Raw genomic sequence first — 144,179 nt, 5'->3', positions numbered from 1 at the left:
AGAGATTTTGTTTATGGCCAGTTTTGGGGCCAGTTTATGGCCAGATTTGGGGGCCTGTCCCCAGCAATTCATTCATAAGATAGACGAAGGAAAAAGACCACTCCAGGTTGAGGGATTATCATGAACAAAGGCCTACTCTTTAAATGCTGATGTTTTAGACTACAGAGAGTCCATTTTCCACCATCTTTTACTTCTCACTTTATGGGCTGTCTGTGAACAATCTCATCCACTGTGGAGGCTGTAAACACTGGTATAGATATATTACTTTCAAGCCTATATATTTTTTGTGACCCTCCTACATCAGCAGAACTGTATTCTTTTTTCATTTTTTAATTTTTCTTTTTTTAATCCCCCAGAGCATCCCTGCAAAATGAACTGTGTTCTTAACAACCCACTTCTCAGGTGTGTTGGCTCATTTCTGTAATCCCAGCTCTTCAGGATACTGAAGAGGGAGAATCACTTGAGGCCAGAAGTTTGAGACCAGCCTGGGCAACACAGTGAGACCCCATCTGTGCAAAGAAAACCCCCAAGAATTAGCCAGGCATGATGCTGTGTGCCTGTAATCCCAGCTACTTGGTGGGCTGAGACAGGAGTATCACTTAAGCCCCCAAATTTGAGGCTGCTGTGAGCTATGATCGAGCCACTGCACTCCTGCCTGGGTGACAGAATGAGACCCTTTCTGTAAAAAAACAAACAAATAAACAAAAAACCCCAACTGGATGGCTCCACTTGGATATTCAACAAGCACTTCAAATGAAACATGATTTGTTCCTTCCAGCCATGTTTTCCTCCTATACTTACTTAAGTTAACCTGATTTCAGAATTTTCTTAGATTTCTAACTGTTCCTCAACATTTAAAATTCATTGATAAAATCAACAGGAATCTAGAATCACTAGATTTTCTTTCTTAAATATCTCTTGATTTTTGTCTTTTCTTCTTGTCCTCACTGCCGTGCCTTATTCAGGCTTTTATTATTTCTCACCTGGAATATTGATTTCTAATGATACTGAAGCAACGTAGCATAGAGACAGTGAAGTGGAAAGAGCATAAACTTTGGAGTTGAACAAAACTTTAGAATGTCATTTCCAACTTTTAAGAACTAACTAAATTTTGGGGAGTTACTTATTTGACTCATGGATTTTCCTTCTGTAAAATGGAAAATCATAATATCTACATTTCAAGGTTATTATAAAGATTTAGTATGATAATGGGCATAAAGTACCCAACACCATGCCTTGTATACTGTAAGTGTTCAATAAATGGCAAGTGCCTTTTCTTTTAAGTTGGGACTTTTTTCAGTCACCGAATGAAAGAGATGCAGTTCAAATGAGCTTGAACAAAAGGAGGATAATATTGACACATGTAATTGAGAATTTCAGGACACTTTCAATCCAGGGCTGAAGCAATGTCAATAGAATTCTGCCTCTTTTCTTCCTTTCACCTCGATTTTTCTCATGTGTTGGCTTCAATGTAATGGCAAGATGGCTGCTGGAAACTTAGTCTACATTCTTGGAGAATGCTGTCTGAAAGGATTCAGGTATTAAACCTTAGAAGGGACACAGATTGGTCCTGCTTGAGTTATGTGCTTACCCATGAACTAGTCACTGTGTCCCAGAAAATACAGCACAACATTGGCCCTGCCTTGTGGTTATGTGGGACGCTGTGACAAAGCAGAGGAGAAGTTCTTCCCAGGAAATTAACACTTTCAGACAAAAAACAAACAAAACAAAACAAATCCATGCCTGACATACCTTTCCTACTCAACTCCTGACCTTGAGCATTTCTGTCCAGTATATACTCCACAATATAATCAGAGTTACCTTTATAAAATAGAAAGTATATTATGTGACTCTCAAAACCTTAAAAACCTATACATTGCTCAGAGAACACGTGGCCAGTTTCTTTATAGAGCTCAAATATGCACATCTATCTGACCCCAACCAACCCTCCATCCTTTCCTGCTGTGTTTAACCAATACCACCCATTCCTTTAATACACACTTTTTCCCTCTTCTTGTTTACTCAGACCCTCGTCCCTGCTTAGAGTGGCCTTTTTCTCCATGTCAGCTTAACAGTGGCCAGTCTGTCTTCTAGGCTGCAATGGAATTCATTCTTTTTGTTTATCCAGAACCCCTCTTCTGTTAAGAACCTGTTTTATTCTCACTGCAAAAATGTGTTTTTGGAAGACTTGTCATCACAGCAGCGACTCAATTCTGGTGACATAACCCACACCAGGCAAGTCATCAGTTTTGCAGCCACAATGATTGGTCCAAGGATAAGTAAGTAACCAAATGTGCCAAGTGGAGTCCTTCCTAGATTGAAGTTAGGCGAGAGTTACTCTTTCCTTCTGAGTCATTAATTTGGAATTACGTTAGCCCAAAGCTGCCAGCAAACATGTTCTGCCAGCAAACACAAGGAGAAAGCTCACATGCAGTAGGAGAAAATGAGGCCAACATGCTTCATGACTAAGGAGAATCAGAGAGATAGGCTAAGGAGTCAAAGAGACTAAGAGAGTCTGGGTGTTTCAGGCCATGCTCCAACAGTGCCAACCCTTAATCTCTGTTTTGTTTTTTCTCTTTAACTACTTTGAATTGAGCCTCTGTCACTTGAAAGAAATTGTCTTCCAGGTCCTGCTTAAATATTTCTTTCACTAGGATGCCTTTCTGGACTGTGTCTTTATAGACCTCTTTTATTATACTGATTACTGTCTGCTTTTTAGAAGGTATACATAAGTATTTAATCATTCTACTAGGTTCATTCATTCAGTAATGCTGGCCAAATGTTACTGTATTTCCAACTGTGCTAGGCTGAAAGCTTGACTCCTACCCTACTTAGCATAAAGCCTGGTAAAGAGTTGAGTTTTGAAAAATATTTATTGAATTGAATTGTGAAAGTCATTGAAAGACCTTTGTGTTTTCACATTGTGCCCAATGACATATATTTCTCTCTCCATTCTAAACTCTGCACTGATAACAGAATCACAGATGATTAAAATATTTCACTGAAAATGTAAATTTTGCAAAAAACTACGTGAATTGGAGAACATGAGCTACATTCAAAGCGGAAAAAGGTTAGGTTTTTGAATAATAAACTCAAGCCATTTCTGTGTCTTACCTCTAAATAGCAGGTACAAATTGGTTTATTTGCATTTTCTTGGTTAATTACACATTTTGGAATGATCTTTCCATGTGGAAGTCATTGATAACAGGATCTAATTCCAGAGACCAAACTGCCATTAGTTTCATTGAATTGAAGCATTTTCAGAGGTTGGAGTCAAAGCCTGGGAATTAGAAATCATGGGTCTTAATTACATCTTGGTCACAGATTGGTTGTTTTCTTGGAAGCACACAATCTCAAAAAATTCAAGTGCCTGTAAAATGAAGATGAGAATCTGTGCTTCCTTCAACTTCAGACCTTTATAGAGTTGAATAAAATATTACCTATAAACACCTTTGAAATCCTAGGATGGTATGCATTAATTACTTTCCTGAGCCTTTAAATCCAGGGGCTATTTCAGTATTTTGAACCAATAAGTAAATTGGACTGTGCTCTTATAGACCTTTTTTTATTATGCTGATTGCTCTCTGCTCTGATTAAGATCTCTTGATACAGTGATACACAATCCAGTTGTTTGCAAAGAAGTCAAAGGAATAGGGAAGAGAAGGAAGCTGACCTGAATTGGGTACCTATGTTACACTGGTTGGGTGTTGGGCTAGGCTCTTTACCTACCTTTAATCCTTAGCAAATTTTTATGAGATAGAGATAACATTTTACCCATAATGAAACTAAACCTTAGCTACCTCAAGTAATTTTCTTTAGGATCATGCCAGGAATAACTGGATGATGGTCTGTGTGCTGGTCTTTTGTAGAATTAATTATTATGTAAAAAGGGCTATGCTTTTGGTTCTGGCAGACTCAGCTGTTTACTTACAACGTTTAATAAAAACTAGGCACCCATTATGGGTGTCTTATCGAAAGCAGTGCTATATATTTTATTGTTAATTATTGCCAACTATAAAAGGAATTTTAGGCTTTAAGGGTGTTTTTGCTTTATCAGAGTGGCTCATAAACTTAGAAAGTTAGCCCTTGAGTTTGTCTTTAGTTGGGACTAGGAATTCTATGGGCAGTCATTCTCAAGCTACAGATTTGGCATCATATTCACTTCGGAATCTTGTTGTAAAACCCAACCCTGAATCCATTTCATGTAGACTCTGAAGTGTGTGTGTGTGTGTGTGTGTGTGTGTGTGTGTGTTTACAATCTCCTCTCTCAGATAGGAAATTATGACCCAAAATGATATATTTCTCTGGGAAAAGACTAAAGCCAGTTCTGTGGAGGCAGATAAGTGTAGGAAACCCAAGTTCTCTTTAATGTAACCTGGTTCCCTAAACTCACTTTACAGTGGCAGATGTTTCTAAGTCAGCTTCAGAATTGACCTGTGATTCATAAAACCCATTTGGCAGAGTCATCACCTGGACCCAACATGTCCTCATTTCTCATTCTGGAGCAAGTCAGAGCCAAAATAGTTAACAGAGGTGAAGAGGCAGGACTCTGGGTGAATATGTGAAGCAGCTAAAGTGAGAATCCTCCGGCAACAAGCCAAAAACTTTACCACGAAGGAGGCTGCACCCCATTCAACCAGCAGATAAGACAGGATAATACCTTCATGTTTCACTTGGCCAGTTCATAATGTACCACTCGAAAGGGAGCAAGTCTGTCAAGCTTGTGACTGCGTTATCTGGTTTCCTTCACACTGCTCCTGCCATGCCTCTATTGTGTGGGAAGTGCATTACTTGTTGGAGCAGTGAGGCTCAACCAACGTGGAGAGCAGGCCTGGGAGGATTATGGTGAAGGGCAGTGAGGCTCAGCTAATGTGGAGCATGGGGAGAGGTAGAGAGATGTCTGACAACACAAGCCCTGCTTTGCCTCACACAACCAGACCCAGTTGAAAAGCCGGTTCAGATTTTGGTGGACAACTCTATTGGCAAAAGACAGCTAGAGTTTTTCCAAAGCTGTTTGTTTTGAGCTCAGAGGAAACAGTGTTAGGAGGTGAATACCACCCTCTTAATTTCATTTATTGAAAAATAAGGTGTGTGTGTGTGCATTCATCATTCCTTGTGTTGGCATATAAACATGGAAGTCTTTTTTGGAAATAGCCATAGAGTGCTATGGGATAAAGGTATTTCATTGATATTCTTCTTGCACATAAGACACATAATTTAACCTGATAATCCTTTCCCATGGAAACTGGCAGTCATCAAACAATATAGCATTAGTTTCTGATGATAATTAGGGTGTGTGAGGGTCCACATCTTGATTTAAGAGTTTATCTACATGTAAAAGCAAATAGTCTATAACATAGTTAAAACAATCAGTATATATTGACTGTGAATTTGAAATAGTTTCATAAAAATCATTATTTTTTTAATTGAAATAGATATGCTAAACACATTGATCATGAAAACCGGCCTTAGAAAACCACAGGGATCATTTAAAACATGCAGTTTAACAAATTTAAATAGATCCACTCATAGATGATACCCTGCTTTTCCTCATCTCTCTGCCAAAGAAAAATTTAAATTCGGTTGAGAATTCCACATAAAAAGTGCATAGTAGCTTTTACTAGAGAATCTCACATGCATAATTTTTTTAAGAGGCAAGTTCTCTCTCTGGAGTGCAATGGCACAATCATATTTCACTGTGGCCTCAGACTCTTGGACTCAAGGGATCCTCCCACCTCAGCCTCCCAAGAAGCTGGAACTACAGTTGTGTGCCACTATGACAAGCTCAATTTCTTATTTTTATTTATTTATTTATTTTTGTAGAGACAGGGTCTAGCCATGTTGCTCAGGCTGGTCTTGAACTCCTGGCCTCAAACTATCCTCCCACCTCGGCCTCCCAAAGTGCTGAGATTACAGATGTGAGCTACTATGCTTCACATGCACTTTTAAAAATGAGCATTGAACAATAACAAAGGCTATTAATAAAAATAGCTACCATCTACTGAGAAACTACTATGTGCCCTACGTAGTAGTGTTTTACATATGTTATTTCAGTTAATTATCTCAAAACCCCTATATACTGATGAGGAAAATAAAGTCTATAGACTTCAAGGTCATATGGCTAAACTAAGTGGTGGATTTAGGAATGGAACCAAAGAGAACTGATGCCTGGAACTTGGCACTTAACCATTACTTGATCTTAAAGTCACTAACACTGTCAACAGAATGCAGAGATGTAGCAAAAGGAGTTAAATGGCTTGTCATATTGATAGATCTGGGGCAAGAGTTTCCAAATTCTCATTAGGAGTTACTCAGATCACATAAAATCGGCATTAAAACAAGCCAGGTAATCCTTGTTTGCCAGCATGATATCAACAAAGGATTGACCAGGGAGATTAGATTTCCAGTTAAAGTTAAAGCATGGCTGTTCCTATAAATATACAATGTAAGCACCACCCCACTGTCTAAAAGACCCCAGACATACTCCATTACAACCTCCTTAGATTACTTTTAAATTAAGATTTGCTATTTAGAAATATACTTTCATTATTTGAAAAAAGAAAAAATATATATTCAATAAAAAAACCACCTATCACCTCATCGCCCAAAGACTACTGTTTACTTTTTGTTGTTCTTCTAGTTTGTTTGTATATTCTTCTAGTTTATTTCTGTGCCTATATATGCCTACTTTTAAAATAAAAACTAGATATCCCATAATATTCATTTACTGTCTTTTGTTATCAATATATCATATGCGTGATGTTATTAATATAGTTCTTGCTTCCTCTACAACAAAGTGTTTATCTGTTACAGAGTGCCGTATGAATTTACAACCATTTCTTTCCACTTTTTTATTATAGGAACAGAGCTATAATGATATGTCTTGTGTATATACATAATTATTTCTCAAGACTTGATTTCTAAAATTAAAACTACTGGATAGTGCAGTGATTAAGGACACTTAGATTCTGTAGCTACAACTCAGCTTCACACCTTAAGAACTGTGAGATTTTGGGAAAATCACTTAGCTTCTAATTGCCTCAGTTTGGTTTTCTACAAAATGAAGATATTAGTACCTACCTCATTGTGTGGTCATTATTTTGTTTTTTAATATATGAAAAACACTTAGAGCAGTGACTGGCACACTGCAAATACAACATAGATATTTGTAAAATAAAAAAAGTACTGGAGCAAAGGATATGCATCTTTTAAAAGACTTTGATAGCATATTACCAAATTACCTTCCAGAAAGATTCTACCAATCTTTATTCCTTACAGCAGCATGTAAGTGGAGTACTCATTTTTCTGCCCCCATGGAATAGTGGTTAAGAGTATAAGAGATCAGATCACCTTATCTCAAAGTCTGGCTCAACCACCCAGTATCTGTGTTATCTTGGGAAAGCTACTTGACCATGCTAAGCTTCAGTTTTCTTTTTTTGTAAAATGGTGATGACAATAAATATCTACCTCATAGAATTATTGTGAAGCCAAAATGAGACAATATAAAGTGCTTTAAAAAGTGTGTAGTGTAGGCCAGGCTAGGTGGCTCATGCCTGTAATCCCAGCACTTTGGAGGCCAAGGCAGGTGGATCACCTGAGGTCAAGAGTTCGAGGCCAGCCTGGCCAACATGGCGAAACCCTGTCTCTACTAAAAGTACAAAAATTAGCCAGGTGTGGTGGTGGGCGCCTGTAATTCCAGCTACTTGGGAGGCTGAGGCAGGAGAATCTCTTGAACCTGGGGGATGGAGGTTGCAGTGAGCAGAGATTATACCACTGCACTCCAGCCTGGGCAAAAGAGCGAAACTCCGTCTAAAACAAAACAAAACAAAACAAAACAAAACTGCCTAGTATTAAGAGATCAATACATGCTGATAGTCTATGTTTTTAAAAATGCCTAGTATAGACTAAGGGATCAATAAATGCTGTTAGTCTATGTTTGCTGTCTCTTCATTTCAAAGATGAGGAAAATTAGGACCAGAAAATATGGCATCTATGGCTGAAGCACTAAGGTAATAGGCCAAAATGACGCAAGAAATCAAGTGAGAAAAAAGAAATATTTAGTTCTGGATGATAAATATTTTCTGCTTGGCTGGCCAATATGGATATCTTTTAAAAAATGTCAGTATGCCTTCCTGTGCCTAGTGCTCAGCATATATTAATCAGAGACATGTACAGGGGAACTGAAAGGATGGTTACTAAACTTGTCACTGTGAGTTCAGAAAGGAGTGAATTTCATCTTGAAAGAAAGAATCAAGAAAATATGATTTTACAAGGAAAAAGAATAGTCTATGTATCAGAGTCCTTTGAATAAAATCAGTTTTCCAAGTACCAGATGTGGAATGAGTGATTGTGCTCAAACCAGTCAGCAAAAGTTGTATTAGCCATACTGTGCAAAACAACAACTAAAACCATCTGACAATAAACATAATTCCACAGATTAAAAAATTTACCAATGATACTTGAGTAGACAGACTGAAACTAGATGGTGTTCTGTTCTTTTTGGGTGCCACTGGCCCACTTTCTATGAAAGTTAAGAGGCAGGACTGGATTCCCTAATTAGAGATGGTCTTGCAGAGTATAAGACTCATCAGAGGAGACCTACAATACCAATGGTTTGAAAGATAAAGAATCTAGCATTGTTCACTTTGAGGAGTTTAAGACAGATAATTTTGTTATTTTTCTCAAGTTTGGCCAAGATTCTTAGAAAGGAAAGTGTACAATGGTTTATTTCTACTGAGAATGGAACTGTAGGAAGCAAATTTCAAGCTGCAGCATGAAAGATTTAAGTAAGAATGATTGAAAAAATTTTATTTGCAATATGCCCTGAAAAACACTGCAAATGATTAACAAGGAAAGCTATGCAAGATATTCAGAAGCATATAAAATAGGACTGTTTTTGTGTTGGTTTCACATTATTTTTGTGGGTCTTAACTAAAGGCAAGAGAATAGGCTAGGTAGATGCCCAAGGTTCCTTTCTATGATTTGACGATAAAAAAACTTGATCCTATAAAGATTGCTCTGGTTTCTTTTCTATTGCAGCTACCCAAGGAATAGCTGTTGCCTTGACAACAAGAGACATTCTTAGGTTCCTCATATGCTAATAGGAAAATGGCCAATTTTCTTGTTCATGAAAGAAAACTGTTGGTTAATGTGTGCATCTCTCTCTCTTTCTCTTTCTTTCTCTTCCTCTTTCTCTGTCTCTCCCCTACCATTACTAGCTACCCTTCAATAAACCTTAGTGACAGGCAGGGTTAAAAGAAAATAAGAAAGGTTAGAATAGTTTGTATCTTCAGAAATCCTCATTGAAACTTAAGACACTCACTCATAAAGGAGTTTGGAGTAAGATAATGATATGGGAATAATAAGAAATTGGCATTGAGTGTGGCGAGAAGAAAAAAATTTGATAGCATGAAATTCTCAGCTTATGGTAGTACATGGGCAGACACACTGACCAGATTCCAGGATGAAGGAGTCAATGTAACTTCACAGATGTGTCAACATGGGATGGCATTTGTAAGACAGTTTTTCAAATAACTGCTTCCAACTGTCTAGGTACACGAATACAGGCAGTTCATCCGCCTTTGAATATACTGACTAGATTGTACTCAGATTGAGCTTTACATAGAATTTATGTGAATAAAACCACAGAATATAGCAGAAGAACAGCAATTACTTCCACATACAATTCACTAAAGTAACAAGCAACAATTAATTCCCCCAGGGCAAGAGCCATGGACTAATCCCTGCTTTCTCCTTTGCTACCTGAAACGTAGCCAAATGCGAGCTAAGAAACAGATTGACAGCTGATAAAAAGTGCTTTGAGTAAACTTACCCATATATTATGTGCAGAGCTATAGCTCATAGAATAAAAGCAAGCCACCTCTCTGCAGTGTCTCTTAAATTAAAGCCTTAGCTATAAGAAAGCCAAGTGTCTTAGCCCAGTGGAGGGGTGCTTTTTCCGTATAGCAGCATGGAAGTTCAAGCTGAAGCCTCATACCAGCCTTGTTTTTGTGCTGTGCTCACATGGATGGTGTGTACAGTATCATGACAGACACACATTTCCTTGTATCTTTACCCCGCATTTTTCTATACAGTGGTTACATGGTGGGTATGTTTTTTGTTTGTTGTTTTCACTACTCCTTGTTACTCCAAGGATCTTTTTTTGGCATATCATTGTTGTTAGAAAGTATTTTTCTTTTAATTATAAAAGTAGTTCATGCTTATTGTAAAGAACATGAAAAAAGTTCAAGAAAGAGCGAGGAAGGAAATGAAAGATAGTGTAATTTTGAAGAGCAACACTGAAAGCAAAGAAAGCCATTGCCAATATTTCTTTTACTAACAGCTAGTGCAGCATAAGACACGGGGCATAGAATTCCTGCCCCTTTTTTCTTTATTTTCTGTGCTGAGGCCTGGTCTTCCCGTGGACCCCAGATAATTAGCTGATGTTTACAAACATACAGGTACTCGTAGGTGTTAATATATACTCTGATGCCTTAAAGAGTGTGGTTGTTAGGAACGTTGGAGAATATATACGCATTTGAAAAGTTAGACAAAAACATATTTACACTTTATAAGGTGATCTTAAAGAGGTTTTGAAAACTTTGCTACTTGTGGCACAATATTGCTGGCAGATTTGGGGGTTAGTTTTTTCACCCCAAATCCCCTGGTCCCTGATAGTTCTCACACAATGAGAAGAGCATCCTCTTGGTTGGCCCCCCTTTAAAATAGTCACAAAGTCTTACTTTCTGCCTCTTTTCTCTTCCCCTATTTCATATTCTCCTTTCCTCTCATCTTTCCCATTTAAAATTATTCAATTTATGCTTATTGTCTACAAGAAAATATTTTTGCGATCTGGTGTCTTTCAACTTTTCCTGCCTTATGTCATGTCATTCTCCTAGGCAAATGTTACTCCACAAAAGTCACCCTATGACCAGCAGTGTTAAACTACTTGTATTTCTCCACTAATTACAAGTAGTTCCTTGTACTCCCCCAGCCAAACTCAGGAGTTTCTACATTATTGTCTTTTTATTGTTATTCCCACCACGTGGAATGCACTTTCACCCAACTTTTTATGGGAACCTTTGTATCCCTATCTTAAAAGCTTCAGGTAAGAGGCTTTTCTTCCTGGATGGCTCCTCTGCCCCTGCTGTCCTCCCACCTGGAGACATAGAAATGCTTGCCTTGATGAGTCCTGACAGCCTTGCCATACTGTGTGCACTTTGTCTGCTCTTGTTAATTTAACAAAAGTTCTGGAAGGCAACATTCGAGTCTTCTTTGTTCACAGATACATGTCCCCATCACTCTGCTGAGAGCACGTCACATATTAGGTGCTCAATGACTGTTAATACAATGAACGCATGAATGTCTACCGTGTACCTAGTGCTAGGGAGCCAGTGCTAAATAACGTGGATGTTCTCTGACTTATGTTGCTTTTAGAGTAATAGAAGACCAGGAGAAATAAAAAGTATAACAAACTCAAGGAGGCAGGACTGTGCCATGATAGCAAAAATATGGTGTTGGGGGGCACATATAGGTTAGAGATGGTTGGCATTAGCTGGGCAAATGTGAGAAGAGTACCCAGGCAGAGGGAACAGATGTGTGAAAGGCTGAAGTGAGAGAGAAAAAAAAATTGTTTTTGAGGAAAAAAAAAAACAATTTAGTCGGGCTAGAAATTGTAGTGTTAAGGTGAAGGTGAGTGAAAGGTAAGGCTGGGGAAGAAGGAGGGGCCAGTTCAGGAAGGCCTTATATGCCATGTTAGAGGGTGTCATGGAGAGCTATGGAGGAGTTTTCATGGGGAAGGGGTGATGTACTCAGAGTTGAGGTTTGGAAAAATCACTTCGGCAGAGGTATGGAGATGATCTTAGAGAAATCAATTATGGAGGTTGGGAGTCCAGATAGGAGGCAGCTTCTGTGGTCAGTTCTCCACTTGATGGTAAACTCAAGGAAAGGATAATCATTTTTTTCAGTATTGTAACTTAAGAGCTTAAGTCCTGTCTGAATGAATGCAATGTTTCTTTTATAAATGAAGAACTTTACTTATGACAATTATCATATCTCAAAAAAGTAAGAATTTAAAAGCTACTTCCCTTAGGAAGTGCTATCCCTTTACGGCTCATCTAGTCATTGGGTCAATGTTACCACCTCTAGTTAGGCTAGTTATACAAAGGAGGTGTTAGCAGCACCCTACTCTGACCTCACCTACCAAGAGATATTTAAGTTGATTTATATTATCCACCTTGCCTATATTATAATTGATCATTTTAATTATATATATTTTTGGTCTTTTTCATTAAGTTGTCATTCTCTCGATAAAGATCATGTGCTTTTCTATTTTGTGTAACGTACCTGGGAGTAACCGATTCTATCCTGTTTCCTTGAGTTTGTTCAAAGATAGGTAAAAGAGTTAATGGCGATATGAATGAAGAAAAGCATAAACGATAAGTCATCTGAAAGTTTACTTCTGATTTTCCTATATTTGTATTAGAATTTAACCCTTAAAGGGGTATAGTTCATCAACTAAAGCCATTTTATTAAGCCTTGTGTCAGCAGATTATGAATACTTGTATTATCTATAGCACTGATTAGTGACCATAGCTCTCATCATCACTAAATGATAATCATTACTAAATCAAACTCAAAAGAGGCAAAAAATGGATAACTTCTGATTCAGATTATATGTCAAGTTTAGCTGTGTTTAGAGTAAATAAGAAACATAAATTAATTGTAGGTTGCAGGGTGATATGGATTATTTGTGCTGACACTTAAATATCATCCCTGCTTTTCTAAAGCTTTCTGTTTTTTATGATCCATAAAGAAACATTAATTTATGTGACTAGATTAATCGCTGATTCAACAAAAACTTCATGTTTATAAATTTTTATATATCTAAGTTTATAACTTGAGTAACAAGCTGATTTATCAATTACGACCCTGAATTTAAACTTTTATTGTTAATTATTATCATTATTATGATTGCTTTAAAACAATAGCAACTAGCAGTGTTTAGAAGAATAAGAGGGACTATGATTTTGCATCTAGATGTTTTTCATGGATTGACAGAGAGTTCTGTGTGGGGTCAAAGATTTGTCATTTTAAAGTAAAAACGAACTGAGGGGAAAAATGTTAATAAATTGTTAGGTTGGTATCTGGTCCAAAATTATTTCTAGGGGGTTTTCTTCTTAAATACATCTTTAAAGCTGCACCCAAAGATTTGGCTCAGATGTCAGGAATAATGATCTTCATTATAATAGTAGACCTTGATGAGAATTCTGGCTCAAAAGAAAAAAGAAAAAAAGAAAGAAAGGAAAAAAAAGAGAGAGAGAAAAAAAGGCACTGTGGTACTTTACATATACAGACATGTAGCACCATCTACTGGATCAGAGTAAATGAATAAAATCAGTAAAGTGTGTTTTTTTCACTAGTAAAAGTGTGGACCTCTGAATATCAAAGCTTCCTAAAGTATTGGTTTAGCGATTTCCTTTGATTTTTAGGACTATTTTACTTATATGTGAGAATACTTTGATATAAAGAGTCTTCTTTTCTTCTTTGTCTTGGGTTGTAGGAAATAGTCACAGAAAATTGTTAGCTTTTGTTTCAAGTCACTCATCTACAGAAATTAATTATACACACACACATATGCACACACACCCCTGTATCCATTATTATATTATGGTACCCATTATTATTATATGTTAGTTATATAATAATATACATACATATCCTTAAAAATATTAAGTAAATTACATAATTTTTTTTACAAGGCAGTGGTTATCATGGGCAAAAACAAATTGTGAATGTGTATTTCCCAGAAAAGGATATTGAAAATCTGTAATTAGAGAGGTCTTTACTGTACCTCTGCATTAGAAAATTTTTTTTAATGTAGTTATGTCTCTCTGTTATTAGGAGAAATAAATCCATAAGAATGATCCATTCATTAATTCATTAATTCAGTGAGTATTAATCAAGAGATTACTATGTGCCAGGAACAATGATGAAAACACTGAAAAAAGTAACAATGATTTCAGAAATATTGCATAATATTTGGCTGTGAGGTTAATGTCCCTTTATAAAGACTTACATCCATCTCCTTAATTAACAGTGCTCAACAGAACAGCCAACAATCTGATACAGCCTTGTGAATTGTACACATTTAAAAATTTTTATACATATTGATCAAGATAGTCATCACTAAAAAAGCATTTTGTGTAGATAAGGAAATTATGAAATAGGACAATTACAGAACCCCTCTGACATTTTCCTTATGTGACTTATTTCATTATCCAAGTCATTATCTATTTCATTATGTGTTGTGATAAAATGCATTTCCTCAGGAGGTAGTGAGTACCTAATCAGTGGAAGTGTAAAAGCACTGCATGTTGCTGATGTACATTTTGTAGTCAGGGCAATCTTGGAGGTTTCTTCTAATTCTGGGGTTATAGAAATGCTCTGAATCTGGTCATGTGCAAGTATATTAAGAATTAATTACATAAAATAAGATCTGAACAAACAGACATTTACATATTTCTGGGTAGGAAGACAATATGATAAAAATTTCAGTTCTTAAATTATTCTGTATATTCAAGAAAATTTCAGTGAAAATGCCTAGGGCTGTTTAAAAAAAACTTGACAACTCAATTCCAAAGTTCATTTGGAGGTGAAAGTGTGTGATACTAGACAGAATAGTTGTGATGGTGGTGGTAGTATGTTTTGCGCTACCATACTAAAAAGCTATGCTACTCAAAACAGTGTGGCACTTTTGTAAAGATAAATAAATCAATGAAACACCAGACATCCAGAAGTATATCTTTCCATGTGTGAGAATTTAATATAAAAAAGATGCTTTCAAATCAAAAGCATATCTTTCCATGTGTGAGAATTTAATATAAAAAGATGCATTTCAAATCAAAGGAGAGAGATAAACTATTTAATGAATGGTCTATGGCTATTTGTTTTGAAAAAAGAGTTATGAATCTGCTTCCTCTCACACACAAACATACATTTCATTTGCATTACAAATTTTGCTGTAGAATATGTAATTATATAAGTATGAGAAGAAATTATTGGAGACTTTTAAAATAATCTGGGAAAGGCGTTCCTCAGTGTAGCACAAAACATAAAAATCACCAAAGAAATGACTGACAGATATAACCACATACAAATCTAAAACTCTTGTCATTCTCTTGTCATATCTATTCTTTCTATGGATTTTTATTGAGCACTATTATGTTCCAGGCATTACTCTAGATTCTGAATATAGGGTGAACAAAATGCATATGCTTCTTGCCACTAAGCTTAAGCAAAATTTTTTTAAAAATGCATATGGTTCCTGTTGTCATGCATCTTGTAGTCTAGGTGAAAAGATGGAAAATAAGCAAATAGAAACATAATTACTAATTGTGGTAAGTTGTTTGAAGGTAGTTACTAAATGTGAAAAGGTTGCCATGAGAGAAAATAACTAGGAAAAACTATATTGAATTAAATGGGCAGGGAAGCGTCTCTAAATTTATATATAAACTGAAGACTATGGGGCCCTGGAGAATAATAAGGAACTAGCCACTAGGGAAGGAAAATGTTCTGGGAAGAGAGACTAGCATATCTGAAGACACTCCTTTTTTTTTGTTTGTTTGTTTTGAGACAGGGTCTCACTCTGTCACCCAGGCTGGAGTGCAGTGGTGTGATCTCGGCTCACTGCAACCTCTGCCAACCGGGCTCAAGCAATCCTCCCACTTCAGCCTCCCGAGTAGCTGGAACTACAGGCTCACGCCACCACACCTGGCTAATTGTTTCATTTTTAGTAGAGACAGGGTTTTGCCATGTTGCCCAGGGTGGTCTTGAACTTCTGGCTTCAAGTGATCTGCCCACCCCGGCCTTCCAAAGTGTTGGGATTACAGGCATGAATCACCATGCCCGGTCAGTTTTTTGGGGCTCTGGAGAAACAATTTTGGAAAGTCAGTGTGGCTGAAACGTAGTTAGTGGAGGAAAAGTTGGCAAGAGATGGGATGAGAAAAATAGGCAGAGGTCAGATCACATAGGACTTTGTAGACCAGTTAAGGAGTTTGGATTTAATTCTAACTAAACTAGGAGTCCATTGAAGAGTTTTAGCCTGGGAAAAATTTGATTTAACAAAAGAAACCCTTAAAATGGCACAATTACTTTGGAAAAAGGTCTGGTGTGTTTTTATAAAACTAATCATGCATCTATCTTTTTAGAACAATTTTATTTGAGAAACAGCATCCTGGTATGTTGCCCAGCTGGTCTCGAACTCCTGAGCTGAAGCAATCCTCCTGCATCAGCCTCCTGAGTAGCTAGGATTATAGGTGTGTGCCACCATGCTGGCCAAACACCTATTTTATGGTCAGCAATTGCACTTCTTGGAATTTATTCAAGAGAAATAAAAACATATGTCCATGAAAACACTTCTACTAGAAGTACAGGTTAATAATTCTGAAAGAACTTTAAATGTATACTGGGGCTGAAAAAAATAAGTCAATGAATAATGGATGGTAGGAGCAAGATTTCTCATGACCAGCAGGGAAGTTATAAATAGGTAAAAAGGGAAGGCTAGTACAAGCTTTATGGTACTGGGTAAGAGCCAGAGATAGCAATATGTGCTAGTGTTTAGCTTATGCATACAGAAGCAAAAACAATGATAGATATGTATGAATTCATGGGTTAATAATGTACATAAGTATATTATTTATCTCTGACTCTGAGAAGACCTGAAAGCAATGACACCACCACAAAAACAAACATACCCAGACCCCAGATCTTGGTTTCTAAACACCATTCTCCCATAAAAGGAACCAGGGCTCCTTGGAGCAATGGCTGATTCTCAAGCTGGGTTAGGAAAAATACAAGATGAACCTGAAAAGTCATGCGGTACCAGAAAGTAAGGAGGTGCTCAAAAACAAACCAAGTGAGACAAAAACAAAAGGATGAAGGCATGTCAAAGACACACAGGGGCCAATGGCCAAGGCTGGAACAAATTAAGCCACAAAATGAATAACATTGTTTGGATTATAACCCCAAATATAAAATATACATTTGTCCATAGTGACATAAAAAGATTGAGCAAATAAAGAAGAAATAGTGTTATTTACGAAAAATTTTAAATAATGTATGTAGATATTATTATTTTAGGCGATAGAGCTTAGTCTCCCTCCTTTGAGACCAGGCTGAACTTAGTGAATTGCTTCCAAAGAATTGAGTATGGATGGGAAAAAATAATAACTTTACAGTGAAGAAACCTGGCAAACATTACCTTAACAGAATGACTGAAGGTAAAATCACAAGCGATGTCATGGAGACATAATATACCTCCAATATTATGTGATGAGAAGGACACTTCACCTCTGTGGTTTTCTTTGCAAAAACCCCTAACTCCAGCCTAAGCATGTGACAACCATCAGACAAAATCAAACTGAGGGATATTTTACACAATATTAGACAAGTCAGTGCTCCTGAATACTGTCAAGGTTATGAAAAACAAGAAAAAAATTTAGAACTTATCACAGACACAAGGGAGACTAATGAGATATAACAATAAAACGCAATGTGATATGCTGGATTGGATTCTGCAACAGAAAATGAACATTAATGGAAGAACTAGAAAGTCTGGGTTGGGCGCGGTGGCTCATGCCTGTAATCCCAGTACTTTGGGAGGCTGAGGCGGGCAGATCACGAGGTCAGGAGTTCGAGACCAGCCTGACCAACATGGTGAAACCCCATCTCTACTAAAAATACAAAAATTAGCCAGGTGTGGTGGCGGGCGCCTGTAATCCCAGCTACTCTGGAAGCTGAGGCAGGAGAATCGCTTGAACCTGGGAGGCGGAGGTTGCAGTGAGCCGAGATCGTGCCATTTCACTCCAGCCTAGGCGACAGAGTGAGACTCCATCTAAAACAAAACAAAACAAAAAAATCGAGTGTAGTGTATAGTAATGTAGCACGGTTGGCTTCTTTATTTTGACGAATGTACCATGACAATGTGAAATAATAACATTGGGGAAACTAAAACTTGATGAGGGGTATCTGGAAACTCTCTTTACTATCTTTGTAAATTTTATGTAAATCCAAAACTATTCTAAAATAAAAAGTGTGTTAAAAAGACTGGTACAAGGATGTTTATAATAGCTTTATTCATAATTATCCAAACCTGGAAACAACACAGCAATAAAAAGAAACAAACTATTGCTATGTACCACAATTATGGATAAATATCAAAAACATTATGCAGAGTGAAAAAAAGCATGTTATTTCAAAAAGTACAAACTGTCCTTGTATGAATCTGGGTCCAGTGAGGAGAAAGAAACTACATAGTAACTTAATAGAGAAAGTTTAATATAAAAATTGTTCATTATAACAGAGGATGAGTCACAATGGTTGACTGTTAAGACGTAAAGAACTCTAAGGAATATAAAAATAGCAGCTATAAGGAGCAGCCAGTATCCCTAAAGCTGAAATACAGTACCCAAGGAAGAGACTCCTCCACCCCCACCGCATGGTTCAGTGAATGGCAGAGTTGCTTTGGTGCAGTGGAACTGGCTGAAAATCTATTCTTTATGATGCCAGGGAAATCTATTAATTGGGAGATGTCTCACCACAGGCACTCTGCTACAGAACTGCCCAAGTGAAGAGTTCAGAGTGGAGTGGGGTGCTAAGGAAAGCTTCTGGATGCTGCTGCCTGCTGCGCACTGCAGGAGCTGGGAACTGGAGAAGTCACAAGCACTGCAGGAGCCTAATGCTGGAGAAAATGCCTGTGATGCAGGGGCTGGACGCTGGAGAAGCTGTGTGCAACACAGGAGCCAGGGGCTGGAGAAGCTGTGTGTACTACAGGAGCCTGCCAGGTGAGCTCATGGAAACCAGAAAGAAAAACAAAACAAAGCAAAAAAAACAAAACTAAACAAAAAAAACAACTATTTTCTTTCTGCAATGTCTCTCCTATGCCCTCTGTTGATAAAGCCTAATTTTATGCCAACAGCCAAAACAGAACTCTTTAAAGAGCCCATACTGTTTTAACAGAACAGGCAAAATGGGTGAATTTGGAGCTGAGAGGCAATAAATTATTAACTGGTACAATATGGTACCTTTCTGTTTATTTGGCATTTTAAAAGAAAGAAAACTTACAATAGAAAAAAAAAAAACCTGGAAAAATAGTTGTCTCTGGGGATTTGGGGAGGTGAGAGGAGGGACTGACTGGAAAGAGGCATGAGGGAATGTTTTGTGGTAGTGGTAATATTCTGTATCTTGAGAGTAGTTTAGGTTAACCAAGTCATGCACTTGTCAAAATGCAAGATTTGTGTATTTCTTTGTATGTAAATTTCACTGTAGAGGAAAAATGTAAACAAAAGCAAACATATGCATGGTAAAGTATTTAAGAAGGAAGTGTATTGAATCTTAGAATTTATTTTGAAATACATGAAGAAATAATATGGATTGATGGATTAATAGAGAGATAAACATATGATAACACAAGAACAGGCAAATATTAATGGCAGGATCTAGGTACCAACTAGATCTAGAGGACTAAAATTATTTCAGCCTTTTTTATGTTGGAAACATTTTGGAATTTGATGTCAGAAAGAAAAGATTGCCTTAATTGCTGAGGGGAGGATGGATTTTTAGGAGAACAAGAGCAGAGGTGGGCAGATTGATGGGGAGACAATTTTGGTAACGTAGTGACAGGCGAGGAAAGCCTAAATTAGAGTAGTGGCAGTGGAGATGGAGAGCAGTAGGATCAGTACAGCTTTGGGGGCTGAAGGTGAGATGTAATAGTGATGTATTGAAGATGGAAGGTGAGGAAAAGGAAGGAATCAGTAATCACAGTCAGGATTTGATTTTATACAGATCAGTAGATGGTGGTGTGTTGGCTGTGTAGAAAAGACAGAGAAACAGCTTTGAAATATGTGCAGCTGAAGTCAAGAATTCTATCTTAGACCTGTGAATCGGGTTTAAGATATCGATGAGACATCTTGACAGAATTGTCTAGTAAGCAGCTGGATGTATGTTTGGAGAACAGAAGAGAGATCTGGGCTAGAGAAATGTTAAGAATAAAATTAAGAAAATATCAGTTGTTTTGGACTGAGTTGGGCCCCTCCTCTGCCCAAATTCATATGTTGAAGCCACTCCCAATTTGACTGTATTTGGAAACAGGGTCTTTACCGAGGGAACTAAGGTTAAACGAAGTCACAAGTGCGGAACCCTAATCCAACAGGACTGGTGGTATCCTTATAAGAAGAGAAAGAGACACCAGCAATCCATGTGCACAGAGAAAAGACCATGCGAAGACACGGTGAGAAGGCAGCCATCTTGCAAGCCAAGGAGGGAGGCCTCACCAGAAACCATCCCTTGCTCTTGAATTGCTAGCCCCCAGAACTGTGAGAAAATAAATTTCTGTTAAGCCACCGAGTGTATGATATTGTGTTATGGCAGTCCGAGCAAACTAATACACCTACCGTGGCATTTAAAGACATGAAAATGGATATCATCACCTAGGAAGCAATTGTAAGAAGAGAAGAGTAGAGGGATCAGCTTTGGGTCTTGAGGAATACCATTGTTGAGTGGCCAAACGGGCCAAGATAAAGCAGCAAAGGAGATTAATAAAGTTAATGGGAAACTGACAGGAAAGAAAAAGTCATAAAAGCCAAGAGAGGAAAATGTTTTAACAGGGAAGAAACAGGTGAGTTTAATGCTGCTGCTAGATTGGGTAAGTTGATGATGAAAGAGTCCGCTGAGTAGGAAGCATGCTGATGGCAACAAGGGTAGTTTTTGAGGTGTGTATGGCAAAATACACTAAAAACAAAGTTAAACAGAAAGCCTCCAAAAACAGACTGGGAGAAAAATATTTACACACACATACACACACACACACACACACACACAGAGAGAGAGAGAGAGAGAGAATACTATCCATAATACAAAAAGCACTGTTATAATTCAATAAGATCACTGAGTAAGGAAAAACTGGGCAAAGAATACGATAAAGAAATTCTTAGCAGAAATGTGATGCTCAGTCTCACTTATTAGGGAAATGTCCATTAACTATGAGATACTGTATTTTGTTCTCTATATTGTAAAATATTTAATATTTCATAATATCCAGGTATGCAAAGATACTCTCATATTTTTGGAGAATATGTAAAGCCTTTTTGAAGAATAATTTAGTGTTACCTATCAAAATAAAATTGCTTATATTTGTTTTCCATTAATTTTACTTCTAAGAATTTTTCCTGCAGAGACATTTACGTAGGTATGCAAGATTATATCTTATTTCATCAAATCTAACTTCACTGATTAAAAGATGCGTCTCAGAGATATAAAAATGTGAAAATAAGTATAACCAGAATTGATGAAATGCAGTATTATCAAGATGTGCATTGCAGCATTGTTTAAAAAGTCATAATTGATAATACTGAATTTTAAGCTTCTATAAAAAGACTAAGGTAGATCTAAATGTACTGACATGGAAACATGGCCATTATTGTTAAGTGAAAAGAAGGGATTTGCAGAAGAATGTTTACTATATGATTATATTTATGTAGGACAAAATTGACATATGTAAATATTTATAGCTTCATTTAAAAATGCTGGTTAGGTAAACACTAAACAGTGGTACTCTCTTACAAGTAGGATTGGCATGGAGGTGAAATACATCTTTTTCTTTTACTTCATGCATAGAAGTATTTCTTCTACATTATTTTTGCAGAACAAATAAACTTTATGTTTTAGCCTGCGCAACTTGATTTGGTGAATTTAAGGGAATAAGATAGTAAAAGGGTAACATCTTCTTTAGCATGTTGGAATTAAATTGAGCATTTCAACAACAAAGCTTATAAAACTATGGGTTTTGTTTCCAAAGCTAGATCTGGATGAATGCAAATAGAGTTATGGTCTAGAACTTGTAGAATTTGAGTGAGAACTAGGTGATATGAGATGCTGTGATGGGATACCATTTTAAGGCAGAATTGTAGAATTTGGAGAAAGCATGGGCATTTCATCTAGAAGTAAATATCATATAATTGTTATCCTCAAATTCAGGAAAAGGAATCTTTGAGAAATGAGACATGGGACTCTCAGAGCTTCAGATGCTAGACTTCTTAAGCCCATGTGGTATAAAGGCGCGGAACTTACCTATGTAACTTTCTGTAGGACATATTCCTAGAAGTAAAATTAATGGAAAGATGAAAAAGACTCCACAGTCATGCATTTGGCAGCTACAGCTGATACTGAGAGGGGTGCTTCAACTCATTGGCACAGGTCGAGGCAGCTCAGTATTCATATTAAAAAATGGGATGGTAAATTAGGTAATTTTAAGATACATGGGTGATAATAATACCAATTATTTTATTTTTATTTTTTGCTGTATTAAAATGTAATTAAATGTGACTGGTTTCCTTAGCTCTTGTGAAGGTATTTTCATAGGTGAATAGTTGTTCAAATTGATGTTTCTGTGAGGGCTGATTGCTGGAAGTCTTGTTCTGCCATTTTCCTCCCCACCTTTGATCTAACACCAATAATTTTAGAAAGCAGCATTGCCACAACATATCCCAAGTATAAATAACTATGTACCATCTTAACATAAGCAGAATACTAACATTTTCATTAGTTGGAATGACTAAACTATTATAAAATAAGTAATGATCGTTTATAAAGGATTAAATGTCATTATATCTAAAATTCCACTATTACATACAGGTCAAATTTCTTCTACAAGTTGAGCCTTTCTCCCAGCCTTTAATCGTTGTAGAAAGGGGGAATAAAATGCTTTGCTAATTCCAGTCTTTAAAGGCACTAAGTCTACAAGATTAAGCTTATTTGGAAAACAATGTAGGCACAAAGAGACAAAGCTCCTACAGGAGGATTTCAGAACTATAGTAACAAACAAATCGACTGTAAAAAGACATTTTTAGGACAGTCGAAATATGAATCTGAAATGGTTATTAGATGATATTGAAGAATCGTTGATTTTTATAGGTGTGATAATGATATTGTGCTTATGTTAGATAACATTAACCACTCTTCTACCAATACATGCTCAAGTATTTAGGGATGTAATGTCATGATGTCTATGATTATCTTCTACTTGAGCAAAAGATACAAATGATGCTAATATGGCAAAATATGAATGCTAAATCAAGGTGATGCGTATATAGCAGTTATTTATACTCTGCTTTCTATTCCCATATACATTTAAAATACTTATAATAAAAGTTTAACAATGTCTAGGTAAAATAAAATTCGAAAGAGCAAAAAAAGGTTACAGATGATTATTGGATACGTAAAATTAATTCATGCACAACATCCCTTCTTTAATCACTTTGCCTCAAGGAGCCTCGGTTTAACTTACCGAGAAAATGAAAGAATTAGATTAGTTGATTGTTTTGTCCTTTCCCGTTCTGAGATACTATACAAGAGAGACTATAACTCAAATGCCTCCCCGTGCCAAGCAGGTAATTCAAATTAGTGAATTGGTTAAGTGCTTTGTTGGTCTAAAGGAGGCGCCTCTCCAGCGGAACATTGCCTTCTGATAATGGGGATTGTGTTGCCTACCCTTTTTCAAGCGGAGGAAATACAGACGTTTATGCGAAATTCCACACTTTAAATGTTAGCAAACGAAATGCAAAGAAAAATGCAAGTATGGGAGTGGTGCCAGAGGGGCCACCACACCGCGCCACAAGTGTGCGGCTTCCGCGCGGTCCGCGTTTGTGATCGACTGGGACATCCGCGACGGGGCGGGTGAGTGCGGTGAGGAAGGCTGGCCGACTGAAACAGGCGACGATCAGAACATCCCAGTCATGCCAGAGAGAGAGTTCTGTTTCCAAACACCAGTTCACCTCGGTCTACTTTCACCTACCGTAGTAGCTGAAATCTACACAACACAGCAAAAACACCTTGAAAAGAAACGTAGTTTATTATCTCCCGTCGTCCCCCATGCAATCGGAGGATGGTGCGGTTTACTTGCAGCCAACTGCCCCGTGGTCCTCCAGCCAGCTCCGGGGGGCCACAGGTTTCACACGCTCCGGGAGCGATCCGAGAGCCGCCTTTTCGTGGAAAGTTACGCTGCGCCTGGCAACCCCCGGGAACCTCGGGAGGGGCAAGTTGCTGCTGATCCCTCAGCGCTCAAGGTAAAAAAAGATCCTTCGGCCTGCAGGCAGGGAGTTCTCAACCGGAAGTTTCGCCTTCGGGCTGGAGCGTTTCCTGTTTGGTAACTAAGGACGCGGGATGGTTGCTAGGGCTCCCGCGGCAATTGCCGCGGCGCTGTGCAGGTGCCTGGGCTTGACGCGAGTGCTGCTCACCCGCTGTACAAGAAAGCGGATCTTTGCTCTGTATCTTCTTTATCCGTTTGCAGTCATGAGTAGCGAATTCCTGGCCGAGCTGCACTGGGAAGATGGGTTCGCCATCCCGGTGGCGAACGGGGAGAACAAGATACTGGAAGATCAGGTGAGATCAATTGAAGCAGGCGGGAGGAAGCAGAGAGAGCCTGTTGAGGGCGTTTTCTGGTTGGCAGTACTACCCCAGCCCTTTTATTTCTCTCCTTTCCTAATCCTGTGCTTCTTCTAACACTCCCCTCCCCCGCACCGTCGCCCTCCTTCGTTACCCTCTCTGCCTATTTCAGTAATTGTTAAGCATTTAAAAATGCTATTAAAACCATAATTGACATTTAGGGTTATAAAGCTCGAATTATTACTCCCTTCCTCATGCCTACTCCTCTTATGTATTTCATTCCTCCTGGCATGAGAGGAAAAGCTGGTTCCGGCGCCCGCTTTTTTCTTGCTCAAAAATTAAAGAGCTACTTGGAAAAGAACTTCTACGGTTTGCATAGCAACGGTTATTTGCGCACGTTTATAAATTAAACTCCAGAAGGTTCATATTTCTTTGTGAGTTTTTGTCTATAATGTTTAAAGCTGAAAGTGACTTGAGATGTTTTCAAGACGAACAGCCCAGTAAGAATGAAATGTGCAGTTTACAGTTTTTCAAAGAGAAGATTGAGTTGTCACAGACTGACATAAGAAATTTTACGTTGTAAGGACGAACTTATACTAACTACAGTTCATAGCAGTTGTTAAAAAAAAAAAAAAAAATTGCAGGCCAGGCGCAGTGGCTCACGCCTGTAATCCCAGCACTTTGGGAGGCTGAGGCGGAGGATCCCTAAAAGCCAGGAGTAAACCAACTTGAACAACAAAGCAAGACCCCCCACAAACCCCTCACCCCGCGTCTCTACGAAAAAATAAAAATAAAAAAATAAAAAATTGTAACCGGGTCAGCAAATTTTGAAAAACTTTGGTGGTGATATGCTGTGTAGAAGAAGGTCCCAGAATAACAGATGATGCTTACACAACTTTATAAAACGGAACAGAAAGTTTTCTCAGCTCTAAAAAAGGAAAATGAAAATCCGGTGACTCTACCTTTTGAAAACAATGGAAATGCTTTTTAACACGTTCTGACCTATTTACTCATGTGTAATTTAGAAGACTGCAATTTTTCCCCAAAGGAGGGCAATATTAGGAAATATAAGGGATCTAGCACTGAGTACCAAGGAATTAATAATAAGTATCCAGCCCTGGGTTCAGATCCTACTTACCAACCCTAATCCTGCTTCTTTTTCTGTAAAGTGGAGATGGAGATAAACAAACGAATTACTTCGCGGGCTCTAGGGACATAACATGGGTTAAAGTTCCATCCAAATTTTAGGTTTTAGTATTATTGCCGTAATGTGTGTCGCACAGGATTTTTATGTACGTATTACCTATATTAGCTATTTTTAAAAATTACAGAGCCATATAAAGAAGAAAATGAGGACCACAATTGCATTACATAAATGAACTCTGACATTTAAAAAGCAACTCCTGTAAATTTAAGACATTCAAACAGAATAGAAGGGTATGAGATAAAAACATAAGGTATTCCCTCCCCAAAGTGTCCACTGTACTGTAGAAATGACTGCCATGGCATTAAACACACATTTCAGACATCTTGGTATACAGATATACAGAAAGAAGAGAAAAATGAGTATTATAATGGAATTATATATATGTTGTTTTTAACACAAAATATTAATTTTAGTATTTGAGAGAAGAAAAAGCAGTTGTTGATTTTCAGGTAAATATTACTTGATCACAAGAGGTGCTGATTGCTAAAAAATTCCTCCAAGTTAAGAAAAAATTAAATGGTTAATGTTTTTAAGAACTCTATATTTCAAATATAGATTACTGAATGTCTCTGATTTTAAAGAATAAGTTAGCATTTTCCCACCTCCTCTTCCCCTATTAAAAATAATGGTCTTATGATTTTTAATATTATCAAGTTTTATTTGCATTTGATTCAATGCCCTTAATTTATCACAAGTGTTTAGTGTTAGTTTTATACTTGATTTGCTTTAATGGTCCTTACTGCAGTCACTTTTATTCAGTTTATCTTTCTTGAACTTTTCATTTTGATTTGTCTTTTGGCTGGCTGGATTTTATCCTCAAATGATTGTTGCAAGAAGGGCCCATAGTACTGTGATTTTATATATATATATATATTTTTTATTACACTTTAAGTTTTAGGGTACATGTGCACAACGTGTAGGTTTGTTACATATGTGTACATGTGCCATGTTGGTGTGCTGCACCCATTAACTCGTCATTTACATTAGGTATATCTCCTAATGCTATCCCTCCCCGCTCCCCATACCCCACAACAGGCCCCGGTGTGGGATGTTCCCCTTCCTGTGTCCAAGTGTTCTCATTGTTCAATTCCCACCTATGAGTGAGAACATGCGGTGTTTGGTTTTGGTTTTTGCCCTTGCAATAGTTTGCTGAGAATGATGGTTTCCAGCTCCATCCATGTCCCTACAAAGGACATGAACTCATCATTTTTTATGGCTGCATAGTATTCCATGGTGTATATGTGCCACATTTTCTTAATCCAGTCTATCATTGTTGGACATTTGGGTTGGTTCCAAGTCTTTGCTATTGTGAATAGTGCCGCAATAAACATACGTGTGCATGTGTCTTTATAGCAGCATGATTTATATTCCTTTGGGTATATACCCAGTAATGGGATGGCTGGGTCAAATGGTATTTCTAGTTCTAGATCCTTGAGAAATTGCCACACTGTCTTTCACAATGGTTGAACTAGTTTACAGTCCCACCAACAGTGTAAAAGTGTTCCTATTTCTCCACATCCTCTCCAGCACCTGTTGTTTCCTGACTTTTTAATGATCGCCATTCTAACTGGTGTGAGACGATATCTCATTGTGGTTTTGATTTGCATTTCTCTGACGGCCAGTGATGATGAGCATTTTTTCATGTGTCTGTTGGCTACATAAATGTCTTCTTTTGAGAAGTGTCTGTTCATATCCTTTGCCCACTTTTTGATGGGGTTGTTTGTTTTTTTCTTGTAAATTTGTTTGAGTTCTTTGTAGATTCTGGATATTAGCCCTTTGTCAGATGAGTAGCTTGCAAAAATTTTCTCCGATTCTGTAGGTTGCCTGTTCACTCTGATGGTAGTTTCTTTTGCTGTGCAGAAGCTCTTTAGTTTAATTAGATCCCATTTGTCAATTTTGTCTTTTGTTGCCATTGCTTTTGGTGTTTTAGACATGAAGTCCTTGCCCATGCCTATGTCCTGAATGGTAATGCCTAGGTTTTCTTCTAGGGTTCTTATGGTTTTAGGTCTAACATTTAAGTCTTTAATCCATCTTGAATTAATTTTTGTATAAGGTGTAAGGAAGGGATCCAGTTTCAGCTTTCTACATATGGCTAGCCAGTTTTCCCAGCACCATTTATTAAATAGGGAATCCTTTCCCCATTTCTTGTTTTTGTCAGGTTTGTCAAAGATCAGATAGTTGTAGATGTGTGGTATTATTTCTGAGGGCTCCGTTCTGTTCCATTGATCTATATCTCTGTTTTGGTACCAGTACCATGCTGTTTTGGTTACTGTAGCCTTGTAGTGTAGTTTGAAGTCAGGTAGCGTGATGTCTCCAGCTTTGTTCTTTTGGCTTCAACGAGAACAAAGACACAACATACCAGAATCTCTGGGACACATTTAAAGCAGTGTGTAGAGGGAAATTTATAGCACTAAATGCCCACAAGAGAAAGCAGGAAAGATCTAAAATTGACACCCTAACATCACAATTAAAAGAACTAGAGAAGCAAGAGCAAACACATTCAAAAGCTAGCAGAAGGTGAGAAATAATTAAGATCAGAGCAGAACTGAAGGAGATAGAGACACACAAAATCCTTCAAAAAATCAATGAATCCAGGAGCTGGTGTTTTGAAAGGCTCAACAAAATTGATAGACTGCTAGCAAGACTAATAAAGAAGAAAAGAGAGAAGAATCAAATAGATGCAATAAAAAATGATAAAGGGGATATCACCACCGATCCCACAGAAATACAAACTACCATCAGAAAATACCATAAACACCTCTGCGCAAATAAACTGGAAAATCTAGAAGAAATGGATAAATCCCTGGACACATACACCCTCCCAAGACTAAACCAGGAAGAAGTTGGATCTCTTAATAGACCAATAACAGGATCTGAAATTGAGGCAATAATTAATAGCTTACTAACCAAAAAAATCCAGGACGAGATGGATTCAAAGCCGAATTCTACCAGAGGTACAAGGAGGAGCTGGTACCATTCCTTCTGAAACTATTCCAATCAATAGAAAAAGAGAGAATCCTCCCTAACTCATTTTATGAGGCCAGCATCATCCTGATACCAAAGCCTGGCAGAGATAAACAAAAAAAGAGAATTTTTAGACCAATATCCCTGATGAACATCGATGTAAAAATCCTCAATAAAATACTGGCAAACCGAATCCAGCAGCACATCAAAAAGCTTATCCACGATAATCAAGTGGGTTTCATTCCTGGGATGCAAGGCTTGTTCAACATATGCAAATCAATAAACGTAATCCAGCATATAAACAGAACCAAAGACAAAAACCACATGATGATCTCAATAGATGCAGAAAAGGCCTTCGACAAAATTCAACAGCCCTTCATGCTAAAAATTCTCAATAAATTAGGTATTGATGGGACGTATCTCAAAATAAAAAGAGCTATTTATGACAAACCCACAGCCAATATCATACTGAATGGGCAAAAACTGGAAGCATTCCCTTTGAAAACTGGCACAAGACAGGGATGCCCTCTGTCACCACTCCTATTCAACATAGTGTTGGAAGTTCTGGCCAGGGCAATCAGGCAGGAGAAAGAAATAAAGGGTATTCAATTAGGAAAAGAGGAAGTCAAATGACATGTTTGCAGATGACATGATTGTATATCTAGAAAACCCCATCGTCTCAGCCCAAAATCTCCTTAAGCTGATAAGCAACTTCAGCAAAGTCTCAGGATACAAAATCAATGTGCAAAAATCACAGGCATTCTTATACACCAAAAACAGACAAACAAAGAGCCAAATCGTGAGTGAACTCCCATTCACAATTTCTTCAAAGAGAATAAAATACCTAGGAATCCAACTTACAAGGGATGTGAAGGGCCTCTTCAAGGAGAACTACAAACCACTGCTCAACAAAATGAAAGAGGACACAAACAAATGGAAGAACATTCCATGCTCATGGATAGGAAGAATCAATATTGTGAAAATGGCCATACTGCCCAAGGTAATTTAGAGATTCAATGCCATCCCCATCAAGCTACCAATGACTTTCTTCACAGAATTGGAAAAATCTACTTTAAAGTTCATATGGAACCAAAAAGAGCCTGCATTGCCAAGTACTGTCATTTTAATTTCTTGCATCCTAGATTGCCAGTCTACTTCCTTGCATTGCCTGCTTTAAGTTTATACATCTTAAAGTATCAGATCTTCAAGGTACTCTTCTATTCCTTCTGCCCCTACTTCCCACCCACTTCCTTCTGGAGTACTGTATTTTCCAATATGTACAGATTTCCCCACAGGCCTGTTTTACAACTGTTACCTTGGAAATTTTCTTTATTCCTCTGCTGAGTTGAGGCTGTATTTCCTAGATCACATACCTTCGTTTTTCTTGTGTAGGCATACCTTCAAGATATTGTGAGTTCAGTTCCAGACCACTGCAACAAAGTGAATGTTGCAATAAAGCAAGTCACACAGTGCATGTAAAAGTTATGTTTACTTTTACTTCAGTCTATTAGGTGTTCAATAAAAAATTAAAAACGTGTGCATACCTTAATTAAAAATACTTTATTGTTAAAAAAATACAGGTGTCTGAGTCTTCAGTGAGTTGTAACCATTTTTCTGGTGGAGAGTCTTGTTTTGATGTTGATGTTTGCTGACTGATCAAGGTGGTGGTTGAAGGTTCAAGTGGCTGTGCCAATTTTTTAAAATAAGAGAACAATGAACTTTGCCGCATCAACGGATTCTTCCTTTCATGAAAGATTTTTCTGTAGCATGCAATAATGTTTGATAACATTGTATGCACAGTAGAACTTTCAAAGGTGGAGTCAATTCTCCAATACACTGCTGCTGCTTTATCAAATAAGCTTATGTAATATTCTAAATCCCTTGTAATTTCAGCAATGTTCACAGCATCTTCACTAGGAGTAGATTCTATCTCAAGGAACCACTTTCTTTGCTCATCCGTAAGAAACAACTCCTTATCTGTTCAAGTTTGTAAATAAGATTGCAGCAATTCAGTCACATCTTCAGGCTCCCCTTTTGATTCTAGTTCTCTAGCTATTTCTACCTTATCTGCAGTTACTTCCTCCATTGAAGTCTTGAACCTCTCAGAGTCCTCCATGAGGGCTGGAATATTCTTCTTCTAAACTCCTATTAATACTGATATTTTGGTCTTCTCTTATGAATCATGAGTGCTCTTAATGGCATCTAGAATGATAAATCCTTTCCAGAAGGTTTTCAATTTACCTTGCTCAGATCCATCATAGGAATCACTATTTACGGCAGATATAGCCTAACAAAATGTATTTCTGAAGTAAGTCTTGAAAGTCAAAATTTCTTCTTGATCCATGGGCTGCAGAATGGATGTTGTGTTAACAGGCATGAAAACATTAATCTCTTTGTACGTCTCCATCATAGCTCTTGGGTGACCGGGTGCATTGTCAATTAGCATTAATTTTTTGTTTGTTCGAGATGGAGCCTTACTCTGTCATCATCCAGGATGAGGTGCAGTGGTGTGATCTCGGCTCACTGCAACCTCTACCTCCTGGGTTGAAGCGATTCTCCTTCCTCAGCCTTCTGAGTAGCTGGAATTACAGGCATGCGCCACCATGACTGGTTAATTTTTGTATTTTTAGTAGAGATGGAGTTTCACCATGTTGGCCAGGCTGCTCTTGAACTCCTGACCTCAAGTGATCCGCCTGCCTTGGCCTCCCAAAGTGCTGGGATTACAGGTGTGAGCCACCACACCTGGCCAATGAGCAGTAATATTTTGAGAGGAATTCCTTTTTTTCTGAGCAGCTGGAATCAAGAGTGGGCTTAAAATGTTCAGTAAACCATGTTGTAAACAGACATGTCATCCAGGCTTTTTTGTTCTGTTTATAGAGCACTTGCAGAGTAGATTTAGCATAATTCTGAAGGGCCCAGGATTTTCAGAATAGTAAATGAGTGTTGGCTTCAACTTAAAGTCACTGGCTGCATTAGTCCCTAATAGTCAACCTGTCCTTTGAAGCTATGAACCCAGGCATTGACTTCTCCTATTGAGCTATAAAAGTCATAGATGGCATCTTCTTTTAATATATGGCTGTTTCATCTATGTTGAAAATCTGTTGTTTCGTGTAGCCACCTTTATCAATGATCTTACTTAGATCTTCTAGATAACTTGCTGCAGCCTCTACATCAGAACTTGCTATCTCACTTTGTACTTGTGTGTTGTGGAGATGGTTTCTTTCCTTAAACATCATGAACCCAGCTCTGCTAGTTTTAAACTTTTCTTCTGCAGCTTCCTCACCCTTCTCAGCCTTCATAGAATTGAAGAAAGTTAAGGGCCTTGCTCTGGATTAGGCTTTGGTTTACAGGAATGGTGGTGAATGCCTGTAATCCCAGCTACTCAGGAGGCTGAGGAAGGACAATCGCTTGAACCCGGGAGATGGAGGTTGCAGTGAGCCAAGATCACACCACTGCACCTGTAAGCTGATTGTGGCTGATTTAATCTTCTATCTGGACCACTAAATCTTTTGATGCAGGGAAGGCGAACTCCAGAATTGGGGCTTAGCCCTGGAGGGTTCTTGGCTCCACACAGGAAGGAATTCAAGGGTGAGCCAGTGGTGTTAGACAGCAACTTTTATTGAAGTGGCAGTATGCAGCAGCAGAGGTACTGCTCCTTGTGGAGCAGGGATACTTGAAAACAGGTGCCCAGAGTAGCAGCTCAGAGGCAGTTCTGCAGTCATATTTATATCCACTTTTAATTATACATATACTTAGGGTCAGATTATGCAGCAATTTCTAAAACAAGGGTAGTAACTTCCAGGTCATTGGGTTGTTGCTATGGAAAGGAGTGATAACTTTTTTTTTTTTTTTTTTGACACAGAGTCTTGCTCTGTCACCCAGGCTGGAGTGTAGTGACACCATCTTGGCTCACTGCAACCTCCGCCTCCCAGGCTCAAGCATTCTTGTGCCTCAGCCCTGCAAGTAGCTGGGATTACAGGTGCATGCCACCACACCTAGCTAGTTTTTGTATTTTTAGTAGACATAGGGTTTTGCCATGCGGGACAGGCTGGTCTTGAACTCCTGGCCTCAAGTGATCCGCCAGCCTTGGCCTCCCAATGTGTTGGGATTACAGGTGTGAGCCACCGTGTCCAGCCCAAAGGGGTGATCACTTCTGGGTGTTGCCATGGCAATGGTAAACTGACATGGGACGCTGGCAAGCATGTCTTATGGAAAGCTGCTTCCCCTTCATCCTTGCTTTAGCTAGTTCTCAATTTGGTCTGGTGTCGAAGCCCTGCCTTTGAGTCTAGACCCACCTCATATCTCACTTTCTCCATATCAGCGATAAGGCTATTTTGCTTTCTTATCATTTGTATGTTCAAGGGAGTAGCACTTTTGATTTATTTAAAGAAATTAAATAAGGAGAAAAAAGTAAAGAAAGCAAAAAAAAAAAAAAAAAGAGAAAAAGAGGCACTGTGGTACTTTACATATACAGACATGAAGCACCATCTATGGAATCAGAGTAAATGAATAAAATCAGCAAAGTGTGTTTTTTCCACTAGTAAAAGTGTGGACCTCTGAATATCAAAGCTTCTTAAAGTATTGGTTTAACCAACTCTTTTGATTTTTAGGACCATTTTACTTATAGGTGAGAATACTTTGATATAAAGACCTTTCTTTTCTTCTTTGCCTTGGGTTCTAGGAAAGAGTCATAGAAAATTGTCAGCTTTTGTTTAATGTCACTCATCTTCAGGAATTAATTAGACACACACACACACCCCTTCCATACACACCACTGTACCCAACTTAATTACATGATAATACTTGTACACATCCTTAAAAATATTAAGTACATTACATAATTTTTTTACAAGGCAGTGGTTGTCATGGGCAAAAACAAATTGTGAATGTGTATTTCCCAGAAAAGGATATTGAAAATCTGTAATTAGAGAGGTCTTTACTGTCCCTCTGCATTAGAACATGTTTTTAATGTAGTTATATCCCCCTGTTATGAGAAGAAATAAATCCATAAGAATGATCCATTCATTAATTCAGTGAATATTAATCAAGAGATTACTCTGTGCTGGGAACAATGATGAAAACACTGAAAAAAAGTAACAGTGATTTCAGAAATATTGCATAATATTTGGCTATGAAGTCAGTGCCCCTTTATAAAGACTTTACATCCATCTCTTTCATTAACAGTGCTCAACAGAGCAGTCAACAATCTGATTCAGCCTTGTGATGTGTACATGTTTAAAAATTTTTATAGATACTGGTCAAGATAATCATCACTAAAAAAGCATTTTGTGTAGATAAGGAAATTGTGAAACAGGACAATTACAGAACCCCTCTGACATTTTCCCTATGAGACTTATTTCATTATCCAAGTCATTATCTATTTCATTATCTATTGTGGTAAAATGTATTTCCTCAGGAGGTAGTGGAAGTGTAAAAGCACTACGTGTTGCTGATGTACATTTTGTAGTCGGGGCAATCTTGGAGGTTTCTTCTAATTCTGGGGTTATAGAAATGCTCTGAATCTGGTCATGTGCAACTATATTAAGAATTAATTACATAAAAGAAGATCTGAACAAACAGAGACATTTACATATTTCTGGGTAGGAAGACAATATGATAAAAGTTTCAGTTCTTAAATTATTCTGTATATTCAATAAAATTTCAATGAAAATGCCTAGGGCCCTTTTTAAAAAAAACTTGACAAGTCAATTCCAAAGTTCATTTGGAAGTGAAAGTGTTTGATACTAGACAAAATAGTTGTGATGGTGGTGATAGTGTGTTTTGCCCTACCATATTAAAAAGCTATGCTACTCAAAACAGTGTGGCACTTTTGCAAAGATAAATAAATCAATGAAACACCAGACATCCAGAAGCATATCTTTGCATGTATGAGAATTTAATGTAAAAAAGATGCATTTCCAACCAAAGGAGAGGGATATACTATTTAATAAATGGTCTATTGCTATTTTGTTTTGAAAAAAGAGTTATGAATCTGCTTCCTCTAACACATGAAGATACATTTCATGTGTGTTACAAATTTTGCTGTAGAGTATGTATAAAAGTACTATGTGAATTTATTGGAGACGTTTAAAATAATCTTCTGAGAAAGGCCCTCCTCAGTGTAGCACAAAACATAAAAATCACCAAAGAAAAGACTGACAGATATAACTCCATACAAATCTAAAACTCTTGTAATTCCTATATCTGTTCTCTCTGTGGATTTTTACTGAGTGCTATTATGTTCTAGGCATTACTCTAGATTCTGAATGTAGGGTGAACAAAATGCATATGCTTCTTGCCATTAAGCTTAAGCAAAAAATTTTTAAGAATGCATATGGTTCCTGTTGCCATTCATCTTATAATCTAGTGTCAAAGATAGAAAATAAATAAACAAGCAAATAGAAACATAGTTACTAATTGTGGTAAGTTGTTTGAAGGTAATTACTAAATGTGAAAAGGTTGCCATGAGAGAAAATAACTGGGAAAAACTGTATTGAATTAAATGGGCAGGGACAGCCTCTCTAATTTTATATACAAACTGAAGAATATGAGGCCCTGAATAATAATATCCAACTAGCCATTAGGGAAGGAAAATGTTCTAGGAAGAGAGACCAGCATATCTGAAGACCCCAAGTCTGGAAGACTCCTTGGTTTCTTCATTTGTTTTGTTTTTTTGAGACAGGGTCTCATTTTGTTGTGCAGGCTAGAGTGCAGTGGCATGATCTCAGCTCACTGCAACCTCTGCCTCCCAGGCTCAAGTGATCCCCTTACTTTAGCTTCCTAAGTAGCTGGGACTACCATTGTGTGCCACCATGCCTGGCTAATTTTTTTTATTTTTAGTAGAGATGGGTTTTGCCATGTTGGCAAGACTGGTCTTGAACTCCCGGTCTCAAGTGATCCGTCTTCCTTGGCCTCCCAACATGTTGGGATTACAGGCGTGAGCCATTGTGCCCGGTTCAAAGGGGTAATAACCTCTGGGTGTTGCCATGGCAAAGGTGAACTGACATGGCACACTGGTGAGCATGTCTTATAGAAACCTGCCTCTGCCCGAACCTGTTTTATCTAGTCCTCAATTTGGTCTGGTGTCTGAGTCCTGCTTCTGGAGTCTAGACCCACCTCCTATCTCACTTTCTCCATATCAGCAATAAGGCTATTTTGCTTTCTTATCATTTGTGTGTTCAAGGGAGTAGCGCTTTTAATTTCCTTCGAGAACATTTCCTTTGTATTCACAACTTGGTTAATTGTTTGGTGCAAGAGGCTGAGTTTTTGGCCTATGTCAACTTTGGGCCTTCATCATTTCTAGCTTTTGATTTTTATACATAGAGGCCATTGTAAGGTTATGAATTGGCATAATTTCAATATTGTGTTTCAAGGAATAGAGAGGCCCCAAAAGAGGGAGAGAGATGAGGGAGCCCTGGTCAGTGGTGCAGTCAGAACACATACAACATTTTTTGATCAAGTTCATTGTCTTATAGAGGCACGGTTTGTGGCACCCCAAAACAATTACAATAGTAACATCGACGATCACTGATCACTGATAACTGTAACAGATATAATAATAATGAAAAAAATTTAAATATTGCAAGAAGTACCAGAATGTGACATAGAGACACAAAATAAGCACATGCTATTGGAAAAATGATGCTAATAGACTTGCTAGACACAGGGTTGCCACAAACCTTCACTTTGTTAAAAATCTGCTATTGGAGAAGTACAATAAAGTAAAGTGCAATAAAATGAAGTATGTCTGTATTATTCCCTTATTTTGATAGAATGGTTTCTTGTATCTCCATAAGAAGACTGTTTGAGATGTAAACACTCTGAATCTTTGAATCTCTAAAAATATCTTTATTTACACTCACATTTGATGGTAGTTTGGCTGGGTAGAAGACTTTAAGTTGAAAATAATTTTACTTCAGAATTTGGAATGTATCAATTATCTTCCAGCTGTGTTTCAGTTAGTAATCTGATATTAGTCTGATTTCTGTTTCTTTGTAGTTTACCTTTTTAAAAAAAATACTCTGAAAGTATTTAGGGTTTTATCTTTCCATTGCATGTTTTATTTGGGCAACTATATTGATGAACTATATTTTCAAGTTCTTTGTTGCTTTTTTGTAGCACCATGGTCTTGTTTTAGGGGTAAAATATCTTCTCCAATCTGATTGTGTGTGTGTGTGTGTGTGTGTGTATGTGTAATGTGTATGTGTTTAGTTCTTGTCTTTTTTGTCCTGAATTATCTGTTTCTTCTGGGATCTTGTTTGCTTATTTTGGCATCCTGCACATGATGTAAGTTTTCAATAAATATCTGGTGATTGTTACATGTCCCTTTATATTTAAGAAAGAAGCTATAAAATGTTGTTTGGAAACTCTTTGGGGAAGGGCTTTTCAACTTGTGGAGAGTTAATTATGCTTTCATTTAAAAGTCAGAAGTTTGCTCTGGGGACATTATGCAATTATAAATGGCATAATTGATGAAACAAATAAAAGTCATAAAGCTGTATGCACAAAACACAACAGCTACTTACATAAAAGCAAGACCTATTATAAATGCAAGTAGACTTTGACAAAAGTACAGTTACAGTGAGCTCTTTCATTAATGAGCACCTCAGAATTAGACAACTCTACTAGACAAAAATAAGGATATAAGGGATATAAAACAATAAAAATAAAAACATAGAGACACCTAGCTCTTGAATAGAGAATATGCACCCTAAAACATACCCATAAAACATTTGCAAGAGTGGATCATGTACTATACCAAAACAAAATCTTAATGCATTAAAAGTCAATGATGAAACTTGCAAGCATTATGCTAAGTGAATAACCCAAAAACAAAAGGCCAAATATTGCATGACTGCATTTATATGAGGTACCTAGAGTAGTCGCATTCACAGAGATGGAAAGTGGAATGGTGGTTGTCAGGGGCTGAGAGGAGCGGGGAATGGGGAGTCAGTGTTTATCTTATAGAGGTTCAGGGAAGATGAAAAAGTTCTGTAGATGGATTGGTGGTAATGGTTGTATAACAGTGTGAATGTACTTAATGCTACTGAACTGTACACATAGCAATGGTTAAAATGGTAAATTTTATGTTGTATATTTTGCCAAAATTAAAACATTATAATCCCTAAAATGCTATACAAACAAACATTTTGTAGGTCACATTATTTGATAATAAGCCAATAGAATTTGTAATAGATTATTTTAAAATTATTTTTTAAAATTATTTATTAAATAATTAAAAATGATCCTCCATATTAAATACTTAGGCAGGTTTCTGAGAAATATTCTTGGGTGGCCCTTATATGAAAAATAAATTGAAAAGGAAAAATCACCTTTTAGAAAACATAAAAAGAGACTGCTTCATGCCCAGATCCATGGGAAACAGCAAAAATTTTATTTAAAGAAAACATATAGCCTTAAATGCCTTTTTAATTCAATCATTAAGACAAAAAGTAAAGAAATAACTCATTTTAATAACTTTTTAAAAAAAGAACAGGAAACGAGAGGGAATTAAAAGTTTAATGACACAAAACGCAAAAAAATGTATTTAATATTAGTATAGGACATACAAATGAGTAAATTAGTATTTTTTTCTTAAATCGAAATTCTAATATTTCCTTTCACACTTCAGTGGATTGTGTTGTGTACCCTCAGGAGATATCCCTGACTTTGGGGACTGTAGCTCCAGACCTCAAGAAAGCATATCTTTATTTTGTTGCCCTTATATGCTGCTTTGAGGGATAGTATATTCTAATAATCCTGAGAATCTGTCTTATAATTTCCCAAGGATTTATTCTGTTTAACATTTACACAGTTTTGTTTCCAGTCAGAGTTATAATTCAAAGGTAAACAAATACATTAAGAAACCATTTCTAGGTACATAAAAGTCAGTTCTGTTCTCTTAAACTTAGCCCAGTTCAATGGGGTTTGATAAGGAGTTCTTGGAGAAGAAATCATGCTTGATGCCTAGTGACTATTCAAATTTATGGTTCCTGCATTGTTTTTGTTACATCTTGTTAGTATGCTCTTGTTCGCTTAAGATATCCTGTGGTTTAGGCCGGGCGTGGTGGCTCATATCTGTAATCCTATCACATTGGGAGGCTGAGGCGGGCAGATCACCTAAGATCAGAAGTCGAGACCAGCCTGGCCAACATGGTGAAACCCCTTCTCTACTAAAAATACCAAAAAAAAAAAAAAAAGAAAATTAGCCAGGTGTAGTGGTGGGCACCTGTAATCCCAGCTACTCAGGAGGCTGAGACAGCAGAATCTGGTTGAACCCGGGAGGCAGAGGTTGCAGTGAGCTGAGATCACGCCACTGCACTCCAGCCTGGGTGACAAGAGCAAGACTCCATCTCAAAAAAAAAAAAAAAAAGATATCTTGTGGTTTAATAATGGAATAGAATCTCATTTTTGCCCTATAAAAATATAGTATTGCTGTATGAAAAATGCATTTTTGAGTAGATCTGCTACTGCTGCAAATCTAAGAGAGATTTCTATTCCGTGTAATATGGTGCTAATTTTCCCACAGTAATCTCCAAATCACAACACTATTTTATAATATTTAAAGAATTAGTAGATTTTAGAAGTTCATGTGGACATTTAAAGAAACAAAATGCTATGTTTTTAATGTTTTTGTCTTCCCAAAATTCATATGGTGGTCTCAATCCTCAATGTGATGGTATTTTGCGGTGAAGCCTTTGAGAAGTAAACAGTTCATAGAGGTAGAGCCCTCATGAATGGTGTTGGTGCCCTTTTAAGAAAAGACAAGAGAGAGATGATCTCTTTCTCTGTCATGTGAAGATACAGCAAGAAGGCATCTGTTGCAAATCAGAAAGGGGGCCGTCACCAGGAACCACATTAGTTGGCACCTTAATCTTGGACTTCCTAGCCTTCAGAACTGTGAGGAATTTCTCATGAATCAAATTAAATTTTGTTTAAGCTACCTGGTCTATGATATTTTTGTTATAGCAATCCAAATTGACTAAGACAAAGTAAATGAAAATTTAATTTTCTTCAATTTTAGGTCCTTCATATGGTAAAACTTAACAGGACTTTGGTTAATCATAGTATTTATTATTTACAGTTGTCAAAGCTGAAGGATGAAAGAGCAAGCTTGCAAGATGAGTTACGTGAGTATGAAGAGCGAATTAATTCTATGACTTCTCACTTCAAAAATGTTAAGCAAGAGCTCTCAATTACACAGGTACAGTAACTGAAATTTATGTTGATTATATCGTGTAGTCATGGAACATCTCATAGTGTATTTACATCTGTGATTTTTACAGCTATAATAGGAAACCTTAGCATAATTAAACTATTGTGAACATAACCTTGAACATGAAAGTAGATAGAAAAAGGCTTAGAGGAACTAACTACTGGTCCAATTTTTTTTTGAGATGAAGTCTCGCTCTGTTTCCTAGGCTGGAGTACAGTGGCGTGATCTCAGCTCACTGCAACCTCTGCCTCCTGGGTTCAAAAGATTCTCATGCCTCAGCCTCCCGAGTAGCTGGGATTATAGGCACCCACCATGCCAAGCTAATTTTTGTATTTTTGGTAGAGATGGGATTTCACCATGTTGGTCAGGCTGGTCTCGAACTCCTGACCTCAGGTGATCCTCCCACCTCAGCCTCCCAAAGTGCTGCGACTGCTCCAATTTTAAACAAAAAATTAATCCATATGAAAGGAGAAATCATTATTCAAACAATCTGTATTAGACAGCAGGTTATTTGAGAAACGTACAATGATGGTGGTGAGAAATGATGGCTATAAGCAGAAACAGAGCTAATATAATACATAATAAAATTTCTGTCTCCTTTTTAATTTTTCAGCACAACTCACCGGGGCCATTTTGAGTGGAGGCCAGTAGTCTACACATATGGCATCTTAGCATTGTTCAAGAATTGAAATTCATAATAATAATCCTGAGATTAAAAAGTTAAATTATACTTAAGAGACTTTCAGATAACCGGGGAAGACATTAGGCATCTTAGAAATGTTAACATAAATATAATAAAAATTAAAACTTGTGGTGATTAAGTAAGCTTCATAATCTGTTCAGGTATAGAAACTCACTCCCTAATGATGCCCAGCAAACCAGGCAGCTCAGCAAACAGCATTGGAGAGTTTTCTAACTTCTATCTCAAACTAGTTTTTTTTAAAGTGCATCTACTGTCTGAGAAATAGTATGCAGTTTCAAAAAAATGAACAGTGCCATATTTTAAAAAGCTATTTATAATCAATATAGATAAGTAAGTATTTCATGGCTTACAAGTCTTATTAGAAAGTTACAAATTTAATAAACTTAAACTCAGAATTCTTGAATCTCAATATGATTGAGTAATTGATAAACTATTTGGAACAACACTTTTCCTTAAGTTATTAAACTACTGAGCTGGGGATTTGAGAGGCAGAGACTGTAGTTGTATCTTATTATCATCAAACCTCAAATGAATAGAGTAATAGAGACAAAAGAATAATAAACCTCCAACAATGGTAGCTTTAGTACTGTAAAATTAATACTAAGTGATAACCTTGAAGCACTGTAAAATTAGTTAACACATACTCTTTTATTACATAAAACTGAACATAAAGGTGTGATTATATGCTAATATATTCTAGAGAATATTTACAACCATTGGTGTTTAATTTTTTAAAAATAATGTCTATTAATTAGAATATGTGATCAATTCATATAAAACATGTAATTTCTCAACTGTTTTTTAATGGATATTTCTTATTTGTAGATAATAAGTTTAAGTCTAACTAAAACTTTGGTTTTCTTTAGTTTTCCTAGATCAGCGTAGTATCTGAAAACTATTGACAGTATTTTCTCCTAGCACAGTTCATTGACTTTCTTACAACTAGTGAGCAACACCAACTATATTGTAATCACAGTCTAATGTAATTTTAGAGTAGTGGAATTAGTGGTACTTAATGTAAGCAATTTATGGGAACTTTGTTTTAATCTAATGGATTATTATAAATATTTTTATTCAAAATTTCTAAAATTTTAAAAGCCTTTTTATCTTGTGTGTTATTCTGTAGTCTCTTTGCAAAGCAAGGGAGCGTGAGACTGAAAGTGAAGAACATTTTAAGGCCATTGCTCAAAGAGAATTGGGACGAGTGAAAGATGAAATTCAACGGCTGGAAAATGAGATGGCTTCAATACTGGAAAAGAAAAGTGATAAAGAAGTATATGTTGAAATATTACTTAAAATTCTGTGCTACTGCTCATTCTTCCGTCACCAAATGAGCATTGACTTTTTTTTTTTCTTGTATGGGAAAGGCATACATTAGTTTCCTAGTGTTTACTTACGCATTTTTTGGACAGTGAAAGGCGCATGGAGCTGTGATTTGAATGAAACAATAATAGAATAGTACATTTTCCCATTATTCATTCACCAGCTACTTACTGAGACTTACTATATGCAAAGTACCATGCTTGCTGCCTGTTATAAAATACCAGGCATGGTTTATATGTAAGTGTTAGATTTTTAACAGCCACATTTTAAAAAATCACTTTTAGTTTTGAATTTCATTTAAAATGTTGACCTTTCATATTGATTTATTAGTTTTGTGACTCTAACATTAAACTACTTTAACCTATTTCTGTCTTTTCTTTAGTTTATAGTTACTTGATTTGGGAGCTCTTTCTAAATTCTGATTCTTCTCTTTACATATGTATATACATATGGAACTATGCTTACATATTTTATAATGTAATCTTTGTATATAATTACATACTTATTAATTTGTATTTGTTTATATGGTTGTCTCTTTTTTTATGAATCTAGATTTATTAAGTGACTAAATGTACATAAATGTTTTTTTATCTCTTTTACTATATTTACTTCAATTAGAAATGTTTCCAAAATTTCTCTATAAGAGACTTCTTAGGGGCAAACAATATGGTTGGAAATGGGGCTGGAGGATACTTGTCTTGGATTTGAGTTAGCATACCAAACATATTATTTTAACTATGATTGCATATATATTTGTGGTGGCTTTGGTGGAATGATTAATGCAGTTGCTGTGAGGGAGCTACCTTAAAGCCTAAAGCCTTTTAAAGCAAGCTTTGGCTCAACTACTGTTCTTGACTTTGTATAGTCATCTCTCCTCTATTTTACAATGAAAGAATTAAGATACAAGCTATATAATTATAGTTTATATAATTAAAATATGGCATATTATAAACATCTGGAAGGCAGGGACAGGATTTCTTCATTTTTAATTTTGCTCCATAGTATATAAAGGTATGTTTTATTTTAGTCTGTATAGTAAGTAATGTTTTGTAATCTCCCCTTTTCTCTCTCTCTTTGGAAATTAGAATGGCATATTTAAAGCCACTCAAAAACTGGATGGTTTGAAATGTCAAATGAACTGGGACCAGCAAGCATTGGAGGCCTGGTTAGAAGAATCAGCTCATAAAGATAGTGATGCTCTCACTCTTCAGAAGTATGCACAACAAGATGATAATAAAATTAGGGTGAGAAATTACAAATTGTAACTGTTAGGTTTTCTCTAAATCTGTAGTGTGTCAACCTATTTACCTAAAGTTATACTTACGATTTTTAAGGCAGCAATTCTTAAACTTCTGAGTCAGAGGCTTCTTGGAGAAGCTAATAAAGCGAAATGTCTTCTCTGTAGAAAAAATGACTATATTCAAATACCCATAAAATATTGCTGACTGTTTCATAGATTCTCTGATTCCCTTTGATTATTTGAGGATCCATGGACCGCAGGTTAAGAATATCCTGATTTATAAGGATGCTCAAAAGCATTTCAGAAGAGAAAGTTTTCCACTAGAACTATTTTAATATATTTTAGCTATTTTGCCTAAAATGTAGTTTGAATATTACATGTAGTTTTTGCTGATTTGAGACTGTAGTGCTATTGATTATGTTATAAAAATCACTTAAAATCTACTTATATCTGGTGATACTAATAAAGCTAGTATTATAAAACATGCTATTTTCTGGTAGATTTAATACCAATGCATTATTTTAAAACTTTCAAATAGCAAATTACAACTTAATCTTTTTTCTAATTTACTTTAAAAATATTAAAAGTCATTTTAGAAACAATTGAGTTTTTATGCAGCTATATGCAAACACATTAGATTAGCTTTTTGGGGTTAAAAGATAAGAAAGATATTTATTATTTCACAGTTGTTTTAGATATAAAATAAATGTATATGTATAGTGTAATACTATTTAATGTTAGATACACTAATAACATTTAAATTAATAGAATGAGAATTATAAGTATCTGTATATAATTACATCATAGGCACTGACTCTGCAATTAGAAAGACTAACTCTGGAATGTAATCAGAAAAGAAAGATACTTGACAACGAACTTACAGAGACTATAAGCGCACAGGTTAGTTTAAGGAAGATTTTTATTTCTTAATTTTCAAGGTGATGTTTGCAAAACCACTTAAATTCACAGAAATGTTCTTTGCTCTCTGTTTGACAGTTAGAATTGGATAAAGCAGCACAAGATTTTCGTAAGATTCATAATGAAAGACAAGAACTCATTAAACAGTGGGAGAACACAATAGAACAGATGCAGAAGAGGGATGGAGACATAGATAACTGTGCTTTGGTAAAGTAGTTGTTTGGTCCTTGTAATGTTCAACTGTATTTGTCTCTTTTGTATTTAACTCATTATTCCAAATGTAAATCACATTGTTATTTGAAAGTCACTTTTGTAGCAATATTCAGTAGTTTTGGTAAATATTTTTGAAAGCTGACTCTATATCCATTTGGAAATGTGATGAAGATTATTTGAGTGTAGTATTATAACTCCAGACACTGGATCCTGTCATCTCAGAATTACGGAACAAGAGAGAGTCAGTAGATACTGTTCTTGCAATAAAACCAATGCCCTGACTTACACATGGCTGTCCAAGGTCCCTTGGATTTAATGTGTATGCTATTTGGCAATAAGTTACAGTAGGGAAATGAACCTCCATGAATAGCCAAGGGACAAGGAGTCAGAAAAGAAACCTAGACTGCAGTAAAGTTTCACTTTTGAAGCTGAGACACCAATAATGACATAGAGGCTTGGAAGCGGGGAATACTGCACTGATAACACAGACCAAGTGTTATCTCTTGTTATTTTCAGTGGTAATTTAGGAGAATGTTTTTGGAAAATCATTAGGGAATGAAATAATGGGGAATAAAAGTGGGAAGATTTGAGAAAGAGAAGGAATTCGGAGTCAGGTGAGAAGATGGGTTAAATTCTATCTACTCTATGGAAAGGCATTTGGCAAGCAGCTCAGGCTACTGGGAGTTTAAGTTCTGGTATCTGGGTGTGGTTTACTTTTGGTTGTTATATTTTCAATTTCTGTAAGTAACCAACATTTTATCAACAAAACTGGTTATACCTCCCTAGGAGGGACAAAGGAGAACCAATCTTAACTATGAGGTTCTCTTAATTCTTTTTTTTTTTTTTTTTTTTTGAGACGGAGTCTTGTTCTGTCACCAAGGCTGGAGTGCAGTGACCTGATCTCTACTCACTGCAAGCTCCACCTCCCGGGTTCACGCCATTCTCCTGCCTCAGCCTCCTGAGTAGCTGGGACTACAGGTGCCTGCCACCATGCCTGGCTAATTTTTTTGGATTTTTAGTAGAGACGGGGTTTCACCGTGTGTTAGCCAGGATGGTCTCGATCTCCTGACCTCGTGATCCACCTGCCTCAGCCTCCCAAAGTGCTGGGATTACAGACATGAGCCACCGCACCTGGCTGAGGTTCTCTTAATTCTTTTTTTTTTTTTTAAGGAGGTTCTCTTAATTAATGCTGATACTACCTATTTTTTTTTTGAAACTGAGTTTCACTCTTGTCGCCCAGGCTGGAGTGCAATGCCGTGATCTCAGCTCACTGCAATCTCTGCCTCCCAGATTCAAGCAATTCTCCTGCCTCATCCAAGTAGCTGGGATTACGGGCTCCCACCACCACGCCCAGCTAATATTTGTATTTTTTTTTAGTAGAGACAGGGTTTCATCATGTTGGCCAGGCTGGTCTCGAACTCCTGACCGCAGGCAATCCACCCGCCTCCCAAAGTGCTGGGATTACAGGCGTGAGCCACCACACCTGGCCTGCTATTAATATTTCTTAACTTCTCATTGCTTTCAAACATTAAGCTGTCGACTTACAAGGAAGAAGCTGAAGCAAAATTAATGGAAGCAGAGTTTCTTTTGGCCAAGCTTGAGGATTGATTCCTGGGAACCTGGGAGTATAGATTCAAGTTGCCCTAAATATACACTCCAATTAGCAGCAGTTACAAGTTGATTTTTAAAGGGGGAAAAAAAGAGGGAGTTCCTGAGTTGTTTATCAAGAATTTACATTGAAATAACATCAGCTATTGATTGGCTATACATTGTTAAGCTGCAGGGTGTGGGTTATAGTATCTGCTGAGGCATTATTAGGTTAATTTATAGCTGCTTGTGGCAATAGCAAGCTGTATCAAGACATGAGTACACAGCTCATAAAAGGGGTGCAGTGGGATGTTATTTCTGTCTGATTTTAATGCCTTTCTGGGCTTGATAATGTAAAATTCTCAGATAAAAATTCTTTTCTCAAGTCATGACTGCTTCCTCTCTGTAAGTCATGTGCGAGATCCAAGATTACGTATCCACAATCAGTTTTCTCATACAACCCCATGGCTAAAGTAACTCGGTCAGCTGATTTGGCAGAATACACAACTAATAGCTCCCTGGTCACATTCACAGTGGTTCCTTACTTACATGTTGACATCTCCTGATTGTGCTGTCAGAGACTAAGGAGGGTGCTAAGAGGTGGTTCTGTTAGGCAGCAGGATGCTTCTAAGTGTTTGATAACTGCTCTCTGAGAATAAAACAAAACAGAACACATTTTTTAAAAACCCCTGATATATAGGATTTCTGATTTCTATGGTTTTATTATTTTCATACTGTTACCAGAAAGGGGTCCTGATCCAGACCCTGAAAGAGTGTTCGTGGATCTCATGCAAGAAAGAATTTGAGGTAAATCCACAGAGTAAAAGTGAAAGCAGCTTCATTAAGAAAGCAAAGGAATAAAGGAATGGCTATTCCATAGGCAAAGCAGCCCTGAGGGCTGGTGGTTGCCCATTTTTATGGTTATTTCTTGATTATATGCTAAACAAGGGATAGATTATTCATGCCTCCCCCTTTTCGACCATATAGGGTAACTCCCTGACATTGCTAGGGCATTTGAAAACTGCCGTGGTGCTGGTGGGAGTGTCTTTTAGCAGACTAATGCATCATAATTAGCATATAATAAGCAGTGAAAATGACCAGAGGTCACTCTCTTTTCCATCTTGGTCGGGGGGTTGGGGGGCAGGTGGTTTAGCTGGTTTCTTTACTGCAAGTTCTTTTTTTAATCAGCAAGTTCTTTATGATATCTTGAGCCAACCTCCTATCTCATCCTGTGACTTAGATTGCCTGTCTGGGAATGGAATGCAGCCCTGTAGGTCGCAGCCTTATTTTACGTTACTCCTCTTCAAGATGGAGTTGCTCTGGTTCAAACACCTCCGATGGTTAGCATATTTGAGGGTGGCATATTTTATCTCCTAACTGATATTTTACTCTTTTGTTCCTCTTCTTGCAAAACAGTTCATTCCTGCCTTCTCGGCGTTTTCTTGTCAGGGGTCTGGTCATAAAATCCTGAAATTGTATTCTTAAAAGAAACAATGTGTAGAAGTGGAAAAATATTTTTCTACCATGCTTTTATTACAGTGTAGAAGTTTTAAAATATTACTTAGTATTACCTATATGAAAACTTTATGATGAATAGCACTATTAAGTATGATGTTGAAGTAGAATTAAAGCATCTGATTAAGTGGTAGAAAAAATCATAAGGCAAGAAACTCTGGATTCATATTCTGAAATATTTAAACTTAGGAAGTTTTGACGTGTCTTTTGAGTGAATGAACACAGTAAATATTTAGAACAACTTAAAAATTGGATTAAACAACATGAAAATTAAACAACTTTAAAATTTCCTTTTTAAAATATGTTATATCTCAGACGTGTAGCCATTTAATATGCTAATATGTATACATGCAGCATTTCTAAAACCTATTGATTTCAGAACACATACCTCCTTCCCCAGTCTCCTGTGATTAGTTGTTTGGAAGGACCTCATTTTGGAATACATGCAAGTAATACATATTAGGGTAATTTTTTTTCTAATTCATCCAACTTATTGCCATCAGCATCGCTTGTAAAAACAACATCTAATCTTTTTATTTCCCAGCTTTGAAATCTTTTTGTTTTACATTGCTTAAAAGTTGATCTTTAACATGACATTTGAATTTTTTCACAATTTGGCCCTAAACCCTACCTTTCCAGCTTTATCCCTTTCATCTGGACCCCAACCCTTCTTAATATATTCCTTTTGCACTCCTGCCTTCCCACCCTACACTTTAACTACATTAGAGTATTTATGCAACCCCATTCATGTTTGTAAGCCTGACTCAAATGATGCCTCTTGGGCACGTCTTTTTTCTTCTTCTACTTCTTTTTCTTTTTTTTTTCTTCCTTATCCTGGAAAGCCAGGAAAGTATAATGTCAATTAATGACTCCTCTTGGAAAGAATTCATCATCTCTTTGTTCCCATCGTACTTTGTCCACATTTCAGTTACAGTGTTTTGTGTATTCTATTTATTATTGTCCCTATGACCAGTGAAAGGCCTGAGTGAAGACATTCCTATTGAAACCAATAACTAAAATGCTATTTTCAAAACATGAAAAAAAAACCGGTCTGTAAAATATTTGGAAAACTTCATTGAAACCCTGCTTTCCATGTGAAAAATATTCAACACTGTTACATTTGTAGGTTTTACCTTTCATATATAAAAGCATAACCGTTTTTCTCATCTCTTTAGCAAAATTCCAGATATATGAAAGAAACAGAGGCATTTAACAATATGAATTTATAGACATTAATATGTAACATACTAATATTTTGCTTTTATTAATATAAAAGTATTTAAAAATGTCTTCTAAGAAGTTTTGGTAAAATAAGTACTAAATGTAACAATAGAAAAATAGAAACTAAATTCCTTTTAGTTTTGTCAGTTTAAACATATATTTAAGTAAACATATTTGTTTTAATCCTAGGAATTAGCAAGGATAAAGCAGGAAACAAGAGAAAAAGAAAATTTGGTTAAAGAAAAGATCAAGTTTTTGGAAAGTGAGATTGGGAATAACACAGAATATGAGAAAAGAATTTCTGTGGCTGATCGTCAACTTTTAAAATGTAGAACGGCATATCAGGACCATGAAACTAGTAGAATTCAGCTGAAGGGTGAGGTATGTCAACTAAAAAAGACTGGCTTGTATGTTCATGACAAATCACTATAAAATATAAAATAAGCATAAAGCTTTTCCTGTGATGGAGAAACTGCTTCTAGTTTTTTTTTTTTCTTCTTTCTTTCTTCCTTTTTTTTTTAATGTCGCTTTGTTTGTGGAACTTTTGGGATACTCTGATTAAACCCCTGATTAAGCACCACGGGGTGCCATTCACATCACAGGTAAATGGTTTGCAAATATTTTCTTCCATTCTGTAGGTTACCTTTTCATTTTCTTGGTGGTTCCTTCACCTTAAAGAAACTTTTTAGTTTGATGTAGTCCTGCTTGTTTATTTTTGCTTTTGTTGCCTGTAATTTTGGTGTCAAATTCAAAAAATCATTACAGATACCAATGTCAAGGAGCTTTTCTCCTATGTTTTCTTTGAGAAGTTTTACAGTGTCAGGTCTTATATTTAAGTCTTTAATTCATTTTGAATTAATTTTTGTATATGGTACCAGAGAAAAGCCCAATTTCTTTCTCTTTTTCTTTTTTTTTTTTTGCATGTGGCTATCCAGTTTTCTTAACATCATCGATTGAAGAGACTTTCCTTTCCCCATTGTGTATTCTTGACACCTTAACTGAAAATTAGTTGATCGTATATGCATGGGTTTATTTCTGGGTTCTCTATTCTGTTCCATTTTTCTGTGTGTCTGGTTTTTTTTTTTTGGCCAGTACAGTCAGACTTCCTTGTCCATGGATTCTGCATGTGTAGATTCAACCAACAATTGATAAAAAATATTCAGAAAAGAAACCCAATAAAAATAATATAACAATAAAAAAGGATACAAATTTTAAAAATATGAAAATTATTTACATAGCATTTACATTGTATTAGGTGTTAAAAATAATCAAGAGATTATTTAAAGTATACAGGAGGCTGTACATAGGTTATATGCAAATACATGTCATTTTATATAAGGGACCTACACATCTGTAGATTTTGCTATCTGTGAGGGATCCTGGAACCAATCCCCTGTGGATGCCAACGGATGACTGCACCATTTTGTTTTGATTAGTTTAGCTTTGTAATACAATTTTAAATAAAAAAGTATGTTGCCTCCAGCTTTGTTCTTTCTGCTTAAGATTACTTGAGCTATTTGGGATCTTTTATAGTTCCATATGAATTTTAAAATTGTTTTTCTGTTTCGGTGAAGAATGACATTGGAATTTTGATATTGTATTGAATCTGTCAACCTAAATAACAGACAGAGGCCCTCTAAAAATATTGAGCTTAATTAGGAATGAGCAGGGAATTTGAAAATCCAGTATATACAGGCTATGACAGATTATAGGCATGTCTAGGGAGATAAAGGAAGGCAAAAGTATTTAAAGGTAAAATGAGTAATTTTACCTAAGTTGTTTTAAAATAATAATCCTTGGCTATAGGAATCAATTAGGGTAGTGTCAGTCCAAGGTTGATCAGTCAGTTGCTGGGCAGATATCTTTGTAGAAGGGTTTTGTGCAAGGTTGCAGTGGTCTTTATGCAAGGCTGTGGTTCTGGCAGAGTCTCTTGTGATAGTTCTTGTTATTGGGCAAATATGTATGAGAACTCTCTCGTCATGGCCTTCCCCAGCTCAATTTTGTCAGGGTTTGACACAAGTGACTCCATTTTGATTTTGACAGCTTTCACAAATCTGTAGATTGCTTTGAATAGTATGACCATTTTAACAGTATTAATTCTTCCGATCCATGAACACAGGATATCTTTATGTCCTCTACAATTTCTTTCATCAATGTTTTGTAGATTTAGTGTACAGATCTTTTTCTTCCTTGGTTAAATTTATTCCTAAGTATTTTATTCTTTTTGATGCCATTGTAAATGGGATTGTTTTCTTGATTTCTTTTTTGGATTGCTTGTTGTAAGTGTAGAGAATGTAACTGGTTTTGTATATTGATATTGTATCCAGAAACCTTACTGAATTTGTCTGTTCTGAGAGTATTTGGTGGAGAGTTTAGGGTTTTTGCAAAGATCCTTAATAAAAAAGAAAATTCGTATCTTAGATTTTCTGTTTTAATAATTTTGATTAATAGTAAAATGTAGTTTACTATTGATTAACAGTAAAATGTAGTTATTAGGAGTCTGATGTATTAGAATCTTTTGAGATTTTTCAAATCCAATTAAACTTATGATTCTTATGAGCACATATATATTAGCTTATCTTGACTCTGGGGATGTGCTCTTTCTGAGGAGGTCTAGTGATATTAGACATTTCTGTATTTACTTTCAACACATATGTGTTCTCTATAATTTGCTAGGATTATACAACAAAGCCAATTAAAATTTGATATCAGATCAATATGGAAATCTGTTTATATATTAAATATAAAAAAATGGCTACTATTTTTGTGGGTGTGATGTAGGTTAGAACTTAAAGTGAGCAGAATAAAACTCAGAAATGAAATAAGTTATAAGATACAGAGTAAATATATAATTTCTGTCTGTTAACTAATAAATAGCTGGATTCTTTAAAAGCCACTGTGAATAGAACTTCCAGTGATTTAGAAGCTCTGAGGAAAAATATTTCCAAGATAAAGAAGGACATGCATGAAGAAACAGCAAGGTAAGAAAAAAACTATTTAAATATGTTTATGATTATTTTTTACTATATCTAGAAAATTATTAAATACTTAAGACTATTTGTTGTTTAAATAACTGCAAGATTTTAGCTACTACTTTTTTTTTTTTTTTTTTTTTTTTTTTTTGAGACAGAGTCTTGCTTTGTTGCCCAGGCTGGAGTGCAGTGGCGCGATCTCAGCTCACTGCAAGCTCTGCCTCCTGGGTTCACACCATTTTCCTGCCTCAGTCTCCTGAGTAGCTGGGAATACAGGTGCCTGCCAGCAGGCCCAGCTAATTTTTTGTATTTTTAGTAGAGACGGGGTTTCACCATGTTAGCCAGGATGGTCTCCATCTCCTGACCTTGTGATCTGCCCACCTTGGCCTCCCAAAGTGCTGGGATTACAGGCGTGAGCAACCGCGCCTGGCCAGCTACTACATTATTAAACTTAAAAAAATTTTACTCATATTTTCATCACAAAGACTCAGAAGCCATATTTTTATGGTCTATTAAATATGTAGTGGTAATAAAAAGGTTTACAGCAAAAAACCCCTTCAAGTTATACAAATAAATATTAGGATAAACTATTATTTGTTTGTATGAAATGCTTTTTAGGCACGTTTTCTATCTTTTGTGATAAACCCTCTTCAGGTTACAAAAAACTAAAAATCATAATGAGATAATACAAACAAAATTAAAGGAGATAACAGAGAAAACCATGTCTGTAGAAGAGAAAGCTACTAATTTGGAAGATATGGTAAAGGAGGAGGAAAAAGATGTGAAGGTAAAGTTTAGTTTTAATTTTTCTTTAAATCACAGAAAATTTAGCAACAGTGAATTAATTAGACTCAGGATCAGAGGACGAGGAGGTCTTGTAAGAAGCTCTGCTTTTTGGTATGATCACATTTATAATCTGGTTTTGGACCTCTTCTCATGCATTGCTTCTGAAGTTATTCTCAGTCTCCTCTCTTTTTTTTTTTTTTTTTTTTTTTTGCCATGCAGTCTGGCTCTTGTTGCCCAGGCTAAAGTGCAATGGCGAGATCTTGGCTCACTGCAACCTCCGCCTCCCAAGTTCAAGTGATTCTCCTGCCTCAGCCTCCCGAGTAGTTGGGATTACAGGTGCCTGCAACCACGCCTGGCTAATTTTTGTATTTTTAGTAGAGATGGGGTTTCACCATGTTGGCCAGGCTGGTCTCGATCTGCTTGCCTCAGCCTCCCAAAGTGTTGGGATTACAGGCGTGAGCCACTGCAGCGGCCAGCCTCCTCTCTTTTTAAGTTACTAATTTTGATGTCTTTGTATTTATTTTTTATTTTATTTTATTATTTTTTTTGAGACTGAGTCTCGCTCTATCCCCCAGGCTGGAGTGCAGTGACATGATCTCAGCTCACTACAACCTCCGCCTCACAGGTTCAAGCGATTCTCCTGCCTCAGCCTTCTGAGTAGCTGGGATTACAGGCACGTGCCACCACACCTGGCTAATTTTTGTATTTTTAGTAGAGATGGGGTTTCACCATGTTGGCCAGGCTGGCCTCAAACTCCCGACCTCAAGTGATCTACCCTCCTCCGCCTCCCAAAGTGGGGATTACAGGTGTGAGCCACCATGCCTGGCTTGACGTCTTTTTAAAAAACTAGCTCCCCCACTGTGCCCTGGATTCCATTCCTTCCCAAAGCCTACTGTACCTATGTCCCTGCCATCATCCATATATCTATTCGTATATTGCATATAAATAGTTTGAAAAGTGGCTTTGTTTTACAACTGATTTCTACGTGATTATCACTGTTTTTTTGTAATCAAATTCCCATCATCATCTACATTCCTGATTTGTACTTCTTCATCATCTACTATCTCTTTAACCCCTTATAATCTGGCAAAATTTTTTGGTAAATGGGCTTTGAAATGCTATAACTTTGCTAATTCTACTGGCACCTTCTTCTACCTCAGTCTTTTTTGGCATCTTGATGGCATTAAAGCCAATTTTCGAAGAACTGGAAAAGGCTGCTGGTACACCACTTCCTCTTTGAAAAGTTCAAAGTGAACTCTAAGTGTGAACCAGAAGTGTGACCTGACACTACTTCTTGCTTTTACTCGTTTGGGGGGGTTGAAAAAGGGGTAGTTGAAGATGGTGGCAAAATCTCCCAATATAAGGCTTATATCTCATCTGGCTCCATTTATATTTGGATGGGATCCAACTTCCTCAGTGTGCTGTAAAATTTCTAAGTAATAAAATCATGCTGCAATCTTGACATGAATGATATTCAAATTATACATTTTTTTTTAAAACTTTTGGTGTTTTTTTCTAACAGCATGATTCCCTGGTAACAGATGATATATATTAATACTTATCAGTAACCTGTAAAAACTGTGAAATTTATATGAAATAGACCTTTTCATCACAGAGAATTAAAAACTTCAGACATTTTTGAAGAACTAGCTAAATTAGAAAAATTAATAATATTAGCAACAGGGTGTACTGATTGTTTTTTAGCAGGGCTGTGTTCATAGTCTTGGGGTTTTTTTCATTGCTGTTGGTTTTTGTTTGAAAAATTCCGAGCCCTATCTTTTTTGGAGATATACTGTGTTATTCACCACTAAGTATTGACTTTAAAACTCTGCCAGACAATCTTTGAGAAGATCTTAAACCCACTGAAAATTGTTTATGTAAAATAATGCGCTGAATATCAGATTATATTTCTTGTTTATGCAAAGATTTCAATGTGCCAGTCACAGACTTGTTTTGTGTCATATTCAGGTTTGTTGGTTGCTAAAGGAAAATATGCTTATTTGGGTATAAGATCACATAGGCAAATTATTTCAGCATTTAAAAATGATAATTTTCAATTGATCATGGCATGGTAGATCAATTTAAAGCCTAGAACACATTGGTTGGGAGGCTTCCAGGTCAAGACAGGTTTGCTTCCTGAGAGAAGAGCAGTGGGAATGGGAGACTCATTTCTATTTCCTAGAGCTGCACATGGTAGAGAGGCCAACTGGAGGCAATGAGTGAGTGACAGGTAGTTCCTGTAGTGTTCTGGGGCCAGCTCCTACCAGCTTACAAGCGCCAATAGTTAAATTTTTAGAAATTTTCCTAAATACAGCTATGATTAAAAATGAAATTATATAAACTCACAGTTAAATAGCATTTACAAAAAAAGTAATACATACTCAGCACTCATTACTTCCAAATATTTTATTATTCTATACTCTTAAGGTTACTTATGTCTGTTTTATCTGTACGTTGGAAATACCACAAAATGTTCTGTTTCTGTGAATTTCTTCCCAACTCTGCCTTTAGTGGAATCATGTTAGTAGCATGAAATTGGCCATAGTGAGAGTATTTATACCATGGAAATCAGATTCTCCCCCTAGCCTCTCATCTCCTGGAGAGACAATGGTTAAACATTTACCTGCTCACCACTGGATAGTGCTTGAAAGGTGGGAGATTGGGTGATGTGATTTCTTCCCCATAGCACCCTCAAGACTTTAGTAAACTCTGTGAATGTACAGGCTGTGTGTTTCCAGTGGACTTTATTTTTTGAGGAAATCAGTGGAATGGCCAACTGCTAGGCGAGGGTAGCATGGGATGAAATTAAGATGACAGGTCAAGGTGTATGACACAGGAATAAAAACTACCCTAGTCTACTATAATAGAGTAGACCATAAGAAATGTTGGGGACTTGTTAAAATTGTGAAAAGAGCTTTATCTTCTAAAGGGCTAAAATAGTGGAGGGTTCAAATTTATTTGAGTTTCTAAATTATTATGTTCATATAAATACAACATTTCAATATATTTAATTTCATTAATCACTATAATTCTTATTATCAGGAAGTAGATGTTCAACTGAACCTCATAAAAGGTGTGCTGTTTAAGAAAGCTCAGGAGTTACAGACTGAGACAATGAAAGAAAAAGCGGTTTTATCAGAAATTGAAGGAACTCGTTCCTCTCTGAAACGTCTCAACCATCAGTTACAAAAACTGGATTTTGAAACCTTGAAGCAGCAAGAAATTATGTACAGTCAGGTAGATGTTACTTTTATGAATATCTTCCATATTGATTTATGGCAGTTGTGATGGTTAAGATACGCCATGTTCTAAGAAAACAAAGAATTATAAGCACTTTTGTGGAGGACAGACAGGTGCTGAAGGTGAGAGTATCACGTTAGATCAGTAGTAGGGTGAGGGAGCCTTAAAAACTATTTTTTTCCCCTTAATCTGCAATAAACAGGCAAGAGGAGAGAGAACTCTAGTGAGGGAGAACCGTGTTTTAAAGGAACCTGAGACATTTGCATCCAGAGTAAAGCAAAAGAAGGCATGAGATATCTGAAACCGAGAAAAACTGTATGTTGATTCTTAGTTATGCACCACCACCCTCACTCCCGTGCTAATAGAGTAAAAACATTTTTTTCAGTTTTTCCTTATTTTGTTCTATTTATATATTTGTGTTAATTTCTTAATATTCTCCATCTCTACATCTTAATTTTCTCATCTAATATATATTCTTAGTTTTTAAAAATTACAAATGTTAAAGTATAATATTAAGAATAATTAATTAGATGTTCATATTTGAACCTTTCGAGTGACTACCTGTTTTGTATCCCTTAGATAATGTGCCCTCAGAAATCCAAATTCATGTAAATCCAGTGAATTTACTGAGATTCCATCATGGTAGTAAGATAAACATCCCCCAACTTTGTCATATTCTCAGAAGATTATTTCTGTGTCTATCATGTACCTTGATTGTTGAGACATAGTTTATTTTTGTTCCTCTTAGAGTGAAAAGGATTTTATCCTGAATTACTGAAAGACTAAAGTGACTTTATTACATGATAATGCCTAGTCCAAACTCATAAGAAAGTATTCACTTTGTTTTTACACTTATAGAAATGCTTTTTTCTCTTTGTAATAACTTTTTTTTTAAACTGTAACAGGATTTTCACATTCAACAAGTGGAACGGAGAATGTCACGGTTAAAGGGAGAAATTAATTCAGAAGAAAAACAAGCCCTTGAAGCAAAAATTGTTGAACTTAAGAAGTCTTTGGAAGAGAAAAAATCTACATGTGGCCTTTTGGAAACACAGATCAAGAAGCTTCATGTAACTTAGCCAAAATACATTTTATGTTTCAAATATCCTAGTCATTCTGTTTTAAGACAACATGTTCCTAAAACTACTTTGGATAGGGTGACTGCCACTCTACACACATATATAACAAATGTATGAACAATGTTCTTATTTTTGTACTATTAGTGTGTAATGTTACCATTGATGATGCATTTAGTATATGCTAAATATTGTATGACATGCCTCTAGTATTTTATTTCATATAATCCTTACAAATGTCTTGTGAGGAAGATACTATTATCTGTTTCATAGAGTAAGTAATTTGTCCAGGTTATACAGCTAGTACACAGAGAGCTAGGATTTGACCCCTCCTGCATTTGACTTCTAAATACTCTTCAAGAGTACACTGTTTAGAACATTGATAAGTTCTAGTTTTCTATTTATTAACTGCCATAACAAATAACTTGATGGTCCTTTGTCTTTAAAACACCATGTAAAAAGAAACTGCTCTTTTATGAGTCAGCAGTTGTTATTCAAATCTTTACTTAGTTATAATATTTGAAATGATTGGAGTCTGTTAATAAGGTTAGAACGTCTTCATCTTTAGGCATTTTATTACGTTTCTTGTAATATAAAACCTATGTTAAAGTTTGACTAGAGAGTAAAAGTGAGAGAGTGAGCATGGACATGAATGGGGTGAGAACTCAGCAGGGTCTAATTGTTATTTACCACCGGAAAGACTATTGATGTGTCCTCTGGTGGTTATAAAAATAATTGCCCTAAATTCCTTGAGGGCTGCAAAAGGTGGAGAGCTATTACTTTTTTTTTCTTCTTATTTTAAGAAGACAACATTTTGGTTTGGAGTGGTTTGTAGTCTGACGAAATATTTTAAAATGGTTATCTTTGTTTAGTGGAAAAAAACACTTGTTTTTGGATCAGATAGAACTAGTTTTAAATTTCAAGGCTATACCACTACTGCTGTTTTAACTTTTCTGAGCTCTAGTTTACTCGTCTATTAAATGGGGGAAAAATTAATATTATTTTAGGACATTTGGGAGAACTAGAAGCAATTTATATCTTAGCACAATTGTAGGTACTCAATATATGGTATTGTTTTGATTATTTAGAATATGAGAATGGTATTGAATGTTAGAGGTATGACTTTGTTTCTTGCTCCTGGGCTGGATTGTGTCTGTTTTGCTGTGTGGGGATGGTTATAATTCTTCACCCTTTGAACTCCTCCCTGTAGTAGTTCAAAGTAGTTCAAAGGGAGAATGGTATGACTGCTCCCTCCATCATACCATTGTCAAGTGCTTATGCCTATTCCAACTCTGGTTTTAACAGAGAGATACATAAATTAATAGAAATGGAAGTGAATTAACACATTATATTAAAGCTAGTTAGCCTTTGGTCATTATGAAGAGCTGCTCTTTTCAATAGTAGCAGCAGATTGTAAAGTCATCCTGTATGCCCTCTCACATGCCACTCCGTCTCATTTTACATATAGAAACTAGTTTCTTCAGGTTGAAAATCACATTCTTTTAGCTCTTTTTGTCAAATTTAATTTTATAAAATCACATTTTTATGCAAAAAATTCCTCTTCTGAAATCTTGCTGCAATCTTAGGTCCCAATACTTGAGAGAAATGCAGGCAACTAGAAAGACAGAGGAGAGGAGGAACGGATGGAGGGAGGAAGAGAGAGAAAGAGATCTTGGAACTGGAAAGTTTAGATTTAGGAAACAAGAAGGGAATAAGAGCACAAACCTTATTCTGGGTTCTGGGTGGGAAGAGGGATATAAACAGGTATAAAACTGGAAAACTGGTATCTGCATATGTATGATCTATTTATGCATATGATGGAATTAGATCTAATCAAACATTTTTCTCTTTAGCAATATGCGATTATGTATGTAATTAATAATAGCTGACATTTACATGGCACTTCTGTGTGTCAAGCACTGTTATACACATGCTTTGACAATAACATCTTTAATCTTCACAATAACCCAGGAAGTTAGAAACTGTCCTCATCTCCATTTAGAGATGAGGAAACTGAGGAAGAGTCCATCATACTAGGGTCAGATGGTTAGTACGTAATTAAGGCCATCTGATTCTAAGAGCTTGTACTCTTAACCAGCACCCTATGCTTTCTCAGACTGTTGATGTCCTTACTATCGGGGACTTGCATAGAATCAAACAATGAACTCCAGTATGGGAGTGGTGAACCATGTAATGAACTGGTATATGTTCCCATCTCCTCATAAATGGCTGTCTCCTAACACAGTCAGCCCTCTGTATCCACAAGCTCCGCATCTGCAGATTCATCCAACTGAGGATTGAAAATACTCAGAAAAATGGGTGATTGCATCTGTATTGAAAATGTACAGACATTTTTCTTGTCATTATTCCCTAAATGATACAGTATAACAACTATTTACATAACATTTACATTTTATTACATAAGTAATGTAAAGATAATTTAAAGTATACAGGAAGATGTGTGTAGATTATATGCAAATACTATGCCATTTTATATAAGGGACTTGAACATCCATACCTTTTGATGGTGGTAGTGCAGTTGTCCTGCAACCAATCCCCAGACAATACTGAGGGATGACTGTGATTCATTAGGTCGAACTGGAAGTATGTATTTCCTAGAATTACTAAACTCGTACTAAATCCAAAACATCAATTGATGATAAAAATGAAAATATTCCTATGTGACTATCCATGTGTATTATATTAGACACATAGCAGAAAGAGAGATAATAAAACATAGGATTATTTTAAATATCTGAGTATATAATTTAATGTAAGATATATAATACAGTATGTATTTAATATTTTTGTTAATATTTAAAACATACATTTATATACTTTTTCTTTTTTGCAGAATGATCTTTATTTTATCAAGAAGTCACATAGTAAAAACAGTGATGAAAAACAGTCCCTTATGACCAAAATAAATGAACTAAACCTTTTCATCGACAGATCAGAGAAAGAACTTGATAAAGCCAAAGCTTTTAAGCAGGTGCAGTAAAATTGTATGCATATGTAGTATTGAAAACCATGTTTCCATGTTACTTGTAGATAAATGAAAAAATATAGCAAATTATGAAAAAGAAAATGTCACTATAATCACTATACCCAATATAAACACTGTTAAAGTCTATTATTTCCCTCCAGTCTTTTAAAGAAATTTGGCTTTTTATGTTGTATTAAAAAAATTTCTATATATCATACGCTTCCTAAAACATTAACTATTCTTTCAAGAACATTTTGAAGGCTTTCTATAAGTCCATTGCATGAAGTTACCATAATTTATTTAACCATCCCCTATTTTTTAGATTTTTGTTTCTTTCCAATGCTTGGCTATTGTAAATAGTACTACATGTACAGTGCAGTTGTTCAATTAGTTGTTCATTGTGTAGTTATTCAATTAGTTCCTCTGGATAAATTCCTAGCTGTATAATTATGGTTCAGAAAGAAATGAATATTTTTAGTGTCTTGAAACTATTTTTAAGCCCAATTCTCTTCTACAGGGCACCATTAATACTCCTATCAGTAGTGTGTAAGCATTCTATTTTATTCACTACCACTGAGGCTGGATATCCTAATTTAAAAAATTGTTGCCAATTTGATAAACATGGTATCTCATTGTTTCAGTCTGCATTTTTAAAATTGGTGGTTTAAAAATATTTTGTTTAATGATAAATTTTCAAACATTTATGTTTAAATAAAAATGTTTAAAACACTTTTGTCTGTTATGTCATGTTCCGTATTTTTTTTCTTTGGAGCTCTAGTTTGTATTCTTGGCCCATTTTTTTTCTGCTGGGAAGTTTACATACATAAATTATAGAAGATTTTCACATGTAAAAATACTATCTCTGTCGGCCGGGCGCGGTGGCTCACGCCTGTAATCACAGCACTTTGGGAGGCCGAGGCGGGTGGATCACGAGGTCAGGAGATCGAGACCATCCTGGCTAACATGGTGAAACCCCGTCTCTACTAAAAATACAAAAAATTAGCCAGGCATGGTGGCGGGCACCTGTAGTCCCAGCTACTTGGGAGGCTGAGGCAGGAGAATGGCGTGAACCCGGGAGGCAGAGCTTGCAGTAAACGGAGATCGCACCACTGCACTCCAGCCTGAGCAACAGAGTAAGACTCCGTCTCAAAAAATAAATAAATAAAAATTATCTCTGTCATAAATATTGTAAATATTTTCCCCATTTACCTTTACATTTTTATTCAGTGTTTGTGACACAAACTTTTTTTTAAACATCAAGTCTTTTAGTTTTTCTTTTTAATTTTTATGCTTAGAAACTTCTTGGTTACACTAAAAATCAGACAAATGTTTACTATTTCTAGTAGTTACGTTGATTTCATCTCTTAAGATTTTTCATTCATCTAGAACATATTTTTGGCGCACGTGAGATGTAAGTATCTAACCTCTCCAAATGAAAAGCTATGTTTATGAAACAATAAAATCTTATATCTTGGAGTGTTTTTTTCTGGGGTTTCTATTCTGAAAATTGATAGATATCTGTACTCTTATATCAGTACTCTATTCATGACTGAATTGTTTTAAAATAAAAATATATTTCCACATTATTTTGTGATATTCAGAGTATAAAAATGGCCATTCATAGGGCTTTATGTTTTTTGGATAGTGTAAATTTAATTTCAGGAATAACTTCTTCCCTTTGTTTTTTATAATAGCAAAGCTTGACTTTAAAATTGAATTATAAAAAAGATTTGGAATAACTATAAACCCTTTTCTTAAAAGAAAAAAAAACTATGACTCTGATCAATTTTAGGCCTAGTTAGTATCTTAGTCAATGGTTAAATTAGAAAAAGGTGTATTTTCAAGTTTTACTTATATAGCAATAAAAATATTTTGGTTTTGCAATTAAAAATAATTTCAATATTTGACCATTTTGTTACGTTGATAGGATTTGATGATAGAGGACAATCTTTTAAAACTTGAAGTTAAGCGTACTCGAGAAATGCTTCACAGTAAGGCAGAAGAAGTTCTTTCCCTAGAAAAAAGAAAACAGCAATTATACACAGCAATGGAAGAGCGAACTGAAGAAATCAAGGTTCATAAAACAATGCTTGCATCACAAATAAGATATGTTGATCAAGAACGGGAAAACATAAGGTAATTTTTCATTTTAAAACTGCTGAGGAATAAAAAAAAAGAGTGAAGATGATGTCAGGAGAACTGGCCGCCCCCTCTAACATCCTGGATGTGCATCTTTTTCATATTCATTTGAAATGGCTTTTCATATAAGAAAGACATAGGGCATGTTAGAGCCGTAAATCTAGGCTCTTCTTTTGGTTAATTCTTCATTCTTTAGATTGTCTCTTTTACATTAAGATCACTAATCTACTAGGAATTGCTTTTTATGTATTGTTTGTGGTAAAGTCAAATAACATGTCTTTTTAAAAATAGATATTCAATAGCTGCATCTATCGGAGTGATTTTCCACATCTTTTATAAGATTATTTCTGGCTACATGTTTTTTCTTTAACGTTACTGTCAATTTCATTTTTGGTTTGTTGCTGGTATGTAGAAATGCAGTTAATTTCCGTATATTAAGTGGTCAGCAACCTTGCTTAACAATCAGTCTTGTTCTAACAATCAGTAGATTCTAATTTTCTATATACTGTATTTCATTTATATTATTTTCAAATAATAACAGTTTTATTTCTTGCTTTCCAACCTTTATAACTTTTCTTTTTTCCCCAGTTCAATACTGAAGAGCAGTGTTGATTACAGGTATCCTTGTCTTATTACCTGATCTCAAAGGGAAATTTTTCATTGTTTTTGCATTAAGTATAAGGTTTACTGTAGTTTATTTCTATTTTTTAGATACCTTTTACCACATTGAGCTCCTATCTATTTTTATCCTTTACTAAGAAGTTATTTTGTTTAATCAAGAATGGATGTTGACTTTTATTATATGCTTTCTCAGCACTTATTGACAAGATGTAGCTTCTTCAGTCTGTTGTGTTTAATCATATTGATCAATTTTTCAAAGTCAAACCAACCTTACATTCTAGAATAAACCCAACTTATCTGTTACATATTATCTTTTGCATACATCTAGATTTTGTTAGGGAATATTTTAATACAATTTTTGCATCTATGTTCATGTGTACAAATGATCCATAATTATCCTTGCTCTACTGTCCTTGTCAGGTTATCAGGCTATTAAGGTTATGTCTGACTTCATAAAATGACTTGTGTGTATTTCTTATTTTTCTATACATTGAATATGTTTCTAAAAGAGTGGAATTATATCTTTTTTGTTTTTCAAAGGCCTCACTGGAAAAAAAAAAGCCATTGGGAGCCTGAAGTTTTCTATGGGGGAACATTTTCAACTATTGGTTTATATACTGGTTATAGGACAATGCAGATTTTGTATTTATTATTGATTCTGTTTTGGTAAATTCTATTTTTCTCTAGGAAAAATTTTCTATATTTATCCAAATTTCAAATTTATTGCCATACAGTTGTTTATAATTTTATTATTTAATAGTCGTAGTATTTTTAGAGATGACTCCTTTTGTATTCCTGACGTTGGTTATTTGTGCATTCTTTTGGGGTAGGATAATTCTTACCACAAGTTAATCAGTATTAACATTATTTGGAAAGGATGTGCTCATATTGATATCTTCTATTGTCCATTCATTATTTCATTTGTTTCTGATCTTGCCTTTACTATTTTTTCCTTCTTTTATATGGGCTTTTTTAATGTTCTTTTCCTAATTCTGCAGATGCTTAGCTTATTAATTTTCAGTTTTGAAGTCTAAAAAAAACTCTCTAAGTATTATATTAGCTGTATCCCACAAAAAATATTGCCATTTTTTCTTTTTTGCCTTTCCTGTCTTTCAATTGTCATAGACTTTACTTTTTAAACTTTATTGAGGTATATTTGAGATACATAAGTTGCACATATTTAAAGTGTACATTTGATAGGTTTTGACATATGTAATATACTGGAGAGACCATCACCACCATCAAGATAATGTATCCATCACCCCCACAAGTTTCCTTGTACCACATTGTAATTCCTCCCTTCAGTCCTTCCCCCGTGTTTCTCTCTCCGGACAACTGATCTCCTTTTCATCCACATAGTTCGGATTGCATTTTCAAGAGTTTAATGTAAATGGAATCCAATAGTAGGTCTGCCTTTTGTCTGGCTTTTTTCATTCAGCATAATTATTTTGAAATTCATCCATGTTGTGTATATCAATATACATTCCTTTTTGTCAGGGGTTGACACACTTTTTCTCTAAGAGCTAGATAACTAACTTACAGTTCTTTGCAGGCCATATTGTCTTTGTTTTATTTTTCAATTTTTTCTAAAATTTTATTTCAATAATTTTTGAGAAACAGGTGGTTTTTAGCTACACAGATAAGTTCTTTAGCAGTAATTTCTGAGACTGTGGTGTATCTGAACCCAAGCAGTGTACACTGTACTCAAAGTATAGTCCTTTATCCCTCGGGTCCCTCTCACACTCCACCCCCCACAAGTCCCCAAAGTCCATTATATCATTTTTATTCTCTTCTATCCTCATAGCTTAGCTCCCGCTTATAAGTGAGAACATAACAATATTTGGTTTTCCATTCCTGAGGTACTTCACTTAGAATAATGGTCTCCAACTCCATCCAGTTGCTGCAAATGCCATGATTTTGTTCCTTTTTGTGGCTGAGTAGTATGGTGTATATATACCACATTTTCTTTATCCACTTGTTGGTTGATTGGCATTTAGGCTGCTTCCAGTCATTGTTTTAATAGCTCAACTCACTCAACTCTGTCATTGTAGACTGAAAGCAGCCACAGACACTGTCAAAAAATGAGCACGGCTATTTTCCAATAAAACTGTATGAATATTGAAATTTTAAATTTTCATGAAATATAATTCTTTTATTTTTCTAATCACTTAAAAATTTAAAAGTCATTCTTAGCTTGTGGGCTATCTAAAAACAGGTGGCAGGCAGGATGGTTTGCTGACCCTGGCTTTCTCTTGTTAAATAGCAGTATTCCATTACATGTGTTTACTCCAGTTTATTTATACATTTACCTGCTGACGGACATTTGAGTTGTTTCCAGTTCTTAGCTGTTATAAACAAAGGTGCTATGAACATATGTGTTCTTGGTATGGACATATGCTTTCTTTTCTCTTGGATAAATACTTAGGAGTAAAATTGCTGGATCATGTGGTAGGTATATATTTAACTTTTCAGGAAACATTAAGAAATTGCCATGTAATCATTATTTCTGTCTTTCCTGCTTTTCATTGTTTTTACTGAATTTTGTTTAGCCTTTTCTTTATTTGGAAGGTATACATTCTAATTTTAATTATTTTGTTGGTTATTCTTAGATTTAAAAGAAACTTTAATCCTTTCTCTATGAATATTGAAAATTAGTTTCTATTATTTTCCCCTTCCTAAAAAATAAGACTTTTAGCATCTCTTACCTCTTCTTTTCCTTTTCCCATCTTTCACATATTGTTGAAATACTGATTATAGTCTCTTGCTATGTTTTTAATATTATGTCTTTACTTTTTAAAAAACTTTTTCATGTGCATTAAGCTGTGGATCCAAATGTCAGCAATAATTTAAAATTACCTATGTGTTTTGTTTCTTGATTTAATGGTTTTTTCATTTATCCCTTGTCATCATTCTATTTTCTTGGATTTCGTTTCCTTTTTTGGAGTATGATTTTGAATTTGTTTTTTCGAACTGATGTTTTCTGAAACTTTGCAGTCCTTGAATATTTAATAAATATATTTATTCTCCCTTAAACTTGAATGACAGAACATTGTAAAACATTGTTTCATATTGTGCTAGATTACAGTGTTGTTTATGAGAAGTCTGATTACAGATTAATGAAATTTATTTTGTAGGGAAACTGGGCTTTGTTTGTTTTCTTTCTGGAAGCTTTGGGACACTCTCTTTATCCTTGGTGTTTTATAATTTTCTTGTATGTGTCTGGGCGTTTTGTCATTTTAAAGTTTCTCTTGCTTGACCATTCCTAGACCTCTTTCAGTGATTTTTAAAATTTTTTTTATCTTCGGTTCAGGGGTACATGTGCAGGTTTGTTATACAGGTAAACTTGTGTCATGGGGGTTTGTTATACAGATTATTTCATTACCCAGCTACTAATCCTAGTACCCAATAGTTATTTTTTCTGTTTCTATCCCTCCTTTCACCCTCCACCCACCAACAGGTCCCAATGTCCATTGTTTTCCTCTTTGTGTCCATGAGTTATCATTTAGCTCCCACTTATAAGTGAGAACATGCAGAGTTTGGTTTTCTGTTCCTGCACTAGTTTGCTAAGGATAATGGCCTCCAGCTCCATCCATGTTCCCGTGAAACACAAGATCTTATTCTTTTTTATGGCTGCATTGTATTCCATGGTGTATATATGCCATAATTTTTAAATCTAATCTGTCATTGGTGGGTATTTAGGTTGATTCCATGTCTTTGCTACTGTGAATAGTGCTACAATGAACATTTGTGCACATATGTCTTTATGGTAGAGTGACTTATATTCCTTTGGGTATATACCTAGTAATGGGATTTCTGGGTTGAATGATACTTCTGTTTTTACTTTCTTGAGGAATCACCACATAGCTTTCCACAATGGCTGAACTAATTTACATTCCCACCAATATTATATAAGCATTCCTTTTTCTCTACAACCTCACCAGCATCTGTTATTTTATTTGACTTTTAATGGCAGCCATTCTGACTGGTGTGAGATGGTATCTCGTTGTGGTTTTGATTTGCATTTTTCTTTTTATTTTTTTAATTTGTTTTCTTTTATTATTATTATACTTTAAGTTTTAGGGTACATGTGCACAATGTGCAGGTTAGTTACATATGTATACATGTGCCATGCTGGTGTGCTGCACCCATTAACTCATCATTTAGTATTAGGTATATCTCCTAACGCTATCCCTCCCCCTCCCCCCACCCCACAACAGTCCCAAGTGTGATGATCCCCTTCCTGTGTCCATGTGTTCTCATTGTTCAATTCACACCTATGAGTGAGAATATGCGGTGTTTGGTTTTTTGTTCTTGCGATAGTTTACTGAGAATAATGATTTCCAATTTCATCCGTGTCCCTACAAAGGACATGAACTCATCATTTTTTATGGCTGCATAGTATTCCATGGTGTATATGTGCCACATTTTCTTAATCCAGTCTATCATTGTTGGACATTTGGGTTTGTTCCAAGTCTTTGCTATTGTGAATAGTGCCGCAATAAACATATGTGTGCATGTGTCTTTATAGCAGCATGATTTATAGTCCTTTGGGTATATACCCAGCAATGGGATGGCTGGGTCAAATGGTATTTCTAGTTCTAGAGCCCTGAGGAATCGCCACACTGACTTCCACAATGGTTGAACTAGTTTACAGTCCCACCAACAGTGTAAAAGTGTTCCTATTTCTCCACATCCTCTCCAGCACCTGTTGTTTCCTGACTTTTTAATGATTGCCATTCTAACTGGTGTGAGATGGTATCTCATTGTGGTTTTGATTTGCATTTCTCTGATGGCCAGTGATGGTGAGCATTTTTTCCTGTGTTTTTTGGCTGCATAAATGTCTTCTTTTGAGAAGTGTCTGTTCAGGTCCTTCGCCCACTTTTTGATGGGGTTGTTTGTTTTTTTCTTGTAAATTTGTTTGAGTTCATTGTAGATTCTGGGTATTAGCCCTTTGTCAGATGAGTAGGTTGCGAAAATTTTCTCCCATTTTTTAGGTTGCCTGTTCACTCTGATGGTAGTTTCTTTTGCTGTGCAGAAGCTCTTTAGTTTAATTAGATCCCATTTGTCAATTTTGTCTTTTGTTGCCATTGCTTTTGGTGTTTTAGACATGAAGTCCTTGCCCATGCCTATGTCCTGAATGGTAATGCCTAGGTTTTCTTCTAGGGTTCTTATGGTTTTAGGTCTAACATTTAAGTCTTTAATCCATCTTGAATTAATTTTTGTATAAGGTGTAAGGAAGGGATCCAGTTTCAGCTTTCTACATATGGCTAGCCAGTTTTCCCAGCACCATTTATTAAATAGGGAATCCTTTCCCCATTGCTAGTTTTTGTCAGGTTTGTCAAAGATCAGATGTAGATATGCGGCGTTATTTCTGAGGGCTCTGTTCTGTTCCATTGATCTATGTCTCTGTTTTGGTACCAGTACCATGCTGTTTTGGTTACTGTAGCCTTGTAGTATAGTTTGAAGTCAGGTAGCATGATGCCTCCAGCTTTGTTCTTTTGGCTTAGGATTGACTAGGGGATGTGGGCTCTTTTTTGGTTCCATATGAACTTTAAAGTAGTTTTTTCCAATTCTGTGAAGAAAGTCATTGGTAGCTAGATGGGGATGGCACTGAATCTATAAATTACCTTGGGTAGTATGGCCATTTTCACGATATTGATTCTTCCTACCCATGAGCATGGAATGTTCTTCCATTTGTTTGTATCCTCTTTTATTTCATTGATCAGTGGTTTGTAGTTCTCCTTGAAGAGGTCCTTCACGTCCCTTGTAAGTTGGATTCCTAGGTGTTTTATTCTCTTTGAAGCAATTGTGAATGGGAGTTCACTCAAGATTTGGCTCTTTGTTTGTCTGTTATTGGTGTATAAGAATGCTTGTGATTTTTGCACATTGATTTTGTATCCTGAGACTTTGCTGAAGTTGTTTATCAGCTTAAGGAGATTTTGGGCTGAGACAATGGGGTTTTCTAGATATACAATCATGTCATCTGCAAACAGGGACAATTTGACTTCCTCTTTTCCTAATTGAATACCCTTTATTTCCTTCTCCTGCCTAATTGCCCTGGCCAGAACTTCCAACACTATGTTGAATAGGAGTGGTAAGAGAGGGCATCCCTGTCTTGTGCCAGTTTTCAAAGGGAATGCTTCCAGTTTTTGCCCATTCAGTATGATATTGGCTGTGGGTTTGTCATAGATAGCTCTTCTTATTTGAGATACGTCCCATCAATACCTAATTTATTGAGAGTTTTTAGCATGAAGTGTTGTTGAATTTTGTCAAAGGCCTTTTCTGCATCTATTGAGATAATCATGTGGTTTTTGTCTTTGGTTCTGTTTATATGCTGGATTACATTTATTGATTTGCGTATATTGAACCAGCCTTGCATCCCAGGGATGAAGCCCACTTGATCATGCTGGATAAGCTTTTTGATGTGCTGCTGGATTCGGTTTGCCAGTATTTTATTGAGGATTTTTGCATCAATGTTCATCAAGGATATTGGTCTAAAATTCTCTTTTTTTGTTCTGTCTCTGCCTGGCTTTGGTATCAGGATGATGCTGGCCTCATAAAATGAGTTAGGGAGGATTCCCTCTTTTTCTATTGATTGGAATAGTTTCAGAAGGAATGGTACCAATTCCTCCTTGTACCTCTGGTAGAATTCGGCTGTGAATCCATCTGGTCCTGGACTCTTTTTGGTTGGTAAGCTATTGATTATTGCCACAATTTCAGATCCTGTTATTTGTCTATTCAGAGATTCAACTTCTTCCTGGTTTAGTCTTGGGAGGGTGTATGTGTCGAGGAATTTATCCATTTCTTCTAGATTTTCTAGTTTATTTGCGTAGAGGTGTTTGTAGTATTCTCTGATGGTAGTTTGTATTTCTGTGGGATCAGTGGTGATATCCCCTTTATCATTTTTTATTGCGTCTATTTGATTCTTCTCTTTTTCTTTATTAGTCTTGCTAGCAGTCTATCAGTTTTGTTGATCCTTTCAAAAAACCAGCTCCTGGATTCATTAATTTTTTGAAGGGTTTTTTTGTGTCTCTATTTCCTTCAGTTCTGCTCTGATTTTAGTTATTTCTTGCGTTCTGCTAGCTTTTGAATGTGTTTGCTCTTGCTTTTCTAGTTCTTTTAATTGTGATGTTAGGGTGTCAATTTTGGATCTTTCCTGCTTTCTCTTGTGGGCATTTAGTGCTATAAATTTCCCTCTACACACTGCTTTGAATGTGTCCCAGAGATTCTGGTATGTTGTGTCTTGGTTCTCGTTGGTTTCAAAGAACATCTTTATTTCTGCCTTCATTTCGTTATGTACCCAGTATTCATTCAGGAGCAGGTTGTTCAGTTTCCATGTAGTTGAGCGGTTTTGAGTGAGTTTCTTAATCCTGAGTTCTAGTTTCATTGCACTGTGGTCTGAGAGACAGTTTCTTATAATTTCTGTTCTTTTACATTTGCTGAGGAGAGCTTTACTTCCAACTATGTAGTCAATTTTGGAATAGGTGTGGTGTGGTGCTGAAAAAAATGTATATTCTGTTGATTTGAGGTGGAGAGTTCTGTAGATGTCTATTAGGTCCACTTAGTGCAGAGCTGAGTTCAAGTCCTGGGTATCCTTGTTGACTTTCTGTCTCGTTGATCTGTCTAATGTTGACAATGGGGTGTTAAAGTCTCCCATTATTATTGTGTGGGAGTCTAAGTCTCTTTGTAGGTCACTCAGGACTTGTTTTATGAATCTGGGTGCTCCTGTATTGGGTGCATATATATTTAGGATAGTTAGCTCTTCTTGTTGAATTGATCCCTTTACCATTATGTAATGGCCTTCTTTGTCTCTTTTGATCTTTGTTGGTTTAAAGTCTGTTTTATCAAAGACTAGGATTGCAACCCCTGCCTTTTTTGTTTTCCATTTGCTTGGTAGATCTTCCTCCATCCTTTTATTTTGAGTCTATGTGTGTCTCTGCACATGAGATGGGTTTCCTGAATACAGCACACTGATGGGTCTTGACTCTTTATCCAATTTGCTAGGCTGTGTCTTTTAACTGGAGCATTTAGTCCATTTACATTTAAAGTTAATATTGTTATGTGTGAATTTGATCCTGTCAGTATGATGTTAGCTGGTTATGTTGCTCGTTAGTTAATGCAGTTTCTTCCTAGCCTCGAGGGTCTTTACAATTTGGCATGATTTTGCAGTGGCTGGTACCGGTTGTTCTTTTCTATGTTTAGTGCTTCCTTCAGGAGCTCTTTTAGGGTAGGCCTGGTCGTGACAAAATCTCTCAGCATTTGCTTGTCTGTAAAGTATTTTATTTCTCCTTCACTTATGAAGCTTAGTTTGGCTGGATATGAAATTCTGGGTTGAAAATTCTTTTCTTTAAGAATGTTGAATATTGGCCCCTACTCTCTTCTGGCTTGTAGAGTTTCTGCTGAGAGATCCGCTGTTAGTCTGATGGGTTTCCCTTTGTGGGTAACCCGACCTTTCTCTCTGGCTGCCCGTAACATTTTTTCCTTCATTTCAACTTTGGTGAATCTGACAATTACGTGTCTTGGGGTTGCTGTTCTTGAGGAGTATCTTTGTGGCGTTCTCTGTATTTCCTGAATCTGAATGTTGGCCTGCCTTGTTAGATTGGGGAAGTTCTCCTGGATATTATCCTGCAGAGTGTTTTCCAACTTGGTTCCATTCTCCCCGTCACTTTCAGGTACACCAATCAGACGTAGATTTGGTCTTTTCACATAGTCCCATATTTCTTGGAGGCTTTCTTTGTTTCTTTTTATTCTTTTTTCTCTAAACGTCCCTTCTGACTTCATTTCATTCATTTCATCTTCCATCACTGATACCCTTTCTTCCAGTCGATCGCATTGGCTCCTGAGGCTTCTGCATTCTTCACGTAGTTCTTGAGCCTTGGCTTTCAGCTCCATCAGCTCCTTTAAGTACTTCTCTGTATTGGTTATTCCAGTTATACATTCATCTAAATTTTTTTCAAAGTTTTTAACTTCTTTGCCTTTGGTTTGAATTTCCTCCTGTAGCTCGAAGTAGTATGATCATCTGAAGCCGCCTTCTCTCAACTCGTCAAAGTCATTCTCCGTCCAGCTTTGTTCCGTCGCTGGTGAGGAACTGCGTTCCTTTGGAGGAGGAGAGGTGCTCTGCTTTTTAGAGTTTCCAGTTTTTCTGCTCTGTTTTTTCCCCATCTTTGTGGTTTTATCTACTTTTGGTCTTTGATGATGGTGATGTACAGATGGGTTTTTGGTGTGGATGTCCTTTCTGTTTGTTAGTTTTCCTTCTAACAGACAGGACCCTCAGCTGCAGGTCTGCTGGAGTTTGCTAGAGGTCCACTCCAGACCCTGTTTGCCTGGGTATCAGCAGTGGTGACTGCAGAACAGCGGATTTTCGTGAACCGCGAATGCTGCTGTCTGATCGTTCCTCTGGAAGTTTTGTCTCAGAGGAGTACCCGGCCGTGTGAGGTGTCAGTCTGCCCCTACTGGGGGTGCCTCCCAGTTAGGCTGCTCGGGGGTCAGGGGTCAGGGACCCACTTGAGGAGGCAGTCTGCCCATTCTCAGATCTCCAGCTGTGTGCTGGGAGAACCACTGCTCTCTTCAAAGCTGTCAGACAGGGACATTTAAGTCTGCAGAGGTTACTGCTGTCTTTTTGTCTGTGCCCTGCCCCCAGAGGTGGAGCCTACAGAGGCAGGCAGGCCTCCTTGAGCTGTGGTGGGCTCCACCCAGTTTGAGCTTCCAGGCTGCTTTGTTTACCTAAGTGAGCCTGGGCAATGGCAGGAGCCCCTCCCTCAGCCTCGCTGCCGCCTTGCAGTTTGATCTCAGACTGCTGTGCCAGCAATCAGCGAGACTCCGTGGGCGTAGGACCCTCCGAGCCAGGTGCGGGATATAATCTGCTGGTGAGCCATTTTTTAAGCCCATTGGAAAAGCGCAGTATTAGGGTGGGAGTGACCCGATTTTCCAGGTGCTGTCTGTCACCCCTTTCTTTGACTAGGAAAGGGAACTCCCTGACCTTTTGCGCTTCCCGAGTGAGGCAATGCCTCGCCCTGCTTCGGCTCATGCACGGTGTGCTGCACCCACTATCTGGCACTCCCTAGTGAGATGAACCTGGTACCTCAGATGGAAATGCAGAAATCACCCATCTTCTGCGTCGCTCACGCTGGGAGCTGTAGACTGGAGCTGTTCCTATTCGGCCATCTTGGCTGCCACCCTGATTTGCATTTTTCTAAAGATCTATTGAGCTTTTTTTCTTATGCTTTTTGGCACATGCATGTCTCCCTTTGAAAAGTGTTCATGTCCTTTGCTCACTTTTTAATACGGTTGTATTTTTTCTTATAAATTTGTTTAAGTTCCTTATAGTTGTTGGATGTTAGACCTTTATCAGATGCAGAGTTTGCAAAAATTTTCTCCCATTTTCTAGGTTGTCTGTTTTCTCTGTTGATAGTTTACTTTGCCGTGCAGAAGTTCTTCAGTTTTAATTAGACCCCATTTATCACTTTTTGTTTTTGTTGTGATTGCTTTTGTCATCTTCATCATGAAATCTTTGCCCTTTCCTCTGTCCAGAATAATACTGCCTAGGTTGTCTTCTGGGTTTTTATAGTTTTGAGTATTACATTTAAATATTTAATCCATCTTGAGTTGATTTTTGTATGTGGTGTAAGAAAGGGGTCCAGTTTCAATATTCTGCATATGGCTAGCCAGTTATCCCAGCACCATGTATTGAATAGCGAGTCCATTCCCCATTGATAGTTTTTCTCAGTTTTGTTGAAGATGAGATGGTGGTAGGGATGCAGCCTGATTTCTGGGCTCTCCTGTTGCATTGGTCTGTAAGTCTGTTTTTGTACCAGTACCATGCTGTTTTGGTTACTGTAGCCCTGTAGTGTACTTTGAAGTTGGGTAACGTGATGCCTCAAGCTTTGTTATTTTTGTTTAGGACCGCCTTGGTACTCAGACTCTTTTTTGGTTCCATATGAATTTTAAAATAGTTTTTTTCTAGTTCTATAAAAATGTCATTGGTAGTTTGACAGAAATAGCATTGAATCTGTAAATTGCTTTGGGCAGTATGGCCATTTTAACATTGATTCTTCCTATCCATGAGAAATCAGTTTTCTGCTGATTTCCTTGAGCAGTGTTTTGTAATTCTCATTGTAGAGATCTTTCACCTCCCTGGTTAGCTGTATTCCTAGGTATTTTATTCTTTTTGTGTTAATTGTGTAATGGGATTGTGTTCCTGATTTGGCTATTGGCTTGGCTGTTATTGGTATATAGGAATGCTAGTAATTTTTATATGTTGATTTTGTATCCTGAAACTTTGCTGAAGTTGTCCATCAGCTGAAGCAGGTTTTGGGCTGAGACTATGGGGTTTTCTAGATATAGAATCATATCATCTGCAAACAAGGATAGTTTGACTTCCTCTCTTCCTATTTAGATGCTCTTTATTTCATTCTCTTGCCTACTGCTTTGTCCAGGACTTCCAATACTATTGTTGACTAAGAGTGATGAGAGAGGGCATCCTTGTCTTATGTTGGTTTTCAAGAGGAATGCTTCCAGCTTTTCCCCATTTACTATCATGTTGGCTGTGGGTTTGTCATAGATGGCTGTTATTATTTTGAGGTATGTTCCTTCAACACCTAATTTATTGAGAATTTTTAACATGAAGAGGTGTTGACTTTTATCAAAAGCCTTTTATAGATCTATTAAGATAATCATGTTATTTTTGTCTTTAGTTCTGTTTATGTGATGAATCAAATTTATTGATTTGTGTATGTTGAACCACTGACAGCTTGCACCATGCACCTTGAAAAGCTGCAGGTACTCAATATCAGCCCGTGAAGGCAGCCACAGGGGCTGTACCCTAAAAAGCCACAGGGGCAGAGCTACCCAAGGCCTTGGGAGCCCACCCCATGTATCAGTGTGCCCTGGATATGAGACATGGAGTCAAAGGAGATTATTCTGGAGCTTTAAGGAGTGCCCTGCCAGGTTTTGGACTTGCATGGGGCCTGTGGCCCCTCTGTTTTAGCCAACTTCTCCAATTTGGAACAGGAACATTTATCCAATGCCTGTGCCCCCATTGTATCTTGGAAGCAACTCGTTTTTTATTTTACAGGCTCATAGGCAGAAGGGACTTGCTTTGTCTCAGATGAGACTTAGGAATTGGACTTTTGAGTTAATGCTGGAGTGACCTAAGACTTTGGGGGATTATTGGGAAAGTACGATTGGTTTTGAAATGTGAGGACATGAGATTTGGGAGGCACTGGGGCAGATTATGGTTTGGCTCTGTGTCCCCACCCAAGTCTCATCTACAATTGTAATCCTGTGTTGAGGGAGGGACCTGGTGGGAAGTAATGGATATTGGTGGTGGTTTCCCCAATGCTGTTCTCATGAGTGAGTGAGTTATCATGAGATCTGATGGTTTAAAAATATTTGGAAGTTTCCCTCTCTTGCTTTCTCCTGCTGCCTTGTAAAGAAGATGTTGCTTCCCCCTTGCCTTCCGTCATGACTGATGATTATATGTTTCCTGAGGCCTCCTCAGACATGTGGAACTGTGAGTCAATTAAATCTCTTTTGTTGCAAATTATCCAGTCTCAGGTAGTATCTTTATAGCAGTTTGAAAATGGACTAATACAATGGTTATTCCTTTAACTGTGGTGTAGACTGAGTACAGTCAACAGATTTCTTTTCTGGAGGTTTTCACTGGGCCAAGGCTTTGTGTGGGGTCTTTATTTGTAGCTGACTTCTTATCTTTGGTTTCACAGGGGGATCTGTTAGGAAGTTATTTTTGGTGTTGAAGCTTTGGGGTGTGATCCAGTAGGTGGTGCTTACGTGTAGTGATCAGTAGGTAGGTTCTTGCTTGGCTGTGTGGCTCCTCTATATTTCCTCACATTCATGCTCTTTCTCAATGCTCTGTAAGTGTGGGCTCCTCTCTCACCTGAGTGCTGGCTGTAGATCATGGCTTGGTGCTACTGGGCTGCCCACCACAGCTCTGGGGTGATCTCAGGGTTTATGTTTCTTTCCCAACTTGGAGGCAGCAGAATAAGGTACCTTAGTAGTGGTTGTGGCTGAGGGTCTTTTGTCCCCTGATGGCTTCATCCCAGAGAGGTGCAGGTCAGCAATCACTGAGTGCAATAAACCCAGGATGAGGTAGTCTGCGCTATGGGCCCAAGCTGGGGACACCCTGCCTGGTGATGAGCAGTGGGGGTTTATGTGATCCATGGGAGATGGACTGGCTTCCTCTCCTTGGGTGGACTGCAGCTTGTTGCAAATATGGATGAGGCACTTAGGGTCTTTGCTCCTTGGTTAATCCGAGGATAGCTGGGGTAGTACCACTGCAGAGCCAGTGGCAGAAGCTTTTGGTTGCCCCTGGCAGCTCTACCTCTGAGAAACATTTAGCTGCTGTTACTGGTAGTGTTCAGCTGGTGGGGTGGGGTGGGATGGCTGTACTGCTGGTGTGAGCCTGTGGCTTGTTGGGGAGCAAGGAGTTAAGGGAGTCAGGAGAAGAGAGTGGTGTCTTCTCTGCATGGTGACTGTAGTGTGCTGTAAGCTCAGGCATAGTCCTCAGGGCTTTTTTCCCCCAAATCAAGGGCAGCAGGGACAGAACTGCTGCTGTGGTCATGGCAGAGAGGCTATCATTTGCCTCTGGGGGCCTCTCCAGGAAACTCCAGGCCACTACCAGTGGGTATGCTCAGCCATGGGTGGAGCAACTGTTCTGTGGTCACGGGCTGGGGCCCCTGCCTGGTGAAGAGTCAGGGAATAGGGGTTCCCAGGGAAGAGGGGCTGAACTCCTTTCTGTATGGTCTCTTTTAATTATTTCATTCAAGTCTTTCTTCAGGTCAGGAGAATATTTTTCTATTTAACTTTTTTCTTACCATCATACTTTCCTCTGTTTTCCCCATTTGTTCCTCATTTTTAGTAGATGTTGGCCCTTTTAAGTCTGTCCTCCAGGTTTCTTTTTTTTTACTTGTATTTTACTTTCTCAGATATTTTTTCTCTCTCTCTCCCTATTCCCCTCTCCTCTGCCTAATCTCCCCCCTTGTATCTCTCTCCAGATTGCTCATTAAATCTTTATTCTTCACTGCTCTTACACTGAAAAAGAAAACTTATTTGCAAGCACTGTTATTCTTTCATTAGTCCTTTATTTTCATAGCAGCCCATCTCGTTTTATGGGTGTTTTTGGAATCAATATCCTCTTCTGAGGGTACTAATTAGAAGACTAAACATTGTCTTCTATGCATTATGTGTCAGGTCTGTTCGTCATTCATTTTGTTCATTTTTGCCATTTGCTTTCCATAAATGTTTAATGGTCCTTTGTTTTCTGTTAATATTTATTAATAAATGCTTATTATTCAGTGGATATCGGTAGCTAACTGGTAAGGGTTTCCTCTGCAATTAAGTAGATCTCTGGTTTTCTCCAACAGATTGCTTCTCTAAATGGGAGGGCTGATTATAGGCTCTGAGCTAGTTTGTCCTGGTAAGAGTGTAATAGCTATCAAGCAGGGTTAGGATTTCATGGTTACAAAAAGTTAGGAGGTGTTTATTTTGAGTGATGAAGACTTTATCTCATTCCTAAGTAGAACTGCCTTTCTTTTTCATTTACTTCCACTGTTGGGGGAAGCCTAGAATTACTTTATGTTTTTACCTCTTCTCTAGCTTCAACATACATGCTAGGAACTGTGGTAATTTTTTGGTTATCATTGGAGCAGAAAGCATTCCTGACATTTCTGTATGCTTAGGGGTTGAGGGGAATGGCACAGAGGTGTTGATTATAGCCTCACAGATCACTCTTGTTCTTTTTCTTATTTCTGAGTTTGGATTTTTTTCAGACTTCTTTGGTGGAAAATGGCTCCTGCTTCTGCAGTGGTCTTCCATGTGTGTATCTATTTTTTTTTTTCTGTTAATCTTACCCCATCTATTTTCCATGAATTCATGAAAAATTATTGTACCTTTCTGGTTCTCAGAACAGCTATGTTGCTGTTTTTTTTTAATCTTTTTTTATTTTAGAAAGGAAGAGTAATATACTGTGCTTGGTCCACAATCTTGAAGTCCAGCAAGTTTTTATGATCACATAAAGGATGAGTAAATATTTCCTGAGGAAATGAGTGATAATTAAAAATAAGAAAAACTGTTAACTTCTGACACTAAATATATTTTACCATGAGTTTTCTCTAGCAGTAGAAAAACTGGTAGGTCGAGGATTTCTTTTTCACCATTGTTAGATAGCTTACTTTCATGAGTTTATAGCAAGCAGTTGAGTCACTCTCCATATTGCCATGCATATATTAAGATTACTAGTATTAAGTTCTAAAAAATAGCTCATAAAATACAAATTTACTGAAATAAAAGGAGAAAGTAACCAATAGATTTAAGAATCTGAATCTGAATTCTGGAAGACAATTCTCAACCGCCCTCTTTAGACTATCTTTTTAAAGAAGTTTGAATAGCAAACAGCCTCAGAAACTAGAGGTAGTATCTCCTTCTGGAGCAAAAATTAGGCATGTTTGCTTATTTCCCACTATAAAATATTTGGGTTACCTAGGCTTGAGATTCCTCAGCTGTGATGCAAATCTACTGTGTGCAGCATCCACTTGAGCCCCTTCTTGCCCCCATGGGATGTAAGGAGCAACGGGAACCGATCAAACAGGAATCTTATGCTACTTGCTGTGTCATGAGAAATAAAGTCCGTTGTCTCTGAAACAGGAATTGTGTCTTCTGCCAGCAAAAGACACAATGAAACTGTGGCAGGCTAACTTGTCAGCTTTCAAGTAGGGTAAATATCAGATCCTTCACACTGAATTATTAAATTAAAACGTGAGAACAAATTTAACCTGTTTGAGTTTAGTAGTAACACAAATCCAAATGTCTTCAGTAAGAACACCTGATAGTCCTTTAAAAATTCTAAAGTATGTTATTCGTTTCTCAGTGTTTCTTTTTCTTATTAGCACTGAGTTTCATGAGCGGCTAAGTAAAATTGAGAAGCTGAAGAATAGATATGAAATTCTGACTGTTGTTATGCTGCCTCCTGAAGGAGAAGAGGAGAAAACACAGGCCTATTATGTAATAAAGGTAATTTTAATTGATTCACAGTTGTGATGGTATGAAGTTTTCTTTGTTAACTCATTCATCGTAATCCTCTGAATTAAAAAAAAAAAATTGCAACTTTCCCTCCATGAAATCTAGCAACTATTTCACTTAATTAGGGCCACTATTACACTTAACAATGGCCAAAACATTCATTCCTAAATGGAGATACTGAAAGCACTATTCATTCTATATACCTCTAGTCCGTGAGGTCAAGCACTGCCCTCTGATTCCCAAAATTTACTGTGAACTTGCTATAGAAGTCTTCTTCTTTTGAGTTCAGGTCATTCTACTTGACCATTCTTTGACACTTTTTTCTTTTTGCTATTATTTGCAGCATGTCATTTCCCCTAGTCAAGATTCGTAATCTTTTTCTTTAAGACCTATTATCACTCTAAGTTTCTTTGGTATGCATGTGACAACCTGTTCAACATTTGAGGCTTAACGCTTTCGTTTACTTCACTATAGCCACCCACTCTTATGCCACACCCTGGCTGGACCTTAGCATTTCTTGGAGCTACACCACCTCTGAATTTTAAACTCCAGTTTACCATTATAGTCCTGGTATGGCAGCTGTTCAGAGAGGAAGAGGGCTGCTTCTCTGCCCATATATCCCTATAATGATATTATAGGGAGACAGACCAGGTGAATCTGTTTTTTTCTGATGTTTGACAGTTGTCTGTCATCCCATGGTTATCTTTAACCCATAAGGGGAAATTCATTAAGTGATGTGGAATTGAATGCTATTCTCATTCTAAGCACTGCTATATTCATCTTTCCCACACAGAAAATACCCTGAACAGGAGTAATTTCCTTTACAGAAAGGTCTAGGAAATTACTCAAAATGCTTCAAACAAGGGATGGAACTTGGAACTTTGACTCATTTCCCTGTACCATACATGAATAAGGGTGAGATGATCTTCCAGTTCACACCTTCAGAGAAGGGCTCTTGTGGATGCTCTCTCCCTGTGACTTCTACCAACTTAATTGGCCAAATTTTCTCCTGTAGCTCTTCTTCAAATCTGCCCCTAACAAATACAGCAAGTATGGTATGCCTGTCACTTTGCTTGAAATTCTGCCTTCCCTATGAGAAATCAGTCCCAGCTCTCAAAAGTTTTCTTATAACTTGTCAGTCTGTAATACCTCAGGCTTCTGCCCAAACAGGACTTTTCTCCTCTCAGGTTTTAAAAATTCCCGAAGGATAAAGGGTAGGCTCTAATTTTTTAGGTGTTGGGAAATAGGGAGATGTTGCAATTCCAATTAAGTTTCTCTAACAAGTGGTGTGATGGGTTACCTAAAAGTACTGGTGTTAAGTGTGCCTTCGTCCATATCCTACCACTGCTTAGGTAGGTAACCAGGAATAAGTTACTTAACCATGTGAGGCATAAGTTTCCTCATTGGAAACTCATTTGGAAAATGAAGAGGGTAATATTGTTACTTTTATTGGGAGAAAAGAGAAAATACATGTAAAGCCCTTGGGACGGTGTCTGGCACAAAATGAGTCCTCAGTAAATGTTAGTTATTATTATTACTGTGATGATGCTGATTAACCTAACTCACAGGAACACAGGCAAGTTTTATATGAAGAAAGAATATTCCTTCTGTTTACAGTGAAAGTGCTGGATAAATATGAGAATAATGATTATGTTAAATGAATTGAGGCTATCAGTTACTTTCTCAATGTCCTGATGCCATATTTCCTATCTTCCATCTTCTCTGGGATCCACAGCTTGCCACGCAGTTATTCACTTTTTTTTTTTTCTTGGTTATATAGCATGTTTACGCTTTTTACTGATAACACTTCACAAGTCTTAGATGTGTAAAAATGAAACTTAAATAATAACTAAACTCAGTCTAGCTTATATCAGGAAAAATTACAGCCTGAAAAATAGAGAAAAGCAAACCATGGGTGCAATGATGCCAGTGCATCGTGATACCAAAGTGTTGGCATTTTCTAGTGGGCCCTCCAAGGTATTATATAGGAGTGCACACCTTCAACTCTCTATTAACTAACTTATTTTACAACTCTGTAGGTATAGATGATAATTTGCAGACAACTGATAGTAAGACAAGTGATTCTTGCTGGTAACAATGTAAATTTTGGCCAGTAGAAATACAACTCTGCTCTGTAGAAAAGATAACCCAAGCATTGAAGTTTATTACACTAAAATATATTAATATGCTTTGCATCTACCAGCAAATTCATTTCAGCATTTCTGATTCGACATGTCTGTAATATAAAATCTGTTTTCATATTCTTCTTTGAAATAGTCTAAATATCTTACTGGCTCTTCATTAACAAGTTGAATAAAACCTTTAATAAATGTTCATTTCATATTTGTATAAGAATTTTTAACTAACTATTTGAAAATAGTACCTTGGCATTTTCACTGCTGGGAAAAACCTTGCCAATTAGAAGTTAAGTTTTGTTTTTTCAATGTAAGTCTGTTTTTCAATGTAGTGGATTCTGTTTGTTGATGTAGTAGATTTAGGATTTAAATTTAGTCAATTCAAAATTTTTTCCCTTCCCTTATTCTTCTTATGTTATCTACAAAGGGATCTCTCCTGATGGATACATATATTATGTTTATGGCTGTGGGTAACAGGAATTTGATTACAATGCTAACCGCTGTTGTGTTTTCTGAATGTTGTGGATGAGGCCTCAGTAAACTATGCACTCCAGCCAAATGCTGCCCACCACTTGTTTTGTAAATAAGTACTGAAAGACAAAAGACATACACTTATTCATTTATATATTGTTTATGGCTGCTTACATGCTACAATGACAGAATGAAGTAGTTTTGACAGACTAAATGGCCCATAAAGTCTAATTACTATTTGGCCCTTTACAGACAAAGCTTGTTGACCCTTTTTATTAGTTTCTTAGGGCTGCTGTAACAAAATGCAATAAACTAGATGGTTTAAACAACAGAAATACATGTCTCAGGCCGGGCTCAGTAGCTCAAGCCTGTAATCCCAGAACTCTGGGAGGCCGAGGCGGGCGGATCACAATGTCAGGAGATCGAGACCATCCTGGCTAACACGGTGAAAGCCCGTCTCTAGTAAAAATACAAAAAATTAGCCGGGTGTGGTGGTGGGTGCCTGTAGTCCCAGCTACTCAGGAGGCTGAGGCAGGAGAATGGTGTGAACCCGGGAGGCGGAGCTTGCAGTGAGCCAAGATCGCACCACTGCACTCCAGCCTGGGCGACAGAGTGAGACTCCATCTCAAAAAAAGAAAAAAAAAAAAGGAAATGTATATCTCATACATCTGGAGTCTAGAAGTCCAAGATGAAGGTGTTGATAGGGTTGGTTTCTTCTGAAGGCTATGAAGAATAACCTGTTCTATGCCTCTCTCCTAACTTCTGGTGGTCTGCTGACAATCTTTGGTGTTCCTTAGTTTGTAAATGCATCACCCTGAAATCTGCCTTCATCTTTACATGGTGTTCCTTCCTGTGTCTCTTCATATAGTTTTCCCTCTGTCCAAATTTCCCATTTTAATAAGGACACCAGTTATATCAGATTAGGACCAACCTAATGACCTCAATTTAACTTGACTATATCTGCAAAGACCCTATTTCCAAATAAGGTCACCTTCTGGGGTACCACAGGTTGGGACATCAACATATCTTCTTATAAGGGACACAGCTCAACCCATAGCTCCTGTCTTTGGTCTTGTAGTAAGCTCCTGTCTTTGGTCTTTGTTCTATGGGACATACATGGCTTTTTCATCAACTCTAGTACCTTATAATATCTAACCCTTAAAGGCCAAACTGAAAAATATAATTAGTAACCAATGAAGGACTAGTATTTTTCAAATCTCATTTCCAAGTTCCTCTTAGTCTTTATAAGGAAACAGTCTAGTTCTGACTGCAATTTAATGAAACTGTCCAATTAAGTTACTTGAAAATGTTGGACAGACTTTTGAGAGATATATCATCTCTGATTTAGAAGTGAATGGAATCAGAATTTTAGAACTTCAAGCTATACATGGAATTATATCAGGAATTTGCATAAAATGAACAAATTCAACTCCTTCATTTGAAAAATGAAGAAACTGACCCAGTAGTCCACAACTAAAATCTGTTTGGCTCATCCCAGCTCGTTCTTCCACTATACTATTATATTTCAAATGAAATGGGGTTACCAATTTGAGACTCAAAGGAATTAGATATAATTTCTATAATTTTTTTTGCTAAACTTTTAAAATTATGTAATACTTATCACAAAATATGTGTAACTAATGTTCTGAAGCACAATAAAACAAATGCCAGTGAAAATGTTAAGAATGGAAATGTTACTAATAAAACTTATCTTTACAATTCCCCCTGCCCTGCTGCAGGCTGCTGTGAAAGTGACACATAAGCAGACTGCACTCCCCACAGCTTCCTACCCATGTAAATCACCTGAGAGGAACCACAACCTCTCTGGCCATGGGCCCATAGCATTTTCACTGCTGGGAAAAACCTTGCCAATGAGAAGTTAATTTTTGTTTTTTCAATATAAGTCTGTTTTTCAATGTAATGGATTCTGTTTCTTGATTTAGGATTTTGCCATTTTGAGAATTTAATGCTGGGCTGTGCCTTGAAACACTACTGCAGCTACCACCTGTCCAAGGTGGGAGAGGGGTGACCAAGCACTCCAGTGCACCCCTAAGACAATTCCCACAACCTTGCTACTGGCTGTTGTGAGACGGAGGTGTGAGAAGACTGCACTCCTCACAACTTCTTACCCACCTGAGCACCTCACCTGAGAGGAACCCTGCACTCTCTGGTTGCAAGGCCACAGCCAGCACCATTTGGAGAGTTTAATGCTACACCGTGCCCCACATTTGGGCCAAGTGCAGGCTGACATTGCCGCAGCTGTCTCCGATCCAAGGAGGGAGAAAAGAGACCAGGCACTCCCATGTACTCTGGTGACGATTCCTGCTGTCCCACTATGGCTGCTGTGGGACTTCCTACAGCTTCTTACCCATGCTGTTCCACCCGAGAAAGGTTGCACCCTCCCTGGTGGCAGGCATGCAGCACAGCCACCACAGCCCATACCTGAGTATTCTGCCAGTGTCCTGGGAACCACCCCACCTTTGACTGTCACAGCCAGAACCTCCTTAAAGGTACTACCAAGGGGCCTGAGGACTAGTCTGCTAGCCCAAACCCATCCCCCAAGTACTCAAGTATGCCATCCAGGGGCCCAGATATTTACCAACCCAGTGCATCACTGTTGGCACATGATCAGTCCTGCTAGAGCCTGAAGTTGGGGCAACTCAACCTACCAATACCAACACAGCTGACACCCACTCACATGCACTACCAACAGGCCAGAGGACCAGCATGTCCAACCCATTGCAGCTACCAGCAACACCAGTATGGACCTTCTGGGTTCCAGTGAGTTGCTTTACCACCACCGCTACTGCCATTACCTGCATCACACCAGCTGCCCAGGGGCCTGAAAACCTGCCTACATGTCGGGCCCACCATTTCCACTACCAACATCTGAGCAAGCTACTCAGAGGCCCAAGAATCAGCCTTCCAGGACCCATTAACACCAGTGACAGTATAAGCTACTCTCTGGCCTAAGAATAGATACAGTCAGCCCACCACTGCCACCAATGGGGCCCAAAGACAGGCTTACCTGGCATCCTAGACCCCCGCAAAACTTCACCAAAGCTCACCTAATAACCATACCTTAAGTCACTGAGGAAATCACAGATACCACTGACCCTGTGTACTGCCTAAGAAATCATACAAAGACCACACTACCACAGGCACCCCACATCAAAGCACCAACTACATATGTACTTCTTCAGGAGAAAATCCTCTCCTAGGAAAGCAATTTCAAAAAATTAGCAGAAGCAACTGTTACATGAGATATGCATCTATCAATGGAAGGACACAGGTACCATGAAAAAGCAAGGAAATGTGACCCACCATATGACAACTGTTCAGCAATAGATCCCACTCAAAAAGAAATCCTTGAAATGCCAGATGAAAAATTCAAAATATTGATAGAAGTTCAATTAGATGCAAGGGAAATCTGAAAACCAATACAAAGAAATCAGAAATCAATTCAGGGTATGAGCAAAAAATTCACCAAGGACTAAAAAAAAAAAAAAAAAAAGAACTCAAAAATAGACTACACAAGCGAAAGAAAAAGTCAATAATAGACTAGACAAGCAACAGAGAGAATCTCAGACCTTGAAGACAGGTCTTTTAAAATAATCCAGTCAGACAAATTAAAAAAAAAAGAATAAAAAAGAATGAACAAGGCCTTCAAGATGTTTGGAACTAGTAAAGTGACTGAACTTACAAATTATCAGTTATGCCTGAGGGGTAAGAGAAAGAAATAAGTTTAGAAAGCCCATTTAAGGAAATAATTGATGAAAACATCTCAAGTCTAGTAAGAGAGTTAGACATCCAGACACAAGAGGCCCAGCAATCCCCAGGAAAATACATTTCAAAACAATACCTCATCATGGTGTATTGTAATCAGAATGTCTAAAGTCAAGGTGTAACTGCAAGAGAAAAGTTAAAATTAGCAAGAGAAAAGCATCTAGTCACCTATAAAGGAAACCCCATCAGAGTAACAGCAGACTTCTCAGCAGAAATCTTACAGGACAGAAAAGAATGGGACAGAATTTTCAAAGCACTAAAAGGAAAACAAAAACAAAAACAGAACAAAATAAAACAAAAAAACACCTGTCAGCCCCCAATTTTATATCCAGCAAGAATAAGCTTCATAAAGGAAGAAGAAATACCCAGCAAAGCAAACACTAAGGGAATTCTTCACCACTAGACTGGTCCTCTAAGAAATGCTCAAAGGAGTTTTAAAATGGAAACAAAATGTCAGTATTCACCATCATGAAAACACACAAAAGTATAGGACTCAAAGGTCTTATAAAACAAACACACAAAAGAGGAAGAGAAAGGAATCACTGGCAACATAACAGAATTCTATCAAAACAGATGACCACACAGAGAAAAAAAAGAAATAATTTATAAACCAACTAGGTAACAATTGAAAATATGACAGGAACAAAATCATACATATCAATATAAGTTTGAATGTAAATGGATCAAATGACCCAATTAAAACATATAGATGGTGGAATGGATAAAAACTGTGATCCAACAATATGCTGCTTATATGAAACTCACCTTATTGGTAAAGACATATATACTGAAAGTAAAGGGGTAGAAAAAGACATTCCATGGAAACCAAAAGCAAGTAGGAGTAGCTTTACTTATATTAGATAAAAGAGATATTAAATCAAAACAGTAAAAGAAGACAAAGAAGGTTATTATACAATGATAAAGGGATTACTTCGCAAAAGGATATAACAATCCTAAATATATATGCACAACACTGCAGCACCTAGATTCATAAAACAAGCATTACCAGACTGAAATAAAGAAACAGACAGCAAGACAATAATGGTGGGTCAACACCCCACTGACAGCACTAGGCAGATTATCAAGACAGAAAATCAACAAAGAAACATTGGACTTAAATCGGGCTTTAGACCAAATGCACGTTAACAGACATCTACAGAACATTCTACCCAACGACTGCATAATATACCTTCTTTTCATAAGCACGTGGAACATCTTCAAGACAAACCATATATTAGGCCGGAAAACAAGTCTCAAAAAAATTAAAAAAAAAATCTTCTCAGACCACACTGGAGTGAAAAACCGGGAATCAATGCTCAGAAAGCTTTGGGCACTTTACAGATATATGGAAATTAAACAATATGCTCCTAAATGATCACTGGGTTAACAAAGAGATCAGGATGGAAATTGAAAAAAATTTTGAAGTGAATGAAAATGGATACACAACATACCAAAACCTGTGGGATAGAGCAAAAGGAATGCTAAGGGGGATGTTTATAGCATTAAATGCATATATCAAAAATGTAGAAAGGTCATCAATTAACAACCTAACACTGCACCTCAAGGAATTAGCAAAATACGAAAAAAAAAAAAACACCAAAGTTAGCAGAACAAAAGCAATAACAGATCAGAGCAAAACTAAATGAAATAGAGACAAAAAAATTTACAAATGATCAACGAAATTAAAGTTTGTTCCTCAAATGACAAACAAAATTGATAAACTGCTAGCTAATCAAGAACAGAGATCCAAGCAAACAAAATCAGAAAACAAAAAGGAGACGTTACAACCGAACTACAGAAATATGAAAGATCATCAGGGACTATACTAACTTATAAATTATAAAACCTAGAGGAAATGGATTCCTGGAAACAGATAAATTTCTGGAAACATATAATACAACCTCCCAAGGTTGAACCAGGAAGAAACAAAAATCCTGAATAAACCAATAATATAAATAGCAAGAATGAATCCATAATAATAATAAAAAAAAATCTCCAAACAACAAAAAAAAAGGCCCAGGGTAAGATGTAGTAACAGCTAAATTCTACCAAGCATACAAAGAAGAACTAATACAAATTCTCCTGAAACTGTTCCAAAATATTGGGGAGGAGGGAATTCTCCCTAACTCATTCTATAAGGCCAGTATCACACTGATACCAAAACCAGACAAGGACACAACACAAAAAAGAAAATGCTAGATCAATATTCCTGATGAACATAGACCACAGACACAAAAATCTCCAGCAAAATACTAGCAAACTGAGTCCAACAGCACATCAGAAAGATAATACACCATGATGAAGGGGGTTTTATCCAGGGATGAAAGAATGGTTTAGTATATGCAACTTAATAAATATGATACATCACATAAACAAAATTAAAGACAAAAATCATATAATCATCTCAATAGATGCAGATAAAGCAATGTGATAAAATTCAGCATTCCTTCATGACAAAACCCTACATAAACCAAGGCATAGAAGGAACATACCTCAAAATAATAGATGCCATCTATGACAAACCCACAGCCAACATCATACCGAATGGGGGAAGAGCTGAAGGCATTTCCCCTGAGAATTAGAACAAGACAAGGATGCCCACTTTCACCACTCCTATTCAAGATAGTACTGGAAGTCCTAACCACAGCAGTCAGGCAAGAGAAATAAATAAAAGTCTTTCAAATAGGAAAAGAGGAAGTTAAATTATCTGTGTTCACATGATATGATCTTACATCTAGAAAGCCCTAAGAACTCCACCAAAAAAATCTTAGATTGGATAAATGAATTCAGCAGTTTCAGGATACAAAATCAACGTACAAAAATCAGTAGCACTTCTATACACTAATAATGGTATAGCTGAGAACCAAATGAAGAAGGTAATTCCATTTATAATAGATACAAAAACAGTACCTAGAAATGTATTTAACCAAGGAGGTAAAAGATCTCTATAAGGAAAACTACAAAACACTGATGAAAGAAATTATAGATGACACAAAGGTAAAAACATTATATTCTCATGGATTGGAAGAATTAATATTGGTAAAATGACCATGGGGCCCAAAGGAATCTACAGATTCAATGCAACCCCTATCAAAATACCAATTTCATTTTTCACAGAATTAGAACAATCCTAAAATTCACATGCAACACAAAAACCCAAATAATCAAAGTAATCCTGAGCAAAAAGAACAAAGCTGGAGGGATTACATCATCTGACTTCAAATTATACCACAAGGCTATAGTAACCAAAACATCAATGGTACTGGTATAAAATGAGACACAAAGATCAATGGAACAGAAAAGAGAACCCAGAAATAGACCCACATACAGCTAACTGATCTTGGACAAAACTGACAAGAACATACACTGGGGAAAGTATGCTTATTACCTGTGACAAAAAAATCTGTACACCAAACCTCCACGACACACAATTTACCCATGTAACAATCCTGCACATGTAGCCCTTGAACCTAAAAGTTGGAAGAAAAAAAAGTGGGCTAAGGACATGAATAAACATTTTTCAAAAGAAGACAAACAAATGGCCAACAAGCATATGAAAAAATGCTCATCATCACTAATCATTAGAGAAATGTAAATTAAAGCCAACAATCAGAATGGCCATTAGAAAGACAGAAAACAAGAGATGTTGGTGTGGATATGGAGAAAAATGAATGGTTATACATTGTTGGTGTGAATGTAAATTAACACAACCTCTATGGAAAACAGAATGAAGATTTCTCAGATAACTAAAAATAGAACTACCTTTTGATCCAGCAGTCCTACTACCTGGTATCTACACAAAAGAATAGAAATCATTAAATCAAAAAGATACCTCTGCTCCTATGTTTATTGCAGCACTATTTAAAATAGCAAAGATGTGGATTCAACTGAAGTGTCCATTGATGGATGACTGGATCAAGAAAATGTGGTATATATGCACAATGAAATACTATCCAGACATAAAAAAGAATGAAATCCTGTCTTTTACAGCAACATGATATAACTGGAGGCCATTATCTTAAGAGAAACAACTCAGGCACAAAAAAACAAATACCATATGTTCTCACTTATATGTGGGAGCTAAATAACGTGTACACATGGAGGTAGAGTGTGGAGTGATAGACACGGAAGACTCAGAAGCATGGTGGAGGTATCAGAGGGACATGAATAATGAGAAATTACTTAATGGGTACAATGTACAGTATTCCAACGACGGGTAGTACACTAGTCACCACTACACAATATACCCATGTAACAAAATATACTTGTACTCCATAAATTTTTACAAATAAAAATAATCAGAAAAAACTTTATATTTCTAATTGACTACATTCAGGTTTAAATACATACATCTAAGAACTGAATAAATTAAAATGAAATTATTAGTGATTTTGACTAAAAATTTTCTTGCATATATATACACACATATATGTATATATATGCATACTATCTATGTCAACCTTTAGGACGTTCTTTGGAATTGTTTAGGTACAGCTCTAGAGAACCGCTTAGCCCAGTGACAGCATTACCCTGGTAGAAAGTCACTGAGTATGTCCACTTTTAGAGGAAATAATTTTGGTCTTTAGCAATTCATGGACTTCATCTTTTTCAGCCACATTTATTACAATGATCTTTTTTTTAAAAAATTATTTTTAAAATTGTGGCAAAATACATGCCATTTTACCTCTTTTACTCCTAAAGTTTGAAATAAAGTGTTCCTGAACCTCTTTCAGGTCAGAAACATTCTTCTGATTTAATATCTATTATCAAACCTCCCTCCCTTCCTTCCCAGTAATATTTATACTTGATTAACTCTTTGGCAATTTTTGTTGGAAATTTTTATATAAGCTTTGGTTAGTTACTACATTTCCATCACGGTTTTGAATTCTGTATCCTATGTGCCATATTTTGAAGGCCTGATAATTTGGGCTTTCACTGTAAATCAAGTGCAAGAAATAAATGCTTGGTGCTGTATGTAGGCCATGAGATAAACTGTTACTGTCACAAGTCAACTATTTTCTGCCCCAAAGACAGCCAATAGGCATTTCTTCCCACAGTAAATGCTTTTATTCAACCAGTTCTATTCTGTACTTCATAGGCTGCTCAAGAAAAAGAAGAACTTCAAAGGGAAGGTGACTGTTTGGATGCCAAGATCAACAAAGCTGAAAAAGAAATCTACGCTCTAGAAAATACCCTTCAAGTACTGAACAGCTGTAACAACAACTATAAGCAATCTTTTAAAAAAGTGACTCCATCTAGTATGTACGAGTTAAATTTTTTTTATACATATATACAGTGACGAGTGTATAGTTAAAAGGAACACCGTGAGACATGAGGAATAACAAAAGTATGCTATGTTAGATTGGGTCAGAAAAACTAATCCCTTTTCTTTCCTCCCCCCACGCCATTTTTTTGCTAAGTGGTTTTCTAGGGTGTTACTTCCATTATTAGTTCAGGATCTGTATGGCATATCACCTCTCTAGGGTAATTAATTCAAAAACTGAAAAAAAATGGCAGCATATTGCTGCTCTATGTTGACAAAACAAGAAATGGCTACTACATGCCCATAGTGTTTTTCTACAAGTGGATATAAAAAATTTAACCTTTAATAACAAAAATATTGGTGCAATTTACATAATACTTTAAAATTGATTTCTACATAATATGTTGAAATTTTAAACTAAAAATGTTCTACATTTCAGGTGATGAGTATGAGCTAAAAATTCAACTAGAAGAACAAAAAAGAGCTGTTGATGAAAAATACAGATACAAACAAAGACAAATCAGAGAACTTCAAGAAGACATCCAGGTAAATTTTACAGGCATTTTAGTAATACGCCTTCAATAAAAGTCAACTATCATTACTGCTACTTCTATTCTCTTGCTCTTCCACCAAGAAGACAGTTATTTAGAATCTCTTTTAGGGAAGTAGATAGTAAGAGATAACGGTCTCATTTAAAGGAGACAAAAACAAGTGCTCAGAGTCTTAGGTAAATTAGTTAAAATCCCAGCGGTAAGCCCTGACGATTACTTGTTATTAGTTGGTAGATCATGGTTATTATGATCTACCCATTAACCCTTTAATGAACTTTAATTTCTTAAAGATCACATTAAGATTGCTCCTTAAAACAAAATAGTATGAAAGAAAAAATAATAATCTAGTAGAAAGTAGTTACTAAGGCAAATCACTGAAAGATAAAAGAATGTGCCTTGTCTATTCACAATAGCAAAGACTTGGAACCAACCCAAATGTCCAACAATGATAGACTAGATTAAGAAAATGTGGCACATATACACCATGGAATACTATGCAGCCATAAAAAAGGATGAGTTCATGTCCTTTGTAGGGACATGGATGAAGCTGGAAACCATCATTCTCAGCAAACTATCGCAAGGACAAAAAACCAAACACCGCATGTTCTCACTCATAGGTGGGAATTGAACAAGAACACATGGACCCAGGAAGGGGATCATCACACACCAGGGCCTGTTGTGGGGTGGGGGGAGGGGGAAGGGATAGCATTAGGAGATATACCTAATGTTAAATGACGAGTTAATGGGTGCAGCACACCAACATGGCACATATATACATATGTAACAAACCTGCATGTTGTGCACATGTACCCTAAAACTTAAAGTATAATAAAAAAAAAAATGTGCCTTGTAAGCAGGCGCTAAACATTGATTTTACTAATAAAGCAGAAGAAGAGATACTGTGAATCTTTGCAGATTCCATGATTTCAATTGTCAGTTTTATTTTTTCCAAAATACCATAAAAATACTTTCCAGTTGAATTACATACAAAATTTAATCCATAAAACCGTTATACAGTCATGCATTGCATAACAATGGGAATGTGTTCTGACGAATGCATCCTTGGGCGATTTTGTCACTGTGTGAACATCGTAAGAGTGTACTTACACAAACCTAGATGGTATAGCCTATTGTTCCTAGACTATAAGCTTGTAAAGTGTGTTACTGTACTGAGTACTATAGGCCACTGTAACACAATGGTACTTGTGTATCTAAACAAATCTAAACATAGAAAAGGTACAATAAAAATATGGTATAATGGATTAAAAAAATGGTACACCTGTACAGGGCACTTACCATAAATGGAACTTGAAGGACTGGAAGCTGCTCTGGGTGAGTCAGTGACTGAGTGGTGAGAGAATGTGAAGGCCTAATTGCTGTACACTACTGTAGACATGATAAACAATGTACACTTAGGCTACAGTAAATTCATAAAAATAATTTTATTTCTTCAATAATAATTGACCTTAGCTTACTAGAGCTTTTTAACTTTAAACATTTTTAATTTTGTAAAATTTACTCTTTTGTGATGACACTTAGCTTAAGCACTCATTGTTCAACTGCACAAAAATATTCTTTATATCCTTATTCTCTAAGCGTTTTTCTATTTTTAATTTTTTTACTTTTTAACTTTTTTGTTAAAAACTAAGACACATACATACACATAAACCTAAGCCTACCCGTGGTCAGGATCATCAATACCACTGTCTTCCACCTCCATATCTTGTCCCACTTGAAGGTCTTCAGGCTCAGTAACATGAATGGAGCTGTCATCTATGATAACAATGCCCTCTTCTGGAATATCTCCTGAAGGACCTGCCTGAGGCTGTTTTATAGTTAACTTTTTAAATAAATAGGAGTACACTGTAAAATAATAAAAGTATATTGTATAGTAAATACATAAATAAGTAATATCTTTTATTATCACTATCAAGTATTATGCACTGTACATAATTGTATGTGCTAGACTTTTATATGACTGGCAATGCAGGTTTGTTTACACCAGGCATCACCACAAACTCATGAGTAATGTATTGTGCCACATTACAATGTCGCTAGGTAACAGGAATTTTTCAGCTCCATTATAATCTTATGGGACCACCATCATATATGCAGTTCATCATTGACCAAGACGTCATTAAGAGGTACATCAACAGAAATAATATATATTATGTACAAAAATAAATGAATTAAAATTAAATGAATACTTGATAAATGACAAGTTATAAAAGTCAATTTCTGATTCTAAAAATACATGTTAATATTTTTTCTACAGAGCATGGAAAATACATTAGATGTTATAGAACATTTAGCAAATAATGTCAAAGAAAAGTTGTCAGAGAAGCAGGCTTATTCATTTCAACTAAGTAAAGAAACAGAGGAGCAGAAGCCAAAATTAGAAAGAGTGACCAAACAGGTATTGGTATCTTTTAAAACCTGACCTGTCATATTACATTTTTGAAGTCCCAAATCCTCCTTCATTTAAATTTAAAAAAAAATTTAAATTTAATTTCAAAATATTAAATTCTGGTAAACAGGTTTATAGAATAATTGACTATTATTTACCAACAGTGTGCAAAACTCACAAAGGAAATCCGTCTTTTGAAAGACACAAAAGATGAAACACTGGAAGAACAAGACATCAAACTTCGTGAAATGAAACAGTTTCACAAGGTTATTGATGAAATGTTAGTTGATATCATAGAAGAAAATACTGAGATCCGTATTATCCTTCAAACATACTTTCAACAGGTAATACAGCACCTTCTATTAAATATTTCTTAAAAACTTCATGAAAATAAAAACTTTCATGACATTCATCATGAAGTGAAAGCTAATTAAAAATATTTCTCTTCAAAAAAACAGTAAGTAGTACTAATGATTGCTATTGAATATTCCTCCAGAGTGGGTTAGAACTACCTACAGCTAGCACAAAAGGCAGTCGTCAGAGTTCTAGATCTCCTTCACATACTTCACTACTATCAGCAAGGTAAGTGGACGGTTAAAAAAAAATCTGCTTAACTCTCACAGCTGTACACTAAGTGATTCCAGCCACTTCTACATCACCGCAGCTGTTAGACAGGCCCATGCACTCACTGCCAGTGTTCTTTTCGCTCTCAGACATCTCACCAGTCAGCATCATATAGATTAGATGCAGAAACAGTCAGCAGAACAAGAATTTCCTTCTGACTTCTGCTGATGTCACTATTTCCAGTATAGCCCAAGTGCTCTGTGACTATGAGCTATTTCAGTAGGATAAAACAGAAATAAATTTGGGGGCTACATCTAGCATTTGGGGGTGAACCCCCAAGTTGGGGGAATTTTTTAAAAAACATATAAGGGCAGCTTAGATGTACAGACGTATAGAATATGATTTTTGTGATTCAAACCACACTGGTATTTTACATAATCAGGATTTGACTTTATGAAGCTTTATTTTGCTCAAAAGGAAACCCCTTTTTTTTCTTCTGCAGTTGTTATCCAGAATTCTATCACCAGATGCTTAAGCCAACATTCTTGTGCTTTGCTGACAAAAATTTATTAATAATGATCCTGATTTTAGAATTCACAATCTCCTGCATTCAGCAGCTACTTATTAAATTACTATTCCTTAGTCCAGGTAAAAATTTCATGAAGAGGCCCCTAGAAAAACAGTGTTTCATTTAAGTATAAAAATCGGTTTCTATATAACTGAACATCCCTGTACTTTCATAAAATATATATTTAAAACTTTTTTCAGAATTATATAGCTAGTTGTTTTTCAAATGACCCCACCATTTTATCCATCAATATGCTTCTCTCTTCTCTTCAGCTTAAATTACAAAAGGTATCATTTTAATTATTTTTGCCAGCACCAAATCCTCTTGGCCCTCTTTCCTCTGTCTTGGAAACTTTCAATGCTTAATGATTCCAACTCTAAAAAACTGATTACAGTTCAAAGCATTTTTACCATGTAGGAACATACTTATTAAACTACTTTTCTACTGGTTTGAAACTCATCTATGTTCATCTTTCTTTTCCCGTTTAAATTGTTTGATATCTATTGATGGTCATTTAAAAACTTAACACTATTAATATGTACTTTTTTGATCTCTTTAGTTATGGAATTATGGTACCTTTTGCCAGTAATGAGAGGGTCTATACTAAAATATAAACTTTGCATTAAATTTATAATTCTGGTTTTTCTTCTAGGTCATCTAGGAGTACAAGTACATCTACTTCTCAGTCTTCAATTAAAGTATTGGAGCTTAAATTCCCGGCCTCCTCTTCACTAGTAGGCAGCCCTTCTAGGCCATCTAGTGCTAGTAGTAGCTCTAGTAATGGTAAGAGCAAAAAGAGCAGCAAATAAACATTTTAATCTCTTCTGAAAAAGTTGTAAACACAACAACAAAAATATACTTTAAAATACAAAACGACCCAACACATTTTATCTAGTGGAAAGTGTAAAAACTTAGTGTTAAGTGTAAAAACTGATAGTTTAAAAAAAAAAGGAATGTTCTCATTTTCTCTACTGTTTTCTTCATACTGAAGAAAAACATTAATAGCAGATTCTTGACAAGGCTACATGTTATACAAGCATAGGAAAAATGCTGTATTTCACTGTAATTTTGATGTTCGTAGTGTTAGAAAATAGTTTGCTTCATTATTTCATGAAACTACACTCACTTCTAATGTAACAATCTTTCAAGAAGAAATTTCTAAAGATTTACTGTACTATTATGAGCGTATTGCAATGTGAAAATCTCATTTACTCTACAAGACACCAAAATTAGGTTTTCTTTATTCAAAGTAACCATTTCTCAGACTTTTGGGGAGAAAAATTGTTAAAGGCAGTTTCTTCTTTTGCTATAATTTTTAACCAAAAAATAGCATCAACCCCTACCCCCCCCCAAAAAAAAAACCGGTAAGAGAAACACTGTATATCAATTTTAAAATGTAGCTTAAATTTATAAAAATCACTTCTGACCTTGAAATAAATCAAACACATTAAAGATTTGCTTTCAGATACAGCCAACCAAGTATAAAGAATTTTGAAATTTTCTTGATTTAATAAACAATTTAATGAAAGCTAGGTATGATTTGATTTGCAATAGAAATTTCATTTACAGTTGGAGGTAGACTGCCAAATGTAGTAGTTTTTCCAGTTAACACTTCATTATAACATGTGCCCAACACTTTGTACTCTTGGAATAGAGTGTGGAATATTATAAAACTGGATTTTAAATAAATGTATTAGAATTCATGAATGTACATGTGTCTCCTTCAAACCTTGGGAAAAAAATGCTCATTATGACTGTCATTATTTTAGAACTGTTGTTTGTACTTCTTTCTGAAAAGCAGTAGTGGTAGTGAATAGTTCTGATTATTTTTTGTTGTTTTAGAAATAGGAAAAAGGCATAGCAAAGTCCAAAGAATAAGGTGGGCAAAAAAAAAAAGCTAGGTAATAAAACTTTTGGCTAAAGTACTGCTCTAATGCATGAGATTTATAAGACCTAAAAACTAATTAAAGTCACTTTGCTCATCAAAGTTCTTATTGTCAGCCCTATGCTAGTTTGGGAATTACTTAAAACTTGAAGTAATATTAAACACTCTTCTATGAAGGCAGAGGTTGTATCTTACTAGCTCTGTAACCTTGGATAGTTACTTCTCTGTTTTCCTCATTTATACTATAGACACAGAAAGTTACCTACAAGTTTACTGAATTTGATAATATAAAAAAGATGCACAGGGCTTGACACACAGAAATTGCACTGTATAACAACTTCTACTTACTGAGTTGCCACCTGGAGCTTAGCACAGAATTTGTGGAATGGTTTGGTTCTTGGGCCAGCATACAAATCTACATTTAATCCTTAAATAACAGTTCTAACTTCAGTGTAGTAATGACAAATGGTGCGACAGGGGATCAACCTATCGCCAAATCTGGACACTTATCCTCATATCTAAAAGTCATGCTTCATCTGCTTATGGAGACCAAGATATGGCAATATATGATCTTGAGAAAAATTACTGAAGATGTCGCTGTTCTTGACAATGTAAATCCCCAATAATTTTTGCTGTGATAAGCTTCCTTAGAAATTGGTTTGTATACTCTGCTTAATATGGCATAAACTGCAATTACTTTTGCACCTACCTAATAAATCCAGGCAGCCTACAGGATAAGGTGCTATTCTCTTACATTGAATGGGGTGTAATAGCCATTCTGACTGATGACAGACATCTCATTTGGTTTTAATTTGCATTTCTCTAATTTGTGATGTTGAGTATTATTTCATACGCTTCTTGGCCATTTTTATCTCTTCTTTTGAAAAATACCTATTCATGTTTTCTGCTCACTTTTGGATAGGGTGATTTGGTTTGTCGAATTCCTTGTAAATTCTGGATGAGTCCCCTGCCTGATGCATAGTTTATACATTTTGTCCCATTCTGCAGGTTGTCTGTTCACTGTGTTATTTCTTTTGCTGTGCAAGAACTTCGTAGCTCACTTAAGTCCCATTTTGTTTTTGTTGTGTTTAAGACACCAGTCTGGCTGTCACCCAAGTTGGAGTGCAGTGGCACAATCAGAGCTCACTGCAGCCTCGAACTCCTGGGCTCAAGTGATCCTCCCGCATAGCTGGGACTACAGGCATGCACCACCACACCCAACTTATTTGGATGGAGTCATGCTGCGTTGCCCAGGCCAGTCTCAAACTTCTAGCCTCAAGCAATCCTCCTCCCTCAGCCTCAAGTGCTGGGATTACAGGCATGAGTGACTGTACTCAGCCCCTCTTGCTTGCACTTTTGAGGTCTGAATCATGAATGTGCCTACACCAATATTGGTAGGTTGGCAGGGGGGTGAGGGATGAGAAATTATGAAATGGGTACAATGTACATCATTTAGGTGATGGTTACACTAGAAGCCCAGACTTCACCACTACACGATAGATCCATGTAACAAAAATGCATGTGTACCCCTTAAATTTATATGAATTAAGGAAAAAAAATTTTTTTAATGTTGTGTTTAAAATTTTAAGCTGAACCAGGGATTCCAAAAGGTCAAAGGCTATGCCAAGACGTAGTTTTCACTCTTTATAAACACGACTATGTAAAGATGATACTGGAGCTATTAATACATAGAATTAAGGACTCTTTTTAAGATGAATTTCTTAAAGAAGCTTCTTGGTGCAAAGACTAATGCTTTGATTGACTAGCCGATTTCTACCACCATTATCTATTGCTCTTGACCAGGGTTTCTTTTCACTGTCCCATTTGCAAAAGAAATTTCAGATTTTTCACTAGGCTCTCATTACTGGAGTTTGATAGACACAAATACTACACACCCAGTACTTAAGGCCTGGACATTTTACTGTTGGCAAGAACTCCAAGACAGAACAGGGAATAAGTCTCTTCTTCCTCTATTATTCTCCCTCACTTAGACCTCTGTAGATACTCAGCTACCCACCCACTTATCTAGTGTCATTGTGTGTGACAGTATCTAAAGCCCATTGTAATTTACAGCTTGGAGAATCTTAAACTGCAAACTCTAATGACATCATAAACCCAGTACCTATGACTCCTATCTCTATCTCCCAAAGAATATACCACACTATTTTCAGCAATTTGGGGAGGATCTTTATAATCCAAGTCTCTTTGTTCTTCAGCTCTAGCTGCTGGAATTTATTCTTAGTAAAACCAGGCTCTAGTTGGTCTAGTTATTTATTCAGACTCTGAGAAAGGGGTCATCAGAGAAGCATCAAGGCACAGGAGGTGGTAAGAAGAAATGCAGGTCAGATTTAAAAACATGCCTAGTGCCTTCTGGACTGAACATCTGCAACACTAGGAGAGTTTCCCAGTTTTCTTTCCCTAAAGCAAAGCCAGATTTACAGTGTGCTTCTCTGCTACCGCTACGTTTTTGCTAAAAGGATTTTTTTCTTTTCTGATTTACCCTTGCCTGGAATACAGGCCCTAAGGGCCTTGCAAATATTTAAAGTTAAAAAGCTTTTTATGGCTATGCTAGCAATGAGGTGAGAAATAAGCAAAATGGGCTCCTATTCAACTTTTATGATCTTATTCCTAAGACACTTATGCTGGGTGGAAGCCAATGACTGTTCACAAACCACTTTTAATCAAACTGGGCTTTAGAGGAAAATTAAGACATATAATCTACCATTAAAAAATTAAAAAAAAAATTGGGCAAAAAATGTAATATTTAAACTGATAAATATAGTGTTCAAGAAACATTCGAACATGTAATCTTTCAAAAGCTGACGATTTTTAATTTAACAGAAAAGAAAATGAAATCAATTTTTATAAAAATGATTCAAGTGTTCAATGCACAAATTTTTCTCTCAAACAGCAGAATAAGATGCACCCAGGAATTCTCATATACCGCAATAGAATGAAGAAACAGTACTTTCAGAGAATTATCTTTAGGTGAAGAAATTCAAACTGTCAGAGTAATATACTGTACATAAACACATAAAGTCTAAAAACCAAGCTATGACAAGGGACCTACAACTGAAACAAAATTTGAGAAAAACTTAAAAGCATTTGTTTCCTGTCATCTCTACAAATAATTTTAGGAGCAGAGATTTCTGCACTGAACTGTTATGACTAATACAACCAAAAACCGCACTAAATGGCATTTTGTGTAATAGTGCCGATAGCCTTGGTGTATTAATTTTTTGACTTATTTCCTTTTTCTTTTTCAAATTCAGCTATCTGATTAAATATATTCAGTAAATTCTGAGGTAAATTTTTCTTAACACTGCTTTCTGAGTGTTCTTTGCTACTTAGTGCATCTTCTTCTGGAACCTCTGTTTTGATATCCTCCCCATAATTGTCCTCTCTTTCATATTCTCCTTGATTTGTATTTAAACGGTATCTTTGCTCATGTCTACTGAAATCACGTGATCCAGAATGAGCATATTTTTTGTATTTCTCAACTGACTTCCAAGAGTATTCTGAGCTTGCTGGTGAGGTAGAATGCCTCACAGAACCCGGTTCCCACCTTCTACAGTGCTCTTTTCTTCCCTCTATATCCTTTTCAAATCTCCTATAACCATAAATCTTGTCCTCTGAATTCCTACAGAAGGAATCTGAGGAATTTCTTCTACTGGAAAAATGTCTTTCTGATTTATATGGCTTTTCTGTTTTGCTACTACCTGCTTGGGTTTTGTAGCTATTATAAAAATCTCTTGGATCTTCAGACCTACCTCCAAAATCATCCGGTATTTCAAGTGAAGATGAAGAGAGAGGGCATCTATCTTTGTCTTTTATCTGTGTCTTTTCATACTGTAACCTATCCTGCTTCCCCAGTAGTTTCTCCACTTCTTGTTTATGGTTAAGAAAAGATGCTGAAGTATTAGCTGGAACTGGGTAGCACTCATCTTTCCTATTCTGATCTATCTGATTTGAGGATGCCCTAGATGAATGCCTTCTGGAACTGCGAGAAGACTCTGAACGGTTCCTCTTATGTTTCTTATGCCTTTTGTGACCAGAAGAGGAAGAGGATGATGAAGACATTGATTCATCAGCAGAAGAAACACTTGAAGAAGAAGTTGATTTTCTTCTTTTCTTCTTTAGCCTAAAAAAAACAGTTCATTTGTCATGTATGTACAAAAATGTTTCTAAATTATTCATAAAGATGTGGGCCCTATTTGTTTCCTTTAAAGATTTTATAAAAGCTGTGGTTCAGATAAATGATACAATAATCTCAGCTACTACAAGATCTAATTTTACTATTAAGCACTTTTGGGGGAAAAAATGCTTGCAGACAGGTATCATTGTAAGCAAATCCATCATTTCTGAAAGACAAACTTTTTTCAACACTACCTTAAAAACTTAAGACTACTGAACACATAAAGGAGAACTCAAATTTTTTATTTGGCTACCTCTTCTTCACCTGATTACTGGTATTTTCAGCCAAATAATTCTTTGTTGGGGGTGGGGGTGGAAGCTGACCTGTGCATTACAGAATGTTTGAGAGCATCCCTGACCATTATACACTAGATGCAGTAGCACCCTATCAGTTATGGCAATCAAAAATGTCTCCAGATCTTGTCAAATGTCCCCGGGTGAATAAATCCACCCCTAGTTGAGAACCACTGCTCTAGTTCTAAAACATTTCTTCCTAAAATATAATTAAAGTAACTTATTCTGTATTTTAATTCTAAGATTTTTTTTTTTTTGTAGAATTTTAGCCTTAAATTCCACTTCATCTCTTTAATAAGAAAATACATGGAACACATATTTGCTAAAGATTCTTAACAGTCATTGATTATCACTTGAAATACTTTCATATTTTTATTTACTTTACCTCCAGTATGGCACTTTGGGTTCAATTCAGTAGTTGCCTTAAGTTTAAAAATACTGAATATTATAGTTTACCTCTTCTCTTCTTTTAAGAGCTTACGCAACTTTTCTGCACTTGTTTCTATTTTCTTTGTTTTCTGCTTTTCTTCCTTTTCAGCTTGTTTTTCTCTTAATTCCAAAGATTTCTTTTAGAACCCAGATATCGAAAAAAACCACACGTTAAAAATAGCAGAATATATAAAACCCAGTATTCAAAAGACCACCCCCAACGAGAAACCCAATTTAGTAAAACCAAATCACCACAGAGCCAGCATTAAACAGTATTTTTTTAACATAAAAAAATTAGTCATACAGATGTTTCGCATTAGTCATTGAAATGGCCAGAACAGCATTGAGGACCATATTGCAGTTGGTATCCCATAAAAAAAGGGGAAGCCATTGCAGTGGTACCCATGACCCAGAGTGCAAGAAAGGTTAAAAAAAAAAAAAGTACATAAAAATTATTTTTAAAGATCGAAAAATTTAAACAGGACACATTTTACGAATAAAATTCAAATAAAGACATTCCATTAAGGTGAAGTGAAGGAGGAATCACCATGTTCAAATACAAACCATTTAAAAAAATAGCACAGCCCAGTTGGATGCATGATTACATAGGAAATCATTTTCCAGTTTGTGGATGGGGATGAGCAGCACCAGATGTCACAGACACAGCAGCAATGGTCCAATTCAGAAGAAAATGCATGAGAAAACATCATCATCAGTATTACAGGAAAAGACAATTTAAAATATGTCTCAAAAAGGTTTTTATAATTAGTTCAATTATAGTAGCAACAATAATTTAAAAACCACCAGGTAAGCTCCCTATAAGGACATTTCTCAAAACAACATACCAAATTTGGGTAATAGTTTTCTCATAGCTATTTTTACTTTCGATTATGGACAAAAACAGAGGCACTACGAAGCAATGTCAAACCCAATTAGGAAAAACTATACCTAAAAAGAAACTTTTCATAATGCCTTACTTAAGTAATCTAGAATAGTTTTCCTTAGGAGAAAATTAAGTTTGGGCATTATTTCAAATATCACTAAATTTCTAAGAGGAAATAAGGAATCACCTGCATATATTTATGAAGTTTCTGCAAAGCATCATCTGCATCTTTAAAAGTCTCATCCAAAGCCAAAGCTTTCTTATAGTAACTTTCAGCATTTAAAAACTTTTCTTCTTCTTCTAACCTAAATTTGAAAGAAAGATTTAGCTTTTTTGTAAAAACAACAAAACTATCCAAATATGCATACAGGTCAAAGGCTTATATGAGAGAGCTTATCAGGGAAAAGCCACACTTAGCAAATTATTTTCCAAAATAAAATACCAAAATAATATGCTTTTTACTGTAATTTATTTCATAGACCACATAAACAGAAATCCACTACTAGTAAAAAGGTATATGTCCAATATTGGCACATTTTTGCAGTGATACACGAAAACCCATGATAAATGGGTGTCCACAAATTTAGTATGATCTTGAACTTTAGCACAGAATTCTACCAGCAGGCTTTTTTTTCCCTAGTAGTTTATGAAAAATTATCTACAGAAAATTTTGGAAATCTTTGGAAATACCAACATACACATATATCACAATGAGCCTATAAATAGCATAATCATTAGATGAAGTTCACAAGTCTGGGTTGTGAAACACCAGAATGAGAAAGTTTGGACACAGAGCAGTCAAAAGACGTTGCAAAATGCTTTGGGTTCTTAGAAGGAAAAAGAAATTACTATAAAACAAATACAATGGGATCACCTTTGTGTCAGTAGACTGGATATGGGAAACAAAGGACAAGTCAAAGATGAACAATATCTCTGGCTTAGGTAACTACAGGGTATTGCTATTCACTCAGCTCAAAGACATCAATACGAGGCTATAAGACAACCACATATAAGTAGGTACTAGTTATCCACCTAGTAGGAATGTAAAAAGCTGCTCCAATCATTAAATAGAAGTTCCTATGAATTATAAACGAATATTGCAAAATTTAATTAACTTGGAATTTGTGATCACAAACAGGAATGACTATACAAATAGTATAGTCATAAACCAAAAACTTTTGATTATATTATCCAGGAAAAGAGTATTTGTACTCTTTTCTAATCTCTTGTACTTTTCCATTTATTTATTGAAACCAAGAGTGTTCTAAATCAAGTGCTTAAGAAACTATTTCCTTATGTTAAGTTCAAAATTTTTTAGTGGTTGGTTGAACATTAGACCTCCATTATTAAACAAAATCTGATACTTACTGTCCTCCTCTCTCTACAAGTGTCTGGCAGAGGTATTTTCTTGCATTTCTGTGAGTTGGACAGTTTTCTAATGCAAGCTCAAAATCTTCTATTGCTTTGTTCAAACTTCCTTTTGTCGCATATCTAGAGACATGAAACAAAGTTACAGGGCTGAATCTCACAAGCTCCTCATAAATCTTGTTCGCATTTACCTGGTAAACATTCCTTAAAATCCATGTATGATTCACTTACAATGCTCCACGAGCTACCAACGCTTCCACGTTTTGTTTGTCTATTTCCAAAGCTTTACTGTATTCATTCATAGCATCCACATGGCGTCCAACTTTAAAATAGTCAACTCCGATCTTCACACTAAAAAAGACATTTGTAAAGCATCACAAACACTTCAAACAATATCTAAATAAAATGTTAGTGTGAATAAGTTTTAAAAGCAAATGTCATCAAACTTGGCAAATATTTAGTTTTCAGAATACTCACAATATACCTAAGGAACGTTCTTCTGCCTTTGGACATTTTCACAACAAATATTGGTGAAACCTAGATATCAATATACTAATTCCTTCTGAGAAAACTGAAATGCTGAATAAAACTTATCTGTTAAGTGTAAAATCTGTTAAGTGTAAAATGTAAGACTACTTACATCTATAAAAGAAAAGCTCATGTCAAAAAGGCATCACTTTAATGCATCTCAAATTTGTCTTATTGATGATATAAGCATGCTTGCCTTGCCCTAAGCTTTTAGAGTAGATATAATGCAATTGTTGAAAGACAGTCTTCATACCATTTTAAAGCCCAAGACGCAGATTGTTTTTTTCTCAATGCAGAAGCAAAATCATCTTCAGAGAAATTTTTGCTATTAAAGAAAATAAAAATTAAAAAGTTAAACCACAAATATTTTTTAAGTAACTATACTTAACTCTGCTTGACAGGCACTCGACAGTGAAAGTATGAATCCCAAGCAAGAAATTTGCATTCTATTTACACACCAAAATCTTTGAACTTTTGAAATGATTATTATTGTTAAACAGTATTTTTCTTGGCCAGGTGCGGTGGCTCACGCCTGCAATCCCAGCACTTTGGGAGGCCGAGGCGGGCAGATCACGAGGTCAGGAGATTGAGACCATCCTGGCTAACACGGTGAAACCCCGTCTCTACTAAAAATCAAAAAAAAAAAAAAAAAAAAAAAATTAGCCAGGCGTGGTGGCGGGCACCTGTAGTCCCAGCTACTTGGTAGGCTGAGGCAGGAGAATGGCGTGAACCCAGGAGGCGGAGCTTGCAGTGAGCTGAGATTGCGCCACTGCACTCCAGCTTGGGTGACAGAGTGAGACTCCGTCTCAAAAAACAAAAACAAAAACAAAAAAAACCAGTATTTTTCTTTAGCATACACACAAAATTCTTATAAAAAGTTTCTGCATCCTTCTCTACTTGGTTACATGGTACACATCTTAATCACTGATAAGACAGTCCAGTCCAGAAGATGGGATCACCTGGTTCATTCAACCTTTGGCATATGCCTGCTACTAGGTGGCTTAGGATGGTCAAATACGTCCTTCAGCTAAACGCAGCCTCTGAGCTTACCACCACTCCCCTCACCACCTAAGAGTAATACTAATGTACTATACCTTTGTAGGCCTCTCATTAAAGATGGTGGATTAGATTCATCTATTCCTAGTTTTTCTAGAAGGAATTCGACTACTCCTGGATTAACAAATCCCAAGGAACTCTGCATGATATTTTCATAGGACTCCAAAGAATTGCTATTTAGTTCAACACTTCTCCTTAAAAAAAGAAAATACAAACACAAAAATTGTAAAATGGCTAATTTGACATTCCATTTCTAGTAAAGAAATAATATCATTTGAGGTTTAAATACTAATTCCATTTTTTGCATAAGATGGTGTGGCAATATTAGATACGGTTTCCTTTTACCAAGTCTGAAGTAATTTAACTGTTATAAAAATGTGGTATTCCTCAATCCAAGAGAGTTTTGTAATAAACTGTTGTTGAAATAATACGGATAAATTACCTGTAGTATAAAGGAAGCTCTTCAGGGCTAATTACACCTAATTTAATACCAGATAGGTGTGGTGGAAGAGAAGAGCTATACAGAGATACTGCTAGCTTTTCATGGTATCTGTCAATATCCTTGATTCCAGCTTAAGAAAAAAAAAGAGAACTAAGCTGATTAGTAAGAAAAGGTAAACTAACATAAAAAATATGAACTTTCCCAAACACTACCCTCTTAGACTGTATTTTTCTAAATTAATAAAAACAAAAATTCAACAATCATTACTTTTTTATTAGTATGATGAAACTAATCACCTCGAATGATGTCACCAGTTTGGTAATATGATAAAGGATCCCCATGATTACTGTGAGAAGGCACATCTCTTAAGGGACAAAGAGCCTGTAATGACAAGTATTTTAAAACACCAGACATTTCAAGCTTTGATAAGAACAATGTCTTCTTTTGTCTTAGTTGTTTGGTATGAAACAGCTAGTAGTTGAACAACCTAAAGTAAAAATTTAAATAAGGATTTAGTTAAAAGTAATTTCCGTGTCCAAACACAGTAAAATATGTTTGCTGGTTCAGTTAAAAAACTAAAATCTCATGAAACTTTCCATTAGTTTAGGAACCAAATATGATGGCTTCTGACACTATACAACATGCATCAAAAACAAACTAAAATTTGTCTAAAAGGTATAAGGATTCCAGTGAAAATGAAATGCGAATTCTCCAAAGTTTTTGTCTGTTATCCAGTCTGTAATACCTTCTGCTTTTCTTCCTTTTTATCTGCCTGGATAGATGGGAAATACCCAATCTTTTATCGTGACACATTAGTTTAAATTCAGGACTATCCATCTTGGGCAAAGTATCTTAATATAATGTACAAACCACTTACATTTAATTATTGTAAATATATAAATGAAACTTCTCTCCAAATTATCCACATGAAAATATACAATGCCAAATATTAACTAATTAAGAATACATATGTTCAACTACAAGAAATAAGTCTGAATATCAATCAACCTCACCACATCCACTGGTACCTCTTTGAGCATTTAGAAAAGGACACTGTGCCTGCCAACCAGTTTAAATTCAAAAAATCCCAAAAACCAGAAATGGAGGGAGAAACTGGGTAACTTTCACTAATTTTTTTAAACTATTTTTCTCCAATTAACATTTAACTTCCAAAAGTATCTTGGCAGGTATACTTGAGCACAACTGCATGCAAAGATATAATTCTTGCATTGAGATGAGTTAACAAAAACAGAAGCAATCCAAGTAACAAAAATAACTTACTGTGATTTCTAAGTGGGCTATATCTCTCATGATACCACTTCCTAAACAGATCAACACCATGAAAAAACCGAATTCCCGAATAGAACTAATTCTTCCAATCACTATATCACCACGCTCAATATCTCGGAAAAACAGCTCTCTCCGATCCATACTAGGTATCTCCATGAATTGCTCTAAAGGTGGCATGACTGCATAATGATCTAAAAAAAAAAAATTAACAAAATCACTAACGATAGTTTTGAGTTCCGTTTCACCTGAAGTACTGTTAAACCGAACCGCAATCTTAAAGGTTTTAAGGCTAAACTCACCTTCACTGTCTTCATTAATTTCAGAAGTTGCAGGTGCATCTGATTTCCAGGAAAGTGCAAAAAGCAGATCCGCTTTTTTGGAGATGAATTTCTGTATCTCGATGTTGTCAACTCTCTTCTCTTTTCTTAAAAAGAAAAAATATATATAAAAATTGGGTTATCTGCAAAGCCTCTTTACTTCTAACCTTCTGCTTATGGCTTTCATCGCCCATTCCGCTCCATCCTAAGCTCCAGACCGTACAACCTCAGAGAAAAAGTTTTAACTAGGCATTCCCTCATTAATCAACCTGGAGGTGGAGAGCGGGGAAACTTAAAAAGTGACGCCTCCAACTCAGAGAGGAAAGCTCAAGGGATTTTAGCTAAGGAATCTGCGCCTCTACCAAGCAGCGCCAGAGAAAAAGTTCAGCCCGCATCCCGCATTGCACAACCCAGGAGCGCCCCCCGTCCACCCAGCCCAAGACACCAGCACGCGATCCTCCTGTGCTCACGGCCGCGGCTCCACTTCCTCTAGACGTAAACCCGGGGCTGCGGTAGTGGCTGCCAGAGCTGCGTCCCCTCTCCCGTGGCGCAGTGGCACCAACGTCTCATTACCTGCCCTGCAACGGCTGCTGGGGCGGCGGGCCCCGGGCTGGCTCGGCGGCCGACCCCAGGAGGCTCCGGAAGTGTGGATTGTCCTGCTGTTCGCTCCGAAGTAGAGAGAGCAAAGACGACCCGTGGCAATTTAGCGACTGCCGCAGAAGGTCCCGATCCATGGCTAGAGACTGCAAGGCCCGGAGGCCAATGGGCTGATAGTCCCCGGTTCCGTGTCCGCTACTTGAGCCGGGTGGTACCGGAAGCGGAAGAAACCGTCTGGAGGCTGCCAGAAGTGCACAGACAGCACAACCAGTTACACCCGGAAGTGTTCTGGGGCCGCCCCCACGGCGGCGCGGCGGAGCTCAGCCTCGGTCTCGCGAAACCGAGCGAGACTACGGAAGGCCGAAGGATTGGGCTCAGCATTGCTTGGGCTAAAGGCTGTCTAGGGCTTCCAGGAAGTGATGTATGTGAAAAGTTTGCTTTTTAAAGTGTACGTGGGATCGTTATTACGTCGAAATAGCTCGAGCTGTAATCTAGGGTAAATAATAATTCCTTTTCGTATTCATCAAGGTGCTTCTAAGTGTGAGTGCCAGGGTAAGAACCCTATACGAGTCTCCAAGCTTCTTCCCTCGAAGTACTCTCTGCGTAAATCAATGCCTATGTCTCTGGCGTAACCCCATTCAACCGGCTGCTCCGGGAAGGTTTCCAGGTGGTTTAAAGGGCAGAAGAAAGGAAGGACACGGACATTTGTTAAGCACGTGGAGTGGTGTTCTCCATCCATACCCCATTTGCTGTTAGTGATTGTGAATTCTAAAACCAGGATGGCTTTAATGTCTCCACATGTGCATATGCCGTTCAAGTTTTACAATAACTAATGAACACATGCATTTCTTGTTTGGTTTATCTCAATGGTTGCTCAAAATTTAGTGTCTGTGGGACTTACTGTATAGTGATATGTATGCAAAAGTCAATATACTGTTCTTATGGACAATTCAAGTGATTTTCAAAGGGAATTTCAACTTAGATCCCCCATCCCCTTACTTATTGACTTGAGAACCTAACCACTATGGTAGCTATTGTACTTTTTCATTTTAGAAAATGAGGAAACATGCTCAGAGAGTCCCAGTAAATTGCTCAATGTCACACAGCTAGTAAGAGGCTAGAGTCAGGATTCCAAATGAAGTATTAATTGATCTTCTCAGGCAGAGTTGCTGGATTGAGTATTTTATCATATAGAAGGTCTAACTAACCCTAATTTTGAGATCATGTAGCTTCGTTTTATTCCAGTATAAAATTTGTACCATTAAATATGTTCAGTGTAAATAGTTCAGTATAGTCCTCTTGAACAGAAATAAACGGTGGCAGTTAGTCTCCCCACTTCCCACCATGTGTCTTTGAGGAAATCAACTTGCCCTTCACTGTGTTACTACTTTTGTATAGGAGATCTAGCCCAGAACATAATCGATATCGCCATGCTGTTTTGTGGAATACCCAAGCAAATAGGTAAACAGTTTATTGAGACTTGAGAAAATGCAACAAACAAGAATGCAACTGTAAAAGATAAATTTGGGCTAGGCGTGGTGGCTCACACCTGTAATCCCAGTACTTTGGGAGGCCGAGGGCGGATCACTTGAGGTCAGGAGTTCAGAGACCAGCTTGGCCACCATGGCCTAACCCCGTCTCTATTAAAAATACAAAAATTAGCCGAACCTGGTGGCTCATGCCTGTAGTCCCAGCTACTCGGGAGGCTGAGGCATGAGAATCTCTTGAGCTCTGGAGGCGGAGGTTGTAATGAACCGAGATTGCGCCACTGCACTCCAGCCTGGGCGCCGGAGGGAGACTCCGTCTCAATAAATAAATAAATAAGTAAATTTCAAGCTTCTATAGGCATATCAACTTTAATAAATGGTACAGACTGACTTGTTTTAAGCCATAACTCCGAGAATGGTTGTTTTTAGGAAAGAGTGCTGTCACTGAAAAGGAAAGCTGACCACTAAAAATTATTATAGACATCTTGATAGATATATGATTTGTGTTAGAGTCAATCTGTGATCAAGGACCTCATTTTTTGGAGGGACTAAGAAACCGGTGTCTGAGAACCAGACGCCAAATAGTGTTACTTAGCCTGGGAATGTCACCTTCTGAGGCCATTCTTTAGTAGCACATGGTTTTATCGCTATGGGATCTGTCTATACTTCTTCCAAATTCCAACGCTAGGATAACCCTCCCCCACCTCATACCTTGAACATCTAAAATGGCCGTGAACATAGAAAGCAGCTCCTTTTAGGGGGTAAACAGCATTTATCAAGAGTGGCATTTTTCGTATAGTAGTGACAGAAGAAATGAACTTTAAGCAAATGTACTCAAAACTGAGCGTGGGATTTTCTGTCTTTGGTTAGTTCCTTATGTGGAAGTAGCCACATTAGTTGGGTGCCAAAGGCAGTCTTAGTCTTTACTTCCGGAATACTACTCCCATTGCAGAGGATAAAGCCTTTTACAATTACAGGTGTATTTGAGTTCATTTTCTTTTGAGACAGACACCCCTTTGACTTTGAAGGGGACAGGGCACTGGATCCTTGACATGGGATTGGAGGGAGTGAGGAAAGGAAATGAGACTAGCTTTGCTTCTCATTTTAGAAAACCTAGTCCCACATGTGGGGCCTCTCAAGTGGGTGACGAAGAAAATACTGTTTTTCTTTTTTACTTCTTGCCTTACCTTAAAAAATATCTTTTTCGAGAAACTTTTCCAGATTAAGCAATATAAATAACTAAATGAATATGTTGAGGAGAGGGACGGGGAAAGTGTGGGATGGGGTTGGGGGAAGAAGGCAGGACATCTAAAGCAGTCAGAACTTTGATGTTTGGTTCCTGTGCCTATTTTTATTGTAAATGTTAAATTCAGTTTCTAAATAAACACATATGTACGTTATTTAAGAAACACTCTAGACCCTAGAGATATAAAGGTGAAGAAAACAACTTTGGTTCTTGAATGGCTCACAGTCCAACACAGGATTAGACATAAGAAGAAACAAATATGGCACAGTGGTAAGTGCTATTGTGGACACCTACTAGGGTGTCTGCATAGATTCCTCTTCTCTGTCAAGTGAGGTAGTGGGAGTTGCTGGGGGTAAGAGGAGAGAGGGGGAGGCAACTATGTGCAGTCCAGGCACAGAGGGCAATATAATTAAAGAAGTAGAGGTGTGAAAAAGCAAGATACATTCTGGAGACAGCAAGTGTGAAATGGAGGTAGGTAGGGATATTTTAATTATAGACATTTGGTTATGTAAGCGTGTCATTTCAGGTAGGCTATAGATTGGTGGGAAGAAACCCCTGGTGCCTCTCTGTGGGTACAACACACACACATACACCCACACACACAAAGTAAATTCCTGATTTCTTTAGCAAAGAACACAGAAACTTAGGTGAAACAAGGTAGCCACATAAAGAAGTGGGAGAAGCAGCATATCTCATTGTAGCTTTTCTTGGATCTCCCAAGTTTCCACAAATAACTTGTGCAGCTAGTGACATAATCTGCAAAAGATAAAGTCTTTTTTTACATTCCGAAAACGTTTATAACCAATTGTTAAGGATCTACAAATAATCCATGACTTTATGAGAAATATTTATAGATAGATTGTTTCTGGTTCTTGATCCTGATGCCAACAGTTTCAACAAGGCCTCATCTTTAGCTGGGGTTAAGGTTGGAGTGTGTGTGTCAGGGATGGTGGGTACCAAATAAGGTCCTAGAAATCTATTATGATACTTCTAACTTTAATTTTTCAGTGTCTTTTAAAGGCTCTCTTCTTTTTAGGAAAAATGGACTTTATTTTTTTAGAGCAATTTTGGGTTAAAAGCAAAAGTGAGGAGAAAGTAAAAAGTTTCTCATGTATCCCCTGCCCCGACACATGCATAGCCTCCCTCGTTATCAATATCCCCCACCTGAGTGGTACATTTGTTAAATTGATGAACCTACACTGACACCTCTCTATCATCCAACGTCCATAGTTTATCTTAGGTTTCATTCTTGGTGTCATACATTCTGTGGGCTTGGACAAATGTGTAATGACATATTCACCATTATAGTGTATTACAAAGTAGTTTCACCACCCTAAAAATCTTCTGTGCTCTGTCTATTCTTTATCTCCTTGGAACCCCTGACAACTACTGATTTTTTTACTGTGTCCGTGTTTTTGCCTTTTCCAGAATGTTATGTATCTGAGATCATATAGTATATAGCATTTTCAGACTGGCTTCTTAGTAATATGCATTTCAGTTTCCTCCATGTCTTTTCATGGCTTGATAGCTCATTTATCTTTAGTGCTGAATAGTATTCAATTTGCTGGATTTATAAAACAATTTATCCATTATCCCATTGAAGGATATACTGGTTTCTTCCAAGTTTTGGCAATTATGAACAAAGCTGCTATAAACATACATGTGCATATTGTTGGTGAACATAAGTTTTCAACTCTTTTGCATAGGAGTGGAAATTCTGGGTTGTGTGGTAAGAGTATGTTTAGTTTTGTGAAAAAGCACCAAGCTGTCTTTCAAAGTGGCTGTACCATTTTACATTCCCATCAGCAATTAATGAGAGTTCCTGTTGCTCCACATCATCACTGGTGTTTGATGTCAGGGTGCTGAAATTTGGCCATTCTAATAGATGTGTAGTGGTATCTCATTGTTTTTTCCATTTGCATTCCCTTGATGATATATGATGTGGAGCATCTTTTTATATGCTTATTTGCCATCTGTATATCTTCTTTGGTGTGGTGTCTGTAAGGTCTTTGGCCCATTTTTTAATTGGGTTGTATGTTTTCTTATTGTTGAGTTTTAAGAGTTTTTTTTGTGTGTGTATATACATATATTTGCAAATATTTTGTCTTGGCCTGTGGATTATCTTTATATTCTCCCAGTGGTATCTTTTGCAGAGTAGAAATTTTTAATTTTAATGAAATCCAGCTTATCAGTTTTTTTTTCTTTTATGGATCATGACTTTGGTATTGTATCTAAAAAGTCATCACCAAACCCAAAGTCATCACCAAACCCAAAGTCATCTAGATTTTCTTCTGTGTTATCTTCTAAGAGTTTTATAGTTTTGCATTTTACATTTAGATCTATAATCCATTTTGAGTTAATTTTGTGAAGGATGTTAAGACCTGTGTATAGATTCATTTTTTTTGCATATGGATGTCCAGTTGTTCCAGCACTACTGGCTGAAAAGAGTATCTCTTTTCTCCGTTGTAGTGCCTTTTTACTTTTGTTAAAGATAGTTGACGGTACTTATGTATTATGTTGGTCTATTTCTGGGCTCTTTATTCTGTTCCATTGATCTACTTCTCTATTCTTTTGCCAATACCACACTGTCTTAATTACTATAGCTTTATAGTAAGTCTTGAAGTCAGGTAGTGCCAGTTCTCCAACTTTGTTCTTCTCCAATTACTCTCTTTATTTTCCTGAAAATAGTCCCTTTTTGTTGCTTAAGCGAGATGGAGGAAATCTGTAGTTTGGAACCAAAGGTGTTGACTAATACACTAAGAAGCCAGCAACTAGTAGCCTCTGCTTTTTCTACTCTGTCATTTTAAAAATGAAGAAACAAATATGGAGAGGTTAATACATGCTTTTGTTTTTCAAAAACTAACTTTAGAATACATGTTGTCTAACTGTGTATCTAGTACTCTTTCTACAATACCGTGCCATTTAGAGGGTCAGTGAAACCATGCTCTTTAAGGATGTAGCTTTAAAATATATGTATGGAATTTATTTTATTTTAAAAAATTATGACATAGGTCAGGTATCCCTTATCTGAACTGGTTGGGACCAGAGTGTTTTGAATTTGAGATTTTAGAATAATTGCATATATATAATGAGATACCTTGGGGATTCAAGTCTAAATAAAATATTCATTTATGTTTTGTATGTACCTTATACCCACAACTTGAAGGTAATTTTATTTTCCTCTTGGGACGCTGAGTAAACATGGTGTCACATTCCTACATTTTGACTGGGATCTACCACATGAGGTCAGGTGTGGAATTTTCCACTTGTGGCATCATATGAGTGCTCAAAAAGTTTCCAACTTTGGAGCATTTTGGATTTTGGATTTTTGGAGTAGGGATGCTCAAACTGTAGTTAATTTTATGTGTCATCTTCACTGGATCAGGGGATGTCCAGATAGTTGGTTAAAGACTGTTTTTGGGTGTGTCTGTGAGAGTGTTTCCAGATGACATTAGCGTTTGAATTGGTGGGCTCAGTAAAGTAGATTGCCTTCCGCAATGTAGTTGGTCATCATCAAATCCATTGAGGGGCCAGGATCTGTGGCTCATGGCTGTAGTCCTAGCACTTTGGGAGGGCCAGGAGGGCGGATTGCTTAAGCCCAGGAGTTTGAGACCAGCATTGGCAACATGGCAAAACCCTGTCTCCACCAAAAATACAAAAATTAGCCAGGTGTGGTATCACATGCCTGTAGTTCCACCTACCCAGGAGGCTGAGGTGGGAGGATCATCTGAGCTTGGGAGGTTGAGGCTGCAGTGAGCCTTTCCCAGCCTGGGTGACAGAGTGAGACCCTGTCTCAAAAAAAAAAAAAAAGTATCAATTCAGGACCTGCCTGAATAGAATAAAAGGCAAAAGTAGGGAAAATGTGCCCCTTTTTGGCCCCACTGTTTGAGCTGGGACATCTCATTTCATCTTCTTTTGCCCTCAGAGTAGGATTTATATCATTGGCTCTCCTTGGCCTTTGGACTCAGACTACATTATGCCAGCAGCCTTCCTGGGTCTCCAGCTTGCAGATGGCTGATCCCAAGACTTCTTAGCCTCCATAATCCTCTATAATTGTATGAGCTAAGTCTTCATAGTGTGTGTGTGTGTGTGTGTGTATGTGTATGTGTATCTCCTGTTGTCTGTTTCTCTGGTGAACTCTGACTAATACAAATATTCGTTATTATGTTATTATCTAAAGATCACCTTGAATTCTTTTTTCTCCCATAATGCGGCCACTTGATTTCATTCCTAAGCACATGGTGTAAAAGGTTTAGATTACAAATTTGCTACCATATAAGGTAGCTATCTATGTTTAACACTCTATTCAAAGCTGTCCTGAAGTGACTCAAGAAAGAGTGAGGAATACTAAATGGAAAATATGGCTGACTCAGCCAAATATCTATCCCTGTTGTTAGAGGAATAATTAAAATGGCAAGCCCTTCTGATAAGAGTTGGCACATCTTCATTCATTCCAATAGCTTTTTGTTTGAAAAGATTCTCCCAGCTTCTATTTCTTTTTCATATCACAGACCAACACCTTTCTTCAAGAAAAAAAACATTGTCAGTCTAATCCACTTGAGGGTGCTGTAAGATCATCATGGGATCCAGTTTTATGTCCTTCACCAGAAAACCTGCTAACTAAACAAGGATTTAGGGATGGGGAACTGTGACCCTATTATATACAGTCATTTTGGGATAATTTTATCTCTAACACTGTCTCCACCTTTTAGTGACTGATAAATGTTTTGAGGATATTATTTTAATTTAAATCAGTTCATATCTCATCAGAATTGATTAACTTAGTAATCCTGAGTTATTTTTTTCTAAAAAGAAAGATTACTGATTTCAGTTTCAATTCAACATGGTTCTAAACAGACCCAGAGGTGAATATTGCACAACTCCAGGACAAGGGGCCAGAGTAGTGATACACTATAATCCATCTTCAGTGTATGTGGTGTTCCTGGAGATGTGCAACTTTTAACCAGTTGTAGTGACCATCTGCAGTGCTAGTCTCAGCTAGCATTTCTTTCATGTTTGTCTTTGTTTACAAAAAGGATGAGGAAATAGAATGAAGATATTTCAGATTAAATCTATCATGATTGTTAGAAGAAAGTCAAAAGATGTATGTAATACTGATATGGAATAGGTTAAGGTGTTTATCATCAGGTTCTTGGTCATGACTGCTCATAAAGACACACACACATACACACACACACCTCTTAGATTCTTAGATTCTTGTTTTGTAGCAATTTCTCAGACTGCTATATCAGAGAACATGTCAGGATTATCATCAAAAGAATTGAAAGTTTAATGCTAAATAAATAGTATTCTTTGTCAATACATTCTGGATTGCTTCGATTTTTTAAATGCAATTTAGACATTCCTTTAAAATGAAAGCAATTGGTCGTCTTCTAATTATTAAACACATTCTTTTTTGTTTTATTGATGGCAGCACTAAAGGAGAATTTCGGGGAGTAGAAATATATTAGTGGCTTAGTATATTGCCCTTCTTAATGGAATTCATTGGAAGATCCAGTATATCAGGGAAATGATTTAACTTTGATCTAGGCCACATTAGACATAGCCTTTGATTATCTGTAGACATAATGGTCAAATTGCCAAATGCATTAATTTATTCATTTAATAAATATTTGAGGCTTAGGCTGTATTTTGGAAGTTAGGAATATAATAGTGAAAAAAATACACCAACCTCCCTGCCTCTATGGAGTTTATATTCTGGAGGGAGACATATGATGAGTAACAAATATAATAAATAAGTAAATGATATAGTGTATGTATTAGAAGGTGATAGATCCTATAGAGAAAGAAGTAAGTCAGGGTAAGGGGCATTAGAAGTACAGGGGGATGGGTGTGGTAGTTTTTATTATTATTTATTTATTTATTTAATTTTTTTTTTTTTTTGAGACGGAGTCTTGCTCCAGGCTGGAGTGCAGTGGGTCAATCTCGGCTCACTGCAAGCTCCACCTCCTGGGTTCACACCATTCTCCTGCCTCAGCCTCCCGAGTAGCTGGGACTACAGGCTCCCCGCCACCACACCCAGCTAATTTTTTGTATTTTTAGTAGAGACGGGGTTTCACCGTGTTAGCCAGGATGGTCTCGATCTCCTGACCTCATGATCCGCCCTCCTTGGCCTCCCAAAGTGCTGGGATTACAGGTGTGAGCCGCCGCGCCTGGCCTGAGTGTGGTAATTTTAAATAGTTACAGCAGATCTCATTAAGAAGGTGCCATTTGAGCAAAGATTTGAAGTAGATGAGGAGTTAGTCATTCAACCTGTTTGAGGGAAAAGAGTTCCAGGCAGAGGGAACAACCAATGCAAGGGTCCTGAGACAGGAAGGTATTTGAAGTATTTGAGAAATAGCAAGGAAGACGGTGTGGCAGGAACAGAGTGAGCATGGAGGATGGAGGTATGGGGCTTTGTAGGCCATTGCAAGAACTTGGCTTTTACTGTTAGTGGTTGGGAGTAGCTTCAGGGTTTTAAGGAGGAGGGCGCATTATGACTTTCATTATAAAAGTATCACTTTGGCTGTTATCTAGGTAGGAATTGATTAAATACCTATTGCTCATAATAAAAGGGAGAAAGTTTTGTCTTATTTCTTTGCAAACGTAATTTCATTTTAAAATTTACCTATCATTGCATAGAATAAGAATATGAAGTTTCAACAGCTGCAAGAAGATTAAGAGTGGAGGGCCGGGCGCTGTGGCTCACACCTGTAATCCCAGCGCTTTGGGAGGCTGAAGCAGGCATATCACCTGAGGTCAGGAGTTTGAGACCAGACTGACCAACATGAAGAAACCCCATCTCTACTAAAAATATAAAATTGGCCGGGCATGGTGGTGCATGCCTGTAATCCCAGCCACTCGGGAGGCTGAGGCAGGAGAATCGCTTGAACCCAGGAGGCAGAGATTGCGGTAAGTCGAGATCACGCTGTTGCACTCCAGCCCGGGCAACCAGAGTGAGACTCTGTCTCAAAAAAAAAAAAAAAAAGAAAGAATGTGAGCAATTATGAAATAGGGAGTTATTACAGTGGAAAGAGCTTAGCCCAGAAGTCCCAGCTGTATTTTGAGTAAATAATCTAATCTTCCATGACTCTCTTGCCACCTTTAAAACTAAGGGATTGGATGAGATGAACTTTGAGATCTAACCCTTAACATTCATTGTTCTATGATGAAAACAGTTCAGGTGCTAAAACTGCATGTCTCTCTTTAAGTCAGTGTGCTGCTTTTTCTATGAAATCAGTATGAAGTTATTTTCCTATTGTATTGCAGTACTGGTAAGTGTGGCTTCCTACTGTGGCTGGTCTCTTCAAATGAATGAGATTCTTTACAGTTCCTTTAGTTGTAGTTAGAAAAGGGACCAGCCACAGAAGTCACAGGGAGAGATGGGCTGATCACTGTTTGGAAGTCTCAATGTGGCAGTTCCATGAGGTAGATTGAGTTCTGGACACTGATCCTTAGATTTTCAAGTGCAGAAATTCAAGTAAGGCTCGACATACTGATACACACTAACCAAATTAAACACTTATTTAGAAATCACGTTGACAATGTATTAAGGGTGAACTATAAATGTTTTGTGAATCAGAAACTCTTATTAAGTATCAATATATTCTCCTGTGGAAAGCCATCTTCAGTCAGAAGCTTGTTTGTGAGCCCAAAATAAGAACAAAAGCAGCCTGTTGGGTATTTTTAATGACTAATTTCATCAAACTATGTATTCTTATGCTTTCATTTCCTCTACATGTGTATTTCTTCTAAGACAATAAAAAACTCTGCTTACCTGTCATCCTTTTCTTTCTCCCTTTAATCTCTCTTTCTTTATACACACACACACATACACACATAATATATAAAATATACATGTATGTATATGTAAATATGTAACTGATTAATAGCAAATATATTGAGAATATGGCTGCTGCTATGTGTGTGTATATTTGAAAACTGCTTTCAATTTTGTTTTAACTTTCTTAAAATGGAAGCCCAATATATAAAATAGACAGGAAGATACTGAGAACTCAACCAAGTAATATATTTTCCTTTTTGTCTCCAGCCCCCTATCCCTCACACACAGCAAATGATGGCTGGAGAGGTTACCTTTGAGTCAGCAATCCCCAGCCTTTTTGGCACCAGGGACCGATTTCATGGAAGACAATTTTTCCATGGACTGGGGCAGTGGGGATGGTTTTGGGATGATTCAAGTGCATTACATTTATTGTGCTCTTTTTTCTATTACTGTTACATTGTAACATACAATGACATAATTATACAACTCACCATAATGTGGAATCAGTAGGAGCCCTGAGCTTATTTTCCTGCAGCTAGATGGTCCCTTCTGGGGATGATGGGAGACAGTGACAGATTATCAGGCATTAGATTCTCATAAGGAGCGTGCACCCTAGATCCCTTGCACGTGCAGTTCACAGTAGGGTATTCACTCCTATAAGAATCTAATGCCGGCCGGATTCGTAAGCAGGGGTACCTGCGGGCCTCCCCAGGCAACTGTGTCCTCTGTAGCCCGGCCGGCCTTGGCACCACGTGCTGTGGGGGTCCTAGGCCCTCTGCTGCAGGGCCGGGGCGGTGGCGAGGCCGAGGGGTGGGAAGTCACTGCCCTGCCTGGCAGTGTGAACGTGCAAGTCGATCCCCTAACCCAGAAAGCCCCAGGCACGGTCTATACAGGCGGCCCTGCTCCTGTTTTATTTTTTAGGGACAGGGTCTCGCTCTGCCACCTGGGCTGGAGTGCAGTGGTGTGATCACGGCTCACTGCAGCCTCGACCTCCCGGGCTGAAACGATCCTCCCCCCTCAGCCTCCTGAGTAACTGGGACTACAGGCACACCTGGCTGATTTTACATTTTTTTTGTATTTTTTTTTGGTAGAGATGGGAGGGGGGTCTCGCTGTGTTGGCCAGGCTGGTCTCGAACTCCTGGCCTCAAGCGATTGTCCTATATCAGCCTCCTGAAGTGCTGGGATGATAGGCATGAGCCACTGCACCTGGCCTCTTTTGAATGGGCCTCCTTGTGTTTCTGTTTCAATGCCTGGTGCTACTTTTTTGGGAGCCCCAAGGCTGTACTGTTTGACTCCTTTTTTTCCCTCTTTCTTTTTAACCTAAATTGAAGCTGCCACTGAAGAGCCCTGCCATGGAAGACATGCCGTTGGTGATATCAAAACAGAAGACAGAGGTGGTGTGCGGGGTCCCCACCCAGGTGGTGTGCACGGCCTTGAGCAGTCACATTCTGGTGGTGGTGACCCAGTGGGGAAAATGGGTATCTGTGACTAGGGATAGTCTCTTTGTGGTAGTCCATGCTTATGGGACAAATATCTGCATATTTCTTGCATTATGGTTCTTCAGGGAAACAGAACCAATAAGATGGGTATATGTATATTTAGAAGGAAATTTATTTTAAGGAATTGGCTCATGTGATTTAGGAGGCTGACAAATCAAAACATACAGGGTAGGTTGGCAAGCTGGAGACTGAGGAAAAGCTAATGCTGCAGTTTAAGTCTGAAGGCTATCTGCTGGTGCATGGCCCTCTTTCTTGGTGGAGGTCAATCTTTTGTTCTATTCAGGTCTTCAGATAGCTGGATGAGGCCTTACCCAGATGACGAAGGGCAATGTGCTTTACTCAAAGTTCATCAATTTAAATGTTAATCTCACCCCCCAAACACCCTCACAGAAACATTTAGAATAATGTGTGACTACATATCTGGGCACCGTGGCCCAGCCAAGTGGACATATAATTAACCATTGCAATTATGTCCTACTTCAATGCCATATTTTAAGACAATGAAGCCTATTTAAAGCCTTACAACCCCATGATGGTGAAGCAGCTGGAGATCACATGATTTGAGGAACAGCTGAAGTAACTAGGAATGTATAGAAATTCTGCCTCATTTAATCTACTGGGTTTCACACTTATACACAGCCAATATCTGAGTTGCATCATCATTTCTTACTTATATCAGAGTTATAATATGAATGGTAGAGATTTCATAGTCTTTTGGTCTAAAGTTGCTTTAAGTTCATTTAAAGGCCTTTATCAACAAAATTTCTAAGCTTATAATGCTTTTTTATTTTGCCACTTTCAAGTTCTAGAACTTAAAGATATTCCTTATCCTCCATGGTGGTTTCTGAAAAATAATTTATGTGTTGAGCACTAAGTAAAAAATTTGGGGTCATGCGATGACTGATTTTGCATGGGTCATTGACTCCAGGTGACTTCCTTTTCTGAGCTATCGAAGATCATTCCTAATTGTGGCAGCCTAGATTTTTGCTGTTACCCATTTCATGTCTATTTCTGTGGCCACATTTCACCTCTAACAAACAAAAGAAACACCATTATGTTAGCAAAGTTGTTTGGCTATGTTTTTATTATTTTTTTCCTGAGACTTTTTATTAGCCAATAATCCAGAATTTATTGTATCCATTTTCATTGGCATCCTAGTGACTAGCATCAATATGAGAATTGTAACTCAGAAATTCACATAACGTTTATTTGACTATCTCCGTGTTTCAAATAGCTGTAGGTGTTGGGAATTCAGTAATGAACAAATCATAGAAAAATCCCAGTTGAAAAAAGATAGTGTGAGTGGTTATTGCTGGTGTTTTGCTTTCATCCTGAGGAATGTTCCTTAATTCTAAACCTATGGAGTTGGATATGAAAGGAAAAGTATACTGTTTTTTAAAGCTTCCATCAGCTCCACAGAATAAAATAACTAGTACCCTTTTATAATTTAAAGATTTAGGGAAGAAAAAAATTCACAATAAAATAGTATAATTTCACAATAATAAATATCACCTTGACTATATCTGTATAATTAAAATATTTCTAAGCCATTGCTATTACCTTTTATTTTAGGTTGAATTAAAGATAATTCATTTTCTAAATTGCATAACAAAATAGTCTCTGTAGGACCCTTGGAGCTAGTGTTGTGCAAACTGTATCAGTGAAATTTCTGTACCATTTACTAGGATATTTGTTTTACAGAATAGTCTTGGTTTACATAAACTCTTTTCCCAGTGTTCATGGAAGCAAGAGAGTTGAACTGGGAGACAGATTTTCTTGTGATAGATTCTATTCAAAATGATTAAACAAAAATATGTTTGATGTAGATAATACTAAGTGGATTGACAGCGTATCACTGCTGAGATTTTTCTGGGAAGTCTGTCTTTTACAAAACTGTTTGTCTTTTTCAAACATTGATGCCTTATCTGTTCTGAGAACTCATATGTGATATGAATTGTCCATTTAGGTTGTATGCAACTTTCAGTTTTCCTAAAACTGTATCATAGGTGTTCGTTTCAGTTTCTCTAAGATCCATGCAAGACCCATGTTCACTTGGGGCATATGACACACTTCCTCTCTAAGGCTAGCCCTACCATGTCACATCTTAGGTCTTGGAGGGAGGGATGAAAATTCTTTTAGATTTTCCTCACTTTAGCATCCATTTACTGTTTTCCACACACTATGTTTTATTTTCCCGAAGACCGTGAAGTGATCAAATACCAGCTCCCTAAGGAACTCTTTTCAGTTTAATTAGAAAAGAACAGTATTTAGTTCCTTTTTTTTTCCTCTGGAAGTCATTTCTAGCTCCTGTACCCATCTTCTTCCTCTGTTCCAGTAAGTTATCTTTTGTCCTGTATTGTCAATCAGTCTTCCAGCCCTATCTTACCACGTCACATACCTGGATTAAAGTCATTGCAGTAGCAATAAAATTTGACAAATCTGGTTTGCAGATGCATGGCAACTGGGGATAAGGTATGGCAGCATGACTTAGGAATTATTGATTTTTTTTTTCCTGGTCTGCATGATTAAATGGTGATCCTTTTCTCAGTTGGGCACTTACCATAGAAGGGTAACTATTGTTTTAGGGACTGTCAATAATAGTATACATGAAGAAAATCAAAAGCCTTGACTCCTGATTGCAACTATGACTGAGTAACTGGTACAAGACTAACCCTTCCGCCATCAACAAATCCCCTGCCACAGAAAGGAAACAAAATTATATGAAACAACTGCTTTCAGATATCGGACAACAGGTCATGAAGGGTTTCACCGTCTGAGAGAAAAAAAAATAAACTACATAACTGTTATTGTTGTCGAGTTTTCTGGTTAGAGGCACTTATTGGGCAAAGGTGCAGAGAGGTGAAACCCAGACAGAGCATGGCAGCCTTGCTGAGATGATGAGACAGATATTAGAGTTTGAAGAGGCACAAACAGCTGAAATTTATGGGTAGAAGACCGAAGAGGAGAGAGCTAAGCAGGGAAAGAACTCCAGAAATCTGCATAGGTTCTTTTTGAGTATTTGCTTACTGATCTGCACAAATATAGGGTGAGACTCCACAAGACCAAAGAACAATGACCAGGGAAAGAGCAACTACTGGGAAGCTATAACCTGAACAAGTATCAGAATTTCACAGGGCTGAACAACTAGGGTGGAAAGACCCTGTGGAACACTCAGGCAATTCATTAGAGATCCCCAAAAGGCCATACCCCTTTTTGGTTTTAGTCCTAAGAAGAAGGGCTAAAACTAGCCTTACAGTAAAATCTCTTCTAGACCATTCTTAACAAGGTTGAAAAGGAAGGTTCAAAATAGACAATGCAATTCAACATATCCAATATATATATAGATATCAAAAGTTACTAGACATGCAAAAAAAACCATGAGAATGTGATCCATAACCGGGTTTAAAAAATCCGTTAATAGAAACAGTTCTAGAAACAGGCAAAATTAATGGACTTGGACTTTTAAAGAGCTATTATAATATGTATAAAAATTGAGGCTGGGTGCAGTGGCTCCCACTTGTAATTCCAGCACTTTGGGAGGCCAAGGTTGGCGGATCTTGAAGTCAAGAGATTGAGACCATCCTGGCCAACATGGTGAAACCCCTTCTCTACTAAAAATACAAAAATTTAGCTGGGTGTGGTGGTGTGCACCTTTCGTCCCAGCTACTCAGGAGGCTGAGGCAGGAGAATCGCTTGAACCTGGGAGATGGAGGGTGCAGTGAGCTGAGATCACGCCACTGCACTCCAGCCTGGGCAACAGAGCAAGAATCCGTCTTTAAAAAAAAAAAAAAAAAAGTAGGAATGGAGGTGGAAGAAAGGAAAAATAACTTAGGCATTGTTTTTTTCTCTTGGTTTCTGCCTTGGAATAAATTCTGGTGCAAGTACAAGGAAGGAAGACAGTAGAGGTAAATTCCTTCTCCCCGTCTTCCTCTGATGGGTCTAGTCTCTGTGTCTTACACTTTCTCTCTGGAGCTCTAGTAGGCTTGCCAAGGTTTACCATGCTGTGGCAACTTGAAAGAAATGAATCAGAAAATGCATAAGGGATGCTTTAGAACAATGAATACCTGCTGACAACCCTGGGACACTGGAAAAAAAGCCGTGAATGTTTCCCTGTGGCCACAAGAAAGAAAGGGCACAGAACATAGGTGAGAAAGGGGAACTCAACAGACTTAGAGGAGACCTATTTGTTTCCTCAGCCAGGATGAGGAAACCCCTAGGGAAGACGTGGGAAGATCAGAAGAAAATGCTGCCACATCTCAGTAGATTATCAACACAGTGGGGAGACATGATCTCCAAAGATACCAGCTCCTAAGAATGAGACCAGTTAAAATTCAAAGTACACAACCTCTATCAGGATGGCATGGTGGCATTTAGTTAAGACTCCCAGCTCAGCAACAACTAGGGAAGAGGAAGAGGGCAAAAAGAAGGCAATCTTAAATAGTGCTAAGTGCACTATTTATTTTTTTACATCTCATTTTGTTTCATTTTGGTACATCTCAGTTTGTTTCTTGTTAAACAGGCTAAAATAAAAAGATATCCTGCTCCCCAATTGCTTTTCTAAACATGTAGCTTTAGGTTCATTACTGAGTAAGTTTAGAAATGTACTTATTTCTGTAGAGAAATATGAAACCAGCCAACAAATTCGTGTGAAGCTAATGCACTTTGTGTAGGTAAGCAATTTAGAAAGTAATATGTAGGTATCTTATTGAAAGGAAACGTAAAAAAAAAAAGCATCATAGCTAAAAAGAAATGATCTTCTCTATCATTTTAAAGATGTGATGATTAAATACTTGTGTACTTCACTTTGTCTTATCTGCACATACACAGCTGCAATAAAAATCTCCATCTACCGTATCAGTGTGATCTGAGAGAACGGAATACTATGTCTACTTGGTTAAAGCTTTTCTTCTCTAAACATCAGGATGATTTAAGGAAAATACACATCTAAGCTCAGTTCTAATAGTTCCTTGCCACTCACTTGGAAAAATTCACTGTGGGTTGCAAGTTCATGTAGTAGTATACCTGGTTAAAATACAGCAGCTCTACCGTTGTTACCTCATCATACTATAATTTCTTTGGGACATGAAATTACATTTATACAAGATTTTATTATAAAATGCTATCTAATTTAGGGACACTTAAATTTTGTTGGTTTTTTTTTTTTTTTTTTGACAGAGTCTTGCTCTGTTGCCCAGGCTTGAGTGCGGTGGCACGATCTTGGCTCACTGCAACCTCCACCTCCTGAGTTCAAGCAATTCTCCTGCCTCACCCTCCTGAGTAGCTGGGACTACAGGCCTGCGCCACCACACCTGGCTAACTTTTAATATTTTTAGTAGAGATGGGGTTTCACCATACAGTCCAGGCTGGTCTCGAACTCCTGACCTCGTGATCCACCCACCTTTGCCTCCCAAAGTATTGGGATTACAGGCGTGAGCCACAGTGCTTGGCCATGGATTTCATTGGTTCTTAATGCCTAAAATAACTTGTACATTTCTAGGTTTAAATTTCTGTGACTATGTGATCTTTAGTTTTCATAACCTTTTGTCTTGGGAAAGAAAGTACACTTCCTTTTCAGAGTAATATAGCCCAAAGTGTCATTTTATAACTAACATCAAATTGACTCATTAATTCATCCTCCTATGCCAATAGAAGGAGTTTGGGAAGAAAATATGACTAACAACAAAAATAGAAATGGCTTTCTTTTTTCAGGGATTAGCAGCCTAAACAGAATGCTTATGTTGTGGTAAGTGCTTATAAAATCAAGAAAGGCAATAGAAATATTTAATAACACAACAAATCAAATTATTGCATATGGCAAGTTTTATATACATATATCTATATATAAATGTATAAATATAAATATTTGTTTCATGTCTTTATTGGCATAAAATGTGGAAATTAGAAGGTAGAAGTTGTCACCATATTTTTAAATGCTACTTAGCCTAAACTGGTAGGTTCATATATTCCTGAACATCATGATAATTGAGAGCTAAGAAGAGAATCAGATTCCAAATACAGTACTGTAGGCTTTAGTGGTTATTTGTTGTTTTTTGGTTGCCTAGCATCTATTTTTCCTAGTTTTGGTAACAGTACCCAAGGGGTCACCCTTCCTCCACTCTCTGTCATTGGGCTGTGTTTGTCCTGTAGCATTGAGTCTAAAGATAGGCATGTGACTCAGGACAGACCAATCATTTTGCTTAATACTTATGATTAAATTGATTGTCTTAGGAATGGGCAGGTGACTTGATTTAGGACAACAGTAGTCAAGCCCAGGAACTCTGATTAAAGTGTTGAAAGCACCTTTTTAAATTTTATTAGTTAAATTAAATTAAATTATTATTTAGTATTTTTTTCTGAATATCAAGCTGAAATTACTATCAGATATCTTGCCACCACATGGAGGCTTTGAGTGAAGTCTGCATGGAGGAGAACAGAGCTGAGAGATGGAAAGACACTGAATCCCAGTGACATCCTTTGAGATGTTGGATCAAGCTGAGCTGGGCGTGAAGATAGAGCTACTCCTATACTTTTAAGATACGTAAGTTAATGAATTTCCTTGTTTGCTTGGATTAGCTTGATTATATTTTCTGTTACCTGCAGCAAGAGTCCTACTACCTTGAGTATTTCCCACTTGCTCTCCAGATTCACTCTCTATTTTTTTTTTTCCAACCTTCTCTGTGCCTGGGGACTTACCTATAAGGATTGTATCAAACAACACATTTGCCCTCTGGCTTCTGATTGTGTTCAGCCAGTGGCAATCTCCCTAGAGAGGGAGGTCAGAACATATATACTCTAGGGAGTCTCCCTGCTAGATCACAATAGGTTGAATGGTTCCTATTTTAAAGGCTATTGATCCTGTCAAGTTCCCTTTCCTCTCCAGGTTTTAGTAGCCATCTTCTCCCTGTACACATCAGATCCAGGAGAGTTATACCTTCTCACAATTGCAAGCTCTGGAATAAAACATTATCCCTAACTGGTTTCCCTTAGCCCTTCCCGTATTTCTGTAAATAGCGCCTCTATTAAATTCTTCTCAATTATACAGTTTGAGTGAGCCATCTCCTTCTGCCAGGAGCCAGAGTGATACATACTCCTTTCATTTTGGTATTCAAAATAAGTGGAAAATGTAGTAATTTTAAAAGACAAAATCAGATTAGCCATTTGAACAATTTGTTGCTTGATAGTGAATGCCCAATTTAGTATCATGATAAGATTTTAGAATTTTTGCAATACATGGAATTTTAGGAAGTCTGTGGTGAAGGGAACTGAAGGCTGTTGGCATCTACATGAGTGGGGACTTACTCTAAGATTTTGGATTATTTTCTAGTCTACCACTCACAGAAACTACCTTTTAGTGCAACCACGGTGGAACCCTGCCATAGTATCTCTAGGTAAGCGTCACTATGCTCTTATAAATTTATATTTTCACTTCTCCAGGTCTTAAAAAGAGGGCTGCTTGAATTTTTTGTGAATAAATGAATAAAGGAAATAATTTTAAGATGCACACTGAAATCTACACTCAGTGAATTTACATCTCATGATTTATAAGAACAAACTTTCCATAGGTCTTTATATAGTTCAGAAGGACACAGCAACAAGTATGCCAATTTCAAATTTATTCACTGAAGCAAGTTCTGAAGAAGTCAACTAGGTATCATGTAATTACTCTGTATATTTTAGGTATTAAGATTAATTTAAGATGATTTATCACTCTACCTTTTTACCATGTTAGGCTTTTCTTCAATTAGTCTGATTTCATGAGCCCTGATGAGCTTTTTTAGCGATACAATATTTAAAAGATTAACTACATTGAACATATGTAATGGATTAACAGCAGAGTCTATTCAATATTAGCTTGAGGCTGTGGAGTATATTCAATCGTCAACATGAAGCAAAATGTTATTTTTGCTTTGAATGGAGAATACTAAATCAGTCAAGACACTTTCTCATCTCATCTGCCTTTCCCTGGCTCTTCACTTATAGTAGTATTTTATATTGGACAACAGTTCAAACTAGTAATAAATATATGATTGCCATATTCTTCTGAACCACAATATCTACTAATGTTGCTAATCAAACAAAATATTTGGATTGCCCCAACCTAAGAAAAAAAATTTAAGCCATAAAGTTGCTAGGTGTGTCCTGTCATATGTGTAGCATACTTCCTTTCAATCCGTTTCAACAGCAAGCTTAAAAAATATGTGCCAGTCTTCAGGGAAATATAATAGATAAAATAGCTAAGAATATACATGTTATAATTAACATTACATAAGAGTTCTGTAATAGGAATTAGGGATTCAGTTTATGAAAGTCAAAAGGTGGTGATAAGTAGCATATTTTCACCTTCCAAATAAAGGAAAAGCTCAAACTTGATGAACATGGTAGGTTTTTTTTCTTCTCAGTCATGAGTCAGTGAGTAGATAGATAGATAGATAATTCCTATAATGTAGAATTCTGCCGGGCACCTTTGTTGATTCAAAAGTACAAAGAAATATGATTCCCGCTCTTAAGGAAGTATAATCTAATCTAAGAGAAATGAACTATTAACACAAGCCCTCTAGTAATCCAGCCCTCTGAAATGTTATGGCTTCTTATACTGCCTTGTGTTAATAGTTCACTTCTCTTAAATTAGATTACACTTGTTGAACCAATATTGACACATTATTATTAGCAAAAGTCTGTGGTTTGCATTAGGATTCACTTTTACAAAGTCTTGAGTTTTGAGAAACGTATAATATCATGTGTTCACCATTACAGTATCATACAAAATAGTTTCATCACCCCCCAAATCTCCTATGTTCCACCATCCCTCCATTCCTTCCCTAAGCCTGGAAACCACTAATCTTTTTCCTGTCCTCATAGTTTTACCTTTTCCAGGATATCATATAGTTGGAATCAAATAGTGTGTACCTTTTTTAGACTGCCTTCTTTCACTTAGCAATATACAGTTAAGTTTCCCCCATGTCTTTTGTGACTTGATAGCTCATTTATTTTTTTAAAAATCGCTGAATAATAGTATATTGTATGATGTACCACAGTATGTTTATCCATTCACTTATTGAAGGATATCTTGGTTGCTTCCAGAAACCACAGTGCTGAGTGATTAATGCTGTAAGAAAGATATGCAGAGTGTTAAAATGAAGAATGAATTTGGCATTTAGAGGAGGTGACACAAGCTGAGTCTTGAGGGATTAGTAGGAATAGAAAGGTATCCTGGGGCAGGGGTCAGGGGAACAGGGAACTACAGGTAGAGGAGAAAGAATACAGAGATGTGAGACAGCATGGCACATGTAAGGCACTGCAGAAACCCAATATGGCTGTGTCATCATGCAGGCTGGGGGCTGGGCTAGAGGAAGCGTAAGAGACTATCCTAGAAGGACTTTGTGTACCAAAGAGTTTAGATTTATTCTGGATAAATGGAGAGCTGTGCAAGGATTTTAAAGGGAAGAGTGATTTAAAAAAATAATAACATGGCTAATAGAAAGTGTTAAATTACATATGTGTTCACATTATATTTCTATTGGCCAGTTTCTATTTGGATATCCTGTCAACAGTTTGAAAATTCCATGTCTAAAATGAAATGTATCATTTTGCTCTCAAAACCAATTCTTCTCTTTTCTATTTCTGCTGGTGGTGTCATAACCCATCTTCCCATTCCCTCATTACCCTAAAATCTGGCTCTACTAAAACATACCAATAGCTTCCTAATGAATATGGAACACTTCATGAATTTGCATGTCGTCCTTGCACAGAGACCATGCTAATCTCTTCTGTATCATTCAAATTTTAGTATATGTGCTGATGAAGCAAGCACCTGATGTTTTTGTGATCCTCATTTTCATTGGTCTTTTTTTCCTACTGCTTCATGCAACTGAATCTCTACTTTCTTGATTATCTTCCTCCTTTGACTTCTGTAACTCTGAGCTACTACAGTTCCTATCCAATTTCTCTGATTACCTTATCCCTCCCTCTTTCTTTCACTGGCTTTTCTTCTTCATACCTTAAAGATCTAGCCACATGCTCTGCTTTGTCTCCCTTCCCTCCTCTTCAGATATCTCATCTATTATAATGACATAACCATTACATAAATGAAAATGATCACATTACCATCTCCAGCCTCAACCCTTCTTTTTAGCTACAGTATTACATCTGCAGTTTTCTGCCAGATGTTTCTATTTGGACATCCTGTCATCAGTTTGAAAATTCTATATCTAAAATGAAATGCATCATCTTGCTCTCAAAACCAGTTTTTTTCTTTTCTGTCTCTGCTGGTGGTATCATGATTCTCTTTATCACCCAGCTTGAAATCTCTGATTTAAGTTGAACTCTTTCCTTTCTCCCTAGCCTCTCCCATTCCTCCAGTCATGAAAACCTGAAGACTGTTCCCTCCTAATGTCCCTTGTATCCATTCCCTTTCTCTGGTCCCATGGATAGGTATCCTCACATGCTACACAGTCATCTGCTGCTTTCTGAACCCAGAGTATCTGGGAGTATGACATGGATATGAAACACCAAGGTATGGGGTGGGGAGTGAGAATGGCAGTTCTTTAGATAAATGCTCCTAAGTGATTTATTCACAGTACATTTTGAAGTTGCTGACAGAACACGAATGAAACTAGTGATTAAAAAAAGAGCTGTTCTTATATAGTCATGGTCAGAGATGACATTCTTTATTTGGAGGTAAAGAGTTAAATGTAGACATACAGGCAGGAAAAAAAACCAGCATGAAAGCACAGTATGTACATTAGAAGAGTTGAAGAGAAATGAGCCTTATCATGCAAACCACATTGACTTTGAAACATATTGCAGTCATAATGTTCTGAAATTCTTATTGTAGGATACATATTGAGATTGTCAGAAAGGCTGTGTGAACACTGGGGCTGTTGCAGCACTGACAATATTTTTACCTGTTTTGTTGCTTTGGCTTTTGAGCTTGCTTTCTTTCTTTCTTTCTTTCTTTCTTTCTTTCTTTCTTTCTTTCTTTCTTTCTTTTTCTTTCCTTCCTTCTTTCCTTCTTTCCTTCTTTCCTCCCTTCCTCCCTCCCTCCTTTCTTTCTTTCTTTCTTTCCTTTCTTTTTCTTTCTTTCTTTCTTTCTTTCTCTTTCTCTCTCTCTCTCTTTCTTTTCTTTTGTTTTTCTTTCTTTCTTTCTTTCTGTTCCTGAAGAGACAAAAACCATTCCATGCATTATTTAATTGTTTGACACCTTTCATATGATATGGCCACAAGACACTCTATAATTCTCAAAGATATGAGACAGAAAACTGCAAAGAAGCAAAGTGTAAGGGTCTTTGGGTAGCCCTAGATAGAAGTTACTTAGGCAATTCAGATGAAATAAAAACACTATATAATACAAAGTTCTATTTGAGTTTGGGCAGGCTGGTCAGAGATGACAATGCGAAGAGACTGTGTGTCCTTTTTTTGTTCCTACCATGACACACTAGTGACGCATGACACAGTATGCGGGTCCTTCAAGTTCTCCAAAAACACTTAAGACAGATTGTTACTTTTAGTGTATCTCCCAATAAAAACTTTTGCTTCTTTATTGTGTAAGTCTGTGACATCATTCTGATGTTATTTATCTTAGTTAAAGAATCAGCGAATAAGAAGCTAGGCTTGAGCAAGGATGTGTTATTTTTATTTTGATGTACCCAGTCTTATGTTTCTACCCTCCAATCAGACTCCCGTTACTCTTATGGTTTTTCATCTTTTCATGCATTTTTAAGGAGAAATATTCCTTATACTTGTATCATTCACTTATGTTTTAGTTTACTGACTCTCAAACTTTAGTGTTCATAAGTGTAACTGGAGGAGCTAATTTAAAATGCAGGTTACAAGTCCCTAGTTCCACAGATGCCAATTCAGTAGGCCTGGGATAGGATTTTTTACTAGGTTCTCTATAGTTATTGTGATACAGTATGCTGCAAGATCATATTGTGAACAACACAGGTATAGTGAATTTGAGAACATTTCTTCTCATTCCTAAGTTATTGTGTGCATATTATTTCCTGTTTTTCATTTTGGAACACAAGTTTTATGTCCCTGCACATGGAATTTCAGATGACAAACGGTGTGGGAAATATTTAGGAACAGAGTAAGTAGAAGCCTACTTGGTATGTGAAGGTGATGCCAATTTGCCGAGCCCAGCTCGATCAGGGAGACCCTAACCCAGTGGCGCTAGAGGAATTAAAGACACACACACAGAAATTTAGAGGTGTGAAGTGGGAAATCAGGGGTCTCACAGCCTTCAGAGCTGCCCCGAACAGAGATTTACCCACATATTTATTAACAGCAAGCAAGTCATTAGCATTGTTTCTGTAGATATTCTATTAACTAAAAGTATCCCTTATGGGAAATGGGATTAACTAGAAGTATCCCTTATGGGAAACAAAGGGATAGGCCGAAATAAAGGAATAGGTTGGGCTAGTTAACTGCAGCAGGAGTGTGTCCCTAAGGCACAGATCGCTCATGCTATTGTTTGTGGCTCAAGAATGCCTTTAAGTGGTTTTCCGCCCTGGGCAGGCCAGGTGTTCCTTGCCATCATTTCAGTAAACCCACAACCTTCCAGCATGGGCGTTGTGGTCATCAAGAACATGTCACAGTGCTGCAGAGATTTTGTTTATGGCCAGTTTTGGGGCCAGTTTATGGCCAGATTTTGGGGGGCTTGTTCCCAATACCAATTTAAAGAAAAGTTTAAAGTATTAAAATGGTGTTGAAATCCATTTCCTCTAGATGGCTTATTTATTGTTTTTATTAAATACCTTAAGTAGAAATTATTTATATAACCAATCAGTGAAACAGCGAGGCTAGGATGAGCCAAGTGAAGAGATGGGCAGGATCCCATGTTTACTTGCTCATTCATTTTTCCATTATTTTTGAGGAAAAAACAGTATTACTGACATTGATCAAGAAAGGCCCCCCTTTTTATTGTGGTAAAATGTGCATAAGAAAATTTACCATTTTAACCATTTTAAGTGTACAGTTTATGGCCTTAAGTATATTGACATGGCTGTACAACCATCATTTGCAGAACTTTTTCATCTCCTCCAACTGAAACCCTAGACCCATTAAACACTAACTCCCCATTCCTCCCTTTTCCCAGCCCCTGGCAACCACCAGTCTACTTTCTGTCTCTATGAATTTGACAACGTTAGGTACCTCATATAAATGAAATCATACAGTATTTGTCCTTTTGTTGCTGACTTATTTTCACTTCACAAAATATCTTCAAGGTTCATCTAGGTTGTGTGTTGGAATTTCCTTCTTTTTTAAGGCTGACTAATAATATATCATTGTATGTATGCACAATATTTTGTTTATCCATCTATTGATGGATGCTTGGGTTGCATCCATCTTTCACTGTTGTGATTAATGCTGCTATGAACATTGATGTACTATTCGAGTGAGAAAGCCCCTTTTCTAATTTAGAAAAAAACCCCTAAAAGGTCATTTCTATGCTTTTTAGATACATAAAATTTCTACATCCTCAGCCAACTACTCATAAAGAAGGTATAATGCTACTGCTTGCTTGCAGAACACACAAATCCCTAGGTGGTAGGTCTGCTGGATTATTATTTATTTATCTGTTCTGAAACAAATAACATACTTGCTCAACAGACGGCGAAGTCTGCCAGTAAAATACCATTTGAAAATTGGAGTTTAGGTTTGCCAACCAGTGACCTGGAACCAATCCATATGCAGTAGTACCACAGCATACATGGACATATAAGAGAAAAATAAAAATACAGCAGAGATCATTAAACCTATAGCAGATTTGTTTTTAGCTCAGTTCTTTCTGCTCTTGCAAGAAAGAAAGGAAGGAAGTTTCATCAATGATGCAAAAGCAAAATGATTGAGTATTAGGGGAATGTGCTTTCAAAAAAAGAGGTAAGTGTAGGCAGAAGGAAGACAGAGCCTTTGCTAGATCATTGGTTGAACAGAGAGGCCTAGCTACGTATGAGAGAATGTTGCTTTGGGGTGTCTCCCATGGAGGTTTTCCTGACTCCCCCCATTTGTGTTAGTGTACTTACAAGACCCTATGAATAGCTCCTATAACACTTCTCTCCTTAGTTTGAAAGGAAATGAAGCACTCTCCTAGTCTTCCTGGAGTTTATACTCTGATTATGGAGAAGTGGAGAAGTGAAACAGCTCGGTAAAAGCAGACAACCAAGAAATAAGATATATGAGAGACAGAGACAATGATGCTTTAGAGAAAAGGGGAATTGATATAGACTGATACATTTGGAAGGGAACTCAGGAAGAAGTTGGATGGGGGAGGGCTTGATCTGGAATTGAAAAAACAGATAGGCTCTGGATCAATGGAGAGGCGGAAAGCTTCTCTGAGAGATGTTATGTTGTTGAAGCTAGGCTAAAGACAGAAGGCAAGACTTGAGCAGGCTTTTTTTGTGTGCGTGTGTGGGGTGGGTGTGTAGGGGATGGAAGGGACATACTAGAATGTTCTTCCTCTAAAATAAGGAAAATACAAAAACAGTTTTAATTCAAGCAGCACTTCCTTTTCCAAACACTTGCACACTTATAACACACACACACACACACACACACAAGCTTCCTTTCCTTAAGTTTTTTCTTGCGATAACTAGACATCACAGCTTGACAAGATTATCTCTTTTCAGAGTTGTTACAGATTCAGGAACAATTTTAGCCACCTCTTTGAACTTTGCAAATTGGGCCAACCTATGCAAAACTTGCAGATTAAATTCTGAGTATATATCAGAGTAGCAGATTGGGGTTTGGCAGAACTGGGTCATTAGATTCATTGATAACTTTGTGCAGAAGTTGCTAAAAGCCTAAAGAACATAAAGGGTTTCAGGAATCTTTATGTCTGGTGAACTTGTTTGTAGTTTTGCAGTTTTCCTCTTATCTCCAAATCAGCAATTCTAAAGAGCAGCTTGCGTAATGTGCACAATAAATAGTCACTAAACAGCAATTAGAACAAATAACCGTTGAACATTCAATGAACAGGGAGTTAATACATTTCCCTGAAGTAATTAACATTCCCTTTCCTTGTTTTGTTTAAATTTTGTTTTTACCTAAATTACTTTAATGCTGCCCTTAGTGAAACAGTTTAAAATTAGAGTTTCTGGAATTGGATCTTTCTTGATTAAGTGATAGAAATACTGAGGTTAATTAGATCAAATCTGTGTCTGGAGCTGTTGAGTACAGATCAGTGGTCATGACGTTTTCCACAGAAGCCTTTCTCCTATCTCACAGTAGGCCCAGATTTTAAGACACGAAGATCTGCACCATTACCCCTGGAGCTCCTGTTTGTACATGCATATCTGTAAAAATAAAACACACAGAGACCTAATGATTTGGAAGCATTATCTTGGGACTTCTGTCTTCTCACATTTTGCCTTGGAAACAGCTAGCACAAGTTCTATCACCTTAAGTGGAGCTGAGGTGAGGCTTAGCAGAAATGTTCCAAACGTGTAGCCTTGTGGTAAAGAAGAAACAATTTATAAAAACCAAACGTCCATGGACCCCTGAATCAAAGGGTTTCAACTAAGTGAGATATGCCTCTGTCATCAACGTTTGTTGTAAATACAATGCTGTCAAACTTTTGCCTATTTTCCAGTGGAATAAGAAGTTGGAGGTAACAATAAAGATCTGTGTTAACTGCTCCTACTCCTCCCACAGCCCAGGAATAAATTTTATATGGCTGTTTTAACAATGGAAATATGAATAACTCAGAAACATATTTCGTACTTTTCTTAAAGACCAGTGCAGAATGATAGACCCCAAATACTGCTGGTACAAACATTCATCATTATAAGCAATAGGGTAATCAAATAATCACCAATAAACTGGATTGATCATGTTGAATCTAAGTGAAAACTTCTTTTTTTGTTTGTTTTGGTTTTATTTTTTTATTTTTAAATTATTTTTGTTTGTTTTCGAGACAGAGTCTTGCTCTGTGCCCCAGGCTGGAGTGCAGTGGTGTGATCTTGGCTCACTGCAACCTCCACCTCTCGGGCTCAAGTGATTCTCCTGCCTCAGCCTCCCAAGTAGCTGGGACTATGGGCGCCTGCCACCATGCCTGGCTAATTTTGTATTTTTAGTAGAGGCAGGGTTTCACCAATGTTCCACCCACTGCGGCCTCCCAAAGTGCTGGGATTACAGGCGTGAGCCACAGCGCCCGGCCGTGAAAACTTCTATATAATAACTTCTATATAATTAAAAAGTAAGAATTGCAGCAGTTAACACCAGAAGCAATTCATTCACTCATTCTTTTAGCCCACAAGTATAGACATGTATATGTATATATATGCACACAGACATATATATATATATTTGCATAATGTACAAGACATACTATGGGCTGGGTTCATGTTGGTGAAAAAAAAGACATGGTTACTGACCTTATGAAGTGTAGAGTCTACTGAGAGCAACAGACTTTAAACAATTTAATTAATTACAAGTATGGTAAGTGATGTGGAATGAAAGTATAGTATGTTATGGTTATGATGGTATATAATGTCTGTGAAGTAATTTAGGGAATATAACATGTAATCTTTGTACTGTTAAAGCTAAACAGGCTCAGAGGTGGAGAAAAATTCTAGCATTAAATTGGTTTTAGTTTTTATAGCCAAATTTAAGTAATGCTTAATAAACCATTTAGTTTTATTAAGCATTATTAGATTACTAGTAAGTAGTTTATAGTACATAAAAATAAATATATAGCACTTGTCTCATTTATTCAATCCTTAACAACCAAAGAAAGAACTCACAATTTTGAATCAGATCCTACCACAGGGAACCTTGCAGCTCTCAGGAAGCCAAAGATTATAGTTTAAGAGTTGTCACCTTGGACCAGGGATGAGCAAGTTGTGGCCCCTGGGCTGTTATTTTATGGCTTGTGAGATAAGAATAATTCTTACGTTTTAAAACTTCAAAAAGTAAATAAAAAGAAAGCTTTTTTGTGACATGTGAAACTTATATGAAATTCCAATTTCAGTGTCCATAAGTAAAAGTTTATTGTAACACAGCCATACCCATTAGTGCTACAATAACAGAGCTTTGTAGTTGCTACAAAGATCTTATGATGTGCAGAGCCTTAAATATTTACTATCTGGCCCTTTACAGAAAAAGTTGACTGACCCCTGGCCTGGATTATAACACTTTAAAAGACTCCCTTTTTGCAACACTACCAGTCCCCAACTTTAAAAGCTTTCTGTATTAGAGTTTTCCAGAGAAACAGAACCAATAGGGGGTGTGTGTGTGTGTGTGTGTGTGTGTGTGTGTGTGTGTGTGTGTGTGTGTGTGTGTGTGTGTGTGTGTGTGTGTGTGTGTGTGTGTGTGTGTGTGTGTGTGTGTGTGTGTGTGTGTGTGTGTGTGTGTGTGTGTGTGTGTGTGTGTGTGTGTAGGGAGACAGAGGTTTATTTTAAGGAATTGGCTCACATGATTGTGGGGGCTTGTGGGGGCTGGCAAGTCCAAAGTCTGCAGGGCAGATTGGCAAGATGGAGACACCCAGGGAAGAGTTGATGTTTCAACTCAACTCCAAAGGCAGTAGGGAGGCCGAGTTCCCTCTTCCTTGTGAGATATGAGTCTTTTTTCCTCTTGAGGCCTTTAAATGATTGGATGAGGTACACTCACATTATGGAGGGTAACCTGCTTGACTCATTTAAATGTTAATCTTATCTAAAAAAATACCTTCACAGCAACATCTAGAGTGGTGTTTCACCAAATCTGGGTACCATGGCCTAAGCAAGTTAACAGATAAAATTTAACTGTCACATTTTCTTAACAGATCTTAGACATATGATCCCCAGAGTATTAAACAAAACTCTTATTTGTAAGTGTCTAATGATTGGGATGGATGAAGACAGTGAACCCAACAATAATCAATTGGTGTGGGGCAAAATTAATTGAGGGTTTTTTTTTTTAAACATGGTATGCTAATTCATAAAAGGGAAAACTTGGCTGCATATACAATCAATCAGTTGCAGCAAACAATATGGTTCTGAACCAAGCAGAGATTTGAGCAGAGGTGTTAACTCAGTGATCTGAATTTCCTTAGAGTTTTTTCCTGGACAATTAGAAGACAAGAAGAAAACGAACTTTCCTCCAGGCTTCAGGAGGTGTAACCTCAGACTTTGTCCATCTAGCAGAAGTAGGGACTTGCTGCCTTCCTGTAGATGCTACCAGACCTCTGGTTAATGGCCATATGAGCCTGGGGGTTTGGTGTGGGGAGGAAATCTACTTGAGCTCCCATATTTTCTCTGAGGGTTGACCTCTAAGAGGAGCTTCCATCCTTTCTGACTAGAGGCCTCTTAGAGAATTCCTTTGGTTTTACCACTCAATGGGCCATTGTCTCAGTTAATCCGCTTTCTCCTGTGAGCCTTAATTATAACACTACAATTTGTAACTTGAAGTTTTATACCACAAAAGAGGCAGTAGTCAAACTAGCCTCAGAGCCCATCCTCTACAATTCCCTTTTCAGCTTTTCTCTTGGCAGCCCCGCTTCTCACTCGGCAGCCCCACTTCTCACTCTACTGTTCATCTCCTCTGAGCCCTTTTCCAAGGGAGTGCTGCAAAGTGAAATTGCCTTTATGTCTATGGATATCTCGACCCAAGAATAGATGCCAACTCTTTCTATTCCTCCTTCGGTTTCAAGCTTGCACCGCTCAAAGGCCCAGTCCTACCCTCAAAACCTCCAGATTTAAAATTTATTTTATTCTGTTTCATCAGACCATCAACACACATTTCTACAAGATCAAATTTTGGTGTAGTTTAGACATTTAGCTAGCATTTATTAAGTGCCTAGGATTTTTCAGGCACTTATGTTTATTTGAATCTTATGGCAACCAGCAGGTTAAACATTACTAAATTATTTTACCAATAAAGAAACTTAAGTTCTGTGAGGTTAAAAATATTTTTCAAAATTACATAGTATGTAAATGGGAGGCCCAAGATAGTGAGCTCAGGCTTGTTTAATTCCAATGTCTGTGTTCTTTCTATTGTTACACAGTATCTGAGAGATCAACTTCAGCTTTTGAGTTCCTGGTTAGATAATGCCTTGTAGGACTAGCTAGCACAACTTACTGATATGCAAAGCCACTATCTATGCAACTTTGTCAGCTGTATGTTTTTTTGGTACTTAGAGTGGAATATGGCAGATGTCAGGAAGCAACAGGCATCTGCTGTAGCCAGAAATCGGCACCCACATAAACATCAGTTGCCTAAACGTTTTCTTTAATATATCCTGATATTTCCTCAGAAGTACACCATCTGCTCATGGAATAGATAACCTGAAAAAGTCTGACGCAGTTTTTCTTAAGTTATCTCTTTTCTTATAATGCATTACTTTGGTTCTTATGCATACCTAATCCAATCCTGTACAGAAGCACAAAATATCTGCCAGCTTACCCACATAAAATTGATTAAACATGAGAAGAAAAATAGGTAGAGATTAAGAGTTCAGCCTCTGCTGTTTGACAGACAGTATTTGAAACACTTAGCACAGTGACTAACCTATAGGAAAACTCAATAAATGCTAGATATTTTTATTATTATCTTTTTTTACTTGCAGAACTTTCTCTCTTACTGTGAGTGGACTAATAATAATGAAGTCAGTTTAATTGATCTTTTATTTTGCCTTATGTAGCATGTAAATTTAAAAAACCAAACTAAGCTTTCCATTCATTCGTTTATTAAGAATACTTATTGTGCATCAAATATTTTTCTTTTTCTTTCTTTTTTTTTTGAGACGGAGTCTTGCTCTGTCGCCCAGGCTGGAGTACAGTGGCACGATCTTGGCTCACTGCAACCTCTGCCTCCTGGGTTCAAGCAATTCTCCTGCCTCAGCCTCCTGAGTAGCTGGGATTACAGGTGCACGCCACCACACCCAGCTAATTTCTTTTTGTATTGTTAGTAGAGACGGGGTTTCACCATGTTGGTCAGGCTGGTCTTGAACTCCTGTCCTCATGATCCGCCCACCTCAGCCTTCCAAAGTGCTGGCATCGAATATTTTTCTAGTTGCTAGGAAGAAAATGTTGAGCAAAAAGAGAAGGTCCCTGTGCTCAGGGCCTTAGAGTCTAGTGTGAAAAACAGAGAGTAAGCAAATGACCACACACATACATGTATACTTACAGGGAGAGGGGAATGAGAAGTAGGGGAGAGGTTTCTGTTGGTAGTGAGGAATTTGACTTCATATATGATATGTGAATTGAGATCCGTAAGATGAGTAGGATCTCACTAAGGGAAGAGAAGTGAAAGGTAAATTATTCTAGAGGAAACGATATGTTCATTGCTCCTCCTTTCTCTTCCTTTCCTCCTTCCTCGGTTCCTCAAAGCTCATGACAGCACCAAGGGTAATGCACTGTATGGCTCTTCCAGGTGTTAAAAATACTGAAAGTCTTTCATTACTGGTTGGTAAAGAGTTTCTGCAGCAAAATCTCTGAGTGGGTCCTCCCTAGTCTTCCCTCTGCCTTGGCTGCCCTAGACCCTTTCCCAGAACCCACCAGAGCCCTGCATAATCAGCAACTAAATGGTTGATGCCTGCTGCAAAAGAGGCACTCGGGGACCTACTTCCTCATTTGGGCTGGAGTCTGCTATACTAGATTGGTGCTGGTGCCATGTTAGTTGTAAAATATTTTGAATGTCACTCATTGATACAATATCCACAGTTTCTCTAGTTAATCTCCTGGGAGAGAGATGAAGTGATAAATTACCTACCTAAATCAGTCTCAAGAGGTATTTGCTTTTCTTTTAATTCTTTAAATTTGCTTATAGTTTTTAATTGATTACCTATAATCTTTGAAGCTAACAGCAGAGAAACTATCTTGCCCTTTGCATGAATTACTACATATCTCACTTTGATTCCTTGGCTCGTTGTGATCATATTTTACCTTTGTGTTACTTATTTTAATGACAGAGTCAGAAATTTTACTCTATCCTCCAAATACAGTTTAAAATGTATAGATCTAATCACAGTAGAAGGTAAGCAAGAGAGCACAACTTCAAATCTATTTCTAGAGGATTAAATTCACAGTTCTGGTTAGCAAATAAAAAGACTATTGCTTTTCATACTGCTTTGGAAATTGAGAGCTAACTGTTGTGGTTGAACTGAGATATCAGCCAGTGTAGAAAATTTTAGTTTCATTATTGCCTGTACATATGGATGTCAAATCCTAGATGTTGCAGTGGGATATTTAATAAAAAGAAAAATGGGTTACATCCACTATATTGTCCTTTAACTCACTAAATTTTCCTTATTTCTGTAGATGTCTAAGTGAGGAATGGATGCTTTTAGCATGTGAACGGAATCTTCTAAGGCCCCTTTCCTGAATGATCACTGGAAATAAGGGCTTCTTTTTCAACTTCTCTCTGTTAGCTGTGTTTAATCTATTTGATTTTTCTTTATGAAGAAGTCAGGTTCGTGGAAGCAGCAGCCTTACCTTTCCATACATTATGTATGTATGCCACCTAATTTAGCACAGGTTTTAACAATACACGATACCAGTAATTATTCCAAAGTTTCCATCTGAGCTAACAAACTTCAGTCTTAGCCAGCAACTTCTCACTTTTAATGATGAATAGAGAATAAAAGACTTCTGCAAAGGTTGTGTTTGTTACTTAACAAAAATTCTCAGGGAAGCCTAGAAAAGTTTCCAGAGGTTGTGATGAGCAGAGGAAGCAGGGGGCAGCTTTCATTTCTACATCTCCACATGGCAGGAGATTTTAATGCAGTAATTATCTTAGTGTTTAATGCTAATGAGTTAACTCTCATCTAACAGATATATAGCAGTTATATTTTGGTAGGAAAGAATACAGAACATCACCACAGAAGTTCAAAGACTTCAGGAAGCTTTATTTAGATAGCAAAATATATTCCATGACAAAAACAAACTGAATAATGAGAAATGAAAAAATGTGTCTACCTCAAAGGAAAGAGAAAACAGCAAAGCCTCCTCACACCATCACCAGGAAAAGAGAAATTAGAGAGGAGTGTTACTGCAGGTGGAGCATTTACCGCCATAAGAAAGGTGCTGTTATGGGCCACCAATTCCAAGCAATCTGCCCTAAGATAGATGAGTGGTGAAGTCTATTCAGAATCTGACAGGGTCAGATCCTGTGAATATCACGGTATCAAAAAATGATGGAGCTTGGAGGAATTAATTCATTTGGTTAATTGAGCATTTACTATTATAGCTGCCACTGTCCAAGCACTGAAGGTAAAGCAGTTAAACAGGTACCCTAGGCCTGTATCCTCAAGGTTATTATCAAATAAATTTTGAATGTAATTTCAGGTAACTGCAAATGCTATGAAGAGAAATGAAGTCTGAGGTGTGGGGATTGTAAGTGAAGGGCTGAGTTGTTTTAGAGAGGGTAGTCAGGAATTGCTCTTTGTGGAAGAGACATTTAGTCAGGGGTCTGAATGATGTGGAGGTGTCGAATGTATAAATGTCTTTGGGAAGAACATTCTAGGCAAATAGAAATGCCAGTTCACGGGACCTGAGGTGGGGGTGAGTTCACATATTTGAAGAACAGCCAGAAAGCTAGTGGAGTAAGTTAGGGAGAATGGGTAAGGATGAGATGAGAGAGATAGTCAGGCTAGATCATATAGTATTTTATTCCAAATTTGATGGGAAGTCACTGAAGATTTTGAGTAGGGGGAGGGGTGATGTGATCTACCCCATGTTTTAAAAACGATTACTCGTATGCTATAAGGAGATGAGAAGGGTAAGTAGAAAAGCAGGAAAGCCAATAGGGAGGCAATTGCAATATTCCTGGTGATGATGAAGATGGACATGCACTAACTGGTAGTAGTAGAGTGGTGAGAAATGGTTGGATTCTGGATTTATTTTGATGGCAAACCTAATAAGACCTGCTAATGGGCTATGGGGTGAAAGAAAGGCAAACATCAATAATGATTCTTTGATTTTTAGCTTAAGCACCTGGGTGAATATTGGCAGCTTACTACTATAAACTGAGAAACCAGCGTTAGGAAAGATGCTGTTGTCAGAACTTATTATCCAGTTTACCTCAAAAGACAGTCAGGGTCTCTTAATCTCTGCCATGACCAGCTACCTAAATCTGTCAGGTTACCCATCACCAGAGGGGCATGGCTCTGGAGTGAGACTGGGTTCAAATCCTAGCTCTGCTATTTACTATATGTGTAACATTAACAAGTTACTAACCTGTCTGTGACTCAGTATACTCATCTGGAAAGTGGGGATGAAAACAATGGTGCTTACCTCATTTAGTTTGGGTGGCAGTTACTGTATGAGTTTACATATAGCTCTTCAACAATGTGGCGTATGGTTATTGTTCTTTAAGTTAGCTGTTATCACACAGACTTTTCTGTCCATAAGCCATGCTTATATCTTAGACCTTATTATTGCTAATGATTGGAGTACAGTCTATATGGAGCTTTGGAGGCTTCATTTAAATTCAGGAATTTTTTAGGCTATTCAGTTCAACAATTTCAACTTGTTAAAAAATTGTTTTTGACAGATGTGTAATCTAGGCCATAGAGAAGTTAAGTGAGTTGACAGAGGTCGCAGAATTAATTAGTGGCTGAGCTGGAATGCCTACTTGGATCATTTTCACTGCATTTTTACATCTCTGCCTTTCGTTTAATTTGGATTTCTTGAGTTTTCTGTATCCTATCAAATTTCATATCCCTTATTGATAAGGTCACTTAAAGATTTTTGAAATGTCATTGGTCATTAATAGTGTCTATCATGCATAAATCGTATTTGACAATTTTTGAGTCATATAGGCTCATAAGTGTATAAACCCATTGGACATTACGTTTGTGTTTTGTTTTGTTTTTAGCAATAACAAGCAAGATTCAGAAGTCCAACAAGTAAGACATTGATTTCATTCAGAGAAAACTAGTAAGCAAGCTATTTGGGAAGTATACTCTCATAAAAATATTGTTTCATGAAGTCTTGAGCAACACAGGAAATAGTAAGTAAGGAGAGCAAAATGAGGGAATCACTGTGCAGGGAAACAGAAAGTACTTACTAGGCATGAGTTCCTGACATAGATTCTAGTTCAAATGTTAACTAGTTGTGCTGTCAAAGAAGTCATTCAATCTCCCTGTTCCTTAGTGTTTTGCATGTAAAATGAGGGGAGGGAGCCAGGTGATCTTGGGATCTGTGCCATCACTAGACCGCTAAGGTAAGGCTTAAGTGATCTTGTCACCATTTTACATTTTGTTCATTGAGTCTTATTCAAAGGAGTCATATGTAGAACCATTTGAAAAATATTGGCTATAGATAGCTTAGGAGTTGAAGGAAAGTATTAAAAATAGAATTAAATAAATGGATTTTCTCTGAGCAAAAGGCAGTCATCAGTTTCACAGACTCTGAGGACTAGTATAAGGAGTGAACAGCAGGGTGATTTTAAGAGCTCTTCTTGGGAAATTTCGTGACTATCAGACTCAACATTAGTCTATCCTTGCTGTGTCCTGCCCTGACCTTGTGTGCTATTTGTAGTTATGCCTCTAAAGTCTGGCATTTTCCTCCCAAGCCCAGACTAAGACTTTATTTGCCTGCACAGGTCCATGAAGTGCACTGCTGTCAGACTCCCTCTAAGAATACTTCAACTGCTCATGAAGGGGGGGCCTTAACTATTTACTTCTTTTGGAAGCCTCCGTCTGGCCCATCTATCTTTATTCTCCCAGGATCACAGGTACATGTGATTATTGTACTTTCTTTTGCTGACCAAAGTCAGTTTTATCTCTCAGTCTGCTCATTAGATGGAGCCATCTAGTC

The 144,179-nt window shown here is 37.1% G+C and overlaps 2 protein-coding genes, 1 long non-coding RNA gene and 1 other non-coding gene across 8 annotated transcripts; 2 read left to right on the top strand and 2 right to left on the bottom strand.

Moving 5' to 3' along the window:
* The first annotated feature begins 24,183 nt into the window (after positions 1-24,183).
* Positions 24,184-100,334, top strand: CCDC39 (coiled-coil domain 39 molecular ruler complex subunit). The gene is made up of 20 exons (XM_002814333.4): positions 24,184-24,435; positions 39,693-39,812; positions 41,654-41,800; positions 42,936-43,094; positions 43,898-43,990; positions 44,087-44,215; positions 48,734-48,925; positions 51,422-51,525; positions 52,171-52,303; positions 55,345-55,539; positions 56,448-56,612; positions 59,473-59,610; positions 61,532-61,740; positions 78,267-78,390; positions 89,890-90,049; positions 90,494-90,600; positions 92,881-93,021; positions 93,177-93,356; positions 93,509-93,594; positions 94,797-100,334. Exons 1-20 carry the CDS (start codon positions 24,217-24,219, stop codon positions 94,951-94,953), a joined length of 2,958 nt encoding a protein of 985 aa, XP_002814379.2. The 5' UTR covers positions 24,184-24,216; the 3' UTR covers positions 94,954-100,334.
* TTC14 (tetratricopeptide repeat domain 14) lies at positions 91,514-107,711 on the bottom strand. 5 transcript variants are annotated; one of them, XM_054553039.2, is made up of 14 exons: positions 107,404-107,564; positions 106,813-106,937; positions 106,505-106,704; positions 105,520-105,604; positions 105,224-105,353; positions 104,820-104,975; positions 103,979-104,050; positions 103,429-103,548; positions 103,198-103,320; positions 102,017-102,134; positions 100,974-101,083; positions 99,800-100,170; positions 92,285-92,468; positions 91,514-91,991 (listed from the first exon to the last, which is right to left on the bottom strand). In XM_054553039.2, exons 1-14 carry the CDS (start codon positions 107,562-107,564, stop codon positions 91,943-91,945), a joined length of 2,004 nt encoding a protein of 667 aa, XP_054409014.1. In that variant the 3' UTR covers positions 91,514-91,942. The 5 variants fall into 5 exon arrangements, 4 of the variants coding, with proteins under 4 accessions (XP_054409014.1, XP_002814366.2, XP_009237853.2 ...); XM_002814320.6 differs by having other exon boundaries at positions 91,514-92,468; XM_009239578.4 differs by lacking the exons at positions 91,514-91,991; positions 92,285-92,468 and having other exon boundaries at positions 98,835-100,170; positions 107,404-107,711.
* LOC129058740 (uncharacterized) lies at positions 107,711-130,313 on the top strand. Its single transcript, XR_008524074.2, has 3 exons — positions 107,711-107,923; positions 116,803-117,072; positions 125,808-130,313. It is a non-coding gene; the product is annotated as an uncharacterized LOC129058740 (long non-coding RNA).
* Positions 129,147-129,253, bottom strand: LOC112132818 (U6 spliceosomal RNA). The gene has a single exon (XR_002914538.1). It is a non-coding gene; the product is annotated as a U6 spliceosomal RNA (small nuclear RNA).
* Positions 130,314-144,179: the final 13,866 nt, after the last annotated feature.

Source organism: Pongo abelii, chromosome 2, assembly GCF_028885655.2.
Source record: "Pongo abelii isolate AG06213 chromosome 2, NHGRI_mPonAbe1-v2.0_pri, whole genome shotgun sequence".
In the NCBI taxonomy this organism is placed as follows: Eukaryota; Metazoa; Chordata; class Mammalia; order Primates; family Hominidae; genus Pongo; species Pongo abelii.
This window is presented reverse-complemented; position numbering and strand designations above follow the sequence as displayed.

Excerpts from the sequence above, each read along its gene's own strand:
- TTC14 (XM_009239578.4), bottom strand. The coding sequence starts at position 107,564 with ATGGATCGGGACCTTCTGCGGCAGTCGCTAAATTGCCACGGGTCGTCT. Across the intron at positions 105,354-105,519 it reads AACTGGTGACATCATTCGAG|CTGGAATCAAGGATATTGAC; the intron begins GTGATTAGTTTC and ends TTTTTTCTTAAG. Across the intron at positions 102,135-103,197 it reads CTTGTAGAGAGAGGAGGACA|GTTAGAAGAAGAAGAAAAGT; the intron begins GTAAGTATCAGA and ends TTTCAAATTTAG.
- CCDC39 (XM_002814333.4), top strand. The coding sequence starts at position 24,217 with ATGGTTGCTAGGGCTCCCGCGGCAATTGCCGCGGCGCTGTGCAGGTGC. Across the intron at positions 39,813-41,653 it reads AAGAGCTCTCAATTACACAG|TCTCTTTGCAAAGCAAGGGA; the intron begins GTACAGTAACTG and ends GTTATTCTGTAG. Across the intron at positions 93,357-93,508 it reads TTCAAACATACTTTCAACAG|AGTGGGTTAGAACTACCTAC; the intron begins GTAATACAGCAC and ends ATATTCCTCCAG.